At 41.2% G+C, this 144,179-nt stretch overlaps 1 protein-coding gene, 1 long non-coding RNA gene and 1 pseudogene across 2 annotated transcripts; all 3 read left to right on the forward strand.

Moving 5' to 3' along the window:
* Nucleotides 1-22,813: 22,813 nt before the first annotated feature.
* Nucleotides 22,814-45,371, forward strand: LOC117130975 (the record flags this gene model as incomplete). Its single annotated transcript, XM_033283477.1, has 8 exons — nt 22,814-22,954; nt 23,237-24,340; nt 24,632-24,878; nt 43,262-43,895; nt 44,028-44,581; nt 44,629-44,847; nt 44,989-45,126; nt 45,184-45,371. Coding segments are annotated over exons 1-8 (3,225 nt in total), but the record flags the coding sequence as incomplete, so codon positions are not given.
* A 6,464-nt stretch (nt 45,372-51,835) lies between these two features.
* LOC117130976 lies at nt 51,836-103,916 on the forward strand (annotated as a pseudogene).
* On the forward strand, nt 67,363-70,177 carry LOC117130977. The gene is made up of 2 exons (XR_004454227.1): nt 67,363-67,553; nt 68,834-70,177. It is a non-coding gene; the product is annotated as an uncharacterized LOC117130977 (long non-coding RNA).
* Nucleotides 103,917-144,179: the final 40,263 nt, after the last annotated feature.

Genomic DNA, 144,179 nt, shown 5'->3' on the forward strand with positions numbered 1-144,179 from the left:
GAGGCTGTGATGCTTGTCATGATCAGGTTTGAGATCAATCTCTTTCGCTTTCTTTTTCTGAAGCTGGATTTGATCTTCATGAACCTCTTTAGGAGACAGAGGCACCAGCACAGTCTTCTTTCCGTTGAATTCAAAAGAATGTTTGTTGGTGAAGCCATCATGATTCACACGTCTATCATACTGCCAGGGTCTTCCAAGGAGTATATGACTGGCTTCCATTGGCAACACATCACACAAGACTTCATCTTCATATCTACCAATGGCTATAGGAACCAGTACTTGAGTAGAAACTTTCATCTCGCCCTCCTCATTGAGCCACTGCAATCTGTAGGGTCTTGGGTGTTTCTGAATTTTCAAACCCAATTTCTTCACCATAGTCTCACTGGCTACATTGACACAACTTCCTCCATCAATAATGAGACTGCACACCTTTCCCTGAACCATACACCTTGTGTAGAATAGATTCTCTCGCTGCTCAAACTCTCCATTCTTGGCTTGCACGTTCAAGAGCCTTCTTGTCACCAACAATCTTCCTTTCACGGGTTCTACTTCACTTTCTTCTTCAGACTCCTCATGATCAGAACCAAACTTCTCTTCCTCTGATTCATACTCTCCATTCTCAAGAAGAATCATAACCTTTTTGTTGGTGCACTCATTAGCATAATGCCCACGCCCTTGACATTTGAAGCACTTAACATCTCTAGTTCTTGAACTAGTAATTTCAGCTTTGCCTTTGTCTTTGCTGTATATGCTGCTCGGCTTAGTCTCTTCTTTCTGCTGAGGCTTGCTATCCTTCAGATAGGATGTTTTCTCTTCTTTAGAGTGGTGGAACTTAGATGATCCATAGCTGCGTGAGTTACCCTTCCTCTTGAGCTGCTGCTCCACTAGAATAGCTTTGTGCAACATCTCTTCTATTTCCACATAGTGTTGCATCTCCACATTGTCTTGTATCTCACGGTTAAGCCCTCCAAGAAACCTTGCCATAGTGGCTTCTCTATCCTCCAAGATACTAGCTCTCAACATCAGCAACTCCATGTCTTGATAGTATTCTTCAACAGTTCGTGTTCCTTGGGTAAGTCTTCGCAGCTTTTGATGTAGGTCGCGGTGATAGTGACTTGGAACAAACCGTTTGCGCATGAGTGACTTCATCTCGTGCCATGAATCAACCGGATTCTCTTGGTTAAGCCGTCTAGTAGTTACAAGTTGATCCCACCAACTCAACGCATAATCATAGAATTCAGTTGCTGCAATCTTGATCCTTTGGGCATTGGAGTAGTGTTGACAATTGAAGACAAGCTCGATCTTCTTTTCCCACTCCAAGTAGGCATCTGGATCCACCTTGCCATGGAAGGGTGGAATCTTAAGCTTAAGTCCTGAAAGCTTGTCTTTGCGTGACCCCCTTCCATCATGTTCACGCCTTGATCTTCCTCTGCTCAGTTCAGAAGATGAACTACTGCGCTCCGTTGGGTTGTGCTCAGTTCTATTGCGCGAGTAGTAGTTGTCGGTTTCTTGTGAACCCGCATGCTCTTGCCGTACTGGAGTAGGCCGGTTTCTTCTAGACTCATTGCTATGTCCCTGGCCAGTAGCTTGCCTCAACTCTTGTCTCATCTCCTCACGTAATTCCTTCATGCTAGCCTTGAGCATATCAGCCATAGTAGAGATCATGGTCTGATTCATTTGTTCGGTCATTTGATCTCTCAGCATCTTGTTCTTCCTTACTAGCTCGGCTTCTTCTTCTGATTCTTTCCCCATTGGTACCTAGAATCAATAACAACACTCAACCAGTAAATAGTTCCAATAAACTGATCGTAATCAGTAGATGATCAAGAGATTTTAAACTGAAAATAACTGGCGGTAAAAGAAAACTTGATTATCAAGCAAAGAAGGATTCAAATCGACAACTTGAAAATCACAATAGAAACGCGATCAAGGTAGGTTTGTTAATCAGATTTCGACGACACACAAGTAGATCTAGTTGTTATAGGTGATTTAAAACAGATCACACGATCAATTAGATTCAAACAAAAGATCAAATCTAGAATATGAATCGATAACAATCGGATCTAAAAACGCGAAACCTAGATCTATCAATCTCAAACTTTTAACAATTAGATCGACACAAAATGATTAGATCACACACTCAAACGACCACGGATCACAGATCAATCAATGGATATTGCGAAACAAAGAACAGATCAGTTGAAACAAAACGGATCGATCTAAAAACTGATCAAGAAGATGAACAGGTTAAATCGAAACAAAAGAGAAACGAGTACTTCCCTAACCAGAGATGCTCTGATACCACATAATACGTCCCTAGATTGCTTCTCTGGATAGTATGGGATAGATCCTTGCTAGAACGAATCAAAGACTCAAGCTCTACAAGGTTGTGGATCGATTGGTGACACAAGAGGCTGCGGAAAGGCTCCTTGATACTCCTAAGTGACTAGATCGGATATGACACACCGAGATAGACACTCTTAGGTTGTTGGATACTACACACCAACAAGAACACTCAACAACTCGCGGACAAGCAGTAGAGAGAACAAAGAAAAGGTTTATGATAAAAGATAATTGATTATTGATAAGGGGTTCAAAGTACACTTATATAAGAGAAGTTGGAACAGACTCCAAGCTTCTCGAAAACTATCAAGAGAGTAAAGTCACACGCTCTCTTGAAAATAGAAACAAAAGACAAGTTTGAAAACATGAAATGAAAGACATAATATAACATAAGGTTGATCCGGGATAAGGTTGGTTCGAGATCATCAACTAAGAGATTTGAGAAGCAAATCTATGGCCTCGTTAAAAACCTATCTTTGGAAAACCCATTGGGACAAAACCAAAGATAGGGAAAAAGAGCACACATAGTTTGCTTGCTTAGTTGATGATCAGCTTGATGGTGAAGTAGCTTGAATGGTGATAAGTGTGTCTTGGTTGATCAAGCTTCTACCAAGACATTCCTCTTGCTTCCATGACCTCTTAACCAATCCTCCAATAACTTGCGTGAGCTTCCTTGATCTTGATCGAGTCATAGGTCCTTTAGGCAAGACTAGAACATCTCCATCAGTCGGCTTATCCAGATCCTCATCATCTCCATTAGATAGTTGGTCCATGATCACATCACACAGACTTATGGGGAAGATTACATTGATACTTTTGCACCAGTGGCCAAGCTTCACACAATTCGAATTGTGTTATCTATTGCAACAAACTTGGAGTGAGATTTGTGGCAAATGGATGTGAAGAATGCTTTCTTGCAAGGTGAACTTGAAGATGAAGTATACATGCATCCACCTCCTGGTCTTGAGCATCTAGTAAAGCCAGGGAATGTTTTGAGATTGAAGAAAGCAATATATGGGTTGAAACAGTCACCTAAAGCTTGGTACAGGAAGCTGAGTACAACACTCAATGGGAGAGGCTTTAGGAAGTCTGAACTAGATCACACTCTCTTCACCTTGACAGGACCTTCAGGGAGCATTGTGATTCTAGTGTATGTGGATGATTTGATTATCACAGGAAGTGATAAGGCAGGGATTCAGGCTACTAAGGAGTTTCTCAAATCTGTGTTTGACATCAAGGATTTGGGAGAGATGAAGTATTTTCTGGGCATTGAGATATGCAGATCAAAGGAGGGTTTGTTTATGTCTCAAAGGAAGTATACTATGGATATGTTGAAGGAGACTGATGTGCTTGGAGGAAAGATAGCTAAGACACCCCTTGAGGAGGGATATAAAGTTCTGCGTGAGGGGGAGGTTGAAGAGAAGCAGCTGTTTGAAGATCCTAAGCTATACAGGAAGATGGTTGGCAAGCTGATCTACTTGACCATCACCAGACCAGATATATGTTTTGCTGTGAACCAAGTGAGTCAGCATATGCAGGCGCCAAAGGTCCATCACTGGAAGATGGTTGATAGGATACTGAGGTATCTGAGTGGGACGACTGGACAAGGGGTTTGGATGGGTTGTAATGGCAGTACAGAAGTGGTTGGGTATTGTGATGCTGATTGGGCAGGAGATAGAGTGGACAGGAGATCAACTACTGGGTATTGTACATTCATTGGAGGAAACTTGGTTACTTGGAAGAGTAAGAAGCAGAAGGTTATCTCTTGTTCAAGTGCTGAAGCTGAGTATAGAGCCATGCTGAAGCTGACAAACGAGTTGGTGTGGATCAAGGGGATCTTGAAGCATCTAGAGATTGAGCAGAGTACTCCTATGACTATGCATTGTGACAATCAAGCAGCTATCCACATTGCCTCCAACTCAGTGTTTCATGAGAGAACAAAGCACATAGAGGTGGATTGTCATAAGGTGAGGCAGATGATTATCTTAGGAGTGATTCTGCCATGTTATACAAGAAGTGAAGATCAGCTTGCAGATGTGTTTACTAAGGCAGCGAGATTAAAGACAATAGAGTCCATACTATCCAGGCTTGGACTCATTGATCTTACTCCCAGGAGCTGAGCCCCTTAACCATGGAGTCTCCACTCTTTTTCCCTCATCAAAGTTTTATCCCAATGGGTTTTCTTTGGTGAGGTTTTTAATGAGGGAGGTCTTCATGGTTTCCAAGCTTGACTTGTTCCCATGGTCAAGCTTGAGGGGGAGTGTTGAGATGAGGTAATAAAGAGTGACTACATTGATAGAGAAAGAGGATTGAGACAGACAGTAACTTTGGAGTTACCACAGTAACTTTGGTTTTTACTGTGGTAACTAAGTTAAAGCTTGGAAAGTTACCTTGGCTCACATTGGAGAGTAAGCCACGACCAAGAGCTGTATGGATAAGGGAGGAGCAGTCTGGATAAGGTTTCCTCACAGCTAGAGAGGCTGGAGACAGGCTGTAAAGTAGACAGCATCTAGTAAAAGATGCCAAAGGGATCAAGCATGTGAAGACTCCCATTGGCTGCTTTTGGATGGCTCTCTTTGACTACACATGCCCTGAACCTCTACCTTATCTGATTGATTTCGAAATTGATTGTCTCTCTCATATAAGTATGTTGTAAACCTCATCTTTAATAATTAATGGAGTTTTGAGTCTCTCTCTCTTTATTCTCTCTCTAAAATCTCTTAATCTCTTTAATCTTTTCATCTGATTATCCCTGATTGGTTGAATCATGCTCTAATACACAAAAGTGTATAAAGCTATCCCACTTTCAAATCAGGTGATCCCAGTTTTCCTGTTTTGGAATATGACAGCTTCTTTGTCATTCTAATCAAACCAGGATGAATCGTGATGTAAGAAGCTTGATTTTGATACATAAAGTAATGGTGAATCACTAGGAAGTTGAATAAATCTCATAGGAGTTAGGATGAAGAAGCTATCCCACTTTCAAATCAGGTGATCCCAGTTTTCCTGTTTGGGAATATGACAGCTTCTTTGTCTTTCTAATCAAACCAGGATGAATCACGATGTAAGAAGCTTGATTTTGATATATAAAGTAATGGAGAATCAATAGGAAGTTGAATAAATCTCATAGGAGTTAGGATGAAGAAGCTATCCCACTTTCAAATCAGGTGGTCCCAGTTTTTCTGTTTGGGAATATGACAGCTTCTTTGTCATTCTAATCAAACCAGGATGAATCACGATGTAAGAAGCTTGATTTTGATATATAAAGTAATGGAGAATCAATAGGAAGTTGAATAAATCTCATAGGAGTTAGGATGAAGAAGCTATCCCACTTTCAAATCAGGTGGTCCCAGTTTTCCTGTTTGGGAATATGACAGCTTCTTTGTCATTCTAATCAAACCAGGATGAATCACGATGTAAGAAGCTTGATTTTGATATATAAAATAATGGAGAATCACTAGGAAGTTGAATAAATCTCATAGGAGTTAGGATGAAGAAGCTATCCCACTTTCAAATCAGGTGATCCCAGTTTTCCTGTTTGGGAATATAACAGCTTCCTTGTCATTCTAATAGAACAAGGATGAATCGCGATATAAGAAGCTTGATTTTGATACATAAAGTAATGGAGAATCACTAGGAAGTTGAATAAATCTCATTGGAGTTAGGATGAAGAAGCTATCCCACTTTCAAATCAGGTGGTCCCAGTTTTTCTGTTTGGGAATATGACAGCTTCTTTGTCATTCTAATCAAACCAGGATGAATCACAATGTAAGAAGCTTGATTTTGATATATAAAGTAATGGAGAATCAATAGGAAGTTGAATAAATCTCGTAGGAGTTAGGATGAAGAAGCTATCCCACTTTCAAATCAGGTGATCCCAGTTTTCCTGTTTGGGAATATAACAGCTTCCTTGTCATTCTAATAGAACCAGGATGAATCGCGATATAAGAAGCTTGATTTTGATACATAAAGTAATGGAGAATCACTAGGAAGTTGAATAAATCTCATTGAGTTAGGATGAAGAAGCTATCCCACTTTCAAATCAGGTGATCCCAGTTTTCCTGTTTGGGAATATGACAGCTTCTTTGTCATTCTAATCAAACCAGGATGAATCGTGATGTAAGAAGCTTGATTTTGATACATAAAGTAATGGTGAATCACTAGGAAGTTGAATAAATCTCATAGGAGTTAGGACGAAGAAGCTATCCCACTTTCAAGTCAGGTGATCCCAGTTTTTCTGTTTGGGAATATAACAGCTTCCTTGTCATTCTTATAGAACCAGGATGAATCGCGATATAAGAAGCTTGATTTTGATAAATAAAGTAATGGAGAATCACTAGGAAGTTGAATAAATCTCATAGGAGTTAGGATGAAGAAGCTATCCCACTTTCAAATCAGGTGATCCCAGTTTTCCTGTTTGGGAATATGACAGCTTCTTTGTCATTCTAATAGAACCAGGATGAATCGCGATGTAAGAAGCTCGATTTTGATATATAAAGTAATGGAGAATCACTAGGAAGTTGAATAAATCTCATAGGAGTTAGGATGAAGAAGCTGTCCCACTTTCAAATCAGGTGATCCCAGTTTTCCTGTTTGGGAATATAACAGCTTCCTTGTCATTCTAATAGAACCAGGATGAATCGCAATGTAAGAAGCTTGATTTTGATATATAAAGTAATGGAGAATCACTAGGAAGTTGAATAAATCTCATAGGAGTTAGGATGAAGAAGCTATCCCACTTTCAAATCAGGTGATCCCAGTTTTCCAGTTTGGGAATATAACAGCTTCCTTGTCTGATGTGATCATGGACCAACTATCTAATGGAGATGATGAGGATCTGGATAAGCCGACTGATGGAGATGTTCTAGTCTTGCCTAAAGGACCTATGACTCGATCAAGATCAAGGAAGCTCACGCAAGTTATTGGAGGATTGGTTAAGAGGTCATGGAAGCAAGAGGAATGTCTTGGTAGAAGCTTGATCAACCAAGACACACTTATCACCATTCAAGCTACTTCACCATCAAGCTGATCATCAACTAAGCAAGCAAACTATGTGTGCTCTTTTTCCCTATCTTTGGTTTTGTCCCAATGGGTTTTCCAAAGATAGGTTTTTAACGAGGCCATAGATTTGCTTCTCAAATCTCTTAGTTGATGATCTCGAACCAACCTTATCCCGGATCAACCTTATGTTATATTATGTCTTTCATTTCATGTTTTCAAACTTGTCTTTTGTTTCTATTTTCAAGAGAGCGTGTGACTTTACTCTCTTGATAGTTTTCGAGAAGCTTGGAGTCTGTTCCAACTTCTCTTATATAAGTGTACTTTGAACCCCTTATCAATAATCAATTATCTTTTATCATAAACCTTTTCTTTGTTCTCTCTACTGCTTGTCCGCGAGTTGTTGAGTGTTCTTGTTGGTGTGTAGTATCCAACAACCTAAGAGTGTCTATCTCGGTGTGTCATATCCGATCTAGTCACTTAGGAGTATCAAGGAGCCTTTCCGCAGCCTCTTGTGTCACCAATCGATCCACAACCTTGTAGAGCTTGAGTCTTTGATTCGTTCTAGCAAGGATCTATCCCATACTATCCAGAGAAGCAATCTAGGGACGTATTATGTGGTATCAGAGCATCTCTGGTTAGGGAAGTACTCGTTTCTCTTTTGTTTCGATTTAACCTGTTCATCTTCTTGATCAGTTTTTAGATCGATCCGTTTTGTTTCAACTGATCTGTTCTTTGTTTCGCAATATCCATTGATTGATCTGTGATCCGTGGTCGTTTGAGTGTGTGATCTAATCATTTTGTGTCGATCTAATTGTTAAAAGTTTGAGATTGATAGATCTAGGTTTCGCGTTTTTAGATCCGATTGTTATCGATTCATATTCTAGATTTGATCTTTTGTTTGAATCTAATTGATCGTGTGATCTGTTTTAAATCACCTATAACAACTAGATCTACTTGTGTGTCGTCGAAATCTGATTAACAAACCTACCTTGATCGCGTTTCTATTGTGATTTTCAAGTTGTCGATTTGAATCCTTCTTTGCTTGATAATCAAGTTTTCTTTTACCGCCAGTTATTTTCAGTTTAAAATCTCTTGATCATCTACTGATTACGATCAGTTTATTGGAACTATTTACTGGTTGAGTGTTGTTATTGATTCTAGGTACCAATGGGGAAAGAATCAGAAGAAGAAGCCGAGCTAGTAAGGAAGAACAAGATGCTGAGAGATCAAATGACCGAACAAATGAATCAGACCATGATCTCTACTATGGCTGATATGCTCAAGGCTAGCATGAAGGAATTACGTGAGGAGATGAGACAAGACTTGAGGCAAGCTACTGGCCAGGGACATAGCAATGAGTCTAGAAGAAACCGGCCTACTCCAGTACGGCAAGAGCATGCGGGTTCACAAGAAACCGACAACTACTACTCGCGCAATAGAACTGAGCACAACCCAACGGAGCGCAGTAGTTCATCTTCTGAACTGAGCAGAGGAAGATCAAGGCGTGAACATGATGGAAGGGGGTCACGCAAAGACAAGCTTTCAGGACTTAAGCTTAAGATTCCACCCTTCCATGGCAAGGTGGATCCAGATGCCTACTTGGAGTGGGAAAAGAAGATCGAGCTTGTCTTCAATTGTCAACACTACTCCAATGCCCAAAGGATCAAGATTGCAGCAACTGAATTCTATGATTATGCGTTGAGTTGGTGGGATCAACTTGTAACTACTAGACGGCTTAACCAAGAGAATCCGGTTGATTCATGGCACGAGATGAAGTCACTCATGCGCAAACGGTTTGTTCCAAGTCACTATCACCGCGACCTACATCAAAAGCTGCGAAGACTTACCCAAGGAACACGAACTGTTGAAGAATACTATCAAGACATGGAGTTGCTGATGTTGAGAGCTAGTATCTTGGAGGATAGAGAAGCCACTATGGCAAGGTTTCTTGGAGGGCTTAACCGTGAGATACAAGACAATGTGGAGATGCAACACTATGTGGAAATAGAAGAGATGTTGCACAAAGCTATTCTAGTGGAGCAGCAGCTCAAGAGGAAGGGTAACTCACGCAGCTATGGATCATCTAAGTTCCACCACTCTAAAGAAGAGAAAACATCCTATCTGAAGGATAGCAAGCCTCAGCAGAAAGAAGAGACTAAGCCGAGCAGCATATACAGCAAAGACAAAGGCAAAGCTGAAATTACTAGTTCAAGAACTAGAGATGTTAAGTGCTTCAAATGTCAAGGGCGTGGGCATTATGCTAATGAGTGCACCAACAAAAGGTTATGATTCTTCTTGAGAATGGAGAGTATGAATCAGAGGAAGAGAAGTTTGGTTCTGATCATGAGGAGTCTGAAGAAGAAAGTGAAGTAGAACCCGTGAAAGGAAGATTGTTGGTGACAAGAAGGCTCTTGAACGTGCAAGCCAAGAATGGAGAGTTTGAGCAGCGAGAGAATCTATTCTACACAAGGTGTATGGTTCAGGGAAAGGTGTGCAGTCTCATTATTGATGGAGGAAGTTGTGTCAATGTAGCCAGTGAGACTATGGTGAAGAAATTGGGTTTGAAAATTCAGAAACACCCAAGACCCTACAGATTGCAGTGGCTCAATGAGGAGGGCGAGATGAAAGTTTCTACTCAAGTACTGGTTCCTATAGCCATTGGTAGATATGAAGATGAAGTCTTGTGTGATGTGTTGCCAATGGAAGCCAGTCATATACTCCTTGGAAGACCCTGGCAGTATGATAGACGTGTGAATCATGATGGCTTCACCAACAAACATTCTTTTGAATTCAACGGAAAGAAGACTGTGCTGGTGCCTCTGTCTCCTAAAGAGGTTCATGAAGATCAAATCCAGCTTCAGAAAAAGAAAGCGAAAGAGATTGATCTCAAACCTGATCATGACAAGCATCACAGCCTCTATGCCAAACAGGGAGATATCAAAAGAATTCTCTACTCTCAAAATTCTATTATCTTGCTTATGTTTAAAGAGACTCTTCTAACCATTACTGATCACACACCGGATCATCCGAGTGAACTAGTTTCTCTTTTACAGGAGTATGCAGATGTGTTTCCAGAAGATAGCCCCATTGGATTGCCTCCAGTGCGTGGGATTGAGCACCAAATAGACTTTGTACCTGGTTCTACACTGCCCAACCGTCCAGCATACAGGACCAATCCACTTGAAACCAAAGAACTGCAGAAACAAGTAGAGGAGCTGATGGAGAAGGGTCATATCCGAGAAAGTTTGAGTCCTTGTGCAGTTCCAGTGCTCCTTGTGCCAAAGAAAGATGGGAGCTGGCGCATGTGTGTTGATTGTAGAGCAATCAACAACATAACAGTGAAGTATCGCCACCCTATTCCTAGATTAGATGATATGCTTGATGAATTGCATGGTTCTTGCATCTTTTCTAAGATAGACTTGAAAAGTGGATATCATCAGATTAGGATGAAAGAAGGAGATGAATGGAAAACTGCATTTAAAACTAAACATGGCTTGTATGAATGGTTAGTTATGCCATTTGGATTAACCAATGCGCCTAGTACATTCATGAGATTGATGAATCATATTCTTAGGTCTTTCATAGGCATCTTTGTTGTTGTGTACTTTGATGATATCTTAGTTTACAGCAAATGCTTAGAAGATCATATAGAACATCTTAGGGCTGTTTTGGATGTTTTGAGAAAGGAAAAGCTATATGCCAATCTAAAGAAGTGCACTTTTTGCACAGATAACTTGGTCTTTCTAGGTTTTGTTGTAAGTGCAGATGGTGTAAAGTGGATCAGGAAAAGATCAAAGCAATACAAGAGTGGCCGAGTCCAACTACAGTGGGAGAAGTAAGGAGTTTTCATGGACTGGCAGGTTTCTATAGGCGCTTTGTGAAGGATTTCAGCACTCTAGCAGCTCCCCTAACTGAGATAATCAAGAAGGATGTAGGATTCAAGTGGGGAGAAGCTCAGGAAGCCGCATTCCAACTCCTTAAAGAGAAGCTTACTCAATCTCCTCTTCTCATACTTCCTGATTTTTCTAAAACATTTGAAATAGAATGTGATGCCTCAGGAATTGGAATTGGTGCTGTGTTGATGCAGGATAAAAGACCTATTGCTTATTTCAGCGAGAAACTCAGTGGAGCTACTCTCAACTACGCCACTTATGACAAAGAACTCTACGCCTTGGTGAGAGCTCTACAGACTTGGCAGCATTATCTCTGGCCAAAGGAGTTTGTCATTCACACCGACCATGAATCTCTCAAGTATCTCAAAGGACAAAGTAAGCTCAGCAAGAGACATGCTAGATGGGTAGAATTCATTGAAACCTTCCCGTATGTGATCAAATACAAACAAGGTAAGGAGAATATAGTTGCTGATGCACTATCCCGAAGGTATGTCCTCTTAACTACTCTTGATGCTAAGTTGCTAGGCTTTGAGCAGATTAAAGAAATGTATGAATCTGATCCTGACTTTCAAGAAGCTTATAAATCATGTGCTAAGTATGCTTCAGGACATTATTTTAGGCATGATGGATTCTTATTCTATGACAATCGTTTATGTGTGCCTAATTGCTCTTTAAGAGATCTATTTGTCAGGGAATCCCATGGAGGAAGCTTGATGGGTCATTTTGGTATAGCAAAACCCTTAAAGTTTTGCAGGATCACTTCTATTGGCCGCATATGAAAAGAGATGTGGAGAGAATCTGTGGAAGGTGCACAACTTGCAAGCTTGCAAAGTCTAAGTTCAACCTCACGGTTTGTATACTCCTTTGCCTATTCCTACTCATCCTTGGAATGATATATCTATGGACTTTGTTATGGGTTTGCCTAGAACTAGGACTGGAAAGGATTCTATCTTTGTGGTTGTTGATAGATTCTCTAAAATGGCACATTTCATAGCTTGCAATAAGACTGATGATGCATTACATGTAGCTAATTGTTCTTTAAAGAAGTTGTACGTTTGCATGGGATGCCTAGGACTATAGTTTCAGATAGAGATACTAAATTCCTTAGCTACTTTTGGAAAACATTGTGGTCTAAACTAGGAACTAAGCTATTGTTTTCTACTACTTGTCATCCACAAACTGATGGGCAAACTGAAGTAGTTAATAGAACCTTAGGTACTCTCCTGCGTGCATTCATTAAAAAGAACTTGAAATCATGGGAAGATTATTTACCTCATTGTGAATTTGCATACAATCATGCTATGCATTCTGCTTCTAAGTTTTCTCCTTTGAAATTGTTTATGGGTTCAATCCCATCTCACCTTTGGATCTAATACCTTTGCCTGAGTGTGAAAGAGTTAGTATGGATGGGAAAAAGAAAGCTGAGATGGTTCAGCAGATTCATGAGCAAGCTAAGCGCAATCTTGAAGAGAAAACTAAGCAATACGCCAAACAAGCCAACAAGGGAAGGCGTGAGATGATCTTTGATGTTGGAGATCAAGTATGGGTTCATTTGAGGAAGGAGAGGTTTCCAAAGAGAGGAAGTCTAAGCTAATGCCGCGGATTGATGGTCCCTTTTGAAGTCACCAAGAGGATCAATGACAATGCCTACAAACTTGATCTGCAAGGTAAGTACGATATAAGTGATAGCTTCAATGTTACTGACTTGATCCCTTTTGTTGCAGATGAGCCAGATTTGAGGACAAATCCTTTTCAAGAGGGAGGGGATGATGTGATCATGGACCAACTACCTAATGAGATGATGAGGATCTAGATAAGCCGCTGATGAAGATGTCCTAGCCTTACCTAAAGGACCTATGACTCGATCAAGATCAAGAAGCTCACGCAAGTTATTGGAGGATTGGTTAAGATGTCATGGAAGCAAGAGGAATGTCTTGGTAGAAGCTTGATCAACCAAGACACACTTATCACCATTCAAGCTACTTCACCATCAAGCTGATCATCAACTAAGCAAGCAATCTATGCGTGCTCTTTTTCCCTATCTTTGGTTTTGTCCCAATGGGTTTTCCAAAGATAGGTTTTTAACGAGGCCATAGATTTGCTTCTCAAATCTCTTAGTTGATGATCTCGATCCAACCTTATCCCGGATCAACCTTATGTTATACATTTCATGTTTTCAAACTTGTCATTTGTTTCTATTTCCAAGAGAAACCGTGTGCCTTTACTCTCTTGATAGTTTTCGAGAAGCTTGGAGTCTGTTCCAACTTCTCTTATAAGTGTACTTGAAACCCTTATCAATGACAATTATCTTTTATCAAAAAAACCCTTTCTTTGTTCTCTCTATTGCTTGTTCGCGAGTTATTGAGTGTTCTTGTTGGTGTGTAATATCCAACAGCCCAAGAGTGTCTATCTCGGTGTGTCATATCCGATCTAGTCACTTAGGAGTATCAAGAAGCCTTTCCGCAGCCTCTTGTGTCACCAATCGATCCATAACCTTGTAGAGCTTGAGTCTTTGATTCGTTCTAGCAAGGATCTATCCCATACTATCCAGAGAAGCAATCTAGGGACGTATTAGCTTCTTTGTCATTCTAATCAAACCAGGATAAATCGCGATGTAAGAAGCTTGATTTTGATACATAAAGTAGTGGAGAATCGCCAGGAAGCTGAATAAAACTCATAGGAGTTAGGATGAAGAAGCTATCCCACTTTCAAATCAGGTGATCCCAGTTTTCCTGTTTGGGAATATGCCAGCTTCTTTGTCATTCTAATCAAACCAGGATGAATCGCGATGTAAGAAGCTTGAATTTGAAACATAAAGTAGTGGAGAATCGCCAGGAAGCTGAATAAATCTCATAGGAGTTAGGATGAAGAAGCTATCCCACTTTCAAATCAGGTGATCCCAAATTTCCTGTTTGGGAATATGACAGCGTCTTTGTCATTCTAATCAAACCAGGATGAATCACGATGTAAGAAGCTTGATTTTGAAACATAAAGTAGTGGAGAATCACCAGGAAGCTGAATAAATCTCATAGGAGTTAGGATGAAGAAGCTATCCCACTTTCAAATCAGGTGATCCCAGTTTTCCTGTTTGGGAATATGACAGCGTCTTTGTCATTCTAATCAAACCAGGATGAATCGCGATGTAAGAAGCTTGATTTTGATACATAAAGTAGTGGAGAATCACCAGGAAGCTGAATAAATCTCATAGGAGTTAGGATGAAGAAGCTATCCCACTTTCAAATCAGGTGATCCCAGTTTTCCTGTTTGGGAATATGACAGCTTCTTTGTCATTCTAATCAAACCAGGATGAATCGCGATATAAGAAGCTTGATTTTGATACATAAAGTAGTGGAGAATCACCAGGAAGTCGAATAAATCTCATAGGAGTTAGGATGAAGAAGCTATCCCACTTTCAAATAAGGTGATCCCAGTTTTCCTGTTTGGGAATATGACAGCTTCTTTGTCATTCTAATCAAACCAAGACGAATCGCGATGTAAGAAACTTGATTTTGAAACATAAAGTAGTGGAGAATCACCAGGAAGCTGAATAAATCTCATAGGAGTTAGGATGAAGAAGCTATCCCACTTTCAAATCAGGTGATCCCAGTTTTCCTGTTTGGGAATATTACAGCTTCTTTGTCATTCTAATCAAACGAGGATGAATCGCGATGTAAGAAGCTTGATTTTGATACATAAAGTAGTGGAGAATCACCAGGAAGTCGAATAAATCTCATAGGAGTTAGGATGAAGAAGCTATCCCACTTTCAAATCAGGTGATCCCAGTTTTCCTGTTTGGGAATATGACAGCTTCTTTGTCATTCTAATCAAACCAGGATGAATCGCGATGTAAGAAGCTTGATTTTGATACATAAAGTAGTGGAGAATCATCAGGAAGCTGAATAAATCTCATAGGAGTTAGGATGAAGAAGCTATCCCACTTTCAAATCAGGTGATCCCAGTTTTCCTGTTTGGGAATATGACAGCTTCTTTGTCATTCTAATCAAACCAGGATAATCGCGATGTAAGAAGCTTGATTTTGATACATAAAGTAGTGGAGAATCACCAGGAAGCTGAATAAATCTCATAGGAGTTAGGATGAAGAAGCTATCCCACTTTCAAATCAGGTGATCCCAGTTTTCCTGTTTGGGAATATGCAGCTTCTTTGTCATTCTAATCAAACCAGGATGAATCGCGATGTAAGAAGCTTGAATTTGAAACATAAAGTAGTGGAGAATCACCAGGAAGCTGAATAAATCTCATAGGAGTTAGGATGAAGAAGCTATCCCACTTTCAAATCAGGTGATCCCAAATTTCCTGTTTGACAGCGTCTTTGTCATTCTAATCAAACCAGGATGAATCACGATGTAAGAAGCTTGATTTTGAAACATAAAGTAGTGGAGAATCACCAGGAAGCTGAATAAATCTCATAGGAGTTAGGATGAAGAAGCTATCCCACTTTCAAATCAGGTGATCCCAGTTTTCCTGTTTGGGAATATGACAGCTTTTGTCATTCTAATCAAACCAGGATGAATCGCGATGTAAGAAGCTTGATTTTGATACATAAAGTAGTGGAGAATCACCAGGAAGCTGAATAAATCTCATAGGAGTTAGGATGAAGAAGCTATCCCACTTTCAAATCAGGTGATCCCAGTTTTCCTGTTTGGGAATATGACAGCGTCTTTGTCATTCTAATCAAACCAGGATGAATCGCGATGTAAGAAGCTTGATTTTGAAACATAAAGTAGTGGAGAATCACCAGGAAGCTGAATAAATCTCATAGGAGTTAGGATGAAGAAGCTATCCCAGTTTCAAATCAGGTGATCCCAGTTTTCCTGTTTGAGAATATGACAGCTTCTTTGTCATTCTAATCAAACCAGGATGAATCGCGATGTAAGAAGCTTGATTTTGATACATAAAGTAGTGGAGAATCACCAGGAAGCTGAATAAATCTCATAGGAGTTAGGATGAAGAAGCTATCCCACTTTCAAATCAGGTGATCCCAGTTTTCTTGTTAGGGAATATGACAGCTTCTTTGTCATTCTAATCAAACCAGGATGAATCGTGATGTAAGAAGCTTGATTTTGAAACATAAAGTAGTGGAGAATCACCAGGAAGCTGAATAAATCTCATAGGAGTTAGGATGAAGAAGCTATCCCAGTTTCAAATCAGGTGATCCCAGTTTTCCTGTTTGGGAATATGACAGCTTCTTTGTTATTCTAATCAAACCAGGATGAATCGCGATGTAAGAAGCTTGATTTTGATACATACAGTAGTGGAGAATCACCAGGAAGTCGAATAAATCTCATAGGAGTTAGGATGAAGAAGCTATCCCACTTTCAAATCAGGTGATCCCAGTTTTCCTGTTTGGGAATATGACAGCTTCTTTGTCATTCTAATCGAACCAGGATGAATCGCGATGTAAGAAGCATGATTTTGATACATAAAGTAGTGGAGAATCATCAGGAAGCTGAATAAATCTTATAGGAGTTAGGATGAAGAAGCTATCCCACTTTCAAATCAGGTGATCCCAGTTTTCCTGTTTGGGAATATGACAGCTTCTTTGTCATTCTAATCAAACCAGGATAAATCGCGATGTAAGAAGCTTGATTTTGATACATAAAGTAGTGGAGAATCGCCAGGAAGCTGAATAAAACTCATAGGAGTTAGGATGAAGAAGCTATCCCACTTTCAAATCAGGTGATCCCAGTTTTCCTGTTTGGGAATATGCCAGCTTCTTTGTCATTCTAATCAAACCAGGATGAATCGCGATGTAAGAAGCTTGAATTTGAAACATAAAGTAGTGGAGAATCACCAGGAAGCTGAATAAATCTCATAGGAGTTAGGATGAAGAAGCTATCCCACTTTCAAATCAGGTGATCCCAAATTTCCTGTTTGGGAATATGACAGCGTCTTTGTCATTCTAATCAAACCAGGATGAATCACGATGTAAGAAGCTTGATTTTGAAACATAAAGTAGTGGAGAATCACCAGGAAGCTGAATAAATCTCATAGGAGTTAGGATGAAGAAGCTATCCCACTTTCAAATCAGGTGATCCCAGTTTTCCTGTTTGGGAATATGACAGCGTCTTTGTCATTCTAATCAAACCAGGATGAATCGCGATGTAAGAAGCTTGATTTTGATACATAAAGTAGTGGAGAATCACCAGGAAGCTGAATAAATCTCATAGGAGTTAGGATGAAGAAGCTATCCCACTTTCAAATCAGGTGATCCCAGTTTTCCTGTTTGGGAATATGACAGCGTCTTTGTCATTCTAATCAAACCAGGATGAATCGCGATGTAAGAAGCTTGATTTTGAAACATAAAGTAGTGGAGAATCACCAGGAAGCTGAATAAATCTCATAGGAGTTAGGATGAAGAAGCTATCCCAGTTTCAAATCAGGTGATCCCAGTTTTCCTGTTTGGGAATATGACAGCTTCTTTGTCATTCTAATCAAACCAGGATGAATCGCGATGTAAGAAGCTTGATTTTGATACATAAAGTAGTGGAGAATCACCAGGAAGCTGAATAAATCTCATAGGAGTTAGGATGAAGAAGCTATCCCACTTTCAAATCAGGTGATCCCAGTTTTCTTGTTAGGGAACATGACAGCTTCTTTGTCATTCTAATCAAACCAGGATGAATCGTGATGTAAGAAGCTTGATTTTGAAACATAAAGTAGTGGAGAATCACCAGGAAGCTGAATAAATCTCATAGGAGTTAGGATGAAGAAGCTATCCCACTTTCAAATCAGGTGATCCCAAATTTCCTGTTTGGGAATATGACAGCGTCTTTGTCATTCTAATCAAACCAGGATGAATCACGATGTAAGAAGCTTGATTTTGAAACATAAAGTAGTGGAGAATCACCAGGAAGCTGAATAAATCTCATAGGAGTTAGGATGAAGAAGCTATCCCACTTTCAAATCAGGTGATCCCAGTTTTCCTGTTTGGGAATATGACAGCGTCTTTGTCATTCTAATCAAACCAGGATGAATCGCGATGTAAGTATGAGATTTTCAGAGATCTCAGGTTGTGTGTGTGTATAAGCTCCAATGGAGCAAGCTGAGAAGATTAGAGTTTGTTTTAGGTGATTTTAGAGAGAGAGTTTATAAGAGTGTTTATGTGTTTACTTAAATCAGAAACAAGAGACTTTGAGAGATTAAGAGTATAAGAAAGGGAGAGATTAGAGAGAATCTGATTCAAGAACACATATTATGAAGTGGAGAGGGGAAATCCCCCAAACTCCCTTAAGGGTTTACAAAATCGCCACACACCTCCTTTTATAAGGTTTACAACTTTGTAGTCTCATAAACCTAAATCTAATGGATAGAAATGACTGAATATAAATGGATGGCTAGGATGAAGAGTTGAGATTGCAATCTGTGTGAAATGTCTTGATTGGATGAGAGCTATGTGATATCTGATTGGTTGATTCAAACTGGTCAAAGGGAAGGCTGTTCTCCCATTGGCTCCTTATAGGCTCCCATGTATCAAGCCTTCATTCAGACCATGTTCATGGTCGTGGCTCCCTTTGGCTTTACAGCCAAAGCCAGCCTGTCCATCCTCCAAAGTAACCAATCAGCTCCATCTTTGCTCTCATTGGCCGCTTGCCTCCACAAAGGATCTTCTTGATTCCCTTTTGATGCTTCACGACCAGACTTCTTTTTATCAGCCCTAAGTATGCACAAAGTCTCCCGGACATGTTCTGATCACGCCCTAAGCTTGCACATCTTGTCCCGGACTTTGCACCACCTCAAAACATCTCAAATGGCCAAGTTGTGTTTCCTCGGGTTGTCTCGGTCCGTACGGATCCGTACCATCCGTACTGCCTCGCCCTAAGTATGCACACTTGCCCATTTGCTCCCAAACACACTTCTAAGTCCCTCCTGGACTTGGCCCTATCTTTGCACAGCCATATGAGCACTTCTGGACACCTTCATACACTCCTAAAGTCTTCATAGATAATCTCCGGAGGTCTTGCCCTATTCTTGCTCAAGACTCAATCTCAACTCAACCCTTCACCACTCCATTTCTTTTCTTCAAGTCAACAGTAAGAAGCTTGATTTTGATACATAAAGTAGTGGAGAATCACCAGGAAGCTGAATAAATCTCATAGGAGTTAGGATGAAGAAGCTATCCCACTTTCAAATCAGGTGATCCCAGTTTTCCTGTTTGGGAATATGACAGCGTCTTTGTCATTCTAATCAAACCAGGATGAATCGCGATGTAAGAAGCTTGATTTTGATACATACAGTAGTGGAGAATCACCAGGAAGTCGAATAAATCTCATATGAGTTAGGATGAAGAAGCTATCCCACTTTCAAATCAGGTGATCCCAGTTTTCCTGTTTGGGAATATGACAGCTTCTTTGTCATTCTAATCAAACCAGGATGAATCGCGATGTAAGAAGCTTGATTTTGATACATAAAGTAGTGGAGAATCACCAGGAAGCTGAATAAATCTCATAGGAGTTAGGATGAAGAAGCTATCCCACTTTCAAATCAGGTGATCCCAGTTTTCTTGTTAGGGAATATGACAGCTTCTTTGTCATTCTAATCAAACCAGGATGAATCGCGATGTAAGAAGCTTGATTTTGAAACATAAAGTAGTGGAGAATCACCAGGAAGCTGAATAAATCTCATAGGAGTTAGGATGAAGAAGCTATCCCACTTTCAAATCAGGTGATCCCAGTTTTCCTGTTTGGGAATATGACAGCTTCTTTGTCATTCTAATCGAACCAGGATGAATCGCGATGTACGAAGCTTGATTTTGATACATAAAGTAGTGGAGAATCATCAGGAAGCTGAATAAACCTTATAGGAGTTAGGATGAAGAAGCTATCCCACTTTCAAATCAGGTGATCCCAGTTTTCCTGTTTGGGAATATGACAGCTTCTTTGTCATTCTAATCAAACCAGGATGAATCGCGATGTAAGAAGCTTGATTTTGAAACATGGAGAATCACCAGGAAGCTGAATAAATCTCATAGGAGTTAGGATGAAGAAGCTATCCCACTTTCAAATCAGGTGATCCCAGTTTTCCTGTTTGGGAATATGACAGCGTCTTTGTCATTCTAATCAAACCAGGATGAATCACGATGTAAGAAGCTTGATTTTGAAACATAAAGTAGTGGAGAATCACCAGGAAGCTGAATAAATCTCATAGGAGTTAGGATGAAGAAGCTATCCCACTTTCAAATCAGGTGATCCCAGTTTTCCTGTTTGGGAATATGACAGCGTCTTTGTCATTCTAATCAAACCAGGATGAATCGCGATGTAAGAAGCTTGATTTTGATACATAAAGTAGTGGAGAATCACCAGGAAGCTGAATAAATCTCATAGGAGTTAGGATGAAGAAGCTATCCCACTTTCAAATCAGGTGATCCTAGTTTTCTTGTTAGGGAATATGACAGCTTCTTTGTCATTCTAATCAAACCAGGATGAATCGGGATATAAGTAGCTTGATTTTGATACATACAGTAGTGGAGAATCACCAGGAAGTCGAATAAATCTCATAGGAGTTAGGATGAAGAAGCTATCCCACTTTCAAATCAGGTGATCCCAGTTTTCCTGTTTGGGAATATGACAGCGTCTTTGTCATTCTAATCAAACCAGGATGAATCACGATGTAAGAAGCTTGATTTTGAAACATAAAGTAGTGGAGAATCACCAGGAAGCTGAATAAATCTCATAGGAGTTAGGATGAAGAAGCTATCCCACTTTCAAATCAGGTGATCCCAGTTTTCCTGTTTGGGAATATGACAGCGTCTTTGTCATTCTAATCAAACCAGGATGAATCGCGATGTAAGAAGCTTGATTTTGATACATAAAGTAGTGGAGAATCACCAGGAAGCTGAATAAATCTTATAGGAGTTAGGATGAAGAAGCTATACCACTTTCAAATCAGGTGATCCCAGTTTTCCTGTTTGGGAATATGACAGCGTCTTTGTCATTCTAATCAAACCAGGATGAATCGCGATGTAAGAAGCTTGATTTTGATACATAAAGTAGTGGAGAATCACCAGGAAGCTGAATAAATCTCATAGGAGTTAGGATGAAGAAGCTATCCCACTTTCAAATCAGGTGATCCCAGTTTTCCTGTTTGGGAATATGACAGCGTCTTTGTCATTCTAATCAAACCAGGATGAATCACGATGTAAGAAGCTTGATTTTGAAACATAAAGTAGTGGAGAATCACCAGGAAGCTGAATAAATCTCATAGATGATATGATCATGGATCAGCTAGTTGATAAAGATGAAGAAGGAGAGACTGAAGATACACTAGCTGAAGAGGAAGCGGTCCTAGCCATTCCCACAGGTCCTATAACTCGTGCAATGACAAGGAGACTCAAGGAAGCTGTTGGAAACATACTGAAGATCTCTAAGGAGCAAGAAGACTGTCTTGGTAGAAGCTTGAGCCACCAAGACACACTCATCACCATTCATGTGATCTTACCATCAAGCTGATCATCATCTAGGCAAGTGGCTTGGTATACTCTTTTTCCCTTGATTAGTTTTGTCCCACTGGGTTTTCTAATCAAGGTTTTTAATGAGGTATCAAGTTCACTTACACATTCCTAGTTGATGTATCTTGGATGCAACTCGGCCTAAGGCATCTTGGACCGACTTCATCATCTATCTTATATTATGTTTTAGTCTAAGTGTTGTGTTATTAATTTGAAACCGTGTGGAGTCCTTTTCCTTTATGTTTTCTTATGTTTTCGATACCTTGTGCATGTACAAGGATCTCTCTATTTAAGTGTATCACAAACCCTCATTCTAATCTAAGTTATCTTTTGTTTAAACCTTGTGTTTTCTTCTCCTTTGCTTTCACGAGTTAAGAGAGTGTCTGGTGTGTAGTATCCAGTCTGTTGGTGTGTAATATCCAACGCCCAAAGGCTTTAGAAAGGTGTGTCATATCCGATCTAAGCCTAGGAGTATCAAGGAGCCTTTCCGCAGCCTCTTGTGTCACCAATCGATCCACAGCCTTGATAAACTTGAGTCTTTGATTCGTTTATGCAAGGATCTATCCAAACCATCCAGAGAAGGGTCCTAGGATCTCATTAAGTGGTATCAGAGCACTCTGGAAGGGGAGTTTCGATTTCTCTTTTGTGATTTCATAAGATCTGTGTTCATCGTGTTATATCATTGATCATTTGGGTTTTACGTATTGTTTCTCACTCGATCTGATTAGTATCATTGATAGGATTGATAGATCTGTTTGTTTCGTGTCTCATATTGCTAGATCTAAGAATTTCGATCAAGTTTTAAACAAAAACCCTTCACATTCTTGTCGATTACGTTATCGTTTTGCTTGATCCGAAAGTTTCTTGTGATTGTGTGACTCGATCTGTTGTTAGAATCATAGATCAGGATTTGATTATCTCATTTCATCATCCGTTGAATCTGATCTGTTATTGTTTCAATTTCGAAAGTGATAAAATTCAAATCGTCGCGTGTTGATCAAGTATCTTCATTTGCCGCTTTGTTTGAATACTTTGTTTCCTTATTTGAATCTTGAGTTCTGAATTCTTTTGAACTACTTACTGGTTCAAGTTCTTCGTGTATTAGGAAGCAATGGGGTCTGAAGAGGATGATGAAACCTTTGTGCGAAGGAATAAGTTGCTGCAAGAAGCAATCACCAAACAAGTGATGGAAGCGATGGTGAAGTTGCTGGAAGAGAAGTATGATCAGAGACCGAATGATGGGCAAGGACAAGCATCTGGCCAGAGACGTGAACAAAGAAGAAACAGACAAGGCCAGCGTGAGCATGCTGGATCAGAAGAAACTGATAACTTCTATGAGAGAAGTAGCCATAGCTCTGGTTCGAGACATAGCAGTAGAAGATCTCGACATGATCATGAGGGCCGAAGGCATAGACGCAATGAGCTATCAGGATTGAAGCTTAAGATCCCTCCTTTCCATGGTAAAGCTGATCCAGATGCCTATCTTGAATGGGAGAAGAAGATCGAACTTGTTTTCAACTGTCAGCATTACTCAGAGACTAAGAAGATTCAAGTAGCTGCTACCGAGTTCAATGATTATGCATTGAGCTGGTGGGATCAGTTGGTTACAAACAAAAGGCGCAATGGTGAATTCCCCATTGAAACATGGGCAGAGATGAAAGCTGTGATGCGCAAGAGGTTTGTACCAAGTCATTATCACCGTGATCTTCATCAAAAGCTGAGACTGCTCACACAAGGATCAAAGTCGGTAGAGGAATACTTTCAAGAGATGGAGTTGCTTATGCTAAGAGCTTGTGTATCTGAGGACAGTGAAGCTACTATGGCACGTTTTCTTGGTGGACTCAACCGTGAGATACAAGATAGAGTGGAGATGCAACACTACTTGGAGATAGAGGAGATGCTACACAAAGCTATCTTGGTGGAGCAGCAAGTTAAGAGAAGAAGTTATGCGCGTGGTAGCTATGGTTCCAGTAGATACCAGACCTCTAAGGAAGATAAACCAAGCTATCAGAAGGAGAGCAAACCACAGCCAAAAGAAGAATCCAAGTCTAGTAGCATCTACAACAAAGATAAGGGTAAAGTGGAAGCTACAAGCTCGCGTGCAAGAGATGTGAAGTGTTTTAAGTGCCAAGGGCGTGGGCACTATGCTAATGAGTGTACTAACAAGAGAGTTATGATTCTTCTGGAGAATGGAGAGTTTGAATCTGAAGATGAAAAACTCAGGACTGATCAAGAACTATCTGAAGCTGAGTATGAGGAGGAACCAGTTCAAGGTAGACTTTTGGTTGCAAGAAGAACTCTCAGTTTGCAAAACAAAACTGAGGAACAAGAACAAAGAGAGAACTTGTTCTACACACGTTGTATGGTGCAAGGGAAGGTCTGCAGCCTGATCATCGACGGTGGAAGCTGTGTTAATGTCGCTAGCGAGACAATGGTGAAGAAGCTTGGTTTGAAAGTTCAAAAGCATCCTAAACCTTACCGGCTGCAATGGCTTAATGAAGAGGGCGAGATGAGGGTATCTACTCAGGTTTCTATACCCTTGTCCATTGGGAGGTATGAAGATGACATTCTCTGTGATGTGATACCCATGGAAGCCAGCCACATACTACTGGGAAGGCCTTGGCAGTTTGATAGGCGTGTCATCCATGATGGCTTCACCAACAAACATTCTTTTGAGTTCAACGGCAAGCGAACTGTCTTGGTACCTCTAACTCCTAAAGAAGTGCATGAAGATCAGCTTCAGCTTCAGAAAAAGAAAGAGATTGATCTCAAACCAGATAAGCAACACAACTTCTATGCTAAAGCTAGTGAAATCAAAAGATCTCTTTATTCTCATCAATCGGTTCTCTTATTTATTTTTAAAGAATCTCTTTTGTCTCTAACTGATTGTACACCGGTGTATCCGAGTGAGATGTCAGCTCTTTTACAGGAATACCAGGATGTATTTCCAGAAGATAATCCCATAGGTTTGCCACCTATTCGAGGGATTGAGCATCAGATTGATTTTGTACCAGGAGCTACTCTTCCCAACAGACCAGCATACAGAACTAATCCTGTGGAAACTAAGGAGCTACAAAGACAGGTTGAGGAACTGATGGAGAAAGGCCACATCCGTGAGAGTATGAGCCCCTGTGCTGTGCCTGTGCTCCTTGTGCCTAAGAAAGATGGGAGCTGGCGCATGTGTGTTGATTGTAGAGCAATCAACAACATAACAGTGAAGTATCGCCACCCTATTCCTAGATTAGATGATATGCTTGATGAATTGCATGGTTCTAGTGTCTTTTCTAAGATAGATTTGAAGAGTGGATATCATCAAATTAGAATGAAAGAGGGAGATGAGTGGAAAACAGCCTTTAAGACTAAGCATGGGTTGTATGAGTGGTTAGTCATGCCTTTTGGATTAACCAATGCTCCTAGTACTTTTATGAGATTGATGAACCATGTGCTTAGATCCTTCATAGGCTTGTTTGTGGTAGTATACTTTGATGATATCCTTGTCTACTCTAAGAGTTTAGAAGAACATATAAAACATCTTAGGACTGTTCTTGATGTTTTGAGAAAAGAAAAGCTATTTGCTAATCTTAAGAAATGTACTTTCTATGATTTTAGAGAGTTGAACAGGTATTGAGAGATTTAGAGAAAGATTAAAGTGAGATGAGATGATTTATGAGATGTATAAGAGAAACATGATGAACTAGAGAGAGAATATGATGAACTCGTGTTAATCATTAATCAATACAGAGTTTACAATATATAGAGAGAGACATTAGGGTATTCAGAAACACTAAGCATGTGAGGTCAAGGATAAGGTTGCTTTAATTTGAATGTAAACCAATGGGGAAGATCACACGCTTATGGCATCTTTTGGTGAGACTCCTTTTGCCTTTACAGCCTGTGCCAGACTGTCAGGATAAGCCGCGGTCACTCTATCCATCCAAACGGTCATATCTTCTAAGGTAAAACTCCTTTGGCCGTTTACCTCTCTTACGCGGGTAACTTCTCTTCTTGGTCGAGTTATGGATCGACCCGGACAGTACGGACGGTACGGCCGGTACGGCCTCTTGTGCGGCCTGGTCGATCCCTAACCTTCCTTCCCTTTGCCTCCACATTCTCACATCTCAACTCCCTAAGCCATTTTCTCACATATTGATCAACTCATTTCAACACTCCCCCTCAAGCTTAACTTAATAACTTAGTTAAGCTTGGAACAACCATGAGATCCTCCTCATTAAAAACCTCACCAAGGAAAACCCATTGGGACAAAACCTTGATGAGGGAAAAAGAGTGAAGACCTCATGGCAAAGGGGATCAGCTCCTTGGGGAAAGATCTATGAGCCCCAATCTGGTATGAATGGACTCCATAGTCTTTTGTCTTGCAGCCTTGGTGAACACATCCGCAAGTTGATCCTCACTCCTTGTGTAGCATGGCAAGATCACTCCCAAGACAATCATCTGCCTCACCTTGTGACAATCAACTTCAATGTGCTTGGTTCTCTCATGGAAGACTGAGTTGGTTGCAATGTGTATAGCCGCTTGATTATCACAATGCATAGTCATAGGAGTTCCCTGCTCTATCTCCAAGTGCTTCAAGATTCCTTTGATCCATACCAACTCATTGGTAAGCTTCAGCATTGCTCTATACTCGGCTTCAGCGCTTGAACAAGACACCACCTTCTGCTTCTTACTCTTCCAAGTCACCAAGTTGCCTCCAATGAATGTACAATAGCCGGTGGTTGATCTCCTGTCTGCTCTATCTCCAGCCCAATCCGCATCACAGTATCCCACCACTTCAGTGCTCTTGTTGCATCCCATCCACACTCCAAGGCTTGACGTTCCATTCAGATACAAGAGAAGTCTCTCCACCATGCGCCAGTGATGATCCTTTGGGACTTGCATATGCTGGCTCACTTGGTTCACCGCAAAGCATATGTCTGGTCGTGTGATTGTAAGGTAGATGAGCTTCCCTACTAGCTTCCTGTACAGCTTTGGATCATGAAAGGCCTTGCTATCTTCAACCTCCCCCTCACGTGGAACCTTGTATCCATCTTCAAGAGGCATCTTTGCTGTCTTGTCTCCTTGTATACCTGCATCTTTCAAAAGATCAAGTGTATACTTCCTTTGGGAAATGAACAATCCTTCCTTAGATCTACACAACTCAATTCCAAGGAAGTATTTCATTTCCCCTAAGTCTTTGATTTCAAACACAGATTTCAAAAACTCCTTTGTGGCTTTTATACCAGCCTTATCACTACCTGTTATGATAATGTCATCAACATATACAAGTAGACAGATGATACCTGAAGGTGTAGTGAGGGTGAAGAGGGTGTGATCCAACTCTGACTTCTTGAACCCACGCCCATTCAGAGTAGTGCTCAGCTTGTTGTACCATGCTCTAGGTGATTGCTTTAACCCATAGATTGCCTTCTTAAGTCTCAATACATTCCCTGGTTTCACCAGATGCTCTAGGCCTGGTGGTGGATGCATATACACTTCATCCTCTAGCTCTCCTTGAAGAAAGGCATTCTTCACATCCATTTGCCAAAGCTCCCACTCAAGGTTCACAGCAAGAGACAATACAATTCTTATTGTATGTAGCTTGGCAACGGGAGCAAAGGTATCAATGTAGTCTTCCCCATATGTTTGAGTGTATCCTCTAGCCACCAGTCTTGTCTTCTTTCTCTCAATGGTTCCATCAGGTCGATACTTAATGGTGAATATCCACTTGCTGGTTACTGCCTTCTTTCCTTTAGGCAACTCACTTTCAAACCAAGTGTCATTCTTTATCATGGCATTTGCTTCATCTCCAACAGATTCCTTCCAATCTTGATGTAGCATTGCTTCTTCATATGATCTTGGTATACTACTTTCATCTAGGCTCATCATGAATGCGCAATGCTCCTTTGGATAACAAGCAAATGAACACACAGCCTGAGAAGGATGCTCCACAGCCTGGGCATTGTAGTACACTCTCGTGTTTACCCAGTTGGAAGCATCTCTCTTCAGCCGTGTGCTTCTCCTTAATGGTACCTCAGCTGGTGCTTGCTCTGGTGCTTCTACTTCAGTAGCTTCTACTCCTCCTTGTTCTGGTAGCTCATTAGGCTCTTCATTACTTGGTTCAGCTCCACCTTGATCAGGATGATCCGCAAAATCTTGATTCTCAGGCTCAATTCCATTCCCTCCCTCATGATCAAGGAGAGATGGTTCTTCAGCTTCTTGTCTTTCAGATGACTGATTCTCTGTCGACTCCTGGGACATTCCAATTCCAAGACCTTCTAGTATCTGTCTCAAGCTTGTAGCTCTATCTGAAGGTTGTGAAAGATCCTCCAGCTCTTTCCAATCTTTATTTTCATAGTAGCTCTTCTCTTCAAAGAACTTGACATCTCTTGATACAAGAACTCTCCTTGACTCAGGAACAAAGCACTTGTATCCCTTCTGTGTGGTTGAGTATCCTATCATCATAGCTTTGATACTCTTTGCTTCCAGCTTGTTTCTCATCTCTCCCGGGATAAGAACATAGCTTACACACCCAAACACTCTTAGGTGATCTAGGACTGGCTTGCTGTTGTTGAGAACTTCATAAGGAGCTTTATCTTCCAGAATCTTGGTTGGAATCCTATTGATTAGGTAGCAAGCCGTGATCACAGCATCACTTCAGAATCTCTTTGGCACTCTCATCTGGAACATCATTGATCTAGCCACTTCCATAAGATGTCTGTTCTTCCTCTCAGCCACTCCATTTTGTTGAGGTGTATAAGGGCAACTCGTTTGGTGAAGTATCCCATGTTGAGCTAGATGGTTCTTGAATGCATGGCCAGTATACTCTCCACCATTATCAGACCTGAAAATCTTAATCTTGGCATTATTATACACTTTTGTGTATGTAGAGTGATGAATAAATATCAAGAGATGATTAGTGTAGTTTGTATGAGATTTGGAGATTAAGAGAGACTAAGAGAATAAAGAACAAGAGAGAATACTCAAAACTCCATTAATTAATTTAATGTCTCAGATACAAGTTATATATGAAGGGATAAGGCTGATACAAAGGGGATTTCGAAATGGGACTCAAAGCATGTGAAGTCAAGGCTAGCTGGCTGCTGAGAGGCTTCACATGCTTGGACAGGCTGTAAAGTAGCTTTACCTTTCCAGCTATGACCAGACCTTATCCAAACAGCTCCTCCCTTATCCTGACTCCTCTTGGGCGTGCTTCTCCTCACCAAAGTGATCCAAGGTAACTTCCTAAGCCTTTAACTTAGTTACCACAGTAAAACTAAAGTTACTGTGGTAAATCCCAAAGTTACTGTCTGCCCCAATACTCTTCCTCTATCAATGTATCCACTCCTCATCACCTCATCTCAACACTCCCCCTCAAGCTTGACCATGTGGAACAAGTCAAGCTTGGAAACCATGAAGACCTCCCTCATTAAAAACCTCACCAAAGAAAACCCATTGGGATAAAACTTCGATGAGGGAAAAAGAGTGGAGACTCCATGGTTAAGGGGCTCAACTCCTGGGAGTAAGATCAATGAGTCCAAGCCTGGATAGTATGGACTCCATTGTCTTCAATCTCGCTGCCTTGGTAAACACATCTGCAAGCTGATCTTCACTTCTTGTATAACATGGCAGAATCACTCCTAAGATAATCATCTGCCTCACCTTATGACAATCCACCTCTATGTGCTTTGTTCTCTCATGAAACACTGAGTTGGAGGCAATGTGGATAGCTGCTTGATTGTCACAATGCATAGTCATAGGAGTACTCTGCTCAATCTCTAGATGCTTCAAGATCCCCTTGATCCACACCAACTCGTTTGTCAGCTTCAACATGGCTCTATACTCAGCTTCAGCACTTGAACAAGAGATAACCTTTTGCTTCTTACTCTTCCAAGTAACCAAGTTCCCTCCAATGAATGTACAATACCCAGTAGTTGATCTCCTGTCCACTCTATCTCCTGCCCAATCAGCATCACAATACCCAACCACTTCTGTACTGCCATTGCAACCCATCCAAACTCCTTGACCAGGCGTGCCACTCAAATACCTCAGTATCCTATCAACCATCTTCCAATGATGTACCTTTGGCGCCTGCATATGCTGACTTACTTGATTCACAGCAAAACATATATCAGGTCTGGTAATAGTCAAGTAGATCAGTTTGCCAACCATCTTCCTATACAGCTTCGCATCCTCAAACAACTGCTTCTCTTCAACCTCCCCCTCACGCAAAACCTTATACCCCTCTTCAAGAGGTGTCTTTGCTACCTTTCCTCCAAGTACATCAGTCTCCTTCAGCATATCCATTGTATACTTCCTTTGAGACATAAACAAACCCTCCTTGGATCTGCATATCTCAATCCCCAAGAAATACTTCATCTCTCCCAAGTCTTTGATATCAAATACTGACCTGAGAAACTCTTTAGTGGCTTTAATCCCAGCCTTATCACTTCCTGTGATAATCAAATCATCCACATACACTAGAATCACAATGATCCCTAATGGAGTAACCAAAGTGAAGAGTGTATGATCCAGTTCAGACTTCCTGAATCCTCTCCCATTTAGAGTTGTACTCAGCTTCCTGTACCAGGCTCTAGGAGATTGCTTTAACCCATATATAGCTTTCTTCAATCTCAAAACATTTCCTGGCTTCACTAGATGCTCAAGACCAGGAGGGGGAAGCATGTATACCTCATCTTCTAGCTCACCTTGTAAGAAAGCATTCTTCACATCCATCTGCCACAATTCCCACTCCAAGTTTGTTGCAATGGATAACACAATCCGAACTGTGTGTAGCTTAGCTACTGGTGCAAAGGTATCAATGTAATCCTCTCCATAGGTCTGTGTAAATCCCCTTGCAACCAGTCTGGTCTTCTTCCTATCAATCTGTCCATTTGCTAGATACTTGATTGTGAAGATCCATCTACTAGATACAGCCTTCTTTCCCTTAGGCAGCTCACTCTCATACCATGTATCATTTTTGATCATAGCACCTGCTTCAGCTCCCACTGATTCTTTCCATTCCTTGTCTAACATAGCTTCTTCATAAGTCCTTGGTACATAACTCTCATCCAGACTACTCATAAAGGCATAGTGCTCCTCTGGAAACTCAGCAAAGGAACACACGGCTTGAGAAGGATGCTCCACAGCCTGGGCATTGTAGTACACTCTCGTGTTTACCCAGTTGGAAGGATCCCTCTTTATCCTTGTGCTCCTCCGCAAGGTCTCAACATGTTCTTCAGCCTGAACATGATCTTGTGTTTCCTCTCCTAAACCAGTAGGTTCTCCCTGCTCATTTCCACCTGACTGAGCCTCACTCTCCTCTGTACCAGTAGACTGAACAACATTCTCTACTTCCTGTGTCTCCTCATGATCATGCTGTCCTGAATCCTCTTGGTTTTGCTCCTGCTCCCCTGATTCAGATCCATTCCCCCTCTCATGATCGAGAGGGGTTGTTCCTCCAGCTTCTCCAGCTTGATTAGAAGGTCCTGTTCTTCCTGGTTCCTGATCTTGGGATAATCCTATCCCTAGCCTCTCCAACAACACTCTCAATGTTGTTGCCTTCTCTGATGGAGCTCGGGACAGATCCTCTAGGTCTTCCCATTTCTTCTCCTCATAATACCCTTTAGACTCAACAAACTTCACTTCTCTAGATACCATAACCCTCCTAGTTGTTGGATCATAACATTTGTAGCCTTTCTGAGTGATTGAGTACCCAATGAACATAGCTTTAGTACTCTTTGCTTCTAGCTTGTTCCTTCTTTCTCCGGGAATCATCACATAACATAAGCACCCAAAGACTCTCAAATGATCAATGTGTGGCTTGGTCTTGTTCAATACTTCAAAGGGAGACAGTTTCTTCAAGACACGGGTTGGCACTCTATTGATGAGATAGCAAGCAGTCTGAACAGCATTGTTGAGTTGAGTTGATTATATTGGTATGGAGAGAAGAGGAGTTGAAGAGGAAAAGAGATGGAGAAGCTTTGGGGAGTTTTGGTATGAATGGTACGGACGGCCGGACAAGGCCGTACATGGCCGTACCGTCCGTACCAAAGGTCTCGACCAAAACTTACCCAACTCGACCAAGTGAAACGGTAACAAGGAATTGTTACCTTGGGGGCTTAAGGAGAAGGGATCAGACCGTTGAGTGGATAAGGGAAGAGCGTGCCAGGCTGGAACAGGCTGTAAAGAGGCAAAGCGTGTGAGCCTTATCATCCAATCATCCGGAAAGCAACCTTGACTCTACATGCTTCAATAGTGCCCATTTCGCCTCTTGTAAACCCTTATGCTTTCCATATAAATATGTAACCTCACTCATTAATAAGATTATGCAGTTTGAGTCTTTCTAATCTCTTAGACACTATGGTTCTCTCTTAGACACTAAACGGCTCTATCTAGTCTCTTAATCTTTCACAAACTTCTCTTAATCACTTCTCAAACACTCTCTTTATTCTGATTACTCTAAGGATCTCTTAATCTCATATGGTATCAGAGCCAGGTTCGTTTGAATCTAGGGTTTGATCTTTAGAGAGTTACAAGCTAACGGCTTTGAAGCTACACGCGAGTAGTCTTGAAGGTGTTGAAGCTGTGCTACGTTCTGTGGGTTTGCGTGATTCTAGACTCAAGGTTGGTGTGTACGAGATCCAAGATTCAAGTTTTCAAGTCAAGCAAAGATGGAACATGGGATGAACATGAGGATGAAGGTAGCGGTTACTTTCAAAGGTAGCAACTACCTTGTGTGGTCTCGGATGGTGAAGACTGTGGTGGGAAGTAAGGGTTTGTGGGGGCACATCACAACAGGGGAGGCTCCGAAACTCATTACTCAGGGAGGAGATCAAGAAGAGGTCTCCAATGAAGCGGCTGTGGAGAAATGGCAACAAGAAGACATGCTGGTGATGACGGTTCTACACGCATCCTTGGACCCAGCTATCTTGGATGCCTACAGCTACTGTGAATCAGCCAAGGAGCTGTGGGATACGCTGAAGAAGGTGTATGGGAACACTTCCAACCTCAGCCGTGTGTTTGAAGTGAAGCTAGCGATCAACCGTCTTGCACAAGAGGACATGGAGTTCACTAAGCACTTGGGGAGGTTCAGGTCCTTATGGTCAGAGCTGGAGATGCTGAGGCCGAGCACAACTGATCCAGATCAGTTGAATGAGAGGCGCGAGCAAGACAAGGTCTTTGGGCTGCTTCTCACACTGAACCCGGCCTACACTCAACTCATCCAGCACATGCTAAGGTCAGACAAGCTTCCGGACCTTGAGGAGGTGTGTGCGCAAATCCAAAGGGAGCAGGGATCTATGGGGCTGTTTGGAGGAAAGGGGGAGCTCTCTCTTGCCAATCAAGCAGCTCATGAGGACTCAATCGAGACTCCACAGGCAAACAAGGCATCTCACGGGAAGTACGAGGACAGGAAGTTCAATGGCAACTGTGATCATTGCAAGAAGCATGGTCATAAGAAGAGCCAATGCTGGATACTCCACCCACACCTCAAGCCGGCCAAGTTCATGAAGGAGCGTGAGGGAAGGGCAAATGTGACTGAAGGATCAAGTGGAGCTGGCACCAGCAAGGCGAGTGAAGCGGATGGGCTTGGAGGCAATGATGGGAATGGGAAGTCTCTGGTGGCTTACACAGGCGCCTCAAGCTCACGCAGCAATGATGACTACATCAAGAGATCAGACCTTGATGCTCTCTTCAAAATGCTAAAGGAAAACGGTAACACCTATGGTTATTCCTTTGGAGCTTCTATGATTGCATATAAGGATGATCACTTGATTAGAGAACTAGTAGAACGGATAGAAGCTAGGAATGAATATAAGAATGCTCACATTGCTAGAACTGATAGGATGCATCCATTGCTTAGTAATCTATGTCATAATGCTAAACGAGTAGATAAACCATTGATTGTTGATTCTGGTGCATCACATCATATAATAAGTGATGAGAACCTGATTAAGGATATAGAACCTACGCATGGGCATGTGATGATAGCAAATGGGGATAAGATACCTATTAGAGGAATAGGAAAGCTTAAGTTTTTTAACAAAGAATCTAGAGCTTTTTACATGCCTGAATTCACATCAAACCTATTATCTGTGAAGAAATGTACTAATGATTTACAATGCAATGTTATCTTTAGTCCTAATGATGTGAAGTTTCAGGATATTGAGAGCAGCAGATTGATTGGGAAAGGGGTGACTAAGGGAGATCTCTATATGCTTGAAGAACTCACTTCTGTTCCTGATTATAGTTGCTCGTTTACTTCTGCTTCTTTGTTGAATAAAAATGCATTGTGGCATGCTAGAGTAGGACACCCTCATGTTAAAGCTTTGAACTTAATGGTACCAGGTGTTGTGTTTGAGAACAAAGATTGTGAAGCTTGTATTTTAGGCAAGCATTGTAGAACTGTGTTTCAAAAGTCTACTACCGTTTATGATAATTGCTTTGATCTAATTCATTCGGATGTGTGGACTGCTCCTTGCTTATCTAGAGATAGTTATAAGTACTTTGTCACATTCATTGATGAAAAATCCAAATACACCTGGTTAACCTTAATTCAAACCAAAGATAGGTGTTAATCAGAGTTGAGACATTTGAGGTAAAGACACAAAGGAGTTGAGAACATAAAGAGAGCAAAGAGGTGAAGAGGAGGAATGGGTTGATCATCCGTACAAGGCCGTACAAGTGATCATCCGTACAAGGTAAAAGGGATCAAGTAACTATCCAAGTAACTCCCATGTACTGAGCTTAAGTTACACTCGGCCAAGACCTTATCCGAACGTTGAGAGGATAAGGGAGACGCGGCTTGACAGCTAGGACAGGCTGGCAAGAGCTGGAAAGGAAGAGCATCTAGTCTTGGATCAAGAAGATGCTCCAAACGTGTGAAGACACTCATTGGCCGGTTCAAATTAAAGCTTAGGCTCCTCTTTGACTCTACATGCTTACTTAGCTTTATGATTTCGAAAACCCTAAGTGTATGGACCTATATATATGTAATCTCATCTCTTAATAAAGATTAGACAGTTCTAAACAATCTTTCTCTTTACTCATTTCATCATGATTCTTCATTAGTCTCTAATCAGTTTCGTAAATCTCTTATTCTCTTCCTTAATCCTATTCTAAACTCAGATTAATCTTTATATTCCTAAAAGTCATAATAGGGTACTTGATGCATTTAGGAACTTTCAAACTTATGTAACTAACCATTATCATGCTAAGATTAAAATTTTGAGATCAGATAATGGAGGAGAGTACACAAGTCATGCGTTCAAGCAACACTTATCACAGCATGGGATCCTACATCAAACAAGCTGTCCGTATACTCCACAGCAAAATGGAGTGGCTGAGAGGAAGAATAGGCACCTCATGGAAGTGGCAAGGTCTCTTATGTTTCAGAGTAATGTTCCAAAGAGATTTTGGAGTGATGCGGTTGCCACTGCTTGTTACTTGATCAACAGAACTCCAACCAAGGTTCTGAATGAGAAGGCTCCATTTGAAGTCCTGAACAGGTACAAACCAGCACTTGATTACTTGCGAGTCTTTGGATGCCTATGCTTTGTGCTCAAACCAGGAGAAATGATCAACAAGCTAGAAGCAAGAAGTACTAAGGCTGTGTTCATAGGATACTCAGCTACACAGAAAGGATACAAATGCTATGATCCTATAGCAAGGAGAGTACTTGTATCTAGAGATGTGAAGTTCTTGGAAGATAGAGGATACTATGAAGAAAAGAACCAAGAAGACCTGAAGGACTTAACATCAGACAAGGCCACCACCTTGCGGATCATCCTTGAAGGTCTTGGAATCAGTACATCCCAGGATCCAAGGAATCACGCAACTACACCTCCTGAAGATAGTTCACCATCCCACCTTGATCATGAGGGAGGAGAGGAGCATGAGGAACCTATGCAAGAGGCTAATCAGGATGAAGGAGGCGTAGAGAATGAAGGAGAAGAGAGCATAGGCTCTGATGGTCATGGTCATGATCATGGTGTGAGGCAAACACCTTCTCAAGATGAAGTGGTAGAAGAACAACAGGAAGAAGAACCGGTTGTGCAGCCACTAAGAAGGAGCACAAGGATAAGGAAGGATCCTTCTAGCTGGGTAAACACGAGAGTGTACTACAATGCCCAAGCTGTGGAGCATCCTTCTCAAGCCGTGTGCTCCTTTGCTTAATATCCAGAAGAGCATTGTGCCTTCATGGTTAACTTGGATGAGAACTACATCCCTAGAAGCTATGAAGAAGCAATCATGGATAAAGAATGGAAGGAATCAGTTGGAGCTGAGGCAGGAGCTATGATCAAGAATGATACATGGTACGAGAGTGAGTTACCAAAAGGGAAGAAGGCTGTGACCAGTAGATGGATATTCACAATCAAGTACAAAGCGGATGGAAAGATTGAGAGGAAGAAGTCAAGGCTAGTTGCAAGAGGTTTCACTCAAACTTATGGAGAAGATTACATAGAAACCTTTGCACCAGTAGCTAAACTACACACAATCCGGATTGTACTAAGCCTGGCTGTGAATCTTGGATGGGGGTTATGGCAAATGGATGTCAAGAATGCGTTTCTACAAGGTGAACTTGAGGATGAAGTGTATATGCATCCACCTTCAGGCCTTGAACACTTAGTGAAGAGAGGGAATGTGTTGAGGCTGAAGAAAGCTATCTATGGGCTGAAGCAATCACCAAGAGCTTGGTACAACAAGTTGAGCACTACTCTGAATGGCCGAGGCTTCAAGAAGTCTGAACTAGATCACACCCTCTTCACACTCACGACTCCCTCAGGTATGATTGCACTCCTTGTGTATGTTGATGATATCATTATCACAGGGAGTGATAAGGAAGGTATCATAGCAACCAAGGAGTTTCTTAAATCCATGTTTGAGATTAAAGACTTGGGAGAAATGAAATACTTTCTTGGAATTGAGATATGTAGATCCAAGGAAGGTTTGTTCATGTCCCAAAGGAAGTATACACTTGATCTTTTGAAAGGTGCAGGTGCTTATGGAGGCAAGACAGCAAGGATGCCTATGGAGGATGGCTACAAAGTCCCACGAGAGGGGGAGATTGAAGACAGCAAACCTTATCAGGATCCTAAACTCTATAGAAAACTAGTTGGCAAATTGATTTATCTTACCATAACTAGACCTGACATTTGCTTTGCTGTGAATCAGGTGAGTCAACACATGCAAGTACCTAAGGAGCATCACTGGCGCATGGTAGAAAGGATCTTGATGTATCTCAACGGCTCACCTGATCAAGGAGTATGGATGGGCTGCAATGGAAGCACTGAAGTGGTGGGATACTGTGATGCGGATTGGGCTGGTGATAGAGCAGACAGGAGATCAACACCAAACTATTGCACATTCATTGGAGGCAACTTGGTGACTTGGAAGAGTAAGAAGCAGAAGGTGGTGTCTTGCTCAAGTGCCGAAGCTGAGTATAGAGCTATGCTGAAGCTCACCAACGAGTTAGTATGGATCAAAGGCATCTTGAAGCATTTGGAGATTGATCAAGCCACGCCAATGACCATGCATTGTGACAACCAAGCAGCTATCCACATTGCATCCAACTCAGTGTTTCATGAGAGGACCAAGCACATTGAAGTTGATTGCCACAAGGTGAGACAGATGATTGTGCTAGGGGTGATCTTGCCATGCTGTACAAGGAGTGAAGATCAGCTAGCGGATTTGTTCACCAAGGCTGCAAGGCAAAAGACTATGGAGTCCATTCACATCAGATTGGGACTCATAGATCTTGGGAAGAGAAGGAGCTAATCCCCTTAGCTGCAAGGTCTTTACTCTTTTTCCCTCATCAAAGTTTTATCCCATTGGGTTTTCTTTGGTGAGGTTTTTAATGAGGAAGATCTTGTAGCTTTCCAAGCTTAGGCTTTCACAAAGCTAAGCTTGAGGGGGAGTGTTGAGTTGAGTTGATTATATTGGTATGGAGAGAAGAGGAGTTGAAGAGGAAAAGAGATGGAGAAGCTTTGGGGAGTTTTGGTATGAATGGTACGGACGGCCGTACAAGGCCGTACATGGCCGTACCGTCCGTACCAAAGGTCTCGACCAAAACTTACCCAACTCGACCAAGTGAAACGGTAACAAGGAATTGTTACCTTGGGGGCTTAAGGAGAAGGGATCAGACCGTTGAGTGGATAAGGGAAGAGCGTGCCAGGCTGGAACAGGCTGTAAAGAGGCAAAGCGTGTGAGCCTTATCATCCAATCATCCGGAAAGCAACCTTGACTCTACATGCTTCAATAGTGCCCATTTCGCCTCTTGTAAACCCTTATGCTTTCCATATAAATATGTAACCTCACTCATTAATAAGATTATGCAGTTTGAGTCTTTCTAATCTCTTAGACACTATGGTTCTCTCTTAGACACTAAACGGCTCTATCTAGTCTCTTAATCTTTCACAAACTTCTCTTAATCACTTCTCAAACACTCTCTTTATTCTGATTACTCTAAGGATCTCTTAATCTCATAAGCATCACTCCAAAACCTCTTAGGGACATTCATGTGGAACATTATTGATCTCGCAACCTCCATCAAATGTCTGTTCTTCCTCTCAGCCACCCCATTTTGTTGTGGTGTGTAAGGACAGCTAGTTTGTTGCACAATCCCATGCTTTGCAAGATGACTCTTGAATGCATTGCTAGTGTATTCTCCTCCATTATCAGACCTCAGAATCTCACAGTGGCATTGTACTGATTAGTAACATATGCTTGGAAGTTCATGAAGGCTTCTAGGACTCTGTCTTTGGAGGGAATCATGGTGATCCATGTGTACTTTGACTTCTCATCAATGAAAGTCACAAAGTACTTATGGCTGTCTCTAGACATACAGGGAGCTGTCCACACGTCTGAATGCACCAGATCAAAGCAATTCTCATATCTGGTTTCTGATGTTGGGAAGACAGTCCTACAGTGCTTTCCAAGTATACAAGCTTCACACTCCAAGTGATTGAACGCCATACTTGGTAGAATCAGTTCAATTGCCTTGGCATGAGGATGTCCCAGCCTTGCATGCCATGTGAGATTATCACACCTATCTGTTGTGCTGCTTAAACACACAGACTCCACAGGACTAGGCGCCTCAGTTGTTTGGAGATGATAGAGCTGATGCTTGCTGTCTCCTCTGCCAATAACCCTTCCAGTCTTCAAATCCTGGAACTCAACTTCATTTGGTCTGAAAACCACTTGACAATCCAGATCAATTGTAGCCTTCTTAACTGAGATTAGATTGGATGTAAACTGAGGTAGGTAGAAGACAGTGGAGTTCTTCTCAAACAGCTTGAGGTTTCCCACTCCTTCTATTGGGATCCTGGTACCATTGGCTATCATGACACTCCCTGTTGCTGCTTTAACCTCACTGATTAGTCTCTTGTCACTGATCATGTGGTGTGTTGCTCCAGAGTCAATGATGATGGGTTTAGATGTGGATGCTTTGGCAGGAGCACCCAGACTCCGGGTCGTAGCCAAAGCATACACATGCTTAACCAACTCATCCCATTCCTTCTTTGTCACACACTCATCTGCCCTCTTGGTATCCACACTGTCTCCTACTGTTTCTCCCATGTAAGCTGAGTATGAACACTCTCCTATAACCATCTGCTGAAGTACATCCTTGATTCTCTTCAAGATTACACTCATCCTGCCACTTAAGTGCTCAGACTCGCTATCCTTTCTCCATGCCCTTCTCTTCATTAACCACTCCTTAGAAAGTTTTCTCAACCTTCCCCTCTTACAGCTTGTACCTCCCTTCCATCTTTCTGGCTTCCTGTTCATTTCCCACACATCACAAGTATATTTAACAAGCTCACATACCTCTTCCATAAGGAAGCTGAAGATCACATCTTGCTTCCTCCTTTCTTGACAACATCTCAGATTTGATGTGTGTGTCTTCACCACATCTAGCTCTGACCATACTTCTCTCAGCCTTCCCACAAGCTGATAACACTCATCCTTTCCTTGTCTCAAGCCGCGGATCACCCCTCTGTCCTCAACGACTCTTACAAGCTTGGACTTGCCTAAAGTTGCTTCAATCTCACTCTTTGTAGTGTTTCCTTGAACAACTTCATTTCCCAGCTTCAGACCTCTTGTCTGACCTTCTTCAGTAGCCATTTCCATGAAAGGTTTCCCCTTTCCATGACTACTCCACAACCCACAGCTTTCCAAAGCTCCCTTTATCCATCTTGAACACACTCCATCCATCTCTTCTTCAAGCTCCACTAGTTTACTAGATCTGTGCTTCATCTCCTGTTGAGGTTGATTGAATCAACCAGACAACCTCCCAAATACCCAGAAAGTGAAGAACAGCTCAAGAACAGCTCAAGAACACCAAGAACACACAAACAGATTTTCGCAAATCACCACTCCCTTCCTTGCCAACCTGGCTCTGATACCATATACACTTTTGTGTATGTAGAGTGATGAATAAATATCAAGAGATGATTAGTGTAGTTTGTATGAGATTTGGAGATTAGAGAGACTAAGAGAATAAAGAAAAGAGAGAATACTCAAAACTCCATTAATTAATTTAATGTCTCAGATACAAGTTATATATGAAGGGATAAGGCTGATACAAAGGGGATTTCGAAATGGGACTCAAAGCATGTGAAGTCAAGGCTAGCTAGCTGCTGAGAGGCTTCACATGCTTGGACAGGCTGTAAAGTAGCTTTACCTTTCCAGCTATGACCAGACCTTATCCAAACAGCTCCTCCCTTATCCTGACTCCTCTTGGGCGTGCTTCTCCTCACCAAAGTGATCCAAGGTAACTTCCTAAGCCTTTAACTTAGTTACCACAGTAAAACTAAAGTTACTGTGGTAAATCCCAAAGTTACTGTCTGCCCCAATACTCTTCCTCTATCAATGTATCCACTCCTCATCACCTCATCTCAACAATTATACTGGTTAGAAACATATGATTGAAAGTTTCTAAATGCATCTAGAACCCTATCCTTTGTTTTAATTAGTGTTATCCAGGTGTATTTGGATTTCTCATCTATGAATGTGACAAAGTATTTGTAATTGTCCCTAGATAAGCATGGGGCAGTCCATACATCAGAATGAACAAGATCAAAGCATTTATCATAGATAGTAGTAGATCTCTTGAACACAGTCTTACAATGTTTTCCCAAAATACAAGCTTCACACTCATTATTTTTAAACATGACACCTGGTAACATTAAGCTTAAGGCTCTAACATGTGGATGTCCTAGCCTAGAATGCCACAATGCACCTCTACTTAAAACGGAACTCAACAAGCAACTAGAACTAGAAATGATAGAAAGGTCTTCAAGTAAATAAAGGTCTCCTTTGGTTACTCCTTGCCCAATCAACTTACTGCTTTCAATATCCTGAAATTTCACATCATTAGGACTGAAAAGAACATTGCATTGAAGATCATTGGTACACCTCTTAACAGATAATAGATTAGAAGTAAACTCAGGCATGTACAAAGCTTTAGAATCCTTATTAAACAGTTTCAAGTCTCCTACACCTCTAATAGGAATTCTATCACCATTTGCAATCATTACATGTCCATGAGCCGGTTCTATGTTCTTTATAAGGCTATCATCACTTATCATGTGATGTGAAGCACCTGAATCAATAATCAATGGTTTTATTCCTTGAGCAATATGATTCATAGGTGATTCTTTTACCAGTTTCAGTTTATCAATGGGATCAAGCAAAGTGGATTCATTTCTAGACATCCTATCAGCAGCAAAGGTTGTATATCTATCTGGTTCATTTCCCATTCTATCAAAGTTTCCTAGCAAGCTATCACAAGTTCTAGGCAACATATGAGCAGTATAGGAATAACCAAGGGCTTTACCAGACTCTTTAAGGGCTTTGATCAAGGCATCGATGTCTGACTTCTTGATCACCTCATGATCCATGTTCTTCACAGCTCCTTGGTGGTTAGAGGTTAAGGCTCTTCCTTCACTTTCACCCGCAAGACCAGATGAGCCAGCTCCTGATGCACCAGCTTCACTTGTCTCTGCAGAAAGGTGAGCTCTTCCCTCTCTCTCCTTGTTGAACTTGGCCGGCTTCAAATGGGGGTGTAGGATCCAGCACTGACTCCTCTTGTGTCCCGGCTTCTTGCAATGGTCACAGTTTCCACTGAACTTCCTTTCCTCTCCACGGTAAGCAGCCTTGTTTGCTTGGATTGCTTCAGCCTTGTTGGACAGAGCCATGTCTCCTTTCCCTCCAAACATACCAAGTGACCCCTCTTCCTTCTGAATCTGCGCACACACTTCCTCCATAGATGGAAGACTCGGCATCCTCAACATGTGCTTGATCACATCATTGAATGGGGGGTCTAGTGTCAGCAGTAATCCAAACACCTGATCCTGCTCCCTCCTCTCCATGAGTAGCTCTTGATCCGCAGTACTTGGCCTCAATGATTCAAGCTCAGACCACAAGGATCTATACTTGCCCAAATGCTTGGTGAACTCTTCCCCATCTTGTACCAGTGTGTTGATGGCCTTCTTAATCTCATACACCCGGTTCAGATTGGTAACGTTCCCAAATGTCTTCTGGAGTACCTCCCACAGGTGTTTTGGAGTCTCGCAGTAGCTGTAGGCCTCCAAGAGATGCTCTTCAAGGGACCCTTGTAGCACTGAAAGCACCATCAAGTCTTCTTGAATCCACTTCTTCTCGGCCTTCTCGGCAGCAGCAACTTGATCTCCCACACCGTCATCTCCTTCTCCGTCTTTAGCCACTGGCTTGGTTGCATCATCCGTGATGTGACTCCACAGCCCTAGCCTCCCAATGGCTGTCTTCACCAGCCTTGACCACAACAGGTAGTTACTACCACCCTTCAACGCAACAGGAACTGTAATGACCTTGTAGTTTCCCTCCATCTTGCTTTGTTAGAACCGAAAAGAAAGTATGAAAGAGTATGAACTGAAGCTGAAGAACACTCTAAATCTCAATACCAAAGCCAACCTGGCTCTGATACCATATGATTTTAGAGAGTTGAACAGGTATTGAGAGATTTAGAGAAAGATTAAAGTGAGATGAGATGATTTATGAGATGTATAAGAGAAACATGATGAACTAGAGAGAGAATATGATGAACTCGTGTTAATCATTAATCAAGACAGAGTTTACAATATATAGAGAGAGACATTAGGGTATTCAGAAACACTAAGCATGTGAGGTCAAGGATAAGGTTGCTTTAATTTGAATGTAAACCAATGGGGAAGATCACACGCTTATGGCATCTTTTGGTGAGACTCCTTTTGCCTTTACAGCCTGTGCCAGACTGTCAGGATAAGCCGCGGTCACTCTATCCATCCAAACGGTCATATCTTCTAAGGTAAAACTCCTTTGGCCGTTTACCTCTCTTACGCGGGTAACTTCTCTTCTTGGTCGAGTTATGGATCGACCCGGACAGTACGGACGGTACGGCCGGTACGGCATCTTGTACGGCCTGGTCGATCCCTAACCTTCCTTCCCTTTGCCTCCACATTCTCACATCTCAACTCCCTAAGCCATTTTCTCACATATTGATCAACTCATTTCAACACTTTCTGTACGGATAACTTGGTCTTTTTAGGCTTTGTTGTGAGTGCAGATGGAGTAAAGGTAGATCAGGAGAAGGTGAGAGCAATTCAAGAATGGCCAATTCCAAAGACTATAAGTGAAGTGAGAAGTTTCCACGGCCTTGCTGGTTTCTACAGGCGGTTTGTTAAAGACTTTAGCACTATAGCAGCTCCCTTGACTGAAGTGATAAAGAAAGAAGTCGGATTCAAGTGGGGAGAAGCACAAGAGACTGCCTTCCAATGCCTTAAAGAGAAGCTTACTCACGCCCCTCTTCTTATACTTCCTGACTTTAATAAAACTTTTGAAATAGAATGTGATGCCTCAGGAATTGGTATTGGTGCTGTATTGATGCAGGAGAAGAGACCCATTGCATACTTCAGTGAGAAGCTTGGAGGCGCCACCCTCAACTATGCAACTTATGATAAAGAGCTGTATGCCTTGGTGAGAGCCTTGCAGACCTGGCAGCACTATCTCTGGCCTAAAGAATTCGTCATACATACAGATCATGAGTCTCTCAAATACCTCAAAGGACAGAACAAACTCAGCAAGAGGCACGCAAGGTGGGTTGAGTTCATTGAGACATTTCCTTATGTCATCAAGTATAAACAAGGTAAGGAAAACATAGTTGCTGATGCACTATCCAGAAGGTATGTTCTCTTGAACACTCTTGATGCTAAGATATTAGGATTTGAGCAGATTAAAGGAATGTATGAGGATGATCCTGATTTTAAAGAGGCTTACAACTCTTGTGAGAAATTTGCTGTGGGACACTACTTTAGACATGATGGTTTTCTTTTCTATGATAATCGGTTGTGTGTGCCTAACTGCTCTTTGAGAGACTTGTTTGTTAGGGAATCTCATGGAGGAAGTCTCATGGGTCACTTTGGTATTGCAAAGACTCTTAAAACTTTGCAGGATCACTTCTTTTGGCCTCGGATGAAAAGAGATGTGGAGAAACTATGTGAGAGATGTGCAACTTGCAAGCAAGCCAAGTCTAAGGTTCAGTCTCACGGTTTGTATACTCCTCTCCCTATACCTTATCATCCTTGGAATGACATATCTATGGATTTCATTGTTGGCTTGCCTAGAACTAGGACTGGAAAGGATTCTATCTTTGTGGTTGTGGATAGGTTCTCAAAAATGGCACATTTCATAGCTTGTCACAAAACTGATGATGCATTGCATATTGCTAACTTGTTCTTTAAAGAGATTGTGCGCATACATGGCATGCCTAAGACTATTGTTTCTGATAGAGATACTAAGTTTCTTAGTCATTTTTGGAAGACTCTTTGGTCTAAGCTAGGTACTAAACTCTTGTTTTCTACTACTTGTCATCCACAAACTGATGGACAAACTGAAGTAGTTAATAGGACTCTTGGAATCCACAAACTGATGGACAAACTGAAGTAGTTAATAGGACTCTTGGAACACTCTTGCGTGCATTCATAAAGAAAAACTTGAAATCATGGGAAGATTATTTGCCTCATTGTGAATTTGCATACAATCATGCTGTGCATTCTACTTCTAAGTTTTCTCCTTTTGAGATTGTTTATGGGTTCAATCCCAACTCTCCTTTGGATTTAATTCCTTTACCTGAGTGTGAAAGGGTCAGCGTTGATGGCAAAAAGAAGGCAGAGATGGTGAAACAACTCCACGAGCAGGCTAGGCTCAACATTGAGGCAACAACCAAACAGTATGTTAAGCATGCTAACAAAGGAAGGCGTGAGATGGTCTTTGAAGTGGGTGATCAGGTCTGGATTCACCTAAGAAAAGAGAGGTTTCCCAATGAAAGGAAGTCCAAGCTGATGCTGCGGATTGATGGACCTTTTGAGGTCATAAGGAAGATCAGCAACAATGCCTATAAACTGGATTTGCAAGGTAAGTATGATGTGAGTAATAGCTTCAATGTTACTGACTTGATCCCTTTTATTGCAGATGAACCAGATTTGAGGACAAATCCTTTTCAAGTGGGAGGGGATGATATGATCATGGATCAGCTAGTTGATAAAGATGAAGAAGGAGAGACTGAAGATACACTAGCTGAAGAGGAAGCGGTCCTAGCCATTCCCACAGGTCCTATAACTCGTGCAATGACAAGGAGACTCAAGGAAGCTGTTGGAAACATACTGAAGATCTCTAAGGAGCAAGAAGACTGTCTTGGTAGAAGCTTGAGCCACCAAGACACACTCATCACCATTCATGTGATCTTACCATCAAGCTGATCATCATCTAGGCAAGTGGCTTGGTATACTCTTTTTCCCTTGATTAGTTTTGTCCCACTGGGTTTTCTAATCAAGGTTTTTAATGAGGTATCAAGTTCACTTACACATTCCTAGTTGATGTATCTTGGATGCAACTCGGCCTAAGGCATCTTGGACCGACTTCATCATCTATCTTATATTATGTTTTAGTCTAAGTGTTGTGTTATTAATTTGAAACCGTGTGGAGCCTTTTCCTTTATGTTTTCTTATGTTTTCGAGACCTTGTGCATGTACAAGGATCTCTCTATTTAAGTGTATCACAAACCCTCATTCTAATCTAAGTTATCTTTTGTTTAAACCTTGTGTTTTCTTCTCCTTTGCTTTCACGAGTTAAGAGAGTGTCTGGTGTGTAGTATCCAGTCTGTTGGTGTGTAATATCCAACGCCCAAAGGCTTTAGAAAGGTGTGTCATATCCGATCTAAGCCTAGGAGTATCAAGGAGCCTTTCCGCAGCCTCTTGTGTCACCAATCGATCCACAGCCTTGATAAACTTGAGTCTTTGATTCGTTTATGCAAGGATCTATCCAAACCATCCAGAGAAGGGTCCTAGGATCTCATTAATAGGAGTTAGGACGAAGAAGCTATCCCACTTTCAAATCAGGTGATCCCAGTTTTCCTGTTTGGGAATATGACAGCGTCTTTGTCATTCTAATCAAACCAGGATTAATCGCGATGTAAGAAGCTTGATTTTGATACATAAAGTAGTGGAGAATCACCAGGAAGCTGAATAAATCTCATAGGAGTTAGGATGAAGAAGCTATCCCACTTTCAAATCAGGTGATCCCAGTTTTCTTGTTAGGGAATATGACAGCTTCTTTGTCATTCTAATCAAACCAGGATGAATCGCGATATAAGAAGCTTGATTTTGATACATACAGTAGTGGAGAATCACCAGGAAGTCGAATAAATCTCATAGGAGTTAGGATGAAGAAGCTATCCCACTTTCAAATCAGGTGATCCCAGTTTTCCTGTTTGGGAATATGACAGCGTCTTTGTCATTCTAATCAAACCAGGATGAATCACGATGTAAGAAACTTGATTTTGAAACATAAAGTAGTGGAGAATCACCAGGAAGCTGAATAAATCTCATAGGAGTTAGGATGAAGAAGCTATCCCACTTTCAAATCAGGTGATCCCAGTTTTCCTGTTTGGGAATATGACAGCTTCTTTGTTATTCTAATCAAACCAGGATGAATCGCGATGTAAGAAGCTTGATTTTGATACATACAGTAGTGGAGAATCACCAGGAAGATGAATAAATCTCATAGGAGTTAGGATGAAGAAGCTATCCCACTTTCAAATCAGGTGATCCCAGTTTTCCTGTTTGGGAATATGACAGCTTCTTTGTCATTCTAATCGAACCAGGATGAATCGCGATGTAAGAAGCTTGATTTTGATACATAAAGTAGTGGAGAATCATCAGGAAGCTGAATAAATCTTATAGGAGTTAGGATGAAGAAGCTATCCCACTTTCAAATCAGGTGATCCCAGTTTTCCTGTTTGGGAATATGACAGCTTCTTTGTCATTCTAATCAAACCAGGATAAATCGCGATGTAAGAAGCTTGATTTTGATACATAAAGTAGTGGAGAATCACCAGGAAGCTGAATAAATCTCATAGGAGTTAGGATGAAGAAGCTATCCCACTTTCAAATCAGGTGATCCCAGTTTTCCTGTTTGGGAATATGCCAGCTTCTTTGTCATTCTAATCAAACCAGGATGAATCGCGATGTAAGAAGCTTGATTTTGATACATACAGTAGTGGAGAATCACCAGGAAGTCGAATAAATCTCATAGGAGTTAGGATGAAGAAGCTATCCCACTTTCAAATCAGGTGATCCCAGTTTTCCTGTTTGGGAATATGACAGCTTCTTTGTCATTCTAATCGAACCAGGATGAATCGCGATGTACGAAGCTTGATTTTGATACATAAAGTAGTGGAGAATCATCAGGAAGCTAAATAAATCTTATAGGAGTTAGGATGAAGAAGCTATCCCACTTTCAAATCAGGTGATCCCAGTTTTCCTGTTTGGGAATATGACAGCTTCTTTGTCATTCTAATCAAACCAGGATGAATCGCGATGTAAGAAGCTTGATTTTGAAACATAAAGTAGTGGAGAATCACCAGGAAGCTGAATAAATCTCATAGGAGTTAGGATGAAGAAGCTATCCCACTTTCAAATCAGGTGATCCCAGTTTTCCTGTTTGGGAATATGACAGCGTCTTTGTCATTCTAATCAAACCAGGATGAATCACGATGTAAGAAGCTTGATTTTGAAACATAAAGTAGTGGAGAATCACCAGGAAGCTGAATAAATCTCATAGGTGATATGATCATGGATCAGCTAGTTGATAAAGATGAAGAAGGAGAGACTGAAGATACACTAGCTGAAGAGGAAGCGGTCCTAGCCATTCCCACAGGTCCTATAACTCGTGCAATGACAAGGAGACTCAAGGAAGCTGTTGGAAACATACTGAAGATCTCTAAGGAGCAAGAAGACTGTCTTGGTAGAAGCTTGAGCCACCAAGACACACTCATCACCATTCATGTGATCTTACCATCAAGCTGATCATCATCTAGGCAAGTGGCTTGGTATACTCTTTTTCCCTTGATTAGTTTTGTCCCACTGGGTTTTCTAATCAAGGTTTTTAATGAGGTATCAAGTTCACTTACACATTCCTAGTTGATGTATCTTGGATGCAACTCGGCCTAAGGCATCTTGGACCGACTTCATCATCTATCTTATATTATGTTTTAGTCTAAGTGTTGTGTTATTAATTTGAAACCGTGTGGAGCCTTTTCCTTTATGTTTTCTTATGTTTTCGATACCTTGTGCATGTACAAGGATCTCTCTATTTAAGTGTATCACAAACCCTCATTCTAATCTAAGTTATCTTTTGTTTAAACCTTGTGTTTTCTTCTCCTTTGCTTTCACGAGTTAAGAGAGTGTCTGGTGTGTAGTATCCAGTCTGTTGGTGTGTAATATCCAACGCCCAAAGGCTTTAGAAAGGTGTGTCATATCCGATCTAAGCCTAGGAGTATCAAGGAGCCTTTCCGCAGCCTCTTGTGTCACCAATCGATCCACAGCCTTGATAAACTTGAGTCTTTGATTCGTTTATGCAAGGATCTATCCAAACCATCCAGAGAAGGGTCCTAGGATCTCATTAATAGGAGTTAGGACGAAGAAGCTATCCCACTTTCAAATCAGGTGATCCCAGTTTTCCTGTTTGGGAATATGACAGCGTCTTTGTCATTCTAATCAAACCAGGATTAATCGCGATGTAAGAAGCTTGATTTTGATACATAAAGTAGTGGAGAATCACCAGGAAGCTGAATAAATCTCATAGGAGTTAGGATGAAGAAGCTATCCCACTTTCAAATCAGGTGATCCCAGTTTTCTTGTTAGGGAATATGACAGCTTCTTTGTCATTCTAATCAAACCAGGATGAATCGCGATATAAGAAGCTTGATTTTGATACATACAGTAGTGGAGAATCACCAGGAAGTCGAATAAATCTCATAGGAGTTAGGATGAAGAAGCTATCCCACTTTCAAATCAGGTGATCCCAGTTTTCCTGTTTGGGAATATGACAGCGTCTTTGTCATTCTAATCAAACCAGGATGAATCACGATGTAAGAAACTTGATTTTGAAACATAAAGTAGTGGAGAATCACCAGGAAGCTGAATAAATCTCATAGGAGTTAGGATGAAGAAGCTATCCCACTTTCAAATCAGGTGATCCCAGTTTTCCTGTTTGGGAATATGACAGCTTCTTTGTTATTCTAATCAAACCAGGATGAATCGCGATGTAAGAAGCTTGATTTTGATACATACAGTAGTGGAGAATCACCAGGAAGATGAATAAATCTCATAGGAGTTAGGATGAAGAAGCTATCCCACTTTCAAATCAGGTGATCCCAGTTTTCCTGTTTGGGAATATGACAGCTTCTTTGTCATTCTAATCGAACCAGGATGAATCGCGATGTAAGAAGCTTGATTTTGATACATAAAGTAGTGGAGAATCATCAGGAAGCTGAATAAATCTTATAGGAGTTAGGATGAAGAAGCTATCCCACTTTCAAATCAGGTGATCCCAGTTTTCCTGTTTGGGAATATGACAGCTTCTTTGTCATTCTAATCAAACCAGGATAAATCGCGATGTAAGAAGCTTGATTTTGATACATAAAGTAGTGGAGAATCACCAGGAAGCTGAATAAATCTCATAGGAGTTAGGATGAAGAAGCTATCCCACTTTCAAATCAGGTGATCCCAGTTTTCCTGTTTGGGAATATGCCAGCTTCTTTGTCATTCTAATCAAACCAGGATGAATCGCGATGTAAGAAGCTTGATTTTGATACATACAGTAGTGGAGAATCACCAGGAAGTCGAATAAATCTCATAGGAGTTAGGATGAAGAAGCTATCCCACTTTCAAATCAGGTGATCCCAGTTTTCCTGTTTGGGAATATGACAGCTTCTTTGTCATTCTAATCGAACCAGGATGAATCGCGATGTACGAAGCTTGATTTTGATACATAAAGTAGTGGAGAATCATCAGGAAGCTGAATAAATCTTATAGGAGTTAGGATGAAGAAGCTATCCCACTTTCAAATCAGGTGATCCCAGTTTTCCTGTTTGGGAATATGACAGCTTCTTTGTCATTCTAATCAAACCAGGATGAATCGCGATGTAAGAAGCTTGATTTTGAAACATAAAGTAGTGGAGAATCACCAGGAAGCTGAATAAATCTCATAGGAGTTAGGATGAAGAAGCTATCCCACTTTCAAATCAGGTGATCCCAGTTTTCCTGTTTGGGAATATGACAGCGTCTTTGTCATTCTAATCAAACCAGGATGAATCACGATGTAAGAAGCTTGATTTTGAAACATAAAGTAGTGGAGAATCACCAGGAAGCTGAATAAATCTCATAGGTGATATGATCATGGATCAGCTAGTTGATAAAGATGAAGAAGGAGAGACTGAAGATACACTAGCTGAAGAGGAAGCGGTCCTAGCCATTCCCACAGGTCCTATAACTCGTGCAATGACAAGGAGACTCAAGGAAGCTGTTGGAAACATACTGAAGATCTCTAAGGAGCAAGAAGACTGTCTTGGTAGAAGCTTGAGCCACCAAGACACACTCATCACCATTCATGTGATCTTACCATCAAGCTGATCATCATCTAGGCAAGTGGCTTGGTATACTCTTTTTCCCTTGATTAGTTTTGTCCCACTGGGTTTTCTAATCAAGGTTTTTAATGAGGTATCAAGTTCACTTACACATTCCTAGTTGATGTATCTTGGATGCAACTCGGCCTAAGGCATCTTGGACCGACTTCATCATCTATCTTATATTATGTTTTAGTCTAAGTGTTGTGTTATTAATTTGAAACCGTGTGGAGCCTTTTCCTTTATGTTTTCTTATGTTTTCGATACCTTGTGCATGTACAAGGATCTCTCTATTTAAGTGTATCACAAACCCTCATTCTAATCTAAGTTATCTTTTGTTTAAACCTTGTGTTTTCTTCTCCTTTGCTTTCACGAGTTAAGAGAGTGTCTGGTGTGTAGTATCCAGTCTGTTGGTGTGTAATATCCAACGCCCAAAGGCTTTAGAAAGGTGTGTCATATCCGATCTAAGCCTAGGAGTATCAAGGAGCCTTTCCGCAGCCTCTTGTGTCACCAATCGATCCACAGCCTTGATAAACTTGAGTCTTTGATTCGTTTATGCAAGGATCTATCCAAACCATCCAGAGAAGGGTCCTAGGATCTCATTAAGTGGTATCAGAGCACTCTGGAAGGGGAGTTTCGATTTCTCTTTTGTGATTTCATAAGATCTGTGTTCATCGTGTTATATCATTGATCATTTGGGTTTTACGTATTGTTTCTCACTCGATCTGATTAGTATCATTGATAGGATTGATAGATCTGTTTGTTTCGTGTCTCATATTGCTAGATCTAAGAATTTCGATCAAGTTTTAAACAAAAACCCTTCACATTCTTGTCGATTACGTTATCGTTTTGCTTGATCCGAAAGTTTCTTGTGATTGTGTGACTCGATCTGTTGTTAGAATCATAGATCAGGATTTGATTATCTCATTTCATCATCCGTTGAATCTGATCTGTTATTGTTTCAATTTCGAAAGTGATAAAATTCAAATCGTCGCGTGTTGATCAAGTATCTTCATTTGCCGCTTTGTTTGAATACTTTGTTTCCTTATTTGAATCTTGAGTTCTGAATTCTTTTGAACTACTTACTGGTTCAAGTTCTTCGTGTATTAGGAAGCAATGGGGTCTGAAGAGGATGATGAAACCTTTGTGCGAAGAATAAGTTGCTGCAAGAAGCAATCACCAAACAAGTGATGGAAGCGATGGTGAAGTTGCTGGAAGAGAAGTATGATCAGAGACCGAATGATGGGCAAGGACAAGCATCTGGCCAGAGACGTGAACAAAGAAGAAACAGACAAGGCCAGCGTGAGCATGCTGGATCAGAAGAAACTGATAACTTCTATGAGAGAAGTAGCCATAGCTCTGGTTCGAGACATAGCAGTAGAAGATCTCGACATGATCATGAGGGCCGAAGGCATAGACGCAATGAGCTATCAGGATTGAAGCTTAAGATCCCTCCTTTCCATGGTAAAGCTGATCCAGATGCCTATCTTGAATGGGAGAAGAAGATCGAACTTGTTTTCAACTGTCAGCATTACTCAGAGACTAAGAAGATTCAAGTAGCTGCTACCGAGTTCAATGATTATGCATTGAGCTGGTGGGATCAGTTGGTTACAAACAAAAGGCGCAATGGTGAATTCCCCATTGAAACATGGGCAGAGATGAAAGCTGTGATGCGCAAGAGGTTTGTACCAAGTCATTATCACCGTGATCTTCATCAAAAGCTGAGACTGCTCACACAAGGATCAAAGTCGGTAGAGGAATACTTTCAAGAGATGGAGTTGCTTATGCTAAGAGCTTGTGTATCTGAGGACAGTGAAGCTACTATGGCACGTTTTCTTGGTGGACTCAACCGTGAGATACAAGATAGAGTGGAGATGCAACACTACTTGGAGATAGAGGAGATGCTACACAAAGCTATCTTGGTGGAGCAGCAAGTTAAGAGAAGAAGTTATGCGCGTGGTAGCTATGGTTCCAGTAGATACCAGACCTCTAAGGAAGATAAACCAAGCTATCAGAAGGAGAGCAAACCACAGCCAAAAGAAGAATCCAAGTCTAGTAGCATCTACAACAAAGATAAGGGTAAAGTGGAAGCTACAAGCTCGCGTGCAAGAGATGTGAAGTGTTTTAAGTGCCAAGGGCGTGGGCACTATGCTAATGAGTGTACTAACAAGAGAGTTATGATTCTTCTGGAGAATGGAGAGTTTGAATCTGAAGATGAAAAACTCAGGACTGATCAAGAACTATCTGAAGCTGAGTATGAGGAGGAACCAGTTCAAGGTAGACTTTTGGTTGCAAGAAGAACTCTCAGTTTGCAAAACAAAACTGAGGAACAAGAACAAAGAGAGAACTTGTTCTACACACGTTGTATGGTGCAAGGGAAGGTCTGCAGCCTGATCATCGACGGTGGAAGCTGTGTTAATGTCGCTAGCGAGACAATGGTGAAGAAGCTTGGTTTGAAAGTTCAAAAGCATCCTAAACCTTACCGGCTGCAATGGCTTAATGAAGAGGGCGAGATGAGGGTATCTACTCAGGTTTCTATACCCTTGTCCATTGGGAGGTATGAAGATGACATTCTCTGTGATGTGATACCCATGGAAGCCAGCCACATACTACTGGGAAGGCCTTGGCAGTTTGATAGGCGTGTCATCCATGATGGCTTCACCAACAAACATTCTTTTGAGTTCAACGGCAAGCGAACTGTCTTGGTACCTCTAACTCCTAAAGAAGTGCATGAAGATCAGCTTCAGCTTCAGAAAAAGAAAGAGATTGATCTCAAACCAGATAAGCAACACAACTTCTATGCTAAAGCTAGTGAAATCAAAAGATCTCTTTATTCTCATCAATCGGTTCTCTTATTTATTTTTAAAGAATCTCTTTTGTCTCTAACTGATTGTACACCGGTGTATCCGAGTGAGATGTCAGCTCTTTTACAGGAATACCAGGATGTATTTCCAGAAGATAATCCCATAGGTTTGCCACCTATTCGAGGGATTGAGCATCAGATTGATTTTGTACCAGGAGCTACTCTTCCCAACAGACCAGCATACAGAACTAATCCTGTGGAAACTAAGGAGCTACAAAGACAGGTTGAGGAACTGATGGAGAAAGGCCACATCCGTGAGAGTATGAGCCCCTGTGCTGTGCCTGTGCTCCTTGTGCCTAAGAAAGATGGGAGCTGGCGCATGTGTGTTGATTGTAGAGCAATCAACAACATAACAGTGAAGTATCGCCACCCTATTCCTAGATTAGATGATATGCTTGATGAATTGCATGGTTCTAGTGTCTTTTCTAAGATAGATTTGAAGAGTGGATATCATCAAATTAGAATGAAAGAGGGAGATGAGTGGAAAACAGCCTTTAAGACTAAGCATGGGTTGTATGAGTGGTTAGTCATGCCTTTTGGATTAACCAATGCTCCTAGTACTTTTATGAGATTGATGAACCATGTGCTTTGATCCTTCATAGGCTTGTTTGTGGTAGTATACTTTGATGATATCCTTGTCTACTCTAAGAGTTTAGAAGAACATATAAAACATCTTAGGACTGTTCTTGATGTTTTGAGAAAAGAAAAGCTATTTGCTAATCTTAAGAAATGTACTTTCTATGATTTTAGAGAGTTGAACAGGTATTGAGAGATTTAGAGAAAGATTAAAGTGAGATGAGATGATTTATGAGATGTATAAGAGAAACATGATGAACTAGAGAGAGAATATGATGAACTCGTGTTAATCATTAATCAATACAGAGTTTACAATATATAGAGAGAGACATTAGGGTATTCAGAAACACTAAGCATGTGAGGTCAAGGATAAGGTTGCTTTAATTTGAATGTAAACCAATGGGGAAGATCACACGCTTATGGCATCTTTTGGTGAGACTCCTTTTGCCTTTACAGCCTGTGCCAGACTGTCAGGATAAGCCGCGGTCACTCTATCCATCCAAACGGTCATATCTTCTAAGGTAAAACTCCTTTGGCCGTTTACCTCTCTTACGCGGGTAACTTCTCTTCTTGGTCGAGTTATGGATCGACCCGGACAGTACGGACGGTACGGCCGGTACGGCCTCTTGTGCGGCCTGGTCGATCCCTAACCTTCCTTCCCTTTGCCTCCACATTCTCACATCTCAACTCCCTAAGCCATTTTCTCACATATTGATCAACTCATTTCAACACTCCCCCTCAAGCTTAACTTAATAACTTAGTTAAGCTTGGAACAACCATGAGATCCTCCTCATTAAAAACCTCACCAAGGAAAACCCATTGGGACAAAACCTTGATGAGGGAAAAAGAGTGAAGACCTCATGGCAAAGGGGATCAGCTCCTTGGGGAAAGATCTATGAGCCCCAATCTGGTATGAATGGACTCCATAGTCTTTTGTCTTGCAGCCTTGGTGAACACATCCGCAAGTTGATCCTCACTCCTTGTGTAGCATGGCAAGATCACTCCCAAGACAATCATCTGCCTCACCTTGTGACAATCAACTTCAATGTGCTTGGTTCTCTCATGGAAGACTGAGTTGGTTGCAATGTGTATAGCCGCTTGATTATCACAATGCATAATCATAGGAGTTCCCTGCTCTATCTCCAAGTGCTTCAAGATTCCTTTGATCCATACCAACTCATTGGTAAGCTTCAGCATTGCTCTATACTCGGCTTCAGCGCTTGAACAAGACACCACCTTCTGCTTCTTACTCTTCCAAGTCACCAAGTTGCCTCCAATGAATGTACAATAGCCGGTGGTTGATCTCCTGTCTGCTCTATCTCCAGCCCAATCCGCATCACAGTATCCCACCACTTCAGTGCTCTTGTTGCATCCCATCCACACTCCAAGGCTTGACGTTCCATTCAGATACAAGATAAGTCTCTCCACCATGCGCCAGTGATGATCCTTTGGGACTTGCATATGCTGGCTCACTTGGTTCACCGCAAAGCATATGTCTGGTCGTGTGATTGTAAGGTAGATGAGCTTCCCTACTAGCTTCCTGTACAGCTTTGGATCATGAAAGGCCTTGCTATCTTCAACCTCCCCCTCACGTGGAACCTTGTATCCATCTTCAAGAGGCATCTTTGCTGTCTTGTCTCCTTGTATACCTGCATCTTTCAAAAGATCAAGTGTATACTTCCTTTGGGAAATGAACAATCCTTCCTTAGATCTACACAACTCAATTCCAAGGAAGTATTTCATTTCCCCTAAGTCTTTGATTTCAAACACAGATTTCAAAAACTCCTTTGTGGCTTTTATACCAGCCTTATCACTACCTGTTATGATAATGTCATCAACATATACAAGTAGACAGATGATACCTGAAGGTGTAGTGAGGGTGAAGAGGGTGTGATCCAACTCTGACTTCTTGAACCCACGCCCATTCAGAGTAGTGCTCAGCTTGTTGTACCATGCTCTAGGTGATTGCTTTAACCCATAGATTGCCTTCTTAAGTCTCAATACATTCCCTGGTTTCACCAGATGCTCTAGGCCTGGTGGTGGATGCATATACACTTCATCCTCTTGCTCTCCTTGAAGAAAGGCATTCTTCACATCCATTTGCCAAAGCTCCCACTCAAGGTTCACAGCAAGAGACAATACAATTCTTATTGTATGTAGCTTGGCAACGGGAGCAAAGGTATCAATGTAGTCTTCCCCATATGTTTGAGTGTATCCTCTAGCCACCAGTCTTGTCTTCTTTCTCTCAATGGTTCCATCAGGTCGATACTTAATGGTGAATATCCACTTGCTGGTTACTGCCTTCTTTCCTTTAGGCAACTCACTTTCAAACCAAGTGTCATTCTTTATCATGGCATTTGCTTCATCTCCAACAGATTCCTTCCAATCTTGATGTAGCATTGCTTCTTCATATGATCTTGGTATACTACTTTCATCTAGGCTCATCATGAATGCGCAATGCTCCTTTGGATAACAAGCAAATGAACACACAGCCTGAGAAGGATGCTCCACAGCCTGGGCATTGTAGTACACTCTCGTGTTTACCCAGTTGGAAGCATCTCTCTTCAGCCGTGTGCTTCTCCTTAATGGTACCTCAGCTGGTGCTTGCTCTGGTGCTTCTACTTCAGTAGCTTCCACTCCTCCTTGTTCTGGTAGCTCATTAGGCTCTTCATTACTTGGTTCAGCTCCACCTTGATCAGGATGATCCGCAAAATCTTGATTCTCAGGCTCAATTCCATTCCCTCCCTCAAGGTGAGATGGTTCTTCAGCTTCTTGTCTTTCAGATGACTGATTCTCTGTCGACTCCTGGGACATTCCAATTCCAAGACCTTCTAGTATCTGTCTCAAGCTTGTAGCTCTATCTGAAGGTTGTGAAAGATCCTCCAGCTCTTTCCAATCTTTATTTTCATAGTAGCTCTTCTCTTCAAAGAACTTGACATCTCTTGATACAAGAACTCTCCTTGACTCAGGAACAAAGCACTTGTATCCCTTCTGTGTGGTTGAGTATCCTATCATCATAGCTTTGATACTCTTTGCTTCCAGCTTGTTTCTCATCTCTCCCGGGATAAGAACATAGCTTACACACCCAAACACTCTTAGGTGATCTAGGACTGGCTTGCTGTTGTTGAGAACTTCATAAGGAGCTTTATCTTCCAGAATCTTGGTTGGAATCCTATTGATTAGGTAGCAAGCCGTGATCACAGCATCACTTCAGAATCTCTTTGGCACTCTCATCTGGAACATCATTGATCTAGCCACTTCCATAAGATGTCTGTTCTTCCTCTCAGCCACTCCATTTTGTTGAGGTGTATAAGGGCAACTCGTTTGGTGAAGTATCCCATGTTGAGCTAGATGGTTCTTGAATGCATGGCCAGTATACTCTCCACCATTATCAGACCTGAAAATCTTAATCTTGGCATTATTATACACTTTTGTGTATGTAGAGTGATGAATAAATATCAAGAGATGATTAGTGTAGTTTGTATGAGATTTGGAGATTAAGAGAGACTAAGAGAATAAAGAACAAGAGAGAATACTCAAAACTCCATTAATTAATTTAATGTCTCAGATACAAGTTATATATGAAGGGATAAGGCTGATACAAAGGGGATTTCGAAATGGGACTCAAAGCATGTGAAGTCAAGGCTAGCTGGCTGCTGAGAGGCTTCACATGCTTGGACAGGCTGTAAAGTAGCTTTACCTTTCCAGCTATGACCAGACCTTATCCAAACAGCTCCTCCCTTATCCTGACTCCTCTTGGGCGTGCTTCTCCTCACCAAAGTGATCCAAGGTAACTTCCTAAGCCTTTAACTTAGTTACCACAGTAAAACTAAAGTTACTGTGGTAAATCCCAAAGTTACTGTCTGCCCCAATACTCTTCCTCTATCAATGTATCCACTCCTCATCACCTCATCTCAACACTCCCCCTCAAGCTTGACCATGTGGAACAAGTCAAGCTTGGAAACCATGAAGACCTCCCTCATTAAAAACCTCACCAAAGAAAACCCATTGGGATAAAACTTCGATGAGGGAAAAAGAGTGGAGACTCCATGGTTAAGGGGCTCAACTCCTGGGAGTAAGATCAATGAGTCCAAGCCTGGATAGTATGGACTCCATTGTCTTCAATCTCGCTGCCTTGGTAAACACATCTGCAAGCTGATCTTCACTTCTTGTATAACATGGCAGAATCACTCCTAAGATAATCATCTGCCTCACCTTATGACAATCCACCTCTATGTGCTTTGTTCTCTCATGAAACACTGAGTTGGAGGCAATGTGGATAGCTGCTTGATTGTCACAATGCATAGTCATAGGAGTACTCTGCTCAATCTCTAGATGCTTCAAGATCCCCTTGATCCACACCAACTCGTTTGTCAGCTTCAACATGGCTCTATACTCAGCTTCAGCACTTGAACAAGAGATAACCTTTTGCTTCTTACTCTTCCAAGTAACCAAGTTCCCTCCAATGAATGTACAATACCCAGTAGTTGATCTCCTGTCCACTCTATCTCCTGCCCAATCAGCATCACAATACCCAACCACTTCTGTACTGCCATTGCAACCCATCCAAACTCCTTGACCAGGCGTGCCACTCAAATACCTCAGTATCCTATCAACCATCTTCCAATGATGTACCTTTGGCGCCTGCATATGCTGACTTACTTGATTCACAGCAAAACATATATCAGGTCTGGTAATAGTCAAGTAGATCAGTTTGCCAACCATCTTCCTATACAGCTTCGCATCCTCAAACAACTGCTTCTCTTCAACCTCCCCCTCACGCAAAACCTTATACCCCTCTTCAAGAGGTGTCTTTGCTACCTTTCCTCCAAGTACATCAGTCTCCTTCAGCATATCCATTGTATACTTCCTTTGAGACATAAACAAACCCTCCTTGGATCTGCATATCTCAATCTCCAAGAAATACTTCATCTCTCCCAAGTCTTTGATATCAAATACTGACCTGAGAAACTCTTTAGTGGCTTTAATCCCAGCCTTATCACTTCCTGTGATAATCAAATCATCCACATACACTAGAATCACAATGATCCCTAATGGAGTAACCAAAGTGAAGAGTGTATGATCCAGTTCAGACTTCCTGAATCCTCTCCCATTTAGAGTTGTACTCAGCTTCCTGTACCAGGCTCTAGGAGATTGCTTTAACCCATATATAGCTTTCTTCAATCTCAAAACATTTCCTGGCTTCACTAGATGCTCAAGACCAGGAGGGGGAAGCATGTATACCTCATCTTCTAGCTCACCTTGTAAGAAAGCATTCTTCACATCCATCTGCCACAATTCCCACTCCAAGTTTGTTGCAATGGATAACACAATCCGAACTGTGTGTAGCTTAGCTACTGGTGCAAAGCTATCAATGTAATCCTCTCCATAGGTCTGTGTAAATCCCCTTGCAACCAGTCTGGTCTTCTTCCTATCAATCTGTCCATTTGCTAGATACTTGATTGTGAAGATCCATCTACTAGATACAGCCTTCTTTCCCTTAGGCAGCTCACTCTCATACCATGTATCATTTTTGATCATAGCACCTGCTTCAGCTCCCACTGATTCTTTCCATTCCTTGTCTAACATAGCTTCTTCATAAGTCCTTGGTACATAACTCTCATCCAGACTACTCATAAAGGCATAGTGCTCCTCTGGAAACTCAGCAAAGGAACACACGGCTTGAGAAGGATGCTCCACAGCCTGGGCATTGTAGTACACTCTCGTGTTTACCCAGTTGGAAGGATCCCTCTTTATCCTTGTGCTCCTCCGCAAGGTCTCAACATGTTCTTCAGCCTGAACATGATCTTGTGTTTCCTCTCCTAAACCAGTAGGTTCTCCCTGCTCATTTCCACCTGACTGAGCCTCACTCTCCTCTGTACCAGTAGACTGAACAACATTCTCTACTTCCTGTGTCTCCTCATGATCATGCTGTCCTGAATCCTCTTGGTTTTGCTCCTGCTCCCCTGATTCAGATCCATTCCCCCTCTCATGATCAAGAGGGGTTGTTCCTCCAGCTTCTCCAGCTTGATTAGAAGGTCCTGTTCTTCCTGGTTCCTGATCTTGGGATAATCCTATCCCTAGCCTCTCCAACAACACTCTCAATGTTGTTGCCTTCTCTGATGGAGCTCGGGACAGATCCTCTAGGTCTTCCCATTTCTTCTCCTCATAATACCCTTTAGACTCAACAAACTTCACTTCTTTAGATACCATAACCCTCCTAGTTGTTGGATCATAACATTTGTAGCCTTTCTGAGTGATTGAGTACCCAATGAACATAGCTTTAGTACTCTTTGCTTCTAGCTTGTTCCTTCTTTCTCCGGGAATCATCACATAACATAAGCACCCAAAGACTCTCAAATGATCAATGTGTGGCTTGGTCTTGTTCAATACTTCAAAGGGAGACAGTTTCTTCAAGACACGGGTTGGCACTCTATTGATGAGATAGCAAGCAGTCTGAACAGCATTGTTGAGTTGAGTTGATTATATTGGTATGGAGAGAAGAGGAGTTGAAGAGGAAAAGAGATGGAGAAGCTTTGGGGAGTTTTGGTATGAATGGTACGGACGGCCGTACAAGGCCGTACATGGCCGTACCGTCCGTACCAAAGGTCTCGACCAAAACTTACCCAACTCGACCAAGTGAAACGGTAACAAGGAATTGTTACCTTGGGGGCTTAAGGAGAAGGGATCAGACCGTTGAGTGGATAAGGGAAGAGCGTGCCAGGCTGGAACAGGCTGTAAAGAGGCAAAGCGTGTGAGCCTTATCATCCAATCATCCGGAAAGCAACCTTGACTCTACATGCTTCAATAGTGCCCATTTCGCCTCTTGTAAACCCTTATGCTTTCCATATAAATATGTAACCTCACTCATTAATAAGATTATGCAGTTTGAGTCTTTCTAATCTCTTAGACACTATGGTTCTCTCTTAGACACTAAACGGCTCTATCTAGTCTCTTAATCTTTCACAAACTTCTCTTAATCACTTCTCAAACACTCTCTTTATTCTGATTACTCTAAGGATCTCTTAATCTCATATGGTATCAGAGCCAGGTTCGTTTGAATCTAGGGTTTGATCTTTAGAGAGTTACAAGCTAACGGCTTTGAAGCTACACGCGAGTAGTCTTGAAGGTGTTGAAGCTGTGCTACGTTCTGTGGGTTTGCGTGATTCTAGACTCAAGGTTGGTGTGTACGAGATCCAAGATTCAAGTTTTCAAGTCAAGCAAAGATGGAACATGGGATGAACATGAGGATGAAGGTAGCGGTTACTTTCAAAGGTAGCAACTACCTTGTGTGGTCTCGGATGGTGAAGACTGTGGTGGGAAGTAAGGGTTTGTGGGGGCACATCACAACAGGGGAGGCTCCGAAACTCATTACTCAGGGAGGAGATCAAGAAGAGGTCTCCAATGAAGCGGCTGTGGAGAAATGGCAACAAGAAGACATGCTGGTGATGACGGTTCTACACGCATCCTTGGACCCAGCTATCTTGGATGCCTACAGCTACTGTGAATCAGCCAAGGAGCTGTGGGATACGCTGAAGAAGGTGTATGGGAACACTTCCAACCTCAGCCGTGTGTTTGAAGTGAAGCTAGCGATCAACCGTCTTGCACAAGAGGACATGGAGTTCACTAAGCACTTGGGGAGGTTCAGGTCCTTATGGTCAGAGCTGGAGATGCTGAGGCCGAGCACAACTGATCCAGATCAGTTGAATGAGAGGCGCGAGCAAGACAAGGTCTTTGGGCTGCTTCTCACACTGAACCCGGCCTACACTCAACTCATCCAGCACATGCTAAGGTCAGACAAGCTTCCGGACCTTGAGGAGGTGTGTGCGCAAATCCAAAGGGAGCAGGGATCTATGGGGCTGTTTGGAGGAAAGGGGGAGCTCTCTCTTGCCAATCAAGCAGCTCATGAGGACTCAATCGAGACTCCACAGGCAAACAAGGCATCTCACGGGAAGTACGAGGACAGGAAGTTCAATGGCAACTGTGATCATTGCAAGAAGCATGGTCATAAGAAGAGCCAATGCTGGATACTCCACCCACACCTCAAGCCGGCCAAGTTCATGAAGGAGCGTGAGGGAAGGGCAAATGTGACTGAAGGATCAAGTGGAGCTGGCACCAGCAAGGCGAGTGAAGCGGATGGGCTTGGAGGCAATGATGGGAATGGGAAGTCTCTGGTGGCTTACACAGGCGCCTCAAGCTCACGCAGCAATGATGACTACATCAAGAGATCAGACCTTGATGCTCTCTTCAAAATGCTAAAGGAAAACGGTAACACCTATGGTTATTCCTTTGGAGCTTCTATGATTGCATATAAGGATGATCACTTGATTAGAGAACTAGTAGAACGGATAGAAGCTAGGAATGAATATAAGAATGCTCACATTGCTAGAACTGATAGGATGCATCCATTGCTTAGTAATCTATGTCATAATGCTAAACGAGTAGATAAATCATTGATTGTTGATTCTGGTGCATCACATCATATGATAAGTGATGAGAACCTGATTAAGGATATAGAACCTACGCATGGGCATGTGATGATAGCAAATGGGGATAAGATACCTATTAGAGGAATAGGAAAGCTTAAGTTGTTTAACAAAGAATCTAGAGCTTTTTACATGCCTGAATTCACATCAAACCTATTATCTGTGAAGAAATGTACTAATGATTTACAATGCAATGTTATCTTTAGTCCTAATGATGTGAAGTTTCAGGATATTGAGAGCAGCAGATTGATTGGGAAAGGGGTGACTAAGGGAGATCTCTATATGCTTGAAGAACTCACTTCTGTTCCTGATTATAGTTGCTCGTTTACTTCTGCTTCTTTGTTGAATAAAAATGCATTGTGGCATGCTAGAGTAGGACACCCTCATGTTAAAGCTTTGAACTTAATGGTACCAGGTGTTGTGTTTGAGAACAAAGATTGTGAAGCTTGTATTTTAGGCAAGCATTGTAGAACTGTGTTTCAAAAGTCTACTACCGTTTATGATAATTGCTTTGATCTAATTCATTCGGATGTGTGGACTGCTCCTTGCTTATCTAGAGATAGTTATAAGTACTTTGTCACATTCATTGATGAAAAATCCAAATACATCTGGTTAACCTTAATTTAAACCAAAGATAGGGTACTTGATGCATTTAGGAACTTTCAAACTTATGTAACTAACCATTATCATGCTAAGATTAAAATTTTGAGATCAGATAATGGAGGAGAGTACACAAGTCATGCGTTCAAGCAACACTTATCACAGCATGGGATCCTACATCAAACAAGCTGTCCGTATACTCCACAGCAAAATGGAGTGGCTGAGAGGAAGAATAGGCACCTCATGGAAGTGGCAAGGTCTCTTATGTTTCAGAGTAATGTTCCAAAGAGATTTTGGAGTGATGCGGTTGCCACTGCTTGTTACTTGATCAACAGAACTCCAACCAAGGTTCTGAATGAGAAGGCTCCATTTGAAGTCCTGAACAGGTACAAACCAGCACTTGATTACTTGCGAGTCTTTGGATGCCTATGCTTTGTGCTCAAACCAGGAGAAATGATCAACAAGCTAGAAGCAAGAAGTACTAAGGCTGTGTTCATAGGATACTCAGCTACACAGAAAGGATACAAATGCTATGATCCTATAGCAAGGAGAGTACTTGTATCTAGAGATGTGAAGTTCTTGGAAGATAGAGGATACTATGAAGAAAAGAACCAAGAAGACCTGAAGGACTTAACATCAGACAAGGCCACCACCTTGCGGATCATCCTTGAAGGTCTTGGAATCAGTACATCCCAGGATCCAAGGAATCACGCAACTACACCTCCTGAAGATAGTTCACCATCCCACCTTGATCATGAGGGAGGAGAGGAGCATGAGGAACCTATGCAAGAGGCTAATCAGGATGAAGGAGGCGTAGAGAATGAAGGAGAAGAGAGCATAGGCTCTGATGGTCATGGTCATGATCATGGTGTGAGGCAAACACCTTCTCAAGATGAAGTGGTAGAAGAACAACAGGAAGAAGAACCGGTTGTGCAGCCACTAAGAAGGAGCACAAGGATAAGGAAGGATCCTTCTAGCTGGGTAAACACGAGAGTGTACTACAATGCCCAAGCTGTGGAGCATCCTTCTCAAGCCGTGTGCTCCTTTGCTCAATATCCAGAAGAGCATTGTGCCTTCATGGTTAACTTGGATGAGAACTACATCCCTAGAAGCTATGAAGAAGCAATCATGGATAAAGAATGGAAGGAATCAGTTGGAGCTGAGGCAGGAGCTATGATCAAGAATGATACATGGTACGAGAGTGAGTTACCAAAAGGGAAGAAGGCTGTGACCAGTAGATGGATATTCACAATCAAGTACAAAGCGGATGGAAAGATTGAGAGGAAGAAGTCAAGGCTAGTTGCAAGAGGTTTCACTCAAACTTATGGAGAAGATTACATAGAAACCTTTGCACCAGTAGCTAAACTACACACAATCCGGATTGTACTAAGCCTGGCTTGTTGAAATGAGTTGAGTATAAGCAAGGGAAGTGATTGGGGTATAAGGAAGCATTAGGAGAAGGATGTGTTAAGGAAAGGATGAGGTATGAAGTCGACCAGTCCGTACAATCCGTACTGACCGTACTGGCCGTACAAGCCGTACCTTCCCGGGTCGACTTCATCATCAACCAAAACTTACCATCCTTACCCAAGTTACTTTGGAGAGTTACCTTGAGTGTTAAGAAGCCTTGTGACCGTTAAAAGGAAGAAAGGAGACGCGGAGAAGACTATGAGATTTTCAGAGTACCAGTACTTGAGTGATGTAAGAACAGATGAGAGATTGTTGTATGATGAAGTATGAAGAATAGAAATGAGTTTAAGAGAATCAAAGAGAGTATGGGAGAGACTGAGAGACTAGGAACGTGTATGGGAGATTAGAGAGACTTAGTAACAAGATTAAGAGACTTAGTAACCAGAGAATAAGAACCAAGAACAAGTTTATGAAGAAGAGAGACTCTCTCAGCTTAAGGGTTTACAAAGTGATCATAAGAGGCTTATATATGCCTTTACACAACTCATATCACAAACCTAGATCCTAAGGCTATAATTAAAAGATAGAATGGATGGTGAGGATGAGAGAAGACTGGTCTTGATGTTGCTGGAGCTAGCTGGCGATTTGACTCAAGGTAAAGGGCTCAGATTGCTTCATTTGAATTGGATGGATAAGATGAGTCAAGGCTGTAAAGGTAAAGCACCTTTACCTTTCCAGCTCATACCAACAGCTCACCTTATCCATTTGAATCTTCCTTTCCCTCCAAGTATCCCAAACGGTCACTTAAGATCAGATTGAACCGCCCACACATTGCACATCAAGATTTGGGGTTAACCGGATGACATGGGTGTGAGGAGTGGACTGTACGGTCGATGGTACGGACCTCCTGTCCGTACCACTCGCCCTATCTTTGTACATTGCCCTATCTTCCTTCTTGGTTGCACTAGACATCTTCATGGCTCACCCTAGACCGTACAAGGCCGTACTGAACGCCCTATCTTTGCACCACACTTCCATCTTCTCTCTAACTCCTTCACAGCCTTCACATGATCAGTCTAAGTCTTTCCTAGACTTAACTTCATAAGATAACTACTTCAGAACACCTCTGAAGCTTGATTGAACTCTTCTGGACATCTTCTAGAGCTTGCCCTATTATTGTACAAGCTCTATCTTCTCTTCAGTTCAACACTCCCCCTCAAGCTTGACTTTAGGAGATCCTGAGCCAAGCTTGGAACTCTGAAGAGTCTCCCTCATTAAAAACCTTACAAGGAAAACCCATTGGGACAAAACCTTGCAAGGGAAAAAGAGTGGAGCTCTCCAAAGCCTAGGGATTGGCCAGTGAGTTCTTGTGCCTTAGAACCAATGTGGTTGGACACAAGAAGCTCTGGATCACGGCCTAACAGGTGCAGCAACTCTTCACAGCTTTGCGCACACTTCACACTTCACACTTCAGCTTCACCTCTTCATGGAACCGGTTTGAAGTCTCCCCCTCTCAACTGACTTCACAGCCATCTTAGAGAAGCTAGGACACGACCAGATCATCTTCAAAACACTAGTGAGGGTGATCAACACTTCACACACGGCTTGCCCTCTTCCTAGAACTGGTTTGGATCTCCCCCTCTCAACAGACTTCTCAGCCATCTTAGAGAAGCTAGGAACTGACCAGGAACATCTTTAGTGAGGCTCAAGCAATGGTACCTGATACATTATCCCAAAGGTGCATCAGTACCTATCAAAAACAAGAAAATGAATATCCTGCATCACACTTGATGCACACAATAGAAAATGAATATCCTGCATCACACTTGATGCACACAATCTCACAATTCAATCATAATCATCTTAAGTATCTTTTCAAGCACAAGCAAATGAATAAGATGAATGAAAAAGATTAAAAAAGAGTTTTAAAAAGTCTAAGGGAACTTCCCTTGTGTTTTTGTGAGTTTCCTAACTCGGCCAATGCACCATCTTCATGGCATCATCAACTTCTTGGAACGGCAGAATGGATTCATCAGCTTCTCCTCAATCACCTCTCATTGAAGCCGCATTGATGGAGAGCTTTCTTCCTCACTCTCCAAGGCTGCTCTGAACAGCCTCTTGCCTAGACACGCCACTGACTTGGTCCGGTTGATGATCCTTGAAGAAGCTTTTGCAAAAGACTTGTTACTGACCATGGATCATATGCATTAAGACTCCCCCTCAAGCTTAGAACCGAGACAAGAAGGAGCTAAGCTTGTGATGATCCTATGCATCTCCATGGTCTAATAACGATCATCTTTCATGATAGCTTTCTTCTTGTGAGTTTACTCTCTTCCTTAACCAGGAACTAGGGTGTTTGAATCACCATAGAGAGTCTCACAAGACACACTTCTCATTGCATAATGACCCATGCTACACTCCCTGTAGTCTTTGGACTGGATATGTCCAATGGTATTATGCAATGGCCATCTCTCATTGCATAATCAATCACACTACACTTCCTGTCGATTATGGACTAACATGTCCTAGTGATGATATGCAATGGCACAAGACCTTTGTCACTACATTCTTGGCTGTTGGCGAGTTACATGTATCACTTTCCTTGTGTACCTAACACCACCACAACTCAATGCAAGATCAGATCATCCCATTGGGATCAAACCAAGATAATTTATCCTGTTTGATCACCAATGCCACAGCAGAATATAAACCTTGAAACAAGCTAATCAATCAAGGCAAGAACAAGTAGTTTTCAATCTCTAAAATGACAATGCAAGCTTCAAACAATACATTGACAATTTAGGCTTATTTTTAAATGCATCAATACATGAATGCACAATCCTAAAGCATTAACTATATGAATGCAACAGGTTCAATCCATGAGACATATTAATCAAGACCAATGATGCAAGCAACTTAGACAATTTCTAAGGGTTAGGAGGTTTGCTTACAAACAAGAGATCCGAGCTGATCTCTTGAACCTCCAGGGCATGATCAGCTTGCAATGGTCTTGGTTTAGCTTGCAATGGTCTTGGTTTAAATTGCATCATCCTCCTGGTGATGCTCTTTCTTTGCATGCCGACTGTCCTCTCTACACTCATCTGATGTGTAGGCTATGGTGACTAAACCACCATGGACAGAACCACAAGTCATCTCTCCATTGTCACAACATCCTCTCTACCCTCTTTGGAGCAGGCTTGTGGACTTCCCACAGAATGTTGGCAACAGGCTTCATTTTATCCTTCTATTGTAATGATAAGGAGGAAACAGGTCTTGAACGTTAGCACTTCAGGTTGGTCATTTGAATCCCCACCGCAAGCTTGAGACCGAGAATGGGGAGATCCAAGCTTGAAATGAGCCTCAATGAACTTCAAGACCAGGAGCACATCACCCTAACAGCTGCGCTTAAATCACTGATCCACCCTTTTTGCCTTCAGCTTCAAGTACCCTCAGATCACCAGCCTTCCTCATGGCTTAGATGGTGACTTTCTTCTTCTTGTGTGTCTTGAACCAGGAGCTCAACAACCTTGTGGCCTGCGCTTCTTAAACCGGCTTCTACACACAAGAACCTTCCCATTGCTCCACACAATGGTTGGTCTTTCGCTTGTATGTCTTGAACCAGGAGCTCAACAACCTCGTGGCCTGCGCTTCTTAAACCAGCTTCTACACACAAGTATCTTCCCATTGCTCCACACAATGGTTCAGGTCGTCCTCTTGTCTTGGATAGTTGGTGAGTAAAGAACACTTCTTGTGAACCTGAAACACCACTCAAACTCCAGCAAGGATAAGACACAAGAGTATTGGGATCAATCCTTGATTAATCATCAAGTTTGATTCCCAATCTCACAAGCATTGCAACAGATTAAAACAAGTCATTTTCAAGTTCTATCTTTGCAAGCAATCTCTCTAAGCACAAGTCATTTTCAAGTTCAGATTATGCAAGCTGCTTAGGCATTTTCTAATTGATGCTAGACTTTCATTGATGGATTAAACATAGGCATTAGCATCAGTAAACATAGACATGCTTATGTATGCAAAACAGCTTTTCAAAACAAGTTGCAAGCAGTAGAGACATTCTACTCAATTCTACAACACATTCATGATGATTCAAGCTATGACAACACACAAGACAATGCAATAACAAGACATGAGATTCTGGGACTCTAAACACCACTCACAGCACAATAAATAAAGACACAAGCTCTTATTAAGGGTTAGGAGGTTTGCTTACAAACAAGAGATCCGAGCTGATCTCTTGAACCTCCATGGGCACGGTTCACTTGACCTCGGCAGGTTTGAGGCTTGGATTCAGTATCCAACACCTCTCCTTGGTGTGCCCATCCCTCTTGCAATGCTCACGCTTCAGGCCTCTTCTATCCCCCTTCTTGTACACCGGCTTCATGGACTGAGAGCTTCCTTCAGCGTGTGAAGCAAAGGTAAGTGGTTCCTTTGCTCCAAACAATCCGTGTGAGCCCTTCTCCTTTTGGACTTGAGCACACACTTCTTCAAGGGTAGGTAGCTTCTCAGACCTCAGTAGATGTTTGGTGAGATCGCTGAAGGCGGGACTGAGAGTTAGGAGCAGCCCGAATACTTTATCTTGCTCCCTTCTTTCATTCAACACATCCGGCTCAACTGATTGAGGTCTAAGCATCTCTAGCTCAGACCAAAGGGCTCTGAACTTTCCTAGATGAGTAGTGAACTCCTCTTCTTCTTGGGACATGTTGTTGATAGCCTTCTTGATCTCAAAGACTCGGCTGAGGTTGGACAGGTTCCCATAGATCTTCTTAAGTGTACTCCAAAGCTCTTTAGCACTCTCACAGTAGGAGTAGGCGTCAAGAATGGAAGGATCCAAGGAGCTATAGAGTATGGAGAGGACAGTGAGGTCTTCTTGTAGCCATCTGTCTTCAGAGACCGGTTTGGAACTTGCTTCACCTTCAGCTTGTGTGGCGACATCTTTGGAGCGGTTTGGAGCATCTGAAATGCAGTGGCTCCATAAACCCTTTTCTCCTATGGCTGTCTTGGCTAGACGTGACCAGAGAAGGTAGTTTGGGCCTTTGAGAGTGACTGGGATGACAATGGCTCTTTTGGACTCCATCTTGAGGCTGGAAAGAGCAAGACTGTCAAGGAACTTCTTCAAAGGCTGGCGATTGGGAGCTGAGTGAACTGAGCTGAACTGGCGTGAGCTGGAGCTTGTGTTTGTTGCGGAAGTCTTCACCAGGAGTCTGAGCAACCTGGCTCTGATACCATATGAGATTTTCAGAGTACCAGTACTTGAGTGATGTAAGAACAGATGAGAGATTGTTGTATGATGAAGTATGAAGAATAGAAATGAGTTTAAGAGAATCAAAGAGAGTATGGGAGAGACTGAGAGACTAGGAACGTGTATGGGAGATTAGAGAGACTTAGTAACAAGATTAAGAGACTTAGTAACCAGAGAATAAGAACCAAGAACAAGTTTATGAAGAAGAGAGACTCTCTCAGCTTAAGGGTTTACAAAGTGATCATAAGAGGCTTATATATGCCTTTACACAACTCATATCACAAACCTAGATCCTAAGGCTATAATTAAAAGATAGAATGGATGGTGAGGATGAGAGAAGACTGGTGTTGATGTTGCTGGAGCTAGCTGGCGATTTGACTCAAGGTAAAGGGCTCAGATTGCTTCATTTGAATTGGATGGATAAGATGAGTCAAGGCTGTAAAGGTAAAGCACCTTTACCTTTCCAGCTCATACCAACAGCTCACCTTATCCATTTGAATCTTCCTTTCCCTCCAAGTATCCCAAACGGTCACTTAAGATCAGATTGAACCGCCCACACATTGCACATCAAGATTTGGGGTTAACCGGATGACATGGGTGTGAGGAGTGGACTGTACGGTCGATGGTACGGACCTCCTGTCCGTACCACTCGCCCTATCTTTGTACATTGCCCTATCTTCCTTCTTGGTTGCACTAGACATCTTCATGGCTCACCCTAGACCGTACAAGGCCGTACTGAACGCCCTATCTTTGCACCACACTTCCATCTTCTCTCTAACTCCTTCACAGCCTTCACATGATCAGTCTAAGTCTTTCCTATTCTTAACTTCATAAGATAACTACTTCAGAACACCTCTGAAGCTTGATTGAACTCTTCTGGACATCTTCTAGAGCTTGCCCTATTATTGTACAAGCTCTATCTTCTCTTCAGTTCAACAAAGACAGGCTGGCATAGCTGTAAAGTGATCAGCATCTTGGAATATGCTGAAAGTGTGTGAAGCATTCCATTGGCTAGTTCAAACCATCCGCTCCCTTTAGCTTTGACTACACATGCTTTACCTTATCTCTTAAGCTGAAACCCTAGTCTTTCCTTAGCTATATATTGTAACTCTTGGTGATTAATGAAAGGAACACGAGTTTATGAGTCTCTCTCTCTAGTTCATCATGATAATCTCATACACTTACTCTTAAACACTCTAATCTCTCTTGAATCTCTCTTAGACTTCTCAATACCTTTCATATTCTCTAAAATCATATGGTATCAGAGCCAGGTTGGCTGTGGTATTGAGATCTTGTGTTCTTCAGCTTCAGATAAAAGTTCTTTCTTGTTAGATTCTAAACCAAGTTCAAGCAAATCAAGATGGGAGGAAACAAGGTTATTACGGTTCCGATTTCACTCAAGGGTGGGGGAAACTACCTGTTGTGGTCTAGGCTTGTGAAGACAGCCATTGGGAGGCTAGGGTTATGGGGTCACATCACGGATGAAGCTCCAGCACCAGTGGCCAGTGAGGAAGAAGGTGGAAGAGAGCTCGCGGTTGCTGATGGAAAGAAGTGGATTCAAGATGACTTGATGGTGCTATCTGTGCTGCAAGGATCACTTGAAGAACATCTCTTGGAAGCCTACAGCTACTGTGAGACTCCAAAACACCTGTGGGAGGTACTCCAAAAGACTTTTGGGAACGTTACCAATCTGAACCGTGTGTATGAGATCAAGAAAGCTATCAACACACTGGTACAAGATGGAGAGGAGTTCACCAAGCATTTGGGCAAGTATAGATCCTTGTGGTCTGAGCTTGAATCATTGAGGCCGAGCACGGCTGATCAAGAGCTACTCATGGAGAGGAGGGAGCAGGATCAGGTGTTTGGGTTGCTGTTGACGTTGGATCCTCCGTTCAATGATGTGATCAAACACATGTTGAGGATGCCAAGTCTTCCAACCATGGAGGAAGTGTGTGCGCAGCTTCAGAAGGAGGAAGGGTCTCTTGGTCTCTTCGGAAGCAAGGGAGACTTAGCTCTAGCCAACAAGGCTGAGGAAGGAGTGCAAGCTAACCGTGCAGCATACAAGACTGATGAGAGGAGGTTTGGAGGCAACTGTGATCACTGCAAGAAGCCGGGACACAAGAGGAGCCAGTGCTGGATCCTTCATCCCCATCTCAAGCCGGCCAAGTTCAACAAGGATCGAGAAGCCAGAGCTAACCTGTCTACTGAAGCAAGTGAAGCCGGTCCATCAGGAGCAGGCTCAAGTGCACAAGTGGGTGAAAGCGCAGGCAAGGCAATGGCAACTCACTACACGGTCGCAAAGAGTTTGGAGCATGAAGTGATCCGCAAATCTGACATTGATGCCCTCATCAAAGCTCTTAAGGAGTCTGGTACATTCGGAAACACTCTTGGTTACTCTTATACTGCTCATATATGCCTAGGAATGAGAATAGGTTGATAGATATCATTGAGAAATTAAAACTGAGAAATGAATCACCTAGAACTCATCTTGCTAGAGGCATAAAACCATTGATTGTTGACTCTGGTGCATCTCATCATATGATTAGTGATGATAGCTTGATCAAAAACATAGAACCTGCTCATGGACATGTAATGATTGCAAATGGAGATAGAATTCCCATTAAAGGTGTAGGAGACTTAAAGCTATTTGATAAGAACTCTAAAGCATTTTACATGCCTGATTTTACTTCTAATCTCTTATCTGTTAAAAGATGTACCAATGATCTACAATGCAATGTTATCTTTAGTCCTAACAATGTGACATTTCAGGATATTGAGAGCAATAAGTTGATCGGACAAGGAGTAACCAAGGGGGATCTTTATGTACTTGAAGACATTAACCCCATTTCTAGTTGTTTGCTGAGTTCTGTTTTAAGTAAAGGTGCATTATGGCATTCTAGGCTAGGACATCCACATGTTAGAGCCTTAAGCTTAATGTTTCCAGGTGTCATGTTTAAAATAATGATTGTGAGGCTTGTATTTTGGGAAAACATTGTAAGACTGTTTTTAAAAGATCTACTACTATCTATGATAAGTGTTTTGATCTTGTTCACTCTGATGTATGGACTGCTCCCTGCTTATCTAGAGATAATTACAAGTACTTTGTCACATTTATAGATGAGAAATCTAAATACACCTGGATAACACTCATTAAAACAAAGGATAGGGTTCTTGATGCATTTAAAAACTTCCAATCTTATGTATCTAACCAGTATAATGCCAAGATTAAGATTTTCAGGTCTGATAATGGTGGAGAATATACTGGCAATGCATTCAGAGTCACCTAGCTCAACATGGGATTCTACATCAGACAAGTTGTCCATACACTCCTCAACAGAACGGGTAGCTGAGAGAAAGAATAGACACCTAATGGAGGTGGCAAGGTCTATGATGTTTCATACGAGTGTGCCTAAGAGATTCTGGAGTGATGCTGTGATCTCGGCTTGTTATCTAATCAATAGGATACCAACCAAGATCCTGGAAGATCAAGCTCCTTATGAAGTTCTAAACAGAAGCAAGCCTGTGCTGGATCACTTAAGAGTCTTTGGATGCGTGTGCTTTGTACTTGTACCCGGGGAGCTAAGGAATAAGCTAGAAGCAAAGAGCACAAGAGCCATGTTCATTGGTTACTCAACATCACAAAAGGGATACAAATGCTATGATTCAGAAGCCAGGAGAGTTCTTGTGTCTAGAGATGTGAAGTTCTTGGAGGATAAGAGCTTTTATGGAGATAGAAAGTGGGAGATCTTGAAGATTTGTCTCAACCATCTGATCGAGCTACAAGTCTTAGGCGTGTACTGGAAGGACTTGGAATCAACATGTCCCAGGATCAGCAACCATCAAAGGAGAATGAAGCTGAAGAACCATCACACCATGATCATGAGGGGGGAAATGAGGCTGAGCCTGAAGATCATGAGGATCAAGACTCAGATAGTCATGGTCAAGGTGTGATACAAAGAGAGGAAGAATCCATACAAGAAGATCATGTGGAACCAAATGAAGTAGAAGAGAAGCAGTTCAGCCTACGGTGGTCCAGCCTACGGTGGTGGAAGTGGAACAAGCCCCATTAAGGAGAAGCACACGGCTGAAGAGAGATGCTTCCAACTGGGTAAACACGAGAGTGTACTACAATGCTCAAGCTGTGAAGCATCCCTCTCAGGCTGTGTGCTCATTTGCGAGTTACCCAAAGGAACATTGTGCATTCATTACAAGCTTAGATGAGAGCAGTGTACCAAGATCATATGAAGAAGCAATGTTACATGAAGATTGGAAAGAATCAGTGGGTGATGAAGCAAATGCTATGATAAAGAATGACACTTGGTTTGAAAGTGAGCTGCCAAGAGGGAAAAGGCAGTAACAAGCAAGTGGATATTCACTATCAAGTATCTACCTGATGGAACTATTGAGAGGAAGAAGACAAGATTGGTGGCTAGAGGATACACTCAGACATATGGGGAAGACTACATTGATACCTTTGCTCCTGTTGCCAAACTCCATACCATAAGAATTGTACTATCTCTTGCTGTGAATCTTGAGTGGGAGCTTTGGCAGATGGATGTGAAGAATGCCTTTCTTCAAGGAGAGCTAGAGGATGAAGTGTATATGCATCCTCCACCGGGTCTAGAGCACCTTGTGAAACCTGGAAATGTATTGAGACTCAAGAAGGCTATCTATGGGTTGAAGCAATCTCCTAGAGCATGGTATAACAAGCTGAGCACTACCTTAAATGGGCGTGGGTTCAAGAAGTCTGAATTGGATCACACTCTCTTCACTCTCACTACACCCTCAGGTATCATCTGTCTACTTGTATATGTGGATGACATTATCATAACAGGTAGTGATAAGGCTGGTATAAAAGCCACCAAGGAGTTTTTGAAATCTGTGTTTGAAATCAAAGACTTAGGAGAAATGAAATACTTCCTTGGAATTGAGTTGTGTAGATCTAAGGAAGGATTGTTCATTTCCCAAAGGAAGTATACACTTGATCTTTTGAAAGATGCAGGTATACAAGGAGATAAGACAGCAAAGATGCCTCTTGAAGATGGATACAAGATTCCACGTGAGGGGGAGATTGAAGATAGCAAGGTCTTTCATGATCCAAAGCTATACAGGAAGCTAGTAGGGAAGCTCATCTACCTCACCATCACACGACCAGACATTTGCTTTGCTGTGAACCAAGTGAGCCAGCATATGCAAGTCCCAAAGGATCATCACTGGCGCATGGTGGAGAGACTGCTCTTGTATCTGAACGGGACATCAAGCCTTGGAGTTTGGATGGGATGCAACAAGAGTACTGAAGTAGTGGGATATTGTGATGCGGATTGGGCTGGAGATAGAGCAGACAGAAGATCAACTACCGGCTACTGTACATTCATTGGAGGCAACTTGGTGACTTGGAAGAGCAAGAAGCAGAAGGTGGTGTCTTGTTCAAGTGCTGAAGCTGAGTATAGAGCAATGCTGAAGCTTACCAATGAGTTGGTATGGATCAAAGGGATCTTGAAGCATGTGGAGGTAGAGCAAGCAACTCCAATGACTATGCATTGTGATAATCAAGCGGCTATACACATTGCAACCAACTCAGTCTTCCATGAGAGAACCAAGCACATTGAAGTTGATTGTCACAAGGTGAGGCAGATGATTGGCTTGGGAGTAATCTTGCCATGCTATACAAGGAGTGAGGATCAACTTGCGGATGTGTTCACCAAGGCTGCAAGACAAAAGACTATGGAGTCCATTCACATCAGATTGGGGCTCATAGATCTTTCACCAAGGAGCTGATCCCCTTTGCCATGAGGTCTTTACTCTTTTTCCCTCATCAAGGTTTTGTCCCAATGGGTTTTCCTTGGTGAGGTTTTTAATGAGGAAGATCTCATGGCTGTTCCAAGCTTGAATGGATTCTAGAATTCAAGCTTGAGGGGGAGTGTTGAAATGAGTTGAGTATAAGCAAGGGAAGTGATTGGGGTATAAGGAAGCATTAGGAGAAGGATGTGTTAAGGAAAGGATGAGGTATGAAGTCGACCAGTCCGTACAATCCGTACTGACCGTACTGGCCGTACAAGCCGTACCTTCCCGGGTCGACTTCATCATCAACCAAAACTTACCATCCTTACCCAAGTTACTTTGGAGAGTTACCTTGAGTGTTAAGAAGCCTTGTGACCGTTAAAAGGAAGAAAGGAGACGCGGAGAAGACAGGCTGGCATAGCTGTAAAGTGATCAGCATCTTGGAATATGCTGAAAGTGTGTGAAGCATTCCATTGGCTAGTTCAAACCATCCGCTCCCTTTAGCTTTGACTACACATGCTTTACCTTATCTCTTAAGCTGAAACCCTAGTCTTTCCTTAGCTATATATTGTAACTCTTGGTGATTAATGAAAGGAACACGAGTTTATGAGTCTCTCTCTCTAGTTCATCATGATAATCTCATACACTTACTCTTAAACACTCTAATCTCTCTTGAATCTCTCTTAGACTTCTCAATACCTTTCATATTCTCTAAAATCATATGGCTGTGAATCTTGGATGGGGGTTATGGCAAATGGATGTCAAGAATGCGTTTCTACAAGGTGAACTTGAGGATGAAGTGTATATGCATCCACCTCCAGGCCTTGAACACTTAGTGAAGAGAGGGAATGTGTTGAGGCTGAAGAAAGCTATCTATGGGCTGAAGCAATCACCAAGAGCTTGGTACAACAAGTTGAGCACTACTCTGAATGGCCGAGGCTTCAAGAAGTCTGAACTAGATCACACCCTCTTCACACTCACGACTCCCTCAGGTATGATTGCACTCCTTGTGTATGTTGATGATATCATTATCACAGGGAGTGATAAGGAAGGTATCATAGCAACCAAGGAGTTTCTTAAATCCATGTTTGAGATTAAAGACTTGGGAGAAATGAAATACTTTCTTGGAATTGAGATATGTAGATCCAAGGAAGGTTTGTTCATGTCCCAAAGGAAGTATACACTTGATCTTTTGAAAGGTGCAGGTGCTTATGGAGGCAAGACAGCAAGGATGCCTATGGAGGATGGCTACAAAGTCCCACGAGGGGGGAGATTGAAGACAGCAAACCTTATCAGGATCCTAAACTCTATAGAAAACTAGTTGGCAAATTGATTTATCTTACCATAACTAGACCTGACATTTGCTTTGCTGTGAATCAGGTGAGTCAACACATGCAAGTACCTAAGGAGCATCACTGGCGCATGGTAGAAAGGATCTTGATGTATCTCAACGGCTCACCTGATCAAGGAGTATGGATGGGCTGCAATGGAAGCACTGAAGTGGTGGGATACTGTGATGCGGATTGGGCTGGTGATAGAGCAGACAGGAGATCAACCACAGGCTATTGCACATTCATTGGAGGCAACTTGGTGACTTGGAAGAGTAAGAAGCAGAAGGTGGTGTCTTGCTCAAGTGCCGAAGCTGAGTATAGAGCTATGCTGAAGCTCACCAACGAGTTAGTATGGATCAAAGGCATCTTGAAGCATTTGGAGATTGATCAAGCCACGCCAATGACCATACATTGTGACAACCAAGCAGCTATCCACATTGCATCCAACTCGGTGTTTCATGAGAGGACCAAGCACATTGAAGTTGATTGCCACAAGGTGAGACAGATGATTGTGCTAGGGGTGATCTTGCCATGCTATACAAGGAGTGAAGATCAGCTAGCGGATGTGTTCACCAAGGCTGCAAGGCAAAAGACTATGGAGTCCATTCACATCAGATTGGGACTCATAGATCTTGGGAAGAGAAGGAGCTAATCCCCTTAGCTGCAAGGTCTTTACTCTTTTTCCCTCATCAAAGTTTTATCCCATTGGGTTTTCTTTGGTGAGGTTTTTAATGAGGAAGATCTTGTAGCTTTCCAAGCTTAGGCTTTCACAAAGCTAAGCATGAGGGGGAGTGTTGAGTTGAGTTGATTATATTGGTATGGAGAGAAGAGGAGTTGAAGAGGAAAAAAGATGGAGAAGCTTTGGGGAGTTTTGGTATGAATGGTACGGACGGCCGTACAAGGCCGTACATGGCCGTACCGTCCGTACCAAAGGTCTCGACCAAAACTTACCCAACTCGACCAAGTGAAACGGTAACAAGGAATTGTTACCTTGGGGGCTTAAGGAGAAAGGATCAGACCGTTGAGTGGATAAGGGAAGAGCATGCCAGGCTGGAACAGGCTGTAAAGAGGCAAAGCGTGTGAGCCTTATCATCCAATCATCCGGAAAGCAACCTTGACTCTACATGCTTCAATAGTGCCCATTTCGCCTCTTGTAAACCCTTATGCTTTCCATATAAATATGTAACCTCACTCATTAATAAGATTATGCAGTTTGAGTCTTTCTAATCTCTTAGACACTATGGTTCTCTCTTAGACACTAAACGGTGTTGAGATGAGAGAATAAAGAGTTGATATATTGAGAGAGGAAGAGATTTGGAGCAGGCAGTAACTTTGGAGATTTACCACAGTAACTTTATTGTTACTGTGGTAACTGAGTTAAAAGACTTGGGAAGTTACCTTGCATCCATTTGGAGAGTGAAACACGCCAGGAGGAGTCTGGATAAGCAAGGAGGAGTTTGGATAAGGTCTGGTCAAGGCTAGAGAGCTTTAGACAGGCTGGCACCAGCTGGAAAGCTAAAGCAAGATACCCAAGCATGTGAGGAACCTTATTGGCCAGTTTGAATCAAGCATCTTTGACTACACATGCCTCTTATCCTAGCTAGACTGAACCTGGACGAAATCATGTATCTCTAATCTATATGTGTTGTAAACTCTCTCATTAATCAATCTAATGGAGTTTTGAGTCTCTCTCTCTAGTCTCTCTCTTGTTCTTAATCTCCAATCTCTTTAATTCTCAGATTAAACTTAATCACTCTTTAAATCATAAAATCTAATATGGTATCAGAGCCAGGTTACTTTAAAAGGAGAGATTGATTTCGTTTTCTAAATGTTCTTGAGTGTTCTTGAGTGTTCTTGAGAGTTCTTGAGAGTTTTCAAGAGCTAGATCCTTTAAAAGTCAAGTTTGTGTCTGTTGGTGTTTCTTTTGGAGAGTCAGCCTCAAGGGAGTCCCTTTAGGTGGTTGACAAGGTCAGAAGAGGGGTCTAGCTTGTGGTTAAGCTTGGCGTGTGAGATTAGAAGCATTTGGGGGAAGATCTAGGCTAAAGGTTCTTGCTTTAGGCTAAAGGAAATGGAGCTGCTTCAATCTGGTACAACAAGGCGTGAAGAGAAGAAAGAGAGAGGGAATGAGTGGGTGTGGTTCTCACAGATGAAAACAACTCTGAAAAGGTGTGGAGTTTGGAGAAACCATGAGAAGGAAGAGTCTTTGAAGGGTAAAGCTGCTGAGAAAGATCAGACAGCAAGAGAAACAAGTGGAGATTGCTTTAGTCTTGAAGAAAGTATACTGCTTGAGAAGATTGAAGATGTTTATGAGAACAAGATCAATCTTAGGAGAGTGTATGAAGTCAAGAAGGTGATCAGTGAAGCTAAGCAAGGAAGAGAAGAGTTCAATAACCATGTGAGGAAGCTACAACACTTGTGGGTTGAACTACAAGGGTTGAGATCCCATGTGGATGGGGATGCTACACCAGAGCAAGAGATGGTCTTGAAGCTCTTGGCGAGCATGGAGTCATCATATGGGTGGCTGGTGGAGATGGTTCTAAGAGGGGAACAGCTTCCGGAAATGGAAGAGATCTGTGTGCTTATAAGAAGGGCGTATGAGATAATGAGAGATGATGAGAGGCTAACCATGAGTAGGAGTGAGAGCTCATGGAAGCCAACTGGGAGTAGGAGTGAGAGCTTCCAGAAGCTAACCATGAGTAGGAGTGAGGGCTCATGGAGGCTAACCGGGAGTAGGAGTGAGGGCTTCCGGAAGAGGAGGAGGTGCAGAATGCTATCCAAAGCTTATATCAACATAGGAAAGGGTAGGAAGAGAGTTGTGGGAGAGTGTTCTTACTCAGCCTACATGGGGGGATCAGTAGAAGACAGTGGGGTGTTAAGAGAGCAGGAGAAAGGGAGTGGAGCTGATGATCGCATCACCAGGAAGGAATGGAGAGTGTTCATGGAACATGTACAAGCCTTAGCAGCAAGCAAGAAGCATGCTATACAATCCGGAGCTTCTAAACCCATGGTGATTGATTCTGGAGCAAGTCATCATATGATCAGTGATAGGAGGCTTATAAGTGAGATCAAGGCTGCAACAGGGAGTGTTAGGATAGCTAATGGTGCTATGATCCCAATAGAAGGAGTGGGAAAGCTCAAACTGTTTGAGAAGGACACGGCTGCCTTCTACATGCCTCAGTTCACTTCAAATCTATTATCTGTGAAGAAAGCTACCGTTGATCTTGATTGTCAAGTAGTATTCAGACCTGATGAAGTTGAGTTTCAAGATTTGAAGACTGGGAGAGTCATTGGCAGAGGAGACAGCAAGAATCAGCTATACCACCTCGACTTGGCTAAGACCTCTAATCCCTTTGATTCTATTTGCTTGAGTAGTACTGCTGAGAAGATTGATAGTATTACTTGGCATGCTAGATTAGGACATCCTCATGCTCGTGCCATTGAATTGATAATCCCTAATATGTCATTCAATCACTTGGATTGTGAAGCATGCATATTAGGAAAGCATTGTAGGACTGTTTTCCCAACATCTAAGACTACTTATTGTTGAGATGAGCTGAGGAATATGAGGAGAGTTGTTCAGGGTTGAAGAGGTTGTGATGTTGAGTAGAGGAGAAGGATTGGCCTTAGGGAGAACCGTCCGTACCGGTCCGTACAGGTCCGTACCATGGCCGTACGGCCGTACAGACGGTATCGACCATGCGGTGAAGAGTGTTACCGCGTGAAGAAGTTACCCGACCAGATCATGTTTTACCTTGACCAAAGAAGGCTTATGACCGTTGATGGAAAGAGGAGGAGCGTCTCTAGAGGCTGGCACAGGCTGGAAGGATAAGGTTCACTTTTAGCATAGTGACCAAGCGTGTGGAGAGGCTCATTGGTCCGGTTCAAATTAAAGGCTCCCTTAGCTTTGACCTCACATGCTTAGTCTCTTCTTAAACCCTAGTTGCACACTCCTATATATTGTAAACACTCTCTCATTAATAAGATTAAGCGATTATGTTACTCTCTCTCTAGTCTCTCTCTTGTTCATCATGGATCATACTTAATCTCTCCATTTCTTTCACAATCTCTTCTAAACTTCTCTTAATCTCTTACCAAATCTCTCTTAATCTCTCAATACCTATTCTAATCTATAAATCTCATGGTATCAGAGCCAGGTTGGCTTTGGTATTGAGAGATCCTTGTTCCTTTCTTTACATTTGCGAGTTTGTTCTTGTGTGATAAAGAAGAGGAGATGGAGACGACCAACTTTAGCAAACTGGTGACAGTTCCGGTTGCACTGAAGGGAGGCTCGAACTACTTGATGTGGTCCCAGTTAGTGAGGACTACCATTGGAAGGCTAGGGCTGTGGAACCACATCACAGATGATGGTCCGGAGCCAGTGGCCAAAGAAGATGAAGAAGAAGGCGACAGGAAGACTCTTGCGGTAGCTGAAGCAAAGAGATGGGTCCAAGAGGATTTGATGGTGCTGTTTGTGCTCCATGCCTCTCTGGAGCTCCCCATACTTGAAGCTTACGTGCACTTTGAGACTCCTAAGCGTCTTTGGGACATGCTCCATAAGAGGTATGGAAACAAGTCCAACATAAGTCGTGTGTTTGATCTGAAGCAAACCATCAGCGTCTTGAGGCAAGATGGAGAAGATCTCACCAAGCACATGGGGAAGTTTGGAGCGTTGTGGTCCGAACTTGAGAGTCTTAGACCCAACACAACTGATGAGGAATCGCTCATTGAGAGGAGAGAGCAAGATCAGGTGTTTGGGCTATTGATGACTCTAGATGAAAGCTACCAGGATGTGATCAAACATATCCTGAGATCACCTACTCTCCCATCCATGGAGGAGGTATGCGCACAACTTCAGAAGGAGGAAGGCTCTCTTGGGTTGTTTGGAGGCAAGAAGGGAATGTCCACGGCTCATAAAGCGGAAGAGGCGCAAGCAAACAAGGCAGCGTACCGTGGAGATGGAAGGAAGTATGAGAAGTATGAGGGAAGCTGTGAGCATTGCAAGCGGCAGGGGCATAAGAAGAGTCAGTGCTGGATCCTACATCCACACCTCAGGCCGAGCAAGTTCAACAAGGATAGAGAAGCTAAGGCTCACCTTTCTGCTGAAGCAAGTGGTGCTGGCTCATCAGGGGCTAGTCCAAATGTCAAGGCGGGTGAAAGTGAAGGCAGGGCTCTAACTTCTCAGGAGGTGATCACCAAGGCTGACTTTGAGGCATTCATCCGAGCCCTCAAGGAGTCTGGTAAAATGCTAGGCAACACTCTTGGATACTCATACTCTGCTCATACATTACCTAGTATCTCTGATAAGCTGTTAGACATTTTTAAGACCTCATGTACTGCCACTGCTCATACTAGCATAACTGATAGATTGTTAGGAGTAGTTAAGAGCCTGAAAGCTGAAAATGAAACATCTAGAATCAATACTGCTAGGAGCTTGCATAAACCATTGATAATTGATTCTGGTGCATCTCATCACATGATTAGTGATAACAATCTGATAAAAGACATAGAACCTGCACTTGGTCATGTTATGATTGCAAATGGAGATAGAATTCCCATTAGAGGCATTGGTAAACTGAACTTGTTTAATAAGGATTCAAAAGCTTTTTACATGCCTGAGTTCACCTCTAATCTTTTATCAGTTAAGAAATGCACTACTGATCTTCAATGCAATGTTATTTTCAGTCCTAATGATGTTAAGTTTCAGGATATTAAGAGCAGTAAGTTGATTGGGCAAGGAGCAACCAAGGGGGATCTTTACATGATTGAAGACCTTGCACCTATTTCTAGTTCTTGTTTCTCGTTTAGTTCTGTTTCTTCCTTAAGTACTGATGCTCTGTGGCATGCTAGGCTAGGACATCCACATGTTAGGGCTTTAAGCATTATGTTACCAGGTGTCATGTTTAAAAATAATGATTGTGAGGCTTGTATTTTGGGTAAACACTGTAAGACTGTTTTTCAAAGATCATCTACTCTTTATGCAAACTGCTTTGATTTAATTCACTCTGATGTTTGGACTGCACCTTGCTTATCTAGGGATGATTACAAGTATTATGTCACATTCATTGATGAAAAATCCAAATACACCTGGTTAACATTGATTAAAACTAAAGATAGGGTCCTTGATGCATTTAAAAATTTTCAAGCCTATGTGACTAACCAATATCATGCCAAGATTAAGATTTTCAGGTCTGATAATGGTGGAGAGTATACTGGGCATGCATTTCGTGATCACCTTGCTCAACATGGGATTCTTCACCAGACTAGCTGCCCATACACTCCACAGCAGAATGGAGTTGCTGAAAGGAAGAACAGACATCTCATGGAGGTGTCCCGGTCTATGATGTTCCACAAAGGGGTTCCCAAGAGGTATTGGAGTGATGCTGTGATGACTGCGTGCTATCTGATCAACAGGATACCAACCAGGATCTTAGCAGATCAATCTCCATTTGAGGTACTTAACAAGAGCAGGCCAGTCTTGGATCACCTGAGGACCTTTGGATGTGTGTGTTATGTTCTTGTACCAGGCGAGCAGAGAAACAAACTAGAAGCAAAGAGCACCAAGGCTATGATGATTGGGTATTCTACTTCACAGAAGGGATACAAATGCTATGATCCTACAGCTAGGAGAGTCCTAGTGTCAAGGGATGTCAGATTCATGGAAGACAAAGGATACTATGATGAGCAGACATGGGAAGACTTGGAGGATCTATCCCAGCCATCAGAACGAGCTGCTTGCTTGAGAAACATTCTAGAGGGGCTCGGAATTGGAGTGTCCCAGGATCAGAGTAGGCGTCCAGAACCTACTCCAGCTGCAGCAGAAGAACCATCCCACTTTGCACATGAGGGGGGAAGTGAATCAGTTTCTGAACTAGAGGACCAAGGCTTAGAAGAGGCTGGTGAGCTAGGAAACAGAGGAACTGATTCTCCTGTCCAAAGTGGAGAAGGATCAGCAAGGGAAGAACTGAATGAAAGACAGAATGAAGAAGATCAGAGACAAGGAGAGTCTAGAGCTGAAGCTGAAGAACAGACTGAAGCAGTGACTCCACAAGTAGAAGAAGAACAAGAGATGGCGCAAGAAGGGCCAGTGTTGAGAAGGAGTACAAGGCTGAGAAGGGATCCTTCCAGTTGGGTAAACACGAGAGTGTACTACAATGCCCAAGCTGTGAAGCATCCTACTCAGGCCGTGTGTTCCTTTGCTCAATATCCAGAAGCACATTGTGCATTTATGGTAAACTTAGATGAGAATCACATTCCAAGAAGCTATGAAGAGGCAATGGAAGATGAAGAATGGAAGGAATCAGTAGGAGCTGAGGCAGGAGCTATGATAAAGAATGATACATGGTATGAGAGTGAACTACCAAAAGGGAAGAAGGCTGTGTCTAGTAGATGGATCTTTACAGTCAAGTACAAGGCTGATGGGTCGATTGAGAGGAAGAAGACTAGACTGGTAGCAAGAGGGTTCACTCAGACATATGGAGAAGACTACATTGATACATTTGCTCCAGTTGCAAAGCTACACACCATTTGAATTGTCCTATCAGTGGCTACTAACCTTGGGTGGGATCTTTGGCAAATGGATGTGAAGAATGCATTTCTCCAAGGAGAGTTAGAAGATGAAGTTTACATGCTACCACCTCCGGGCCTAGAAGGGATGGTGAAACCAGGGAATGTGCTTAGATTGAAGAAGGCCATCTATGGGTTAAAGCAATCACCAAGGGCATGGTATCACAAGCTGAGCACAACTCTAAATGGAAGAGGCTTCAGGAAATCAGAGCTTGATCACACTCTCTTCACCCTTACTACACCTGCAGGCATTGTTGTGCTTCTTGTATATGTGGATGACATAGTTATCACAGGCAGTGATAAGGTGGGAATCAAGGAGACCAAGGAGTTTCTGAAATCTGTGTTTGACATCAAAGACTTGGGAGAAATGAAGTACTTCCTTGGAATTGAGCTGTGCAGATCAGAAGAAGGGTTGTTCATCTCACAAAGGAAGTATATCTTGGATCTGTTGAAGGAAGCTGGTGCGTATGGAGGAAAGACAGCCAAGATGCCCATGGAGGATGGGTATAAAGCTCCACGTGAGGGGGAGCTAGAAGATAGTAAGGTATTTCATGATCCAAAGCTATACAGGAAGCTTGTGGGAAAGCTGATCTATCTAACCATCACTAGGCCAGACATCTGTTTTGCTGTGAACCAAGTGAGTCAGCATATGCAAGCTCCAAGAGAGCATCACTGGCGCATGGTAGAAAGAGTTCTCATGTATCTGAATGGAACTCAAGGGCTTGGTATATGGATGGGCTGCAATGGGAGCACTGAAGCAGTGGGATATTGTGATGCAGATTGGGCTGGAGATAGAACAGATAGAAGATCTACAACCGGCTATTGCACATTCATTGGTGGAAACATGGTTACTTGGAAGAGTAAGAAGCAGAAGGTGGTGTCATGCTCAAGTGCCGAGGCTGAGTATAGAGCAATGCTAAAGCTCACAAATGAGTTGGTATGGATTAAAGGAATACTGAAGCACTTGGAGATTGAGCAAGCAACACCAATGACCATGCATTGTGACAATCAAGCAGCCATTCACATAGCCACAAACTCGGTGTTCCATGAGAGAACCAAGCATATTGAAGTGGACTGTCACAAAGTGAGGCAGATGATAGTCTTGGGAGTGATACTGCCGTGCTACACAAGGAGTGAGGATCAGTTGGCAGATGTATTCACTAAGGCGGCTAGGCAAAAGACAATGGAGTCAATTCACATAAGGTTGGGACTCCTTGATCTTTCGCCTAAGGGCTGATCTATACACTCTCCTGATCATGAGGTCCTTACTCTTTTTCCCTCATCAGAGTTTTGTCCCAATGGGTTTTCTTTGATGAGGTTTTTAATGAGGGGGAGCTCATGATCCTTCCAAGCTTGACTTGTTCCACATGGTCAAGCTTGAGGGGGAGTGTTGAGATGAGCTGAGGAATATGAGGAGAGTTGTTCAGGGTTGAAGAGGTTGTGATGTTGAGTAGAGGAGAAGGATTGGCCTTAGGGAGAACCGTCAGTACCGGTCCGTACAGGTCCGTACCATGGCCGTACGGCCGTACAGACGGTATCGACCATGCGGTGAAGAGTGTTACCGCGTGAAGAAGTTACCCGACCAGATCATGTTTTACCTTGACCAAAGAAGGCTTATGACCGTTGATGGAAAGAGGAGGAGCGTCTCTCTACAGGCTGGCACAGGCTGGAAGGATAAGGTTCACTTTTAGCATAGTGACCAAGCGTGTGGAGAGGCTCATTGGTCCGGTTCAAATTAAAGGCTCCCTTAGCTTTGACCTCACATGCTTAGTCTCTTCTTAAACCCTAGTTGCACACTCCTATATATTGTAAACACTCTCTCATTAATAAGATTAAGCGATTATGTTACTCTCTCTCTAGTCTCTCTCTTGTTCATCATGGATCATACTTAATCTCTCCATTTCTTTCACAATCTCTTCTAAACTTCTCTTAATCTCTTACCAAATCTCTCTTAATCTCTCAATACCTATTCTAATCTCTAAAATCTCACTTATGAGCATTGCTTTGATCTAGTTCACTCGGATGTGTGGACCGCTCCATGCATGTCTAGAGACAGCCATAAATACTTTGTGACATTCATTGATGAGAAGTCTAAGTATACATGGCTCACATTGCTTCCATCTAAAGATAAGGTGCTAGAAGCGTTTATGAACTTCCAAGCATATGTATCTAATCAATACAATGCTACTGTGAAGGTACTGAGATCAGACAACGGAGGTGAATACATCAGCAATGCCTTCAAGAGTCATCTAGCCAAGCATGGGATTGTGCATCAGACCAGTTGTCCCTACACACCACAGCAGAATGGTGTAGCTGAGAGGAAGAATAGGCACTTGATGGAGGTTGCTAGGTCAATGATGTTTCATGCAAATGTCCCAAAACGTTTTTGGGGAGATGCTGTACAGACTGCTTGCTATCTCATCAACCGGGTCCCAACCAAGATACTGAAGAATCTGTCCCCATTCGAGGTGCTGAATAAGAGCAAGCCTTTTATTGATCACCTACGGGTATTTGGGTGTGTATGCTATGTCATGACTCCAGGAGAACAGAGAAACAAGCTGGAGGCAAAGAGTACTAAGGCTATGTTCATTGGATACTCTATCACTCAGAAGGGATACAAGTGCTATGATCCTGAAGCAAGGAGAGTGATGGTATCTAGAGAAGTGAAGTTTATTGAATCAAAAGGGTATTATGAAGAAAAGGAGTGGGAAAATCTGAAGGATTTGTCTCAAGCTCCATCTGATAGAGCAACAACACTGAGGGTGCTGTTGGAGAAGCTAGGGATAGGGTTATCCCAGGATCAGGAATCTGGAAGAAGAGAGTCTTCCAATCCGACTAGTGAAGCTGAAAGAACAACTCCTCTTGATCATGAGAGGGGGAATGGAACTGAATCTCATGAGCAAGTGCAAAATCAAGAAGATTCAGGCCAGCATAATCAAGAGGTGACACAGGAAGTAGAGAGTGGTGCTCAGTCTAGTGGAGATGGGCAAAGAGAGTCTACTGGCTCAGATGAGAGTGGTACTCAGTCTAGTGAAGGAGATGGGTCAAATGAGAGTGGTGCTCAATCAAGTGAAGATGGGCAAGAGCCACAAGAAGAACAAGTTCAGGAGCTAAGGAGGAGCACAAGGGTGAAGAGAGATGCTTCCAACTGGGTAAACACGAGAGTGTACTACAATGCCCAGGCTGTGGAGCATCCTTTTCAAGCTATGTGTTCCTTTGCAGAGTTTCCGGACGAGCATACAGCCTTCACAGTAAGCTTGGATGAGAGCTATATTCCAAGGACATATGAAGAAGCTATGGCTTTAAAGGAGTGGAGAGATTCAGTTGCTGATGAGTCCGGAGCCATGATTAAGAATGAAACATGGTATGAGAGTGAGCTGCCTAAAGGGAAGAAGGCAGTGACTAGTAAATGGGTGTTCACAATCAAGTTTCATCCTGATGGAAGAATAGAAAGGCGCAAGTCTAGGTTGGTGGCAAGAGGATTTACTCAGACATATGGTGAGGACTATGTTGAGACCTTTGCTCCTGTGGCTAAACTTCATACTATCAGGATTGTATTATCTTTAGCTGTGAATCTTGAGTGGGATTTGTGGCAAATGGATGTGAAGAATGCATTCCTTCAAGGAGAGTTGGAAGATGAAGTATACATGCATCCACCACCAGGTCTTGAACATCTAGTAAAGAAGGGTAATGTGTTGAGGTTGAGGAAAGCTATCTATGGTCTCAAGCAGTCTCCAAGGGCGTGGTACAACAAGTTGAGTACTACACTGAATGGGAGAGGGTTCAGAAAGTCAGAATTGGATCACACTCTCTTTACCCTAACCATCTCATCTGGTATTGTGGTGTTGCTTGTGTATGTGGATGATATCATCATCACAGGCAGTGATAAGGAAGGCATCAAGGCTACAAAGGAGTATCTCAAGGCAAGCTTTGAGATTAAAGACTTGGGGGAAATGAAGTATTTTCTTGGGATTGAGATATGCAGATCAAAGGAAGGATTGTTTATGTCCCAAAGGAAGTATGTGATTGATCTCTTGAAGGGAGCAGATGCCTATGGAGGAAAGACAGCCAAGATGCCAATGGAGGATGGTTACAAGGTTCCACGTGAGGGGGAGATTGAGGATAGCAATCCGTTCCATGATCCTAAGCTATATAGGAAGCTAGTGGGGAAGTTGATTTATCTTACCATTACTAGACCTGATGTGTGTTTTGCGGTGAATCAAGTCAGTCAGCACATGCAAGTTCCTAAGGAGCACCATTGGCGGATGGTGGAAAGGATCTTGATGTATCTGAATGGAACTACTGGTCTTGGAGTATGGATGGGATGTAACAAGAGTACTGAGGTTGTAGGCTACTGTGATGCAGATTGGGCTGGAGACCGAGCAGACAGAAGATCAACCACAGGCTATTGTACATTCATTGGTGGTAACTTGGTCACTTGGAAGAGTAAGAAGCAGAAGGTGGTGTCTTGTTCCAGTGCTGAGGCCGAGTATAGAGCAATGCTGAAGCTTACAAATGAGCTAGTGTGGATAAAAGGGATCTTGAAGCATCTGGAGATTATTCAAGCAACGCCAATGACAATGCATTGTGATAATCAAGCAGCTATCCACATTGCATCTAATTCTGTGTTCCATGAGAGAACAAAGCACATTGAGGTTGATTGTCACAAGGTGAGGCAGATGATGATTCTTGGGGTGATTCTACCTTGTTATACTCGGAGTGAGGATCAGTTAGCAGATGTGTTCACAAAGGCAGCAAGGCAAAAGACAATGGAGTCCATACACATCAGGTTAGGACTCATTGATCTCTCGCCTAAGGGCTAGTCTATACACTCTCCTGATCATGTGATCTCTACTCTTTTTCCTCATTAAGGTTTTGTCCCAATGGGTTTTCCTTAATGAGGTTTTAATGAGGGAGATCTCATGGTCCTTCCAAGCTTGACTTGTTCCACATGGTCAAGCTTGAGGGGGAGTGTTGAGATGAGAGAATAAAGAGTTGATATATTGAGAGAGGAAGAGATTTGGAGCAGGCAGTAACTTTGGAGATTTACCACAGTAACTTTATTGTTACTGTGGTAACTGAGTTAAAAGACTTGGGAAGTTACCTTGCATCCATTTGGAGAGTGAAACACGCCAGGAGGAGTCTGGATAAGCAAGGAGGAGTTTGGATAAGGTCTGGTCAAGGCTAGAGAGCTTTAGACAGGCTGGCACCAGCTGGAAAGCTAAAGCAAGATACCCAAGCATGTGAGGAACCTTATTGGCCAGTTTGAATCAAGCATCTTTGACTACACATGCCTCTTATCCTAGCTAGACTGAACCTGGACGAAATCATGTATCTCTAATCTATATGTGTTGTAAACTCTCTCATTAATCAATCTAATGGAGTTTTGAGTCTCTCTCTCTAGTCTCTCTCTTGTTCTTAATCTCCAATCTCTTTAATTCTCAGATTAAACTTAATCACTCTTTAAATCATAAAATCTAATAAACGGCTCTATCTAGTCTCTTAATCTTTCACAAACTTCTCTTAATCACTTCTCAAACACTCTCTTTATTCTGATTACTCTAAGGATCTCTTAATCTCATAAGCATCACTCCAAAACCTCTTAGGGACATTCATGTGGAACATTATTGATCTCGCAACCTCCATCAAATGTCTGTTCTTCCTCTCAGCCACCCCATTTTGTTGTGGTGTGTAAGGACAGCTAGTTTGTTGCACAATCCCATGCTTTGCAAGATGACTCTTGAATGCATTGCTAGTGTATTCTCCTCCATTATCAGACCTCAGAATCTTCACAGTGGCATTGTACTGATTAGTAACATATGCTTGGAAGTTCATGAAGGCTTCTAGGACTCTGTCTTTGGAGGGAATCATGGTGATCCATGTGTACTTTGACTTCTCATCAATGAAAGTCACAAAGTACTTATGGCTGTCTCTAGACATACAGGGAGCTGTCCACACGTCTGAATGCACCAGATCAAAGCAATTCTCATATCTGGTTTCTGATGTTGGGAAGACAGTCCTACAGTGCTTTCCAAGTATACAAGCTTCACACTCCAAGTGATTGAACGCCATACTTGGTAGAATCAGTTCAATTGCCTTGGCATGAGGATGTCCCAGCCTTGCATGCCATGTGAGATTATCACACCTATCTGTTGTGCTGCTTAAACACACAGACTCCACAGGACTAGGCGCCTCAGTTGTTTGGAGATGATAGAGCTGATGCTTGCTGTCTCCTCTGCCAATAACCCTTCCAGTCTTCAAATCCTGGAACTCAACTTCATTTGGTCTGAAAACCACTTGACAATCCAGATCAATTGTAGCCTTCTTAACTGAGATTAGATTGGATGTAAACTGAGGTAGGTAGAAGACAGTGGAGTTCTTCTCAAACAGCTTGAGGTTTCCCACTCCTTCTATTGGGATCCTGGTACCATTGGCTATCATGACACTCCCTGTTGCTGCTTTAACCTCACTGATTAGTCTCTTGTCACTGATCATGTGGTGTGTTGCTCCAGAGTCAATGATGATGGGTTTAGATGTGGATGCTTTGGCAGGAGCACCCAGACTCCGGGTCGTAGCCAAAGCATACACATGCTTAACCAACTCATCCCATTCCTTCTTTGTCACACACTCATCTGCCCTCTTGGTATCCACACTGTCTCCTACTGTTTCTCCCATGTAAGCTGAGTATGAACACTCTCCTATAACCATCTGCTGAAGTACATCCTTGATTCTCTTCAAGATTACACTCATCCTGCCACTTAAGTGCTCAGACTCGCTATCCTTTCTCCATGCCCTTCTCTTCATTAACCACTCCTTAGAAAGTTTTCTCAACCTTCCCCTCTTACAGCTTGTACCTCCCTTCCATCTTTCTGGCTTCCTGTTCATTTCCCACACATCACAAGTATATTTAACAAGCTCACATACCTCTTCCATAAGGAAGCTGAAGATCACATCTTGCTTCCTCCTTTCTTGACAACATCTCAGATTTGATGTGTGTGTCTTCACCACATCTAGCTCTGACCATACTTCTCTCAGCCTTCCCACAAGCTGATAACACTCATCCTTTCCTTGTCTCAAGCCGCGGATCACCCCTCTGTCCTCAACGACTCTTACAAGCTTGGACTTGCCTAAAGTTGCTTCAATCTCACTCTTTGTAGTGTTTCCTTGAACAACTTCATTTCCCAGCTTCAGACCTCTTGTCTGACCTTCTTCAGTAGCCATTTCCATGAAAGGTTTCCCCTTTCCATGACTACTCCACAACCCACAGCTTTCCAAAGCTCCCTTTATCCATCTTGAACACACTCCATCCATCTCTTCTTCAAGCTCCACTAGTTTACTAGATCTGTGCTTCATCTCCTGTTGAGGTTGATTGAATCGACCAGACAACCTCCCAAATACCCAGAAAGTGAAGAACAGCTCAAGAACACCAAGAACACACAAACAGATTTTCGCAAATCACCACTCCCTTCCTTGCCAACCTGGCTCTGATACCATATACACTTTTGTGTATGTAGAGTGATGAATAAATATCAAGAGATGATTAGTGTAGTTTGTATGAGATTTGGAGATTAAGAGAGACTAAGAGAATAAAGAACAAGAGAGAATACTCAAAACTCCATTAATTAATTTAATGTCTCAGATACAAGTTATATATGAAGGGATAAGGCTGATACAAAGGGGATTTCGAAATGGGACTCAAAGCATGTGAAGTCAAGGCTAGCTGGCTGCTGAGAGGCTTCACATGCTTGGACAGGCTGTAAAGTAGCTTTACCTTTCCAGCTATGACCAGACCTTATCCAAACAGCTCCTCCCTTATCCTGACTCCTCTTGGGCGTGCTTCTCCTCACCAAAGTGATCCAAGGTAACTTCCTAAGCCTTTAACTTAGTTACCACAGTAAAACTAAAGTTACTGTGGTAAATCCCAAAGTTACTGTCTGCCCCAATACTCTTCCTCTATCAATGTATCCACTCCTCATCACCTCATCTCAACAATTATACTGGTTAGAAACATATGATTGAAAGTTTCTAAATGCATCTAGAACCCTATCCTTTGTTTTAATTAGTGTTATCCAGGTGTATTTGGATTTCTCATCTATGAATGTGACAAAGTATTTGTAATTGTCCCTAGATAAGCATGGGGCAGTCCATACATCAGAATGAACAAGATCAAAGCATTTATCATAGATAGTAGTAGATCTCTTGAACACAGTCTTACAATGTTTTCCCAAAATACAAGCTTCACACTCATTATTTTTAAACATGACACCTGGTAACATTAAGCTTAAGGCTCTAACATGTGGATGTCCTAGCCTAGAATGCCACAATGCACCTCTACTTAAAACGGAACTCAACAAGCAACTAGAACTAGAAATGATAGAAAGGTCTTCAAGTAAATAAAGGTCTCCTTTGGTTACTCCTTGCCCAATCAACTTACTGCTTTCAATATCCTGAAATTTCACATCATTAGGACTGAAAAGAACATTGCATTGAAGATCATTGGTACACCTCTTAACAGATAATAGATTAGAAGTAAACTCAGGCATGTACAAAGCTTTAGAATCCTTATTAAACAGTTTCAAGTCTCCTACACCTCTAATAGGAATTCTATCACCATTTGCAATCATTACAGGTCCATGAGCCGGTTCTATGTTCTTTATAAGGCTATCATCACTTATCATGTGATGTGAAGCACCTGAATCAATAATCAATGGTTTTATTCCTTGAGCAATATGATTCATAGGTGATTCTTTTACCAGTTTCAGTTTATCAATGAGATCAAGCAAAGTGGATTCATTTCTAGACATCCTATCAGCAGCAAAGGTTGTATATCTATCTGGTTCATTTCCCATTCTATCAAAGTTTCCTAGCAAGCTATCACAAGTTCTAGGCAACATATGAGCAGTATAGGAATAACCAAGGGCTTTACCAGACTCTTTAAGGGCTTTGATCAAGGCATCGATGTCTGACTTCTTGATCACCTCATGATCCATGTTCTTCACAGCTCCTTGGTGGTGAGAGGTTAAGGCTCTTCCTTCACTTTCACCCGCAAGACCAGATGAGCCAGCTCCTGATGCACCAGCTTCACTTGTCTCTGCAGAAAGGTGAGCTCTTCCCTCTCTCTCCTTGTTGAACTTGGCCGGCTTCAAATGGGGGTGTAGGATCCAGCACTGACTCCTCTTGTGTCCCGGCTTCTTGCAATGGTCACAGTTTCCACTGAACTTCCTTTCCTCTCCACGGTAAGCAGCCTTGTTTGCTTGGATTGCTTCAGCCTTGTTGGACAGAGCCATGTCTCCTTTCCCTCCAAACATACCAAGTGACCCCTCTTCCTTCTGAATCTGCGCACACACTTCCTCCATAGATGGAAGACTCGGCATCCTCAACATGTGCTTGATCACATCATTGAATGGGGGGTCTAGTGTCAGCAGTAATCCAAACACCTGATCCTGCTCCCTCCTCTCCATGAGTAGCTCTTGATCCGCAGTACTTGGCCTCAATGATTCAAGCTCAGACCACAAGGATCTATACTTGCCCAAATGCTTGGTGAACTCTTCCCCATCTTGTACCAGTGTGTTGATGGCCTTCTTAATCTCATACACCCGGTTCAGATTGGTAACGTTCCCAAATGTCTTCTGGAGTACCTCCCACAGGTGTTTTGGAGTCTCGCAGTAGCTGTAGGCCTCCAAGAGATGCTCTTCAAGGGACCCTTGTAGCACTGAAAGCACCATCAAGTCTTCTTGAATCCACTTCTTCTCGGCCTTCTCGGCAGCAGCAACTTGATCTCCCACACCCTCATCTCCTTCTCCGTCTTTAGCCACTGGCTTGGTTGCATCATCCGTGATGTGACTCCACAGCCCTAGCCTCCCAATGGCTGTCTTCACCAGCCTTGACCACAACATAATGAACTCCTAGGATGTTTCTTTGGATTGAACTGGATAGATCCTTGTATAAACGAATCAGAGACTCAAGTTTATCAAGGTGATGGCTCGTATGGTGACACAAAGAGTTGCGGAAAGACTCCTTGATACTCCTAGATGACTAGCTTGGATATTACACACCAAAATAGACACCCTTAGTTGTTGGATATGACACACCAACGGAATTCACTCAAGACTTGATGAGAAGTAAAGAGAGAACAAAGTAATCTGATAGATTTTGTAGAAAGAAGATTGTATCCCAAAAGAGAGAACGCACACAAGCTTATATAGAGAAGTATGGAACAGGCTCCATATTCTCGAGATCATTAAAGAGAACAGGCTCCCTTGGAACTACAACAAAGACTAAAGACTTATTCAAATTTGAAAAGAGTTTAAAACATGAAATAAAAACCATAGTTTAAAATAACATAAGGTGGCGCCATGATACATCATCTAAGGTTTATGTAAGTAACTTGTGGCCTCATTAAAAACCTGCCTTTGGAAAACCCAATGGGACAAAACCAAAGGTTAGGAAAAGAGCACACACAAGCACTTGCTTAGATGATGATCAGTTTGGAACAATTGCTTGAATGGTGGTGAGAGTGTCTTGATTGATCAAACGTCCATCAAGGCTGTCTTCTTGCTTCCATGAGATCATAAGTATACTTCCAACAGCTTCTTTGAGTCTTCTAGCTTTGGCACGAGTGATGGGACCTGGTGGAATGACTAAGGCATCCTCTTCTTCACTTGATTTGTCTTTGAGCTCTTCATCTCCATCCTTGTGCTGGTCCATGATCATATCATCCCCTCCCTCTTGAAAAGGATTTGTCCTCAAATCAGGCTCATCTGCAAAATAAGGAATCAAGTCAGTGATATTAAAACTATTGCTCACATCATACCTTCCTTGGAGATCCAGCTTGTAAGCATTGTTGCCGATTTTCTTTATGATCTCAAATGGTCCATCTATTCTTGGCATGAGCTTGGATTTCCTCTCACTAGGAAATCTTTCTTTCCTTAGGTGAATCCAGACTTGATCACCCACTTCAAAGACTCTTTCACGCCTTCCCTTGTTTGCTTGTTTGGCATATTGCTTAGTTTTCTCTTCTATGTTGCGCCGTGCTTGTTCATGAAGCTGTTGTACCTTCTCTGCCTTCTTCTTGCCATCAAGACTAACTCTTTCACACTCAGGTAAAGGTATTAGATCCAAAGGAGAGATGGGATTGAACCCATAAACAATTTCAAATGGAGAAAACTTAGTAGCAGAATGCACAGCATGATTATATGCAAATTCACAATGAGGCAAACAATCTTCCCATGATTTCAAGTTCTTCTTTATAATTGCACGCAAGAGTGTACCAAGAGTTCTATTAACTACTTCAGTCTGACCATCAGTTTGTGGATGACAAGTAGTAGAAAACAATAGCTTAGTGCCTAGTTTAGACCAAAGAGTTTTCCAAAAGTAGCTTAGAAACTTAGTATCTCTATCAGATACAATAGTCTTAGGCATGCCATGTAAGCGCACAATCTCCTTAAAGAATAAGTTAGCTACATGTAATGCATCATCAGTTTTATGACAAGCAATAAAGTTTGCCATCTTAGAAAATCTATCAACTACCACAAAGATTGAATCTTTACCAGTACGAGTTCTAGGCAATCCAACAATGAAGTCCATAGAGATATCATTCCAAGGATGATAAGGGATGGGTAAAGGAACATACAAACCATGGTTTTGGACTTTGGACTTAGCTTGTTTACAAGTTGCACACCTTTCACAAAGTCTTTCCACATCTCTTTTCATCCGCGGCCAGTAGAAGTGATCCTGCAAGGTCTTGAGAGTTTTTGCAACACCAAAATGTCCCATGAGGCTTCCTCCATGAGATTCCCTAACAAATAAATCTCTCAAAGAACAATTAGGCACACAAAGTCTATTATCATAGAAAAGAAATCCATCCTGCCTAAAGTAATGTCCAGCAGCAAATTTCTCACAAGACTTGTAAGCATCTTTAAAATCAGGATCAGTTTCATACATACCTTTAATCTGCTCAAAACCCAATAGTTTGACATCAAGAGTGTTTAAGAGAACATACCTTCTAGATAGTGCATCAGCCACTATATTATCTTTACCTTGTTTGTACTTGATCACATAAGGGAAAGTTTCTATGAACTCAACCCACCTTGCGTGTCTCTTACTGAGCTTGTTCTGTCCTTTTAGATACTTGAGGGACTCGTGGTCTGTGTGTATGACAAATTCCTTGGGCCATAGATAATGCTGCCAAGTCTGCAAAGCCCTTACTAAAGCATATAGCTCTTTGTCATAAGTTGCATAGTTGAGAGTAGCTCCTCCAAGCTTCTCACTGAAGTATGCAATAGGTCTTTTCTCCTGCATCAACACAGCACCCACACCTATACCAGAAGCATCACATTCTATCTCGAAAGTTTTATTAAAATCAGGTAAAACAAGGAGAGGAGAATGAGTGAGCTTCTCTTTAAGGCTTTGGAAAGCAGTTTCCTGTGGCTCTCCCCATTTGAATCCCACATCTTTCTTGATTATCTCGGTCAGTGGAGCTGCAATGGTGCTAAAATCCTTGACAAAGCGCCTGTAGAAGCCAGCCAACCCATGAAAGCTTCTTACTTCACTCACAGTAGCAGGAATCGGCCACTCCTTGATTGCTTTGATTTTCTCCTGATCCACCTTAACTCCATCTGCACTTACAACAAATCCTAGAAAGACCAAGTTATCCGTTCCAAAAGTACACTTCTTAAGGTTAGCAAAAAGAGATTCCTTTCTAAGCGCATCAAGAACAGCTTTAAGATGTTCTATATGATCATTAAAGCTCTTACTGTATACCAGGATGTCATCAAAGTATACCACAACAAATTTGCCAATGAATGATCTAAGAACATGATTCATTAATCTCATGAATGTACTAGGTGCATTGGTTAATCCAAATGGCATTACTAACCACTCATATAAACCATGTTTAGTTTTGAATGCAGTTTTCCATTCATCTCCTTCCTTCATCCTAATCTGATGGTAACCACTTTTCAAATCAATCTTAGAAAATATGCAAGAACCATGCAATTCATCAAGCATATCATCTAATCTAGGAATAGGATGGCGATACTTTACAGTGATATTGTTGATGGCTCTACAATCAACACACATGCGCCAGCTTCCATCCTTCTTAGGCACAAGAAGTACTGGTACTGCACATGGGCTCATGCTTTCACGGATATGCCCCTTTGCCATCAATTCCTCAACTTGTTTTTGCAGTTCTTTAGTCTCCACGGGATTAGTCCTATAAGCTGGCCTATTTGGAAGTGTAGAACCAGGGACAAAATCAATCTGATGCTCAATCCCCCTAAGAGGTGGAAGACCTTGAGGAGTTTCTTCTGGAAACACATCTCTATATTCCTGTAAAAGATACTCAATTTCACTCGGATATACCGGTGATGGGTCAGTAACATTCAAATGAGACTCTTTAAAGATAAGTAAAAGAATGGATTGATGAGCATTGAGAGTTCTTTTGATATCACCCGAGTTGGCATAGAAACTATGCTGCTTCTTTGAATCAGGTTTGAGGTCTATTTCTTTCTTCTTTTGTAGCTGCAGTTGATCTTGGTGAACCTCCTTTGGTGTTAGAGGAACCAGCACAGTCTTCTTCCCTTTGAACGCAAACGTGTGCTTGTTGGTGTAGCCATCATGTATCACTCGTCTATCTGATTGCCATGGTCGACCAAGAAGGATATGTCCAGCTTCCATAGGCAGTACATCACAGAGAACCTCATCCTCATACCTTCCAATTGCAATGGGAACCGAAACCTGACTAGAAACCCTCATTTCTCCTTCTTCATTCAACCATTGAAGCCGGTAGGGCTTTGGATGTTTCTGTACTTGGAGGCCAAGCTTCTTTACCATAGTTTCACTAGCTACATTCACACAACTTCCTCCATCAATGATAAGACTACAGACCTTTCCTTGCACAAGGCACCGAGTGTAGAAAAGATTCTCTCTCTGTTCTTGCTCTTCAGCTTTACTTTGCAAACTCAAAGTTCTTCTAGCCACCAATAGCCTTCCTCTCACGGGTTCTTCTTCATATTCTTCTTCAGTAAGCGCCTTATACTCAGACTCTGAAAGCTCATCCTCAGATTCATACTCTCCATTCTCAAGAAGAATCATGATTCTCTTATTGGTGCACTCATTTGCATAATGGCCTCTACCCTGACACTTAAAGCACTTAACATCTCTAGCTCTTGCACTTGAAACCTCAGCCTTTCCTTTATCCTTACTGTAAATGGGATTTGGCTTTGAATCTTCTTTCAGTTGCGGTTTGCTTTCCTTTTGATAGCCAGACTTTTCTTCTTTAGTTCCCTGAAGTCTGGTGTTGTAACGAGAGTGAGAATGGCCCTTCCTTTTAACTTGTTGCTCCACTAGTATAGCTTTGTGAAGCATCTCTTCTAACTCCACATAGTGCTGCATCTCAACGTTATCTTGTATCTCTCGGTTGAGACCTCCTAAGAACCTAGCCATAGTAGCTTCTTTATCTTCAGAAACACGAGCTCTCAGCATCAACAACTCCATGTCTTGATAGTATTCTTCAACAGACCGAGATCCTTGGGTGAGTCTTCTTAACTTCTGGTGCAAGTCGCGATGGTAGTGATTTGGCACAAATCTTTTACGCATGAGAGCCTTCATCTCGTGCCATGTTTCAACGGGATACTCCTGGTTAAGTCTCCTGGAAGTCACAAGCTGATCCCACCAACTCAACGCATAGTCATGAAACTCGGTTGCTGCTATCTGAATTCGTTGGGCATTGGTGTAGTGTTTACAGTTAAACACCAACTCCATCTTCTTTTCCCATTCCAAGTAAGCATCCGGATCAACTTTGCCATGGAAAGGAGGTATCTTCAGCTTCAAACCAGCAAGATCATCTCTGTAAGTTCTCCTTTCATCATGATCTCTTCTATATCTCCTTCTACTATCTCTAGAAGAGGAACTGCTGCGCGTGGCTCGGTTGCGCTCATAGTAGTGGTCTGTTTCTTGTGATTCAGCATGCTCTCGTGGGGTTTCATCACGTCTTTCTCGTCTAGACTCATTGCTATGACCTTGGCCAGTAGCTTGCCTTATCTCTTGCCTTATTTCATCGCGAAGTTCCTTCATACTGCTCTTGATCATATCAGCAACGGTAGTGATCATCGTTCGGTTTAATTGCTCAGTCATCTGATCTCTCAATAACCTGTTCTGTCTCACGAATTCTGCTTCCTCTTCCGACTCATTCACCATGGTACCTGATTCAGAAAACACTCAAACAAGTAAGATGTTCACAAGAATCAATTCAGAACAATTAGTCGACGCGGAAACAACTTTCAAAAGATTCAAAAGATAGAAAACTTGTAGATCACGGTTTAGAGAATTCAAATCGACAAGACTAAGATCAGATCTATCAATTTTGGATTTATGCAGATCAGATTTCAAGATAAGAACAGATCTATCACAGAAATATCACAAATCAAATTATTCAGCAAGTGATTCAACAGATCAAGCGATTCGATTACTTCCTTCACACGGATCGGATGAGTTTGATTTCAAATATGATAAGAACACTTAGATCTAACAGGATTCAACACAGATGATTAGCAATCAGGTGATATGCTACTTAGATGATACTAGAAACAACAATAGATCACAGATCTATCAATGGTAATCAAAGAAGTTGAAGAGTTTATTTGAAACCAAAGAGAAATCGAAAACTTCCCAATCCAAAGCAGCTCTGATACCACTTAATGAACTCCTAGGATGTTTCTTTGGATTGAACTGGATAGATCCTTGTATAAACGAATCAGAGACTCAAGTTTATCAAGGTGATGGCTCGTATGGTGACACAAAGAGTTGCGGAAAGACTCCTTGATACTCCTAGATGACTAGCTTGGATATTACACACCAAAATAGACACCCTTAGTTGTTGGATATGACACACCAACGGAATTCACTCAAGACTTGATGAGAAGTAAAGAGAGAACAAAGTAATCTGATAGATTTTGTAGAAAGAAGATTGTATCCCAAAAGAGAGAACGCACACAAGCTTATATAGAGAAGTATGGAACAGGCTCCATATTCTCGAGATCATTAAAGAGAACAGGCTCCCTTGGAACTACAACAAAGACTAAAGACTTATTCAAATTTGAAAAGAGTTTAAAACATGAAATAAAAACCATAGTTTAAAATAACATAAGGTGGCGCCATGATACATCATCTAAGGTTTATGTAAGTAACTTGTGGCCTCATTAAAAACCTGCCTTTGGAAAACCCAATGGGACAAAACCAAAGGTTAGGAAAAGAGCACACACAAGCACTTGCTTAGATGATGATCAGTTTGGAACAATTGCTTGAATGGTGGTGAGAGTGTCTTGATTGATCAAACGTCCATCAAGGCTGTCTTCTTGCTTCCATGAGATCATAAGTATACTTCCAACAGCTTCTTTGAGTCTTCTAGCTTTGGCACGAGTGATGGGACCTGGTGGAATGACTAAGGCATCCTCTTCTTCACTTGATTTGTCTTTGAGCTCTTCATCTCCATCCTTGTGCTGGTCCATGATCATATTACAACAGGTAGTTACTACCACCCTTCAACGCAACAGGAACTGTAATGACCTTGTAGTTTCCCTCCATCTTGCTTTGTTAGAACCGAAAAGAAAGTATGAAAGAGTATGAACTGAAGCTGAAGAACACTCTAAATCTCAATACCAAAGCCAACCTGGCTCTGATACCATATGATTTTAGAGAGTTGAACAGGTATTGAGAGATTTAGAGAAAGATTAAAGTGAGATGAGATGATTTATGAGATGTATAAGAGAAACATGATGAACTAGAGAGAGAATATGATGAACTCGTGTTAATCATTAATCAAGACAGAGTTTACAATATATAGAGAGAGACATTAGGGTATTCAGAAACACTAAGCATGTGAGGTCAAGGATAAGGTTGCTTTAATTTGAATGTAAACCAATGGGGAAGATCACACGCTTATGGCATCTTTTGGTGAGACTCCTTTTGCCTTTACAGCCTGTGCCAGACTGTCAGGATAAGCCGCGGTCACTCTATCCATCCAAACGGTCATATCTTCTAAGGTAAAACTCCTTTGGCCGTTTACCTCTCTTACGCGGGTAACTTCTCTTCTTGGTCGAGTTATGGATCGACCCGGACAGTACGGACGGTACGGCCGGTACGGCCTCTTGTACGGCCTGGTCGATCCCTAACCTTCCTTCCCTTTGCCTCCACATTCTCACATCTCAACTCCCTAAGCCATTTTCTCACATATTGATCAACTCATTTCAACACTTTCTGTACGGATAACTTGGTCTTTTTAGGCTTTGTTGTGAGTGCAGATGGAGTAAAGGTAGATCAGGAGAAGGTGAGAGCAATTCAAGAATGGCCAATTCCAAAGACTATAAGTGAAGTGAGAAGTTTCCACGGCCTTGCTGGTTTCTACAGGCGGTTTGTTAAAGACTTTAGCACTATAGCAGCTCCCTTGACTGAAGTGATAAAGAAAGAAGTCGGATTCAAGTGGGGAGAAGCACAAGAGACTGCCTTCCAATGCCTTAAAGAGAAGCTTACTCACGCCCCTCTTCTTATACTTCCTGACTTTAATAAAACTTTTGAAATAGAATGTGATGCCTCAGGAATTGGTATTGGTGCTGTATTGATGCAGGAGAAGAGACCCATTGCATACTTCAGTGAGAAGCTTGGAGGCGCCACCCTCAACTATGCAACTTATGATAAAGAGCTGTATGCCTTGGTGAGAGCCTTGCAGACCTGGCAGCACTATCTCTGGCCTAAAGAATTCGTCATACATACAGATCATGAGTCTCTCAAATACCTCAAAGGACAGAACAAACTCAGCAAGAGGCACGCAAGGTGGGTTGAGTTCATTGAGACATTTCCTTATGTCATCAAGTATAAACAAGGTAAGGAAAACATAGTTGCTGATGCACTATCCAGAAGGTATGTTCTCTTGAACACTCTTGATGCTAAGCTATTAGGATTTGAGCAGATTAAAGGAATGTATGAGGATGATCCTGATTTTAAAGAGGCTTACAACTCTTGTGAGAAATTTGCTGTGGGACACTACTTTAGACATGATGGTTTTCTTTTCTATGATAATCGGTTGTGTGTGCCTAACTGCTCTTTGAGAGACTTGTTTGTTAGGGAATCTCATGGAGGAAGTCTCATGGGTCACTTTGGTATTGCAAAGACTCTTAAAACTTTGCAGGATCACTTCTTTTGGCCTCGGATGAAAAGAGATGTGGAGAAACTATGTGAGAGATGTGCAACTTGCAAGCAAGCCAAGTCTAAGGTTCAGTCTCACGGTTTGTATACTCCTCTCCCTATACCTTATCATCCTTGGAATGACATATCTATGGATTTCATTGTTGGCTTGCCTAGAACTAGGACTGGAAAGGATTCTATCTTTGTGGTTGTGGATAGGTTCTCAAAAATGGCACATTTCATAGCTTGTCACAAAACTGATGATGCATTGCATATTGCTAACTTGTTCTTTAAAGAGATTGTGCGCATACATGGCATGCCTAAGACTATTGTTTCTGATAGAGATACTAAGTTTCTTAGTCATTTTTGGAAGACTCTTTGGTCTAAGCTAGGTACTAAACTCTTGTTTTCTACTACTTGTCATCCACAAACTGATGGACAAACTGAAGTAGTTAATAGGACTCTTGGAACACTCTTGCGTGCATTCATAAAGAAAAACTTGAAATCATGGGAAGATTATTTGCCTCATTGTGAATTTGCATACAATCATGCTGTGCATTCTACTTCTAAGTTTTCTCCTTTTGAGATTGTTTATGGGTTCAATCCCAACTCTCCTTTGGATTTAATTCCTTTACCTGAGTGTGAAAGGGTCAGCGTTGATGGCAAAAAGAAGGCAGAGATGGTGAAACAACTCCACGAGCAGGCTAGGCTCAACATTGAGGCAACAACCAAACAGTATGTTAAGCATGCTAACAAAGGAAGGCGTGAGATGGTCTTTGAAGTGGGTGATCAGGTCTGGATTCACCTAAGGAAAGAGAGGTTTCCCAATGAAAGGAAGTCCAAGCTGATGCCGCGGATTGATGGACCTTTTGAGGTCATAAGGAAGATCAGCAACAATGCCTATAAACTGGATTTGCAAGGTAAGTATGATGTGAGTAATAGCTTCAATGTTACTGACTTGATCCCTTTTATTGCAGATGAACCAGATTTGAGGACAAATCCTTTTCAAGTGGGAGGGGATGATATGATCATGGATCAGCTAGTTGATAAAGATGAAGAAGGAGAGACTGAAGATACACTAGCTGAAGAGGAAGCGGTCCTAGCCATTCCCACAGGTCCTATAACTCGTGCAATGACAAGGAGACTCAAGGAAGCTGTTGGAAACATACTGAAGATCTCTAAGGAGCAAGAAGACTGTCTTGGTAGAAGCTTGAGCCACCAAGACACACTCATCACCATTCATGTGATCTTACCATCAAGCTGATCATCATCTAGGCAAGTGGCTTGGTATACTCTTTTTCCCTTGATTAGTTTTGTCCCACTGGGTTTTCTAATCAAGGTTTTTAATGAGGTATCAAGTTCACTTACACATTCCTAGTTGATGTATCTTGGATGCAACTCGGCCTAAGGCATCTTGGACCGACTTCATCATCTATCTTATATTATGTTTTAGTCTAAGTGTTGTGTTATTAATTTGAAACCGTGTGGAGCCTTTTCCTTTATGTTTTCTTATGTTTTCGAGACCTTGTGCATGTACAAGGATCTCTCTATTTAAGTGTATCACAAACCCTCATTCTAATCTAAGTTATCTTTTGTTTAAACCTTGTGTTTTCTTCTCCTTTGCTTTCACGAGTTAAGAGAGTGTCTGGTGTGTAGTATCCAGTCTGTTGGTGTGTAATATCCAACGCCCAAAGGCTTTAGAAAGGTGTGTCATATCCGATCTAAGCCTAGGAGTATCAAGGAGCCTTTCCGCAGCCTCTTGTGTCACCAATCGATCCACAGCCTTGATAAACTTGAGTCTTTGATTCGTTTATGCAAGGATCTATCCAAACCATCCAGAGAAGGGTCCTAGGATCTCATTAATAGGAGTTAGGACGAAGAAGCTATCCCACTTTCAAATCAGGTGATCCCAGTTTTCCTGTTTGGGAATATGACAGCGTCTTTGTCATTCTAATCAAACCAGGATTAATCGCGATGTAAGAAGCTTGATTTTGATACATAAAGTAGTGGAGAATCACCAGGAAGCTGAATAAATCTCATAGGAGTTAGGATGAAGAAGCTATCCCACTTTCAAATCAGGTGATCCCAGTTTTCTTGTTAGGGAATATGACAGCTTCTTTGTCATTCTAATCAAACCAGGATGAATCGCGATATAAGAAGCTTGATTTTGATACATACAGTAGTGGAGAATCACCAGGAAGTCGAATAAATCTCATAGGAGTTAGGATGAAGAAGCTATCCCACTTTCAAATCAGGTGATCCCAGTTTTCCTGTTTGGGAATATGACAGCGTCTTTGTCATTCTAATCAAACCAGGATGAATCACGATGTAAGAAGCTTGATTTTGAAACATAAAGTAGTGGAGAATCACCAGGAAGCTGAATAAATCTCATAGGAGTTAGGATGAAGAAGCTATCCCACTTTCAAATCAGGTGATCCCAGTTTTCTTGTTAGGGAATATGACAGCTTCTTTGTCATTCTAATCAAACCAGGATGAATCGCGATGTAAGAAGCTTGATTTTGAAACATAAAGTAGTGGAGAATCACCAGGAAGCTGAATAAATCTCATAGGAGTTAGGATGAAGAAGCTATCCCACTTTCAAATCAGGTGATCCCAGTTTTCCTGTTTGGGAATATGACAGCGTCTTTGTCATTCTAATCAAACCAGGATGAATCGCGATGTAAGAAGCTTGATTTTGAAACATAAAGTAGTGGAGAATCACCAGGAAGCTGAATAAATCTCATAGGAGTTAGGATGAAGAAGCTATCCCACTTTCAAATCAGGTGATCCCAGTTTTCCTGTTTGGGAATATGACAGCTTCTTTGTTATTCTAATCAAACCAGGATGAATCGCGATGTAAGAAGCTTGATTTTGATACATACAGTAGTGGAGAATCACCAGGAAGTCGAATAAATCTCATAGGAGTTAGGATGAAGAAGCTATCCCACTTTCAAATCAGGTGATCCCAGTTTTCCTGTTTGGGAATATGACAGCTTCTTTGTCATTCTAATCGAACCAGGATGAATCGCGATGTAAGAAGCTTGATTTTGATACATAAAGTAGTGGAGAATCATCAGGAAGCTGAATAAATCTTATAGGAGTTAGGATGAAGAAGCTATCCCACTTTCAAATCAGGTGATCCCAGTTTTCCTGTTTGGGAATATGACAGCTTCTTTGTCATTCTAATCAAACCAGGATAAATCGCGATGTAAGAAGCTTGATTTTGATACATAAAGTAGTGGAGAATCACCAGGAAGCTGAATAAATCTCATAGGAGTTAGGATGAAGAAGCTATCCCACTTTCAAATCAGGTGATCCCAGTTTTCCTGTTTGGGAATATGCCAGCTTCTTTGTCATTCTAATCAAACCAGGATGAATCGCGATGTAAGAAGCTTGATTTTGAAACATAAAGTAGTGGAGAATCACCAGGAAGCTGAATAAATCTCATAGGAGTTAGGATGAAGAAGCTATCCCACTTTCAAATCAGGTGATCCCAGTTTTCCTGTTTGGGAATATGACAGCGTCTTTGTCATTCTAATCAAACCAGGATGAATCACGATGTAAGAAGCTTGATTTTGAAACATAAAGTAGTGGAGAATCACCAGGAAGCTGAATAAATCTCATAGGAGTTAGGATCAAGAAGCTTGTTGAGATGAGGAGATGAGGAGTGGATACATTGATAGAGAAGAGTATTGGGCAGTCAGTAACTTTGGGATTTACCACAGTAACTTTAGTTTTACTGTGGTAACTAAGTGAGATGAAGAGAAGTTACCCGGATGGGTTAAATTGGAGTGTAGCTGATGTTAATCCTTTCTTACCCTAAGGAAAACGTGGGAAGAGGATAAGGAAGGATAAGAGAGCACTTTGACAGCATGTATGATGCTGGAAAGGAGAGGATGCTTTTTCACTAGTGCAAGCATGTGAGAAAGCACAGCCAAGTGATTCAAAAGGAGTTCCAGCCTGTCCATTGACTCCACATGCTTATACATTTCGAAAACCCTTGTTGCTCTCTCTATATATACTTGTAAACCTCATCAGTTATCAATTAATGGAGTTTTGAGTATTCTCTCTCTACTTATTCTCTTAATCTCTTTAATCTTACACAAAACAGTATGATTGTTCTTAAGCTTGTTTAGAAACACTCTAATACACAAAAGTGTATATGGTATCAGAGCCAGGTTGCTGTAAAAGGAGAGAGTGATTTCGTTTTTCTTGAGTGTTCTTGAGTGTTCTTGAGAGTTCTTGAGATTTTTCAAGAGCTAGATCCTTTGAAATTCGAGTTTGTGTCTGTTGGTGTTTCTTTTGGAGAGTCAGCTTCAAGGGAGTCCTTTTAGGTGTTTGACAAGGTCAGAAGAGGGGTCTAGCTTGTGGTTAAGCTTAGCGTGGGAGATTAGAAGCATTTGAGGGAAGATCTAGGCTAAAGAAGATGGAGCTGCTTCAATCTGGTACAACAAGGTGTGAAGAGAAGAAAGAGAGAGGGATTGAGTGGGGGTGGTTCTCACAAATGAAAACAACTCTGAAAAGGTGTGGAGTTTGGAGAAACCATGAGAAGGAAGAGTCTTTGAAGGGTAAAGCTGCTGAGAAAGATCAGACAGCAAGAGAAACAAGTGGAAATTGCTTTAGTCTTGAAGAAAGTACACTGCTTGAGAAGATTGAAGATGTTTATGAGAACAAGATCAATCTTAGGAGAGTGTATGAAGTCAAGAAGGTGATCAGTGGAGTTAAGCAAGGAAGAGAAGAGTTCAATAACCATGTGAGGAAGCTACAACACTTGTGGGTTGAACTACAAGGGTTGAGATCCCATGTGGATGGGGATGCTACACCAGAGCAAGAGATGGTCTTGAAGCTCTTGGCGAGCATGGAGTCATCATATGGGTGGCTGGTGGAGATGGTTCTAAGAGGGGAACGGCTTCCGGAAATGGAAGAGATCTGCGTGCTTATAAGAAGGGCGTATGAGGTAATGAGAGATGATGAGAGGCTAACCATGAGTAGGAGTGAGAGCTCATGGAAGCCAACTGGGAGTAGGAGTGAGAGCTTCCAGAAGCTAACCATGAGTAGGAGTGAGGGCTCATGGAGGCTAACCGGGAGTAGGAGTGAGGGCTTCCGGAAGAGGAGGAGGTGCAGAATGCTATCCAAAGCTTATATCAACATAGGAAAGGGTAGGAAGAGAGTTGTGGGAGAGTGTTCTTACTCAGCCTACATGGGGGAATCAGTAGAAGACAGTGGGGTGTTAAGAGAGCAGGAGAAAGGGAGTGGAGCTGATGATCGCATCACCAGGAAGGAATGGAGTGTGTTCATGGAACATGTACAAGCCTTAGCAGCAAGCAAGAAGCATGCTATACAATCCGGAGCTTCTAAACCCATGGTGATTGATTCTGGAGCAAGTCATCATATGATCAGTGATAGGAGGCTTATAAGTGAGATCAAGGCTGCAACAGGGAGTGTTAGGATAGCTAATGGTGCTATGATCCCAATAGAAGGAGTGGGAAAGCTCAAACTGTTTGAGAAGGACACAGCTGCCTTCTACATGCCTCAGTTCACTTCAAATCTATTATCTGTGAGGAAAGCTACCATTGATCTTGATTGTCAAGTAGTATTCAGACCTGATGAAGTTGAGTTTCAAGATTTGAAGACTGGGAGAGTCATTGGCAGAGGGGACAGCAAGAATCAGCTATACCACCTCGACTTGGCTAAGACCTCTAATCCCTTTGATTCTATCTGCTTGAGTAGTACTGCTGAGAAGATTGATAGTATTACTTGGCATGCTAGATTAGGACATCCTCATGCTCGTGCCATTGAATTGATAATCCCTAATATGTCATTCAATCACTTGGATTGTGAAGCATGCATATTAGGAAAGCATTGTAGGACTGTTTTTCCAACATCAGAGACTACTTATGAGCATTGCTTTGATCTAGTTCATTCAGATGTGTGGACGGCTCCTTGTTTGTCTAGAGATAGCCAGAAGTACTTTGTGACATTTATTGATGAGAAGTCTAAGTATACTTGGCTTACATTGCTTCCATCTAAAGATAGGGTGTTAGAAGCATTTATGAACTTCCAAGCATATGTATCTAATCAATACAATGCTACTGTGAAGGTACTGAGATCAGATAATGGAGGTGAATACATCAGCAATGCCTTCAAGAGTTATCTAGCCAAGCATGGGATTGTGCACCAGACTAGCTGCCCTTATACACCACAGCAGAAAGGTGTAGCTGAGAGGAAGAATAGACACTTGATGGAGGTTGCTAGATCGATGATGTTTCATGCAAATGTCCCAAAACGGTTTTGGAGTGATGCTGTGCAGACTGCTTGCTATCTCATCAACAGGGTTCCAACTAAGATATTGAAGAACCTGTCTCCATTTGAAGTGTTGAACAAGAGCAAACCTGTCATTGATCACCTACGTGTCTTTGGGTGTGTGTGCTATGTCATGGTTCCAGGAGAGCAGAGAAACAAGCTGGAGGCAAAGAGTACTAAGGCTATGTTCATTGGTTACTCTATCACTCAAAAGGGGTATAAGTGCTATGATCCTGAAGCAAGGAGGGTGATGGTATCTAGAGAAGTGAAGTTTGTTGAAACTAAAGGCTATTATGAAGAAAAGGAGTGGGAAAATCTGAAGGATTTGTCTCAAGCTCCATCTGATAGGGCAACAATACTGAGAGTATTGTTGGAGAAGCTTGGGATAGGGTTATCCCAGGATCAGGAACCCGGAAGGAGAGAGCCTTCCAATCAGACTGGTGGAGCTGGAAGAACAACTCCTCTTGATCATGAGAGGGGGAATGGAACTGAATCTGGTGAGCAAGAGCAAAACCAAGAGGATTCAGGTCTTCATGATCAAGATACATCACAAGAAGTTGAGAATAATGTTCAGTCTAGTGGAGAAGTGGATGAGGTTCAGTCTAGTGGAGAAGAACAAGTCAGACCGGCCAGTTCAGAAGAAGAGCAAGTGGAGCCGGCTAGTGTGCAAACTGAAGATCAGGTGCAAGCTTTGAGGAGGAGCACAAGGATAAAGAGGGATCCTTCCAACTGGGTAAACACGAGAGTGTACTACAATGCCCAGGCTGTGGAGCATCCTTCTCAAGCCGTGTGTTCCTTTGCTGAGTTTCCAGAGGAGCATTATGCCTTTATGATTAGTCTGGATGAGAGTTATGTGCCAAGGACTTATGAAGAAGCTATGTTAGACAAGGAATGGAAAGAATCAGTGGGAGCTGAAGCAGGTGCTATGATCAAGAATGATACATGGTATGAGAGTGAGCTGCCTAAGGGAAAGAAGGCTGTATCTAGTAGATGGATCTTCACAATCAAGTATCTAGCAAATGGACAGATTGATAGGAAGAAGACCAGATTGGTTGCAAGAGGATTTACACAAACCTATGGAGAGGATTACATTGATACCTTTGCACCAGTAGCTAAGCTGCACACAGTTCGGATTGTGTTGTCCATTGCAACAAACTTGGAGTGGGATTTGTGGCAGATGGATGTGAAGAATGCTTTCTTACAAGGTGAGCTAGAAGATGAGGTATACATGCTTCCTCCTCCTGGTCTTGAGCATCTAGTAAAACCAGGAAATGTTTTGAGATTGAAGAAGGCAATATATGGGCTGAAGCAGTCTCCTAGAGCTTGGTACAGGAAGCTGAGTACAACTCTCAATGGGAGAGGATTCAGGAAGTCTGAACTGGATCATACACTCTTCACCTTGACAGGACCCTCAGGGATCATTGTGATTCTGGTGTATGTGGATGATTTGATTATCACAGGGAGTGATAAGGCAGGGATTCAAGCTACTAAGGAGTTTCTCAAATCTGTGTTTGACATCAAGGATTTGGGAGAGATGAAGTATTTTCTGGGCATTGAGATATGCAGATCAAAGGAGGGTTTGTTTATGTCTCAAAGGAAGTATACTATGGATATGTTGAAGGAGACTGATGTGCTTGGAGGAAAGATAGCCAAGACACCTCTCGAGGAGGGATATAAGGTTCTGCGTGAGGGGGAGGTTGAAGAGAAGCAGCTGTTTGAGGATCCTAAGCTATACAGGAAGATGGTGGGCAAGCTGATCTACTTGACCATCACTAGGCCAGATATATGCTTTGCGGTGAATCAAGTGAGTCAGCATATGCAGGCACCAAAGGTCCATCATTGGAAGATGGTTGATAGGATACTGAGGTATTTGAGTGGCACGTCTGGTCAAGGAGTTTGGATGGGTTGTAATGGCAGTACAGAAGTGGTTGGATATTGTGATGCTGATTGGGCAGGAGATAGAGTGGACAGGAGATCAACTACTGGGTATTGTACATTCATTGGAGGGAACTTGGTCACTTGGAAGAGTAAGAAGCAGAAGGTTATCTCCTGCTCAAGTGCTGAAGCTGAGTATAGAGCCATGTTGAAGCTGACAAACGAGTTGGTGTGGATCAAGGGGATCTTGAAGCATTTGGAGATTGAGCAGAGTACTCCTATGACAATGCATTGTGACAATCAAGCAGCTATCCACATTGCTTCTAACTCAGTCTTTCATGAGAGGACAAAGCATATAGAAGTTGATTGCCACAAGGTGAGGCAGATGATTATACTTGGAGTGATATTGCCATGTTATACAAGAAGTGAAGATCAGCTTGCAGATGTGTTTACTAAGGCAGCGAGATTGAAGACAATGGAGTCCATACTATCAAGACTTGGACTCATTGATCTTACTCCTAGGAGATGAGCCCCTTAACCATGGAGTCTCCACTCTTTTTCCCTCATCAAGGTTTTATCCCATTGGGTTTTCCTTGGTGAGGTTTTTAATGAGGGAGGTCTTCATGGTTTCCAAGCTTGACTTGGTCTACATGGTCAAGCTTGAGGGGGAGTGTTGAGATGAGGAGATGAGGAGTGGATACATTGATAGAGAAGAGTATTGGGCAGTCAGTAACTTTGGGATTTACCACAGTAACTTTAGTTTTACTGTGGTAACTAAGTGAGATGAAGAGAAGTTACCCGGATGGGTTAAATTGGAGTCTAGCTGATGTTAATCCTTTCTTACCCTAAGGAAAACGTGGGAAGAGGATAAGGAAGGATAAGAGAGCACTTTGACAGCCTGTATGATGCTGGAAAGGAGAGGATGCTTTTTCACTAGTGCAAGCATGTGAGAAAGCACAGCCAAGTGATTCAAAAGGAGTTCCAGCCTGTCCATTGACTCCACATGCTTATACATTTCGAAAACCCTTGTTGCTCTCTCTATATATACTTGTAAACCTCATCAGTTATCAATTAATGGAGTTTTGAGTATTCTCTCTCTACTTATTCTCTTAATCTCTTTAATCTTACACAAAACAGTATGATTGTTCTTAAGCTTGTTTAGAAACACTCTAATACACAAAAGTGTATAAAGCTATCCCACTTTCAAATCAGGTGATCCCAGTTTTCCTGTTTGGGAATATGACAGCGTCTTTGTCATTCTAATCAAACCAGGATGAATCGCGATGTAAGAAGCTTGATTTTGAAACATAAAGTAGTGGAGAATCACCAGGAAGCTGAATAAATCTCATAGGAGTTAGGATGAAGAAGCTATCCCACTTTCAAATAAGGTGATCCCAGTTTTCATGTTTGGGAATATGACAGCGTCTTTGTCATTCTAATCAAACCAGGATGAATCACGATGTAAGAAGCTTGATTTTGAAACATAAAGTAGTGGAGAATCACCAGGAAGCTGAATAAATCTCATAGGAGTTAGGATGAAGAAGCTATCCCACTTTCAAATCAGGTGATCCCAGTTTTCCTGTTTGGGAATATGACAGCTTCTTTGTCATTCTAATCAAACCAGGATGAATCACGATGTAAGAAGCTTGATTTTGAAACATAAAGTAGTGGAGAATCACCAGGAAGCTGAATAAATCTCATAGGAGTTAGGATGAAGAAGCTATCCCACTTTCAAATCAGGTGATCCCAGTTTTCCTGTTTGGGAATATGACAGCTTCTTTGTCATTCTAATCAAACCAGGATGAATCGCGATGTAAGAAGCTTGATTTTGAAACATAAAGTAGTGGAGAATCACCAGGAAGTCGAATAAATCTCATAGGAGTTAGGATGAAGAAGCTATCCCACTTTCAAATCAGGTGATCCCAGTTTTCCTGTTTGGGAATATGACAGCTTCTTTGTCATTCTAATCAAACCAGGATGAATCGCGATGTAAGAAGCTTGATTTTGATACATAAAGTAGTGGAGAATCACCAGGAAGTCGAATAAATCTCATAGGAGTTAGGATGAAGAAGCTATCCCACTTTCAAATCAGGTGATCCCAGTTTTCTTGTTAGGGAATATGACAGCTTCTTTGTCATTCTAATCAAACCAGGATGAATCGCGATGTAAGAAGCTTGATTTTGAAACATAAAGTAGTGGAGAATCACCAGGAAGCTGAATAAATCTCATAGGAGTTAGGATGAAGAAGCTATCCCACTTTCAAATCAGGTGATCCCAGTTTTCCTGTTTGGGAATATGACAGCTTCTTTGTCATTCTAATCGAACCAGGATGAATCGCGATGTAAGAAGCTTGATTTTGAAACATAAAGTAGTGGAGAATCACCAGGAAGCTGAATAAATCTCATAGGAGTTAGGATGAAGAAGCTATCCCACTTTCAAATCAGGTGATCCCAGTTTTCCTGTTTGGGAATATGACAGCTTCTTTGTCATTCTAATCAAACCAGGATGAATCGCGATGTAAGAAGCTTGATTTTGATACATAAAATAGTGGAGAATCACCAGGAAGCTGAATAAATCTCATAGGAGTTAGGATGAAGAAGCTATCCCACTTTCAAATCAGGTGATCCAGTTTTCCTGTTTGGGAATATGACAGCTTCTTTGTCATTCTAATCAAACCAGGATGAATCGCGATGTAAGAAGCTTGATTTTGATACATAAAGTAGTGGAGAATCACCAGGAAGTCGAATAAATCTCATAGGAGTTAGGATGAAGAAGCTATCCCACTTTCAAATCAGGTGATCCCAGTTTTCCTGTTTGGGAATATGACAGCTTCTTTGTCATTCTAATCAAACCAGGATGAATCGCGATGTAAGAAGCTTGATTTTGATACATAAAGTAGTGGAGAATCACCAGGAAGCTGAATAAATCTCATAGGAGTTAGGATGAAGAAGCTATCCCACTTTCAAATCAGGTGATCCCAGTTTTCCTGTTTGGGAATATGACAGCTTCTTTGTCATTCTAATCAAACCAGGATGAATCGCGATGTAAGAAGCTTGATTTTGAAACATAAAGTAGTGGAGAATCACCAGGAAGCTGAATAAATCTCATAGGAGTTAGGATGAAGAAGCTATCCCACTTTCAAATCAGGTGATCCCAGTTTTCCTGTTTGGGAATATGACAGCTTCTTTGTCATTCTAATCAAACCAGGATGAATCGCGATGTAAGAAGCTTGATTTTGATACATAAAGTAGTGGAGAATCACCAGGAAGTCGAATAAATCTCATAGGAGTTAGGATGAAGAAGCTATCCCACTTTCAAATCAGGTGATCCCAGTTTTCCTGTTTGGGAATATGACAGCTTCTTTGTCATTCTAATCAAACCAGGATGAATCGCGATGTAAGAAGCTTGATTTTGATACATAAAGTAGTGGAGAATCACCAGGAAGCTGAATAAATCTCATAGGAGTTAGGATGAAGAAGCTATCCCACTTTCAAATCAGGTGATCCCAGTTTTCCTGTTTGGGAATATGACAGCTTCTTTGTCATTCTAATCAAACCAGGATGAATCGCGATGTAAGAAGCTTGATTTTGATACATAAAGTAGTGGAGAATCCAGGAAGCTGAATAAATCTCATAGGAGTTAGGATGAAGAAGCTATCCCACTTTCAAATCAGGTGATCCCAGTTTTCCTGTTTGGGAATATGACAGCTTCTTTGTCATTCTAATCAAACCAGGATGAATCGCGATGTAAGAAGCTTGATTTTGATACATAAAGTAGTGGAGAATCACCAGGAAGCTGAATAAATCTCATAGGAGTTAGGATGAAGAAGCTATCCCACTTTCAAATCAGGTGATCCCAGTTTTCCTGTTTGGGAATATGACAGCTTCTTTGTCATTCTAATCAAACCAGGATGAATCGCGATGTAAGAAGCTTGATTTTGATACATAAAGTAGTGGAGAATCACCAGGAAGCTGAATAAATCTCATAGGAGTTAGGATGAAGAAGCTATCCCACTTTCAAATCAGGTGATCCCAGTTTTCCTGTTTGGGAATATGACAGCTTCTTTGTCATTCTAATCAAACCAGGATGAATCGCGATGTAAGAAGCTTGATTTTGATACATAAAGTAGTGGAGAATCACCAGGAAGTCGAATAAATCTCATAGGAGTTAGGATGAAGAAGCTATCCCACTTTCAAATCAGGTGATCCCAGTTTTCCTGTTTGGGAATATGACAGCTTCTTTGTCATTCTAATCAAACCAGGATGAATCGCGATGTAAGAAGCTTGATTTTGATACATAAAGTAGTGGAGAATCACCAGGAAGCTGAATAAATCTCATAGGAGTTAGGATGAAGAAGCTATCCCACTTTCAAATCAGGTGATCCCAGTTTTCCTGTTTGGGAATATGACAGCTTCTTTGTCATTCTAATCAAACCAGGATGAATCGCGATGTAAGAAGCTTGATTTTGATACATAAAGTAGTGGAGAATCACCAGGAAGCTGAATAAATCTCATAGGAGTTAGGATGAAGAAGCTATCCCACTTTCAAATCAGGTGATCCCAGTTTTCCTGTTTGGGAATATGACAGCTTCTTTGTCATTCTAATCAAACCAGGATGAATCGCGATGTAAGAAGCTTGATTTTGATACATAAAGTAGTGGAGAATCACCAGGAAGCTGAATAAATCTCATAGGAGTTAGGATGAAGAAGCTATCCCACTTTCAAATCAGGTGATCCCAGTTTTCCTGTTTGGGAATATGACAGCTTCTTTGTCATTCTAATCAAACCAGGATGAATCGCGATGTAAGAAGCTTGATTTTGAAACATAAAGTAGTGGAGAATCACCAGGAAGCTGAATAAATCTCATAGGAGTTAGGATGAAGAAGCTATCCCACTTTCAAATCAGGTGATCCCAGTTTTCCTGTTTGGGAATATGACAGCTTCTTTGTCATTCTAATCAAACCAGGATGAATCGCGATGTAAGAAGCTTGATTTTGATACATAAAGTAGTGGAGAATCACCAGGAAGCTGAATAAATCTCATAGGAGTTAGGATGAAGAAGCTATCCCACTTTCAAATCAGGTGATCCCAGTTTTCCTGTTTGGGAATATGACAGCTTCTTTGTCATTCTAATCAAACCAGGATGAATCGCGATGTAAGAAGCTTGATTTTGATACATAAAGTAGTGGAGAATCACCAGGAAGTCGAATAAATCTCATAGGAGTTAGGATGAAGAAGCTATCCCACTTTCAAATCAGGTGATCCCAGTTTTCCTGTTTGGGAATATGACAGCTTCTTTGTCATTCTAATCAAACCAGGATGAATCGCGATGTAAGAAGCTTGATTTTGATACATAAAGTAGTGGAGAATCACCAGGAAGCTGAATAAATCTCATAGGAGTTAGGATGAAGAAGCTATCCCACTTTCAAATCAGGTGATCCCAGTTTTCCTGTTTGGGAATATGACAGCTTCTTTGTCATTCTAATCAAACCAGGATGAATCGCGATGTAAGAAGCTTGATTTTGATACATAAAGTAGTGGAGAATCACCAGGAAGTCGAATAAATCTCATAGGAGTTAGGATGAAGAAGCTATCCCACTTTCAAATCAGGTGATCCCAGTTTTCCTGTTTGGGAATATGACAGCTTCTTTGTCATTCTAATCAAACCAGGATGAATCGCGATGTAAGAAGCTTGATTTTGATACATAAAGTAGTGGAGAATCACCAGGAAGCTGAATAAATCTCATAGGAGTTAGGATGAAGAAGCTATCCCACTTTCAAATCAGGTGATCCCAGTTTTCCTGTTTGGGAATATGACAGCTTCTTTGTCATTCTAATCAAACCAGGATGAATCGCGATGTAAGAAGCTTGATTTTGATACATAAAGTAGTGGAGAATCACCAGGAAGCTGAATAAATCTCATAGGAGTTAGGATGAAGAAGCTATCCCACTTTCAAATCAGGTGATCCCAGTTTTCCTGTTTGGGAATATGACAGCTTCTTTGTCATTCTAATCAAACCAGGATGAATCGCGATGTAAGAAGCTTGATTTTGATACATAAAGTAGTGGAGAATCACCAGGAAGCTGAATAAATCTCATAGGAGTTAGGATGAAGAAGCTATCCCACTTTCAAATCAGGTGATCCCAGTTTTCCTGTTTGGGAATATGACAGCTTCTTTGTCATTCTAATCAAACCAGGATGAATCGCGATGTAAGAAGCTTGATTTTGATACATAAAGTAGTGGAGAATCACCAGGAAGCTAAATCTCATAGGAGTTAGGATGAAGAAGCTATCCCACTTTCAAATCAGGTGATCCCAGTTTTCCTGTTTGGGAATATGACAGCTTCTTTGTCATTCTAATCAAACCAGGATGAATCGCGATGTAAGAAGCTTGATTTTGATACATAAAGTAGTGGAGAATCACCAGGAAGTCGAATAAATCTCATAGGAGTTAGGATGAAGAAGCTATCCCACTTTCAAATCAGGTGATCCCAGTTTTCCTGTTTGGGAATATGACAGCTTCTTTGTCATTCTAATCAAACCAGGATGAATCGCGATGTAAGAAGCTTGATTTTGATACATAAAGTAGTGGAGAATCACCAGGAAGCTGAATAAATCTCATAGGAGTTAGGATGAAGAAGCTATCCCACTTTCAAATCAGGTGATCCCAGTTTTCCTGTTTGGGAATATGACAGCTTCTTTGTCATTCTAATCAAACCAGGATGAATCGCGATGTAAGAAGCTTGATTTTGATACATAAAGTAGTGGAGAATCACCAGGAAGTCGAATAAATCTCATAGGAGTTAGGATGAAGAAGCTATCCCACTTTCAAATCAGGTGATCCCAGTTTTCCTGTTTGGGAATATGACAGCTTCTTTGTCATTCTAATCAAACCAGGATGAATCGCGATGTAAGAAGCTTGATTTTGATACATAAAGTAGTGGAGAATCACCAGGAAGCTGAATAAATCTCATAGGAGTTAGGATGAAGAAGCTATCCCACTTTCAAATCAGGTGATCCCAGTTTTCCTGTTTGGGAATATGACAGCTTCTTTGTCATTCTAATCAAACCAGGATGAATCGCGATGTAAGAAGCTTGATTTTGATACATAAAGTAGTGGAGAATCACCAGGAAGCTGAATAAATCTCATAGGAGTTAGGATGAAGAAGCTATCCCACTTTCAAATCAGGTGATCCCAGTTTTCCTGTTTGGGAATATGACAGCTTCTTTGTCATTCTAATCAAACCAGGATGAATCGCGATGTAAGAAGCTTGATTTTGATACATAAAGTAGTGGAGAATCACCAGGAAGCTGAATAAATCTCATAGGAGTTAGGATGAAGAAGCTATCCCACTTTCAAATCAGGTGATCCCAGTTTTCCTGTTTGGGAATATGACAGCTTCTTTGTCATTCTAATCAAACCAGGATGAATCGCGATGTAAGAAGCTTGATTTTGATACATAAAGTAGTGGAGAATCACCAGGAAGCTGAATAAATCTCATAGGAGTTAGGATGAAGAAGCTATCCCACTTTCAAATCAGGTGATCCCAGTTTTCCTGTTTGGGAATATGACAGCTTCTTTGTCATTCTAATCAAACCAGGATGAATCGCGATGTAAGAAGCTTGATTTTGATACATAAAGTAGTGGAGAATCACCAGGAAGCTGAATAAATCTCATAGGAGTTAGGATGAAGAAGCTATCCCACTTTCAAATCAGGTGATCCCAGTTTTCCTGTTTGGGAATATGACAGCTTCTTTGTCATTCTAATCAAACCAGGATGAATCGCGATGTAAGAAGCTTGATTTTGATACATAAAGTAGTGGAGAATCACCAGGAAGCTGAATAAATCTCATAGGAGTTAGGATGAAGAAGCTATCCCACTTTCAAATCAGGTGATCCCAGTTTTCCTGTTTGGGAATATGACAGCTTCTTTGTCATTCTAATCAAACCAGGATGAATCGCGATGTAAGAAGCTTGATTTTGATACATAAAGTAGTGGAGAATCACCAGGAAGCTGAATAAATCTCATAGGAGTTAGGATGAAGAAGCTATCCCACTTTCAAATCAGGTGATCCCAGTTTTCCTGTTTGGGAATATGACAGCTTCTTTGTCATTCTAATCAAACCAGGATGAATCGCGATGTAAGAAGCTTGATTTTGATACATAAAGTAGTGGAGAATCACCAGGAAGTCGAATAAATCTCATAGGAGTTAGGATGAAGAAGCTATCCCACTTTCAAATCAGGTGATCCCAGTTTTCCTGTTTGGGAATATGACAGCTTCTTTGTCATTCTAATCAAACCAGGATGAATCGCGATGTAAGAAGCTTGATTTTGATACATAAAGTAGTGGAGAATCACCAGGAAGCTGAATAAATCTCATAGGAGTTAGGATGAAGAAGCTATCCCACTTTCAAATCAGGTGATCCCAGTTTTCCTGTTTGGGAATATGACAGCTTCTTTGTCATTCTAATCAAACCAGGATGAATCGCGATGTAAGAAGCTTGATTTTGATACATAAAGTAGTGGAGAATCACCAGGAAGTCGAATAAATCTCATAGGAGTTAGGATGAAGAAGCTATCCCACTTTCAAATCAGGTGATCCCAGTTTTCCTGTTTGGGAATATGACAGCTTCTTTGTCATTCTAATCAAACCAGGATGAATCGCGATGTAAGAAGCTTGATTTTGATACATAAAGTAGTGGAGAATCACCAGGAAGCTGAATAAATCTCATAGGAGTTAGGATGAAGAAGCTATCCCACTTTCAAATCAGGTGATCCCAGTTTTCCTGTTTGGGAATATGACAGCTTCTTTGTCATTCTAATCAAACCAGGATGAATCGCGATGTAAGAAGCTTGATTTTGATACATAAAGTAGTGGAGAATCACCAGGAAGTCGAATAAATCTCATAGGAGTTAGGATGAAGAAGCTATCCCACTTTCAAATCAGGTGATCCCAGTTTTCCTGTTTGGGAATATGACAGCTTCTTTGTCATTCTAATCAAACCAGGATGAATCGCGATGTAAGAAGCTTGATTTTGATACATAAAGTAGTGGAGAATCACCAGGAAGCGAATAAATCTCATAGGAGTTAGGATGAAGAAGCTATCCCACTTTCAAATCAGGTGATCCCAGTTTTCCTGTTTGGGAATATGACAGCTTCTTTGTCATTCTAATCAAACCAGGATGAATCGCGATGTAAGAAGCTTGATTTTGATACATAAAGTAGTGGAGAATCACCAGGAAGCTGAATAAATCTCATAGGAGTTAGGATGAAGAAGCTATCCCACTTTCAAATCAGGTGATCCCAGTTTTCCTGTTTGGGAATATGACAGCTTCTTTGTCATTCTAATCAAACCAGGATGAATCGCGATGTAAGAAGCTTGATTTTGATACATAAAGTAGTGGAGAATCACCAGGAAGCTGAATAAATCTCATAGGAGTTAGGATGAAGAAGCTATCCCACTTTCAAATCAGGTGATCCCAGTTTTCCTGTTTGGGAATATGACAGCTTCTTTGTCATTCTAATCAAACCAGGATGAATCGCGATGTAAGAAGCTTGATTTTGATACATAAAGTAGTGGAGAATCAGCAGGAAGTCGAATAAATCTCATAGGAGTTAGGATGAAGAAGCTATCCCACTTTCAAATCAGGTGATCCCAGTTTTCCTGTTTGGGAATATGACAGCTTCTTTGTCATTCTAATCAAACCAGGATGAATCGCGATGTAAGAAGCTTGATTTTGATACATAAAGTAGTGGAGAATCACCAGGAAGTCGAATAAATCTCATAGGAGTTAGGATGAAGAAGCTATCCCACTTTCAAATCAGGTGATCCCAGTTTTCCTGTTTGGGAATATGACAGCTTCTTTGTCATTCTAATCAAACCAGGATGAATCGCGATGTAAGAAGCTTGATTTTGATACATAAAGTAGTGGAGAATCACCAGGAAGTCGAATAAATCTCATAGGAGTTAGGATGAAGAAGCTATCCCACTTTCAAATCAGGTGATCCCAGTTTTCCTGTTTGGGAATATGACAGCTTCTTTGTCATTCTAATCAAACCAGGATGAATCGCGATGTAAGAAGCTTGATTTTGATACATAAAGTAGTGGAGAATCACCAGGAAGTCGAATAAATCTCATAGGAGTTAGGATGAAGAAGCTATCCCACTTTCAAATCAGGTGATCCCAGTTTTCCTGTTTGGGAATATGACAGCTTCTTTGTCATTCTAATCAAACCAGGATGAATCGCGATGTAAGAAGCTTGATTTTGATACATAAAGTAGTGGAGAATCACCAGGAAGCTGAATAAATCTCATAGGAGTTAGGATGAAGAAGCTATCCCACTTTCAAATCAGGTGATCCCAGTTTTCCTGTTTGGGAATATGACAGCTTCTTTGTCATTCTAATCAAACCAGGATGAATCGCGATGTAAGAAGCTTGATTTTGATACATAAAGTAGTGGAGAATCACCAGGAAGCTGAATAAATCTCATAGGAGTTAGGATGAAGAAGCTATCCCACTTTCAAATCAGGTGATCCCAGTTTTCCTGTTTGGGAATATGACAGCTTCTTTGTCATTCTAATCAAACCAGGATGAATCGCGATGTAAGAAGCTTGATTTTGATACATAAAGTAGTGGAGAATCACCAGGAAGTCGAATAAATCTCATAGGAGTTAGGATGAAGAAGCTATCCCACTTTCAAATCAGGTGATCCCAGTTTTCCTGTTTGGGAATATGACAGCTTCTTTGTCATTCTAATCAAACCAGGATGAATCGCGATGTAAGAAGCTTGATTTTGATACATAAAGTAGTGGAGAATCACCAGGAAGCGAATAAATCTCATAGGAGTTAGGATGAAGAAGCTATCCCACTTTCAAATCAGGTGATCCCAGTTTTCCTGTTTGGGAATATGACAGCTTCTTTGTCATTCTAATCAAACCAGGATGAATCGCGATGTAAGAAGCTTGATTTTGATACATAAAGTAGTGGAGAATCACCAGGAAGTGAATAAATCTCATAGGAGTTAGGATGAAGAAGCTATCCCACTTTCAAATCAGGTGATCCCAGTTTTCCTGTTTGGGAATATGACAGCTTCTTTGTCATTCTAATCAAACCAGGATGAATCGCGATGTAAGAAGCTTGATTTTGATACATAAAGTAGTGGAGAATCACCAGGAAGCGAATAAATCTCATAGGAGTTAGGATGAAGAAGCTATCCCACTTTCAAATCAGGTGATCCCAGTTTTCCTGTTTGGGAATATGACAGCTTCTTTGTCATTCTAATCAAACCAGGATGAATCGCGATGTAAGAAGCTTGATTTTGATACATAAAGTAGTGGAGAATCACCAGGAAGTCGAATAAATCTCATAGGAGTTAGGATGAAGAAGCTATCCCACTTTCAAATCAGGTGATCCCAGTTTTCCTGTTTGGGAATATGACAGCTTCTTTGTCATTCTAATCAAACCAGGATGAATCGCGATGTAAGAAGCTTGATTTTGATACATAAAGTAGTGGAGAATCACCAGGAAGTCGAATAAATCTCATAGGAGTTAGGATGAAGAAGCTATCCCACTTTCAAATCAGGTGATCCCAGTTTTCCTGTTTGGGAATATGACAGCTTCTTTGTCATTCTAATCAAACCAGGATGAATCGCGATGTAAGAAGCTTGATTTTGATACATAAAGTAGTGGAGAATCACCAGGAAGTCGAATAAATCTCATAGGAGTTAGGATGAAGAAGCTATCCCACTTTCAAATCAGGTGATCCCAGTTTTCCTGTTTGGGAATATGACAGCTTCTTTGTCATTCTAATCAAACCAGGATGAATCGCGATGTAAGAAGCTTGATTTTGATACATAAAGTAGTGGAGAATCACCAGGAAGTCGAATAAATCTCATAGGAGTTAGGATGAAGAAGCTATCCCACTTTCAAATCAGGTGATCCCAGTTTTCCTGTTTGGGAATATGACAGCTTCTTTGTCATTCTAATCAAACCAGGATGAATCGCGATGTAAGAAGCTTGATTTTGATACATAAAGTAGTGGAGAATCACCAGGAAGTCGAATAAATCTCATAGGAGTTAGGATGAAGAAGCTATCCCACTTTCAAATCAGGTGATCCCAGTTTTCCTGTTTGGGAATATGACAGCTTCTTTGTCATTCTAATCAAACCAGGATGAATCGCGATGTAAGAAGCTTGATTTTGATACATAAAGTAGTGGAGAATCACCAGGAAGTCGAATAAATCTCATAGGAGTTAGGATGAAGAAGCTATCCCACTTTCAAATCAGGTGATCCCAGTTTTCCTGTTTGGGAATATGACAGCTTCTTTGTCATTCTAATCAAACCAGGATGAATCGCGATGTAAGAAGCTTGATTTTGATACATAAAGTAGTGGAGAATCACCAGGAAGTCGAATAAATCTCATAGGAGTTAGGATGAAGAAGCTATCCCACTTTCAAATCAGGTGATCCCAGTTTTCCTGTTTGGGAATATGACAGCTTCTTTGTCATTCTAATCAAACCAGGATGAATCGCGATGTAAGAAGCTTGATTTTGATACATAAAGTAGTGGAGAATCACCAGGAAGTCGAATAAATCTCATAGGAGTTAGGATGAAGAAGCTATCCCACTTTCAAATCAGGTGATCCCAGTTTTCCTGTTTGGGAATATGACAGCTTCTTTGTCATTCTAATCAAACCAGGATGAATCGCGATGTAAGAAGCTTGATTTTGATACATAAAGTAGTGGAGAATCACCAGGAAGCTGAATAAATCTCATAGGAGTTAGGATGAAGAAGCTATCCCACTTTCAAATCAGGTGATCCCAGTTTTCCTGTTTGGGAATATGACAGCTTCTTTGTCATTCTAATCAAACCAGGATGAATCGCGATGTAAGAAGCTTGATTTTGATACATAAAGTAGTGGAGAATCACCAGGAAGTCGAATAAATCTCATAGGAGTTAGGATGAAGAAGCTATCCCACTTTCAAATCAGGTGATCCCAGTTTTCCTGTTTGGGAATATGACAGCTTCTTTGTCATTCTAATCAAACCAGGATGAATCGCGATGTAAGAAGCTTGATTTTGATACATAAAGTAGTGGAGAATCACCAGGAAGCTGAATAAATCTCATAGGAGTTAGGATGAAGAAGCTATCCCACTTTCAAATCAGGTGATCCCAGTTTTCCTGTTTGGGAATATGACAGCTTCTTTGTCATTCTAATCAAACCAGGATGAATCGCGATGTAAGAAGCTTGATTTTGATACATAAAGTAGTGGAGAATCACCAGGAAGTCGAATAAATCTCATAGGAGTTAGGATGAAGAAGCTATCCCACTTTCAAATCAGGTGATCCCAGTTTTCCTGTTTGGGAATATGACAGCTTCTTTGTCATTCTAATCAAACCAGGATGAATCGCGATGTAAGAAGCTTGATTTTGATACATAAAGTAGTGGAGAATCACCAGGAAGTCGAATAAATCTCATAGGAGTTAGGATGAAGAAGCTATCCCACTTTCAAATCAGGTGATCCCAGTTTTCCTGTTTGGGAATATGACAGCTTCTTTGTCATTCTAATCAAACCAGGATGAATCGCGATGTAAGAAGCTTGATTTTGATACATAAAGTAGTGGAGAATCACCAGGAAGCGAATAAATCTCATAGGAGTTAGGATGAAGAAGCTATCCCACTTTCAAATCAGGTGATCCCAGTTTTCCTGTTTGGGAATATGACAGCTTCTTTGTCATTCTAATCAAACCAGGATGAATCGCGATGTAAGAAGCTTGATTTTGATACATAAAGTAGTGGAGAATCACCAGGAAGTCGAATAAATCTCATAGGAGTTAGGATGAAGAAGCTATCCCACTTTCAAATCAGGTGATCCCAGTTTTCCTGTTTGGGAATATGACAGCTTCTTTGTCATTCTAATCAAACCAGGATGAATCGCGATGTAAGAAGCTTGATTTTGATACATAAAGTAGTGGAGAATCACCAGGAAGCTGAATAAATCTCATAGGAGTTAGGATGAAGAAGCTATCCCACTTTCAAATCAGGTGATCCCAGTTTTCCTGTTTGGGAATATGACAGCTTCTTTGTCATTCTAATCAAACCAGGATGAATCGCGATGTAAGAAGCTTGATTTTGATACATAAAGTAGTGGAGAATCACCAGGAAGCTGAATAAATCTCATAGGAGTTAGGATGAAGAAGCTATCCCACTTTCAAATCAGGTGATCCCAGTTTTCCTGTTTGGGAATATGACAGCTTCTTTGTCATTCTAATCAAACCAGGATGAATCGCGATGTAAGAAGCTTGATTTTGATACATAAAGTAGTGGAGAATCACCAGGAAGTCGAATAAATCTCATAGGAGTTAGGATGAAGAAGCTATCCCACTTTCAAATCAGGTGATCCCAGTTTTCCTGTTTGGGAATATGACAGCTTCTTTGTCATTCTAATCAAACCAGGATGAATCGCGATGTAAGAAGCTTGATTTTGATACATAAAGTAGTGGAGAATCACCAGGAAGTCGAATAAATCTCATAGGAGTTAGGATGAAGAAGCTATCCCACTTTCAAATCAGGTGATCCCAGTTTTCCTGTTTGGGAATATGACAGCTTCTTTGTCATTCTAATCAAACCAGGATGAATCGCGATGTAAGAAGCTTGATTTTGATACATAAAGTAGTGGAGAATCACCAGGAAGTCGAATAAATCTCATAGGAGTTAGGATGAAGAAGCTATCCCACTTTCAAATCAGGTGATCCCAGTTTTCCTGTTTGGGAATATGACAGCTTCTTTGTCATTCTAATCAAACCAGGATGAATCGCGATGTAAGAAGCTTGATTTTGATACATAAAGTAGTGGAGAATCACCAGGAAGTCGAATAAATCTCATAGGAGTTAGGATGAAGAAGCTATCCCACTTTCAAATCAGGTGATCCCAGTTTTCCTGTTTGGGAATATGACAGCTTCTTTGTCATTCTAATCAAACCAGGATGAATCGCGATGTAAGAAGCTTGATTTTGATACATAAAGTAGTGGAGAATCACCAGGAAGTGAATAAATCTCATAGGAGTTAGGATGAAGAAGCTATCCCACTTTCAAATCAGGTGATCCCAGTTTTCCTGTTTGGGAATATGACAGCTTCTTTGTCATTCTAATCAAACCAGGATGAATCGCGATGTAAGAAGCTTGATTTTGATACATAAAGTAGTGGAGAATCACCAGGAAGTCGAATAAATCTCATAGGAGTTAGGATGAAGAAGCTATCCCACTTTCAAATCAGGTGATCCCAGTTTTCCTGTTTGGGAATATGACAGCTTCTTTGTCATTCTAATCAAACCAGGATGAATCGCGATGTAAGAAGCTTGATTTTGATACATAAAGTAGTGGAGAATCACCAGGAAGTCGAATAAATCTCATAGGAGTTAGGATGAAGAAGCTATCCCACTTTCAAATCAGGTGATCCCAGTTTTCCTGTTTGGGAATATGACAGCTTCTTTGTCATTCTAATCAAACCAGGATGAATCGCGATGTAAGAAGCTTGATTTTGATACATAAAGTAGTGGAGAATCACCAGGAAGTGAATAAATCTCATAGGAGTTAGGATGAAGAAGCTATCCCACTTTCAAATCAGGTGATCCCAGTTTTCCTGTTTGGGAATATGACAGCTTCTTTGTCATTCTAATCAAACCAGGATGAATCGCGATGTAAGAAGCTTGATTTTGATACATAAAGTAGTGGAGAATCAGCAGGAAGTCGAATAAATCTCATAGGAGTTAGGATGAAGAAGCTATCCCACTTTCAAATCAGGTGATCCCAGTTTTCCTGTTTGGGAATATGACAGCTTCTTTGTCATTCTAATCAAACCAGGATGAATCGCGATGTAAGAAGCTTGATTTTGATACATAAAGTAGTGGAGAATCACCAGGAAGTTGAATAAATCTCATAGGAGTTAGGATGAAGAAGCTATCCCACTTTCAAATCAGGTGATCCCAGTTTTCCTGTTTGGGAATATGACAGCTTCTTTGTCATTCTAATCAAACCAGGATGAATCGCGATGTAAGAAGCTTGATTTTGATACATAAAGTAGTGGAGAATCACCAGGAAGTTGAATAAATCTCATAGGAGTTAGGATGAAGAAGCTATCCCACTTTCAAATCAGGTGATCCCAGTTTTCCTGTTTGGGAATATGACAGCTTCTTTGTCATTCTAATCAAACCAGGATGAATCGCGATGTAAGAAGCTTGATTTTGATACATAAAGTAGTGGAGAATCACCAGGAAGTCGAATAAATCTCATAGGAGTTAGGATGAAGAAGCTATCCCACTTTCAAATCAGGTGATCCCAGTTTTCCTGTTTGGGAATATGACAGCTTCTTTGTCATTCTAATCAAACCAGGATGAATCGCGATGTAAGAAGCTTGATTTTGATACATAAAGTAGTGGAGAATCACCAGGAAGTCGAATAAATCTCATAGGAGTTAGGATGAAGAAGCTATCCCACTTTCAAATCAGGTGATCCCAGTTTTCCTGTTTGGGAATATGACAGCTTCTTTGTCATTCTAATCAAACCAGGATGAATCGCGATGTAAGAAGCTTGATTTTGATACATAAAGTAGTGGAGAATCACCAGGAAGTCGAATAAATCTCATAGGAGTTAGGATGAAGAAGCTATCCCACTTTCAAATCAGGTGATCCCAGTTTTCCTGTTTGGGAATATGACAGCTTCTTTGTCATTCTAATCAAACCAGGATGAATCGCGATGTAAGAAGCTTGATTTTGATACATAAAGTAGTGGAGAATCACCAGGAAGTCGAATAAATCTCATAGGAGTTAGGATGAAGAAGCTATCCCACTTTCAAATCAGGTGATCCCAGTTTTCCTGTTTGGGAATATGACAGCTTCTTTGTCATTCTAATCAAACCAGGATGAATCGCGATGTAAGAAGCTTGATTTTGATACATAAAGTAGTGGAGAATCACCAGGAAGTCGAATAAATCTCATAGGAGTTAGGATGAAGAAGCTATCCCACTTTCAAATCAGGTGATCCCAGTTTTCCTGTTTGGGAATATGACAGCTTCTTTGTCATTCTAATCAAACCAGGATGAATCGCGATGTAAGAAGCTTGATTTTGATACATAAAGTAGTGGAGAATCACCAGGAAGTCGAATAAATCTCATAGGAGTTAGGATGAAGAAGCTATCCCACTTTCAAATCAGGTGATCCCAGTTTTCCTGTTTGGGAATATGACAGCTTCTTTGTCATTCTAATCAAACCAGGATGAATCGCGATGTAAGAAGCTTGATTTTGATACATAAAGTAGTGGAGAATCATCAGGAAGTCGAATAAATCTCATAGGAGTTAGGATGAAGAAGCTATCCCACTTTCAAATCAGGTGATCCCAGTTTTCCTGTTTGGGAATATGACAGCTTCTTTGTCATTCTAATCAAACCAGGATGAATCGCGATGTAAGAAGCTTGATTTTGATACATAAAGTAGTGGAGAATCACCAGGAAGTCGAATAAATCTCATAGGAGTTAGGATGAAGAAGCTATCCCACTTTCAAATCAGGTGATCCCAGTTTTCCTGTTTGGGAATATGACAGCTTCTTTGTCATTCTAATCAAACCAGGATGAATCGCGATGTAAGAAGCTTGATTTTGATACATAAAGTAGTGGAGAATCAGCAGGAAGTCGAATAAATCTCATAGGAGTTAGGATGAAGAAGCTATCCCACTTTCAAATCAGGTGATCCCAGTTTTCCTGTTTGGGAATATGACAGCTTCTTTGTCATTCTAATCAAACCAGGATGAATCGCGATGTAAGAAGCTTGATTTTGATACATAAAGTAGTGGAGAATCATCAGGAAGTCGAATAAATCTCATAGGAGTTAGGATGAAGAAGCTATCCCACTTTCAAATCAGGTGATCCCAGTTTTCCTGTTTGGGAATATGACAGCTTCTTTGTCATTCTAATCAAACCAGGATGAATCGCGATGTAAGAAGCTTGATTTTGATACATAAAGTAGTGGAGAATCAGCAGGAAGTCGAATAAATCTCATAGGAGTTAGGATGAAGAAGCTATCCCACTTTCAAATCAGGTGATCCCAGTTTTCCTGTTTGGGAATATGACAGCTTCTTTGTCATTCTAATCAAACCAGGATGAATCGCGATGTAAGAAGCTTGATTTTGATACATAAAGTAGTGGAGAATCACCAGGAAGTCGAATAAATCTCATAGGAGTTAGGATGAAGAAGCTATCCCACTTTCAAATCAGGTGATCCCAGTTTTCCTGTTTGGGAATATGACAGCTTCTTTGTCATTCTAATCAAACCAGGATGAATCGCGATGTAAGAAGCTTGATTTTGATACATAAAGTAGTGGAGAATCACCAGGAAGTCGAATAAATCTCATAGGAGTTAGGATGAAGAAGCTATCCCACTTTCAAATCAGGTGATCCCAGTTTTCCTGTTTGGGAATATGACAGCTTCTTTGTCATTCTAATCAAACCAGGATGAATCGCGATGTAAGAAGCTTGATTTTGATACATAAAGTAGTGGAGAATCACCAGGAAGTCGAATAAATCTCATAGGAGTTAGGATGAAGAAGCTATCCCACTTTCAAATCAGGTGATCCCAGTTTTCCTGTTTGGGAATATGACAGCTTCTTTGTCATTCTAATCAAACCAGGATGAATCGCGATGTAAGAAGCTTGATTTTGATACATAAAGTAGTGGAGAATCACCAGGAAGTCGAATAAATCTCATAGGAGTTAGGATGAAGAAGCTATCCCACTTTCAAATCAGGTGATCCCAGTTTTCCTGTTTGGGAATATGACAGCTTCTTTGTCATTCTAATCAAACCAGGATGAATCGCGATGTAAGAAGCTTGATTTTGATACATAAAGTAGTGGAGAATCACCAGGAAGTCGAATAAATCTCATAGGAGTTAGGATGAAGAAGCTATCCCACTTTCAAATCAGGTGATCCCAGTTTTCCTGTTTGGGAATATGACAGCTTCTTTGTCATTCTAATCAAACCAGGATGAATCGCGATGTAAGAAGCTTGATTTTGATACATAAAGTAGTGGAGAATCACCAGGAAGTCGAATAAATCTCATAGGAGTTAGGATGAAGAAGCTATCCCACTTTCAAATCAGGTGATCCCAGTTTTCCTGTTTGGGAATATGACAGCTTCTTTGTCATTCTAATCAAACCAGGATGAATCGCGATGTAAGAAGCTTGATTTTGATACATAAAGTAGTGGAGAATCACCAGGAAGTCGAATAAATCTCATAGGAGTTAGGATGAAGAAGCTATCCCACTTTCAAATCAGGTGATCCCAGTTTTCCTGTTTGGGAATATGACAGCTTCTTTGTCATTCTAATCAAACCAGGATGAATCGCGATGTAAGAAGCTTGATTTTGATACATAAAGTAGTGGAGAATCACCAGGAAGTCGAATAAATCTCATAGGAGTTAGGATGAAGAAGCTATCCCACTTTCAAATCAGGTGATCCCAGTTTTCCTGTTTGGGAATATGACAGCTTCTTTGTCATTCTAATCAAACCAGGATGAATCGCGATGTAAGAAGCTTGATTTTGATACATAAAGTAGTGGAGAATCACCAGGAAGTCGAATAAATCTCATAGGAGTTAGGATGAAGAAGCTATCCCACTTTCAAATCAGGTGATCCCAGTTTTCCTGTTTGGGAATATGACAGCTTCTTTGTCATTCTAATCAAACCAGGATGAATCGCGATGTAAGAAGCTTGATTTTGATACATAAAGTAGTGGAGAATCACCAGGAAGTCGAATAAATCTCATAGGAGTTAGGATGAAGAAGCTATCCCACTTTCAAATCAGGTGATCCCAGTTTTCCTGTTTGGGAATATGACAGCTTCTTTGTCATTCTAATCAAACCAGGATGAATCGCGATGTAAGAAGCTTGATTTTGATACATAAAGTAGTGGAGAATCACCAGGAAGTCGAATAAATCTCATAGGAGTTAGGATGAAGAAGCTATCCCACTTTCAAATCAGGTGATCCCAGTTTTCCTGTTTGGGAATATGACAGCTTCTTTGTCATTCTAATCAAACCAGGATGAATCGCGATGTAAGAAGCTTGATTTTGATACATAAAGTAGTGGAGAATCACCAGGAAGTCGAATAAATCTCATAGGAGTTAGGATGAAGAAGCTATCCCACTTTCAAATCAGGTGATCCCAGTTTTCCTGTTTGGGAATATGACAGCTTCTTTGTCATTCTAATCAAACCAGGATGAATCGCGATGTAAGAAGCTTGATTTTGATACATAAAGTAGTGGAGAATCACCAGGAAGTCGAATAAATCTCATAGGAGTTAGGATGAAGAAGCTATCCCACTTTCAAATCAGGTGATCCCAGTTTTCCTGTTTGGGAATATGACAGCTTCTTTGTCATTCTAATCAAACCAGGATGAATCGCGATGTAAGAAGCTTGATTTTGATACATAAAGTAGTGGAGAATCACCAGGAAGTCGAATAAATCTCATAGGAGTTAGGATGAAGAAGCTATCCCACTTTCAAATCAGGTGATCCCAGTTTTCCTGTTTGGGAATATGACAGCTTCTTTGTCATTCTAATCAAACCAGGATGAATCGCGATGTAAGAAGCTTGATTTTGATACATAAAGTAGTGGAGAATCACCAGGAAGTCGAATAAATCTCATAGGAGTTAGGATGAAGAAGCTATCCCACTTTCAAATCAGGTGATCCCAGTTTTCCTGTTTGGGAATATGACAGCTTCTTTGTCATTCTAATCAAACCAGGATGAATCGCGATGTAAGAAGCTTGATTTTGATACATAAAGTAGTGGAGAATCACCAGGAAGTCGAATAAATCTCATAGGAGTTAGGATGAAGAAGCTATCCCACTTTCAAATCAGGTGATCCCAGTTTTCCTGTTTGGGAATATGACAGCTTCTTTGTCATTCTAATCAAACCAGGATGAATCGCGATGTAAGAAGCTTGATTTTGATACATAAAGTAGTGGAGAATCACCAGGAAGTCGAATAAATCTCATAGGAGTTAGGATGAAGAAGCTATCCCACTTTCAAATCAGGTGATCCCAGTTTTCCTGTTTGGGAATATGACAGCTTCTTTGTCATTCTAATCAAACCAGGATGAATCGCGATGTAAGAAGCTTGATTTTGATACATAAAGTAGTGGAGAATCACCAGGAAGTCGAATAAATCTCATAGGAGTTAGGATGAAGAAGCTATCCCACTTTCAAATCAGGTGATCCCAGTTTTCCTGTTTGGGAATATGACAGCTTCTTTGTCATTCTAATCAAACCAGGATGAATCGCGATGTAAGAAGCTTGATTTTGATACATAAAGTAGTGGAGAATCACCAGGAAGTCGAATAAATCTCATAGGAGTTAGGATGAAGAAGCTATCCCACTTTCAAATCAGGTGATCCCAGTTTTCCTGTTTGGGAATATGACAGCTTCTTTGTCATTCTAATCAAACCAGGATGAATCGCGATGTAAGAAGCTTGATTTTGATACATAAAGTAGTGGAGAATCACCAGGAAGTCGAATAAATCTCATAGGAGTTAGGATGAAGAAGCTATCCCACTTTCAAATCAGGTGATCCCAGTTTTCCTGTTTGGGAATATGACAGCTTCTTTGTCATTCTAATCAAACCAGGATGAATCGCGATGTAAGAAGCTTGATTTTGATACATAAAGTAGTGGAGAATCACCAGGAAGTCGAATAAATCTCATAGGAGTTAGGATGAAGAAGCTATCCCACTTTCAAATCAGGTGATCCCAGTTTTCCTGTTTGGGAATATGACAGCTTCTTTGTCATTCTAATCAAACCAGGATGAATCGCGATGTAAGAAGCTTGATTTTGATACATAAAGTAGTGGAGAATCACCAGGAAGTCGAATAAATCTCATAGGAGTTAGGATGAAGAAGCTATCCCACTTTCAAATCAGGTGATCCCAGTTTTCCTGTTTGGGAATATGACAGCTTCTTTGTCATTCTAATCAAACCAGGATGAATCGCGATGTAAGAAGCTTGATTTTGATACATAAAGTAGTGGAGAATCACCAGGAAGTCGAATAAATCTCATAGGAGTTAGGATGAAGAAGCTATCCCACTTTCAAATCAGGTGATCCCAGTTTTCCTGTTTGGGAATATGACAGCTTCTTTGTCATTCTAATCAAACCAGGATGAATCGCGATGTAAGAAGCTTGATTTTGATACATAAAGTAGTGGAGAATCACCAGGAAGTCGAATAAATCTCATAGGAGTTAGGATGAAGAAGCTATCCCACTTTCAAATCAGGTGATCCCAGTTTTCCTGTTTGGGAATATGACAGCTTCTTTGTCATTCTAATCAAACCAGGATGAATCGCGATGTAAGAAGCTTGATTTTGATACATAAAGTAGTGGAGAATCACCAGGAAGTCGAATAAATCTCATAGGAGTTAGGATGAAGAAGCTATCCCACTTTCAAATCAGGTGATCCCAGTTTTCCTGTTTGGGAATATGACAGCTTCTTTGTCATTCTAATCAAACCAGGATGAATCGCGATGTAAGAAGCTTGATTTTGATACATAAAGTAGTGGAGAATCACCAGGAAGTCGAATAAATCTCATAGGAGTTAGGATGAAGAAGCTATCCCACTTTCAAATCAGGTGATCCCAGTTTTCCTGTTTGGGAATATGACAGCTTCTTTGTCATTCTAATCAAACCAGGATGAATCGCGATGTAAGAAGCTTGATTTTGATACATAAAGTAGTGGAGAATCACCAGGAAGTCGAATAAATCTCATAGGAGTTAGGATGAAGAAGCTATCCCACTTTCAAATCAGGTGATCCCAGTTTTCCTGTTTGGGAATATGACAGCTTCTTTGTCATTCTAATCAAACCAGGATGAATCGCGATGTAAGAAGCTTGATTTTGATACATAAAGTAGTGGAGAATCACCAGGAAGTCGAATAAATCTCATAGGAGTTAGGATGAAGAAGCTATCCCACTTTCAAATCAGGTGATCCCAGTTTTCCTGTTTGGGAATATGACAGCTTCTTTGTCATTCTAATCAAACCAGGATGAATCGCGATGTAAGAAGCTTGATTTTGATACATAAAGTAGTGGAGAATCACCAGGAAGTCGAATAAATCTCATAGGAGTTAGGATGAAGAAGCTATCCCACTTTCAAATCAGGTGATCCCAGTTTTCCTGTTTGGGAATATGACAGCTTCTTTGTCATTCTAATCAAACCAGGATGAATCGCGATGTAAGAAGCTTGATTTTGATACATAAAGTAGTGGAGAATCACCAGGAAGTCGAATAAATCTCATAGGAGTTAGGATGAAGAAGCTATCCCACTTTCAAATCAGGTGATCCCAGTTTTCCTGTTTGGGAATATGACAGCTTCTTTGTCATTCTAATCAAACCAGGATGAATCGCGATGTAAGAAGCTTGATTTTGATACATAAAGTAGTGGAGAATCACCAGGAAGTCGAATAAATCTCATAGGAGTTAGGATGAAGAAGCTATCCCACTTTCAAATCAGGTGATCCCAGTTTTCCTGTTTGGGAATATGACAGCTTCTTTGTCATTCTAATCAAACCAGGATGAATCGCGATGTAAGAAGCTTGATTTTGATACATAAAGTAGTGGAGAATCACCAGGAAGTCGAATAAATCTCATAGGAGTTAGGATGAAGAAGCTATCCCACTTTCAAATCAGGTGATCCCAGTTTTCCTGTTTGGGAATATGACAGCTTCTTTGTCATTCTAATCAAACCAGGATGAATCGCGATGTAAGAAGCTTGATTTTGATACATAAAGTAGTGGAGAATCACCAGGAAGTCGAATAAATCTCATAGGAGTTAGGATGAAGAAGCTATCCCACTTTCAAATCAGGTGATCCCAGTTTTCCTGTTTGGGAATATGACAGCTTCTTTGTCATTCTAATCAAACCAGGATGAATCGCGATGTAAGAAGCTTGATTTTGATACATAAAGTAGTGGAGAATCACCAGGAAGTCGAATAAATCTCATAGGAGTTAGGATGAAGAAGCTATCCCACTTTCAAATCAGGTGATCCCAGTTTTCCTGTTTGGGAATATGACAGCTTCTTTGTCATTCTAATCAAACCAGGATGAATCGCGATGTAAGAAGCTTGATTTTGATACATAAAGTAGTGGAGAATCACCAGGAAGTCGAATAAATCTCATAGGAGTTAGGATGAAGAAGCTATCCCACTTTCAAATCAGGTGATCCCAGTTTTCCTGTTTGGGAATATGACAGCTTCTTTGTCATTCTAATCAAACCAGGATGAATCGCGATGTAAGAAGCTTGATTTTGATACATAAAGTAGTGGAGAATCACCAGGAAGTCGAATAAATCTCATAGGAGTTAGGATGAAGAAGCTATCCCACTTTCAAATCAGGTGATCCCAGTTTTCCTGTTTGGGAATATGACAGCTTCTTTGTCATTCTAATCAAACCAGGATGAATCGCGATGTAAGAAGCTTGATTTTGATACATAAAGTAGTGGAGAATCACCAGGAAGTCGAATAAATCTCATAGGAGTTAGGATGAAGAAGCTATCCCACTTTCAAATCAGGTGATCCCAGTTTTCCTGTTTGGGAATATGACAGCTTCTTTGTCATTCTAATCAAACCAGGATGAATCGCGATGTAAGAAGCTTGATTTTGATACATAAAGTAGTGGAGAATCACCAGGAAGTCGAATAAATCTCATAGGAGTTAGGATGAAGAAGCTATCCCACTTTCAAATCAGGTGATCCCAGTTTTCCTGTTTGGGAATATGACAGCTTCTTTGTCATTCTAATCAAACCAGGATGAATCGCGATGTAAGAAGCTTGATTTTGATACATAAAGTAGTGGAGAATCACCAGGAAGTCGAATAAATCTCATAGGAGTTAGGATGAAGAAGCTATCCCACTTTCAAATCAGGTGATCCCAGTTTTCCTGTTTGGGAATATGACAGCTTCTTTGTCATTCTAATCAAACCAGGATGAATCGCGATGTAAGAAGCTTGATTTTGATACATAAAGTAGTGGAGAATCACCAGGAAGTCGAATAAATCTCATAGGAGTTAGGATGAAGAAGCTATCCCACTTTCAAATCAGGTGATCCCAGTTTTCCTGTTTGGGAATATGACAGCTTCTTTGTCATTCTAATCAAACCAGGATGAATCGCGATGTAAGAAGCTTGATTTTGATACATAAAGTAGTGGAGAATCACCAGGAAGTCGAATAAATCTCATAGGAGTTAGGATGAAGAAGCTATCCCACTTTCAAATCAGGTGATCCCAGTTTTCCTGTTTGGGAATATGACAGCTTCTTTGTCATTCTAATCAAACCAGGATGAATCGCGATGTAAGAAGCTTGATTTTGATACATAAAGTAGTGGAGAATCACCAGGAAGTCGAATAAATCTCATAGGAGTTAGGATGAAGAAGCTATCCCACTTTCAAATCAGGTGATCCCAGTTTTCCTGTTTGGGAATATGACAGCTTCTTTGTCATTCTAATCAAACCAGGATGAATCGCGATGTAAGAAGCTTGATTTTGATACATAAAGTAGTGGAGAATCACCAGGAAGTCGAATAAATCTCATAGGAGTTAGGATGAAGAAGCTATCCCACTTTCAAATCAGGTGATCCCAGTTTTCCTGTTTGGGAATATGACAGCTTCTTTGTCATTCTAATCAAACCAGGATGAATCGCGATGTAAGAAGCTTGATTTTGATACATAAAGTAGTGGAGAATCACCAGGAAGTCGAATAAATCTCATAGGAGTTAGGATGAAGAAGCTATCCCACTTTCAAATCAGGTGATCCCAGTTTTCCTGTTTGGGAATATGACAGCTTCTTTGTCATTCTAATCAAACCAGGATGAATCGCGATGTAAGAAGCTTGATTTTGATACATAAAGTAGTGGAGAATCACCAGGAAGTCGAATAAATCTCATAGGAGTTAGGATGAAGAAGCTATCCCACTTTCAAATCAGGTGATCCCAGTTTTCCTGTTTGGGAATATGACAGCTTCTTTGTCATTCTAATCAAACCAGGATGAATCGCGATGTAAGAAGCTTGATTTTGATACATAAAGTAGTGGAGAATCACCAGGAAGTCGAATAAATCTCATAGGAGTTAGGATGAAGAAGCTATCCCACTTTCAAATCAGGTGATCCCAGTTTTCCTGTTTGGGAATATGACAGCTTCTTTGTCATTCTAATCAAACCAGGATGAATCGCGATGTAAGAAGCTTGATTTTGATACATAAAGTAGTGGAGAATCACCAGGAAGTCGAATAAATCTCATAGGAGTTAGGATGAAGAAGCTATCCCACTTTCAAATCAGGTGATCCCAGTTTTCCTGTTTGGGAATATGACAGCTTCTTTGTCATTCTAATCAAACCAGGATGAATCGCGATGTAAGAAGCTTGATTTTGATACATAAAGTAGTGGAGAATCACCAGGAAGTCGAATAAATCTCATAGGAGTTAGGATGAAGAAGCTATCCCACTTTCAAATCAGGTGATCCCAGTTTTCCTGTTTGGGAATATGACAGCTTCTTTGTCATTCTAATCAAACCAGGATGAATCGCGATGTAAGAAGCTTGATTTTGATACATAAAGTAGTGGAGAATCACCAGGAAGTCGAATAAATCTCATAGGAGTTAGGATGAAGAAGCTATCCCACTTTCAAATCAGGTGATCCCAGTTTTCCTGTTTGGGAATATGACAGCTTCTTTGTCATTCTAATCAAACCAGGATGAATCGCGATGTAAGAAGCTTGATTTTGATACATAAAGTAGTGGAGAATCACCAGGAAGTCGAATAAATCTCATAGGAGTTAGGATGAAGAAGCTATCCCACTTTCAAATCAGGTGATCCCAGTTTTCCTGTTTGGGAATATGACAGCTTCTTTGTCATTCTAATCAAACCAGGATGAATCGCGATGTAAGAAGCTTGATTTTGATACATAAAGTAGTGGAGAATCACCAGGAAGTCGAATAAATCTCATAGGAGTTAGGATGAAGAAGCTATCCCACTTTCAAATCAGGTGATCCCAGTTTTCCTGTTTGGGAATATGACAGCTTCTTTGTCATTCTAATCAAACCAGGATGAATCGCGATGTAAGAAGCTTGATTTTGATACATAAAGTAGTGGAGAATCACCAGGAAGTCGAATAAATCTCATAGGAGTTAGGATGAAGAAGCTATCCCACTTTCAAATCAGGTGATCCCAGTTTTCCTGTTTGGGAATATGACAGCTTCTTTGTCATTCTAATCAAACCAGGATGAATCGCGATGTAAGAAGCTTGATTTTGATACATAAAGTAGTGGAGAATCACCAGGAAGTCGAATAAATCTCATAGGAGTTAGGATGAAGAAGCTATCCCACTTTCAAATCAGGTGATCCCAGTTTTCCTGTTTGGGAATATGACAGCTTCTTTGTCATTCTAATCAAACCAGGATGAATCGCGATGTAAGAAGCTTGATTTTGATACATAAAGTAGTGGAGAATCACCAGGAAGTCGAATAAATCTCATAGGAGTTAGGATGAAGAAGCTATCCCACTTTCAAATCAGGTGATCCCAGTTTTCCTGTTTGGGAATATGACAGCTTCTTTGTCATTCTAATCAAACCAGGATGAATCGCGATGTAAGAAGCTTGATTTTGATACATAAAGTAGTGGAGAATCACCAGGAAGTCGAATAAATCTCATAGGAGTTAGGATGAAGAAGCTATCCCACTTTCAAATCAGGTGATCCCAGTTTTCCTGTTTGGGAATATGACAGCTTCTTTGTCATTCTAATCAAACCAGGATGAATCGCGATGTAAGAAGCTTGATTTTGATACATAAAGTAGTGGAGAATCACCAGGAAGTCGAATAAATCTCATAGGAGTTAGGATGAAGAAGCTATCCCACTTTCAAATCAGGTGATCCCAGTTTTCCTGTTTGGGAATATGACAGCTTCTTTGTCATTCTAATCAAACCAGGATGAATCGCGATGTAAGAAGCTTGATTTTGATACATAAAGTAGTGGAGAATCACCAGGAAGTCGAATAAATCTCATAGGAGTTAGGATGAAGAAGCTATCCCACTTTCAAATCAGGTGATCCCAGTTTTCCTGTTTGGGAATATGACAGCTTCTTTGTCATTCTAATCAAACCAGGATGAATCGCGATGTAAGAAGCTTGATTTTGATACATAAAGTAGTGGAGAATCACCAGGAAGTCGAATAAATCTCATAGGAGTTAGGATGAAGAAGCTATCCCACTTTCAAATCAGGTGATCCCAGTTTTCCTGTTTGGGAATATGACAGCTTCTTTGTCATTCTAATCAAACCAGGATGAATCGCGATGTAAGAAGCTTGATTTTGATACATAAAGTAGTGGAGAATCACCAGGAAGTCGAATAAATCTCATAGGAGTTAGGATGAAGAAGCTATCCCACTTTCAAATCAGGTGATCCCAGTTTTCCTGTTTGGGAATATGACAGCTTCTTTGTCATTCTAATCAAACCAGGATGAATCGCGATGTAAGAAGCTTGATTTTGATACATAAAGTAGTGGAGAATCACCAGGAAGTCGAATAAATCTCATAGGAGTTAGGATGAAGAAGCTATCCCACTTTCAAATCAGGTGATCCCAGTTTTCCTGTTTGGGAATATGACAGCTTCTTTGTCATTCTAATCAAACCAGGATGAATCGCGATGTAAGAAGCTTGATTTTGATACATAAAGTAGTGGAGAATCACCAGGAAGTCGAATAAATCTCATAGGAGTTAGGATGAAGAAGCTATCCCACTTTCAAATCAGGTGATCCCAGTTTTCCTGTTTGGGAATATGACAGCTTCTTTGTCATTCTAATCAAACCAGGATGAATCGCGATGTAAGAAGCTTGATTTTGATACATAAAGTAGTGGAGAATCACCAGGAAGTCGAATAAATCTCATAGGAGTTAGGATGAAGAAGCTATCCCACTTTCAAATCAGGTGATCCCAGTTTTCCTGTTTGGGAATATGACAGCTTCTTTGTCATTCTAATCAAACCAGGATGAATCGCGATGTAAGAAGCTTGATTTTGATACATAAAGTAGTGGAGAATCACCAGGAAGTCGAATAAATCTCATAGGAGTTAGGATGAAGAAGCTATCCCACTTTCAAATCAGGTGATCCCAGTTTTCCTGTTTGGGAATATGACAGCTTCTTTGTCATTCTAATCAAACCAGGATGAATCGCGATGTAAGAAGCTTGATTTTGATACATAAAGTAGTGGAGAATCACCAGGAAGTCGAATAAATCTCATAGGAGTTAGGATGAAGAAGCTATCCCACTTTCAAATCAGGTGATCCCAGTTTTCCTGTTTGGGAATATGACAGCTTCTTTGTCATTCTAATCAAACCAGGATGAATCGCGATGTAAGAAGCTTGATTTTGATACATAAAGTAGTGGAGAATCACCAGGAAGTCGAATAAATCTCATAGGAGTTAGGATGAAGAAGCTATCCCACTTTCAAATCAGGTGATCCCAGTTTTCCTGTTTGGGAATATGACAGCTTCTTTGTCATTCTAATCAAACCAGGATGAATCGCGATGTAAGAAGCTTGATTTTGATACATAAAGTAGTGGAGAATCACCAGGAAGTCGAATAAATCTCATAGGAGTTAGGATGAAGAAGCTATCCCACTTTCAAATCAGGTGATCCCAGTTTTCCTGTTTGGGAATATGACAGCTTCTTTGTCATTCTAATCAAACCAGGATGAATCGCGATGTAAGAAGCTTGATTTTGATACATAAAGTAGTGGAGAATCACCAGGAAGTCGAATAAATCTCATAGGAGTTAGGATGAAGAAGCTATCCCACTTTCAAATCAGGTGATCCCAGTTTTCCTGTTTGGGAATATGACAGCTTCTTTGTCATTCTAATCAAACCAGGATGAATCGCGATGTAAGAAGCTTGATTTTGATACATAAAGTAGTGGAGAATCACCAGGAAGTCGAATAAATCTCATAGGAGTTAGGATGAAGAAGCTATCCCACTTTCAAATCAGGTGATCCCAGTTTTCCTGTTTGGGAATATGACAGCTTCTTTGTCATTCTAATCAAACCAGGATGAATCGCGATGTAAGAAGCTTGATTTTGATACATAAAGTAGTGGAGAATCACCAGGAAGTCGAATAAATCTCATAGGAGTTAGGATGAAGAAGCTATCCCACTTTCAAATCAGGTGATCCCAGTTTTCCTGTTTGGGAATATGACAGCTTCTTTGTCATTCTAATCAAACCAGGATGAATCGCGATGTAAGAAGCTTGATTTTGATACATAAAGTAGTGGAGAATCACCAGGAAGTCGAATAAATCTCATAGGAGTTAGGATGAAGAAGCTATCCCACTTTCAAATCAGGTGATCCCAGTTTTCCTGTTTGGGAATATGACAGCTTCTTTGTCATTCTAATCAAACCAGGATGAATCGCGATGTAAGAAGCTTGATTTTGATACATAAAGTAGTGGAGAATCACCAGGAAGTCGAATAAATCTCATAGGAGTTAGGATGAAGAAGCTATCCCACTTTCAAATCAGGTGATCCCAGTTTTCCTGTTTGGGAATATGACAGCTTCTTTGTCATTCTAATCAAACCAGGATGAATCGCGATGTAAGAAGCTTGATTTTGATACATAAAGTAGTGGAGAATCACCAGGAAGTCGAATAAATCTCATAGGAGTTAGGATGAAGAAGCTATCCCACTTTCAAATCAGGTGATCCCAGTTTTCCTGTTTGGGAATATGACAGCTTCTTTGTCATTCTAATCAAACCAGGATGAATCGCGATGTAAGAAGCTTGATTTTGATACATAAAGTAGTGGAGAATCACCAGGAAGTCGAATAAATCTCATAGGAGTTAGGATGAAGAAGCTATCCCACTTTCAAATCAGGTGATCCCAGTTTTCCTGTTTGGGAATATGACAGCTTCTTTGTCATTCTAATCAAACCAGGATGAATCGCGATGTAAGAAGCTTGATTTTGATACATAAAGTAGTGGGGAATCACCAGGAAGTTGAATAAATCTCATAGGAGTTAGGATGAAGAAGCTATCCCACTTTCAAATCAGGTGATCCCAGTTTTCCTGTTTGGGAATATGACAGCTTCTTTGTCATTCTAATCAAACCAGGATGAATCGCGATGTAAGAAGCTTGATTTTGATACATAAAGTAGTGGAGAATCACCAGGAAGTTGAATAAATCTCATAGGAGTTAGGATGAAGAAGCTATCCCACTTTCAAATCAGGTGATCCCAGTTTTCCTGTTTGGGAATATGACAGCTTCTTTGTCATTCTAATCAAACCAGGATGAATCGCGATGTAAGAAGCTTGATTTTGATACATAAAGTAGTGGAGAACCATTAGGAAGTTGAATAAATCTCATAGGAGTTAGGATGAAGAAGCTATCCCACTTTCAAATCAGGTGATCCCAGTTTTCCTTTTTGGGAATATGACAGCTTCCTTGTCATTCTAATCAAACCAGGATGAATCGCGATGTAAGAAGCTTGATTTTGATACATAAAGTAATGGAGAATCACTAGGAAGTTGAATAAATCTCATAGGAGTTAGGATGAAGAAGCTATCCCACTTTCAAATCAGGTGATCCCAGTTTTCCTGTTTGGGAATATGACAGCTTCTTTGTCATTCTAATCAAACCAGGATGAATCGCGATGTAAGAAGCTTGATTTTGATACATAAAGTAATGGAGAATCACTAGGAAGTTGAATAAATCTCATAGGAGTTAGGATGAAGAAGCTATCCCACTTTCAAATCAGGTGATCCCAGTTTTCCTGTTTGGGAATATGACAGCTTCTTTGTCATTCTAATCAAACCAGGATGAATCGCGATGTAAGAAGCTTGATTTTGATACATAAAGTAATGGAGAATCACTAGGAAGTTGAATAAATCTCATAGGAGTTAGGATGAAGAAGCTATCCCACTTTCAAATCAGGTGATCCCAGTTTTCCTGTTTGGGAATATGACAGCTTCTTTGTCATTCTAATCAAACCAGGATGAATCGCGATGTAAGAAGCTTGATTTTGATACATAAAGTAATGGAGAATCACTAGGAAGTTGAATAAATCTCATAGGAGTTAGGATGAAGAAGCTATCCCACTTTCAAATCAGGTGATCCCAGTTTTCCTGTTTGGGAATATGACAGCTTCTTTGTCATTCTAATCAAACCAGGATGAATCGCGATGTAAGAAGCTTGATTTTGATACATAAAGTAATGGAGAATCACTAGGAAGTTGAATAAATCTCATAGGAGTTAGGATGAAGAAGCTATCCCACTTTCAAATCAGGTGATCCCAGTTTTCCTGTTTGGGAATATGACAGCTTCTTTGTCATTCTAATCAAACCAGGATGAATCGCGATGTAAGAAGCTTGATTTTGATACATAAAGTAATGGAGAATCACTAGGAAGTTGAATAAATCTCATAGGAGTTAGGATGAAGAAGCTATCCCACTTTCAAATCAGGTGATCCCAGTTTTCCTGTTTGGGAATATGACAGCTTCTTTGTCATTCTAATCAAACCAGGATGAATCGCGATGTAAGAAGCTTGATTTTGATACATAAAGTAATGGAGAATCACTAGGAAGTTGAATAAATCTCATAGGAGTTAGGATGAAGAAGCTATCCCACTTTCAAATCAGGTGATCCCAGTTTTCCTGTTTGGGAATATGACAGCTTCTTTGTCATTCTAATCAAACCAGGATGAATCGCGATGTAAGAAGCTTGATTTTGATACATAAAGTAATGGAGAATCACTAGGAAGTTGAATAAATCTCATAGGAGTTAGGATGAAGAAGCTATCCCACTTTCAAATCAGGTGATCCCAGTTTTCCTGTTTGGGAATATGACAGCTTCTTTGTCATTCTAATCAAACCAGGATGAATCGCGATGTAAGAAGCTTGATTTTGATACATAAAGTAATGGAGAATCACTAGGAAGTTGAATAAATCTCATAGGAGTTAGGATGAAGAAGCTATCCCACTTTCAAATCAGGTGATCCCAGTTTTCCTGTTTGGGAATATGACAGCTTCTTTGTCATTCTAATCAAACCAGGATGAATCGCGATGTAAGAAGCTTGATTTTGATACATAAAGTAATGGAGAATCACTAGGAAGTTGAATAAATCTCATAGGAGTTAGGATGAAGAAGCTATCCCACTTTCAAATCAGGTGATCCCAGTTTTCCTGTTTGGGAATATGACAGCTTCTTTGTC

The sequence above is a fragment of the Brassica rapa genome, unplaced genomic scaffold, assembly GCF_000309985.2.
Source record: "Brassica rapa cultivar Chiifu-401-42 unplaced genomic scaffold, CAAS_Brap_v3.01 Scaffold0752, whole genome shotgun sequence".
NCBI classification, from domain to species: domain Eukaryota; kingdom Viridiplantae; phylum Streptophyta; class Magnoliopsida; order Brassicales; family Brassicaceae; genus Brassica; species Brassica rapa.